Here is a 121,896-nt window from a genome sequence, read left to right as displayed (position 1 = left end):
ATGATTTAAGGTAGCCTCTACATATCGTCAGTTATGTCGGATCCGATTGAAACGAGCAGGTATCTGCTTCCGATGAAATGTTTACCTACTTGTATTGGGCCACATTTACTACAATGGAACGCCGATTTTGTCAACATTACGAGAGGTAAGTCAGAGTTGTTTCAGTTCAGTCAGTAGTGCTCAAGTCGCCGGACCTACCGCATCATTTCACAAGAGTAGTGTTGTGAATGAACGCATGAGACTATAAAGTTCATGGTGCTGTGTAAAGTGAATGATACATCGACGGGTTGCAGGTTCGGGCGATTAAAAGACGACACAAAGAAAGTTGAAATGAAATGCGAACGGTGAATTTTTATCATTATTTTTCATCAAAGTTTATTATAAAATATATCAGAACTTAATTAAGTACATATTCAACTACGTACGTGGACATCCTATCGATAACTGAGTAGCGTATAAATACTGTTTTATACAAACTAGCCACTAACATGCTCGGTAAAAATAAAAGTATTGACACGAGGATTTCGTGTCATTGTTTATGGTATTACAAAAATAAAATTCAGTCGGTACACTTGAGCCTGCTTTTATGTGCGCGACGACTCGAGAAACGTCGGTAGAAAAAAGTGAAGCAGCATGGTGATTATCGTATTTCCTACTTTGGGAATACAATGTGAAGAAACAAAACCTGTGACGGTAAGTGCACCCGTAAGAATATTAAGTTCAATAGAAAGGTATGATTATGATTGCCACGTAATATTTCCTTAGCAGATAAAGAATCCTGCAGAATGAATAGTTTAGTTTACGTGCTATGAGAATATCGTGAATACGTTAAACATTGTACTATTTACATCACAACCATGAAACACACATGTAAGAAAAATTAACGATTCAAGTATCCCCGCGACGTGGCTATCGTTAAAATTAAATTTGAAAATCGTCCACGTGTTTGAATGATAAATGCATTGTGAATATTCCGAGTCAGGTGTACCATTTCTATAATTTTAATTTAATACTAATAAATTCGAAAACTTGATAGTAATTTTGATTAACATGGCTCCAGTCTTTCAGTCTTCTAGGGAAATTTCGTTAAGTTCATATTAAAACAGTTGAGCCCGGCACGCTGAGCCGTAATTAGTATCCATCGTTCTATTAGTCACCTAATCAATCATTGTCATAACAGAATAAATAACTAAACTATCAACAGAGAAAAAAACAATATAACAGAAGGTTTTTGCGTTGCATTTAGGTACAAGATTTGTAAACGAACATTTTACGATTTTTATAACAAAATCGCACGCTTGCCATACGCTCACAGATTAAAATATTTGTACGTTGACAATAGACAGTTCGTTACTGATTGTGAGTGTTGAGGCCGTGAAATTATCTCAGCTCTCAACCGCAGCTGCATCAATAAGCAGCTCGTAGCCCACAGCTGTAGAGATATGTAACTGATGCCGCGATATTGGAAATGTAGAGATACATCATGTCACTTTCAATTCAGGAACAACAATTACCCAAAATCTTGAGCTTACGAGCACAAGGTAAAGAGAATAGGAACCAGCCTACACATTTCAAGTAATACGAAAATTAACCAAGAATTGTACGGCCTGATGACAAACATATATATATAAAGTTGTGCAAATAGCTGTCGAAGTTTGGTTACGGAATAATATCGCTATTAGACCAATTCAAACCTGAAGATCATATTTTCTATTTACCGAGAAATGTTTGGTGTAAGAGGTCACTCACACTAAGGAAGGGTGACAACCTGCAGCGATGGCTCAGGACATAAAATCACCCCGACATGTGCTAGTGGCCACTTTCACCAAATACCCCATGACAGTTTAACGACAATAAGTATTTGTCACAGTTCGAACAGTTCTTAAAGCCAGTGGAGCTTTGTTTCAGGAAATCGTGTTAAATTCTGATCAATAATCAACTTGAAGCAGGATTGATTGTGAGTGAATCTTTAGGTTCCCGCAAAATTTTGCGCGATATTTCTCAACTCGTGACTTGTCGCTTCTTTATGTAAGCCATTTTAACGACGTTAGCAGCATCAAGTATAAGTGAGTCCAATATCGCGGTTGTTAATTCATTTTTTACCGCTAATTCATCGTGATGAAACTTAGTCCATTCATCTTCCTCGGCTTGGGCCTCTCTAGCCAATAACTCGTCTACTCTATCGCGTCGTTTCCTACTCCAGCGCATAACCAGGTTCTCTCTTTGCAATTTCGTCTTGAAGCCAAATAACGTCGCAACTTCTTTGCTCACGTAGTCATTCAGACCTTCGACTGTTGTCGGAATCTTCATTGTCGGCTTTGTTTTAGCATTTGGCTTTAGCCAACTGGGTCCAGGCTTTTCACATTCAGATTGATAAACTTCCGATATAGTTTCCTTGCAGAGATCAAATAAGAATGTGTTGTATATTTTTCTGTCTCTTTTTGCCGTTTCGTTATTGTCTTTACTCAGCTCGCAGATTTCTACTGGGGGCTGAAGGCTGATTATATCGTCTCCGGACTGTTTGGCTTGATAAATTAAATGCGTTGCTCTTTCGGTGAATGAAGTTAAGTCCTCCACATTAGTTGGGACCACAGCAGGTGCTGGTGATGGCGATGTCTGCGATACGGATAATCGCCCCCCACTTGGAGGTGTGTACGGCGGAGGTGGTTTATTTGGGATTTCTCTCACGTAGTAGGACACCTCTTCAGCCTCTAGTTTCTTGATCTGTAAGAGTTTTAGTCATTATTCCAATATAAGGATGGCCTCAAATTCTTTGCTCAAGATAATAAACTGCCTTAGCTGTTACCTCTAATTCAATTTGGAGTTGTTGAATCCGGAGTAGCTTCGCCTCTAGCTCCGCGACATCCAAACCCGGTTGTTCCAGTGACACTATAATTTTTTCACAGTGCAAAATATTAGCTGGTACAAGCTGTGCATAGTTGTGTGGTTCATTCTTATCATATTATTCTTTACACAATGTCATCCATGAAATAGGACAGGTCTAGCATTACTTGTTTCAGTGCTATAGGTACACGCCTAGTATCTCAAAGTATTTAAAATTATAGTAACATGTTATAAAGTTAAAATGAACGTCGTAAGCATTCCGTAAAAATTATTACTAAATATCAATTTGTAGAGTTGAAAATTGGATATTCGTTTAGTGTTTTTGAGGGTCAATTTTTTAAACTATTATCAAAGGTGAAATCCAATCGCTAAACGAAAGTGAATATCAATTGTTCTCAAGTGACAAATGGTTTGAAACTTTTCACGGTCTTTTAATAGATACCAAGCAGTTATTATATATTGGTGGATATCGAGTGGTTTCAATAATGCGAGCATCGTCTATGATATACCATTATTCCTCCAAGTTTAACACTAAACCTCTATTGCAATTTGTTTACTCTGAGAATTTTGCAGGAATGACTAATCACTTATTAAATCGATTGATCATTGCCCATCAACCAGTGAACTATCATCACATCATCAATAGTTTGGACAGTTTCTTGTTACTTAAAAAACAATCTGTGAATATATTTTTAGGAATTCATGCTTCGAAAATTGTAATATATATATGTATGTATATATATATATATATATACATAGCTAGTGATTATTTTGTATGCACAAGGGTATCAAGATCAAGCATTCATGCAACATTTAATTGGAAAAAGGAGAGCAAATCAGTGTTTATTACATTCCTAGTTTTGTAGAAAATTACCTTCGAGGTAAAAATTGTCTTGATATTGTTATTCTGAAAATAAATAACATATGGCTGTACCACAGATGCTTCACACATTAGCCAAAAATAAATATTGCAAAAAATAGGATCTGATTTATCGATAAATATAAAATAGCGAACAGAAATAATTCCATACAATGGACTACGTCGCAGCCAGTACTTGTAGCCCAAACTAACGATCCTAATAATTATACAGAAAATTTTCCTATCAAAGTACCAGTGCTTAGTATCAAAGTGTGTATGATAATTTTTTATCGCAGGTGCGTCATATCAAAAGGGATCCCTGATTCTATGCACCACAGCAAGTAGAAAGAATGAAGAAATGAAGAGCTGCTGATTAAAAATATACCCATGATATTCGCCCCATCCGCGCAGAGTTCTAAACTACATATTCCAATTATGATTATACGAATTTTCAAATACATCTCTGTGTTTACATGAAATGTAAAAAACGTTCTTTTGACGTAGGAAAGCTTTATGGTTCACATGGCTCTGGTACCTTACTGATAGTATGCATATGCAGTGCTTCATGATTACTAATTGTTCAATAATATAAATGAATATGTAGATAGACAGGAATAAATAGCGTGTTTTCGGAAATTCGACCCTTGAATATTAATAATACACCATACAAAAACACAGTACAGTATAAGTGATATATCGTAGCGAGTGTTGATCTCATATTTGCAACATTAGATTGTATAAAAAATATTTAATACTTGTGAATATTATTGTGAGACATTTTGTATAATCCATTGAATGAAAATTACCTTTTAATTTGTCGATCATAGCTTCAATGTCTTTTTCGGATGTGGCGACGGCTGGCGTTGCATTGAATTCATTCTTCAGTTCAATGTTTTTCGTTCCGAAATTATTCTCATTTGCTAGCAAATCATCATCCAAGGCTTCGATGTCCAGTCTAGAATCGTTGGGATCTCTCGGTGAATCTATTTCGATCTCTGACACACTTCTCGGTGTTTCAACCTCCTCGCTAGATTCAGATGGCAGTTCGACTTCATACTTTTGTAAGTTATCATCAGATTTAGCCGATCCCTGTGACTCATCGGATTTTTGTGATGCACAATCCGATTTATCAGCTATATCGCTTTTGTGCAATAACTCTTTAGATTTTTCAGAATAATCAAGTTCCGGTGATGAATCTGCAGGGTTTTGAGACTTCCGACTGTTTTCCAATCCACCTTGAATTAAGTGTATGGGATCGTTAATAGCTGGAAGTTGCAGGCTGGATTCTCGTGTCTTCTCCAACTTTTCAACATTCTCTTGCAGAATTTCATCACTCTGATTTTCCAACTCTTCAAGTGTCTCAAAAGTTACTTGAGGTTCCTGTTCATGGCCGTGTTTTGATTCCAACGTGTCCGCCTTGTTTTCAACATTTCCCAAAGAATTTTTTTCAAATAATGGTATTGGACTGGTATGCTCCAGATAAGACTTTATCTCATCGTCATTATCATCATCGTTAAGTCCTGTATGCTCACTTAACTCGGTTTTAATTAAGTTTTCCTTTAATTGTTCATGAGCAGAACTATATTTTGATTGATGTGATACAATATCATATTCATCAGATTCCAATGGTATTCTGGGTTCGCCTATTAGCGAAATTTGCTCAGAAATTTCTATGCTTTTGCTAGATTTTTCAGACAGGTTATCGAACTTTTGTGATGCTGTGTCCGCGGATACATCTTGAATTTGTTGAGTAGATTCTTCCTCAGTAGAATAAACTTCAGCTTCACAACTTTTCACCTTAGTATCAGCCACAGGTGAACCAATATCTGATATTTTTGTATCAAAGATTTGCGATTCATTGTGTCCATGGGAAATTTTCAACCTTTCATTAGGGTCATAAGTATCTACTAGATTCCCTATAATCCTTGTTTCTACAACCAATTCCTTCTCGTTCTGATGCTGAATATCAGTTTCCTGCTTAAAATTATTCAATTCTGTCGACTTTTCGGTGAATTTTTTGTGGCCTACGTCGAAATTGTTTGGATTGCCATCTTCTTTATTCCTTATTTGATGCGTTTCCAACTCATCTGAGGACTTAGTAGAGTGACCCTCACTTGCAACACTGCTCAACGTCTCCGGTTTATCACTGGGGGTAGGTGAAAGTTGCATCTCAATGTCATGTGAAACATATCCAGTCTTCTGTTGGTGAGATATTTGTAATATACGGTTTGTCTTTTCAGGTATATCAATTTGCTGAGGGAAAACAGATTCGTTTAGTATTTGTACAGGCTGTTCAGAAGTCACTTTCGATTGAAGAATCAACTTTTTATTAGGAATATGTGATACAGTAATTGGTACTTCATACTCAGCATCAGATCGACGGGGTATCTGTGTCAAGGCTTGAAAATTTTTAGATAATTGTTCAGACTTCTGGAGTAGTTCACCAATTTTTTTGCCATTATTTTCAGGCGTGATTAAAAACTGTTGAGATTTTTGCGACGCTTGATTTGTTTTCTGAGTGATCTCATCTAAAATCCTCAATACATCTTCAGATTTTTGTGTCATTTGATATTTCTCTGGCAACCTACTGGACTTTTGATATAATTCCCGTTCGGATCTCTGCCGTTCAGATATATCCATAATTTCTGAAACCTCAAGGCTTTCTTCTGATATATCTTCATATTCTGGATCTTTGATCGTTTCAAACGTGGATTTCTCATCTGGATGTCCAAAACTCGTCTCTAGTAGTTCAGGAGGAGGCGTTTGAGCTGTATTTTCACTGCTCACAACTTCTATATTATCATTCAAACTATGAATGGATCGGTTTGTTTCATTGGATTTTTGAGAGGAATTTTTTTTCTCGTCACATTTATCATGCAATTTCGAAGCAGGTTCTTCAAGGCTTTCTTTTTCAATAAATTGTTTTAACACTTCAGGTTCTTCAAATGCACGCTGGTCTGAGTTCGTACGTGCCTCAACGGCATCAGTATCGTCTAATAGATTATCATATTCTAAACTTCTGATTAATGTGAGGTCTTTTTTTGCTTCAGATGCGTTTGAAATGATTTCCGCAATGGACATGATATCATTCTCCAAAGAATTCAACTCGTCCATTGCTTCCTCATTCTTATTCTCTTCAAAGGATGCATTTGTTTCCATACTTTTTGTATTGATGGTCACTCTGTCAGGAGATTTGACATGATCAGATATAATTGATTTCTCAATTTCGTTCAAGATTTCTCTACTTCTTGCTTTGAAATCAATTTCCTGCTCGGAGTACATTCGTAGTGCCGTATTTTCGGGCACTAATTTCTGCATTATTTCAGTCACTTGTGCAGTTAAGTCTTTCTCATGAAAGTCAAGGTTCTCATGCTCTTCATCTACAATATATGTGCCATTGTTATTCGTATTAAACATAGGTTCTTGGTCACTGAAATTATTTGGATGATCTAAATCAGTGATATCTGCGGAAGTTCCCTTCTCTGAGTCATTCGCAAGATCATCAACTATCTTTTCTTCTTTGTCAGACTTTAATTTGCTGTCTGACGTTTTACTAAACTGCGACATCATTTCAGAAAGAGCTTTGAGGTCATTTTCAAGTGTACTTATATCATCGTTCAAATTTTTATTGCCCAGCTCCAGAAAGCTTAGTTTGTGGGAAATTGATTCCGATTCCTGAATGGATTTCTCGATCACATCTTCATCAATGTCAGAATGTCCTTTCGTACTAGGAGCTTCATCAGGGATAATTTGTAAGGCATTCTGTTCAGAACTGAGTCTCGAAGTGACACTGATCAGACCATCGGTTAGGTTGTTAATACTAGACTCTTTGATCAGATGTATTTCCAAGGGGCTCGTATCTGATTGAACCTCGGAATCTACAATTTTAGGTGAAATTCTTCTTGATGAAATCGATTGGTGATTTTCCGGTTTGAACACGTTCTTATCTTCCCTCTGGGAAACTTCCTCAAGCACGTAATCACTGATAGTTTCACCGTCTGAAATCTCATACGGCGACAAGTTGCGCTCCGAGCTACTTCTGTGATCGCGTTTTTCCGAGTCCGATAAAATTTCCGTAGGAACGTCTTTTGAAACTGACGGCTGGATGGAAATGCTGTAGCATCTTGAATATTCAACACCAGTAACTGTTTCTGTGGGATTGGATTGTACTTCTTGATGGGAATCGGCCGTTTGAATACTGTCCGGAACTGTGTCTGGTTTTCGATTTGACGAAGCTCTGGATGCGCCTAACATGATACCCTCATTATGGATTTCTTTATGTCGTGAGAATTGTGATTCTTTGCGACTTGAATCAGATTTACACTTTGAACTGACTATGGAAATTTCATCTATTGATCTTTCTGATGACGATCTTTGATTCGATGTACGATTATTGTCTTCAATTTGCTCGGATATAGACTGATTTCCTACATCATCGGAAGTAAAGCCTGGTTCTTTTGAGGCAGTGCTTTTAATGTCTTCAAAGATTGATTGAATACTTTGGGTTGTAGTTTTTCTCTCGGAACTCATCATTTCGGATCGATCCGTGACATCACTGGGGGTTGACCTTGGTGATTTTTTGTAATTTGAAATATGTTCTGAATTTTCACTTCCGTACATGTTGTCCAAATCTTTATGCTGATTGTCTTCAGACATTAAACTTCTTATTTCAGATTCCGATCGTGACTTCAGTAAATCACTTTTTTTATATATTTCTTTGATTCGTTTGATCGGAATCTCTGGTATCTTGAAATCAGTAAGTGATTTTGATTCAATAGCAAGTTTATCCGATAAGCCATCATTCAGTACTGCGCCTCGTTTGTTCTCCAATTTCTTACGCATTTCGTGGATCGTTGTATCGTATTTCTGTCAACAAGAAATCAATGAAACGATGAATTACGTTTCATTATTTTAAAGTCCATTTGTATTTTATTGATTATGAGTAAATGTGTGTGTGTGTGTGTGTGTGTGTAAAAAATTGTAGAGTAATAAATGTTACTGTAAATTTAATGGGCATCCGAAATTGGGGCACACAATTGATTGTCAGATAGGTCTCTATCTAACAATGTACCTTGATTTGGTTGAGAAGATTCGTCTCCAATGCCTTTAGTCTCTGTTTAGCTTGCCTCTTGGCCTCTCGTTTTAATCTGGTCATTTCAGTTCGTCGCTCCGCAAGCTTCTCAGCTAACATTTCAATTCTGCTCTCCGCATCACTAGTATCTGATGATACAGTTGTATCTAACAATGAAAATTCATTTCAATTGAGTTAGTTACGAATGTAAAAAATCTTTCAAATACTTGTAGGGAATCAATAAATCTCTCGTTGTCTCGTACCGTAAATAATTATGTGAATATTTTTCAAGAACATAAATTAGGGTCTAAATTTTGTACCATGATACGATAGAGCATTAGAAGCAGCACTGACGAGTTTAAATGCTGCTTCCTCCATGCGAGCAACACGGTTTTCCTCGGCACGCAGTCGTGAGTGCCAAGCAATCCACTCCTCTACGCAACTTCTGCGTGAAGCGAGTGCCGCCTCCCTGGCACTCAATATTCTAGAAAAATAAACAAACCAATTATTTAATGTGAGGAAAAAACTATCTCATACACTTCGGACAACAATACCAGACCGTTGGAATTATAGGTGAAGGTCCTTCTATCTACTCTACTTATTCATTTTGGGGAATAAGGGATAGTTGGTCTATGTTATATGCAAAATTACCAGTTGTCAGAAATTTTCATTGTCAAAACTTCCCAATTTCTTTAAATTTTCCAAATAGAAAATTCACATATTACATAAAATTTAGCAATTCTTTGTATAAACTATGGGGCAAGAAATTATGTCCTAAGGTGAAACTCATTAATAATCCTACAATAATTTTCCAGATTCTAGGATAATCATCATAGCAAATGATAAGATACTGTGCAAATCATGATGTAAGTAAAATGTTGCACAAAGCAATCGCTGGTAATCAAGTTTTTCCCATAAATAGGTGAGCTACGATTAACTGAAATATTAGTACGACGATGTTAGTTCAAGATTGGTAATGAACTTCACATACTTCTTCTGACTCTTCCAGTTTTCCAAGTTTGTAACAACTTTGCTGGATGAATTGTCTTCATTCTTGTACTTATTTTTAATCAAAAGATAAACGCAGACAGTCCCAAGCATTCATCAATAATTTTGCCTAATTAAAATAGGTTCACATACTATGAGCAAAAATGTAGAAAATATGACACATAAACGAGAATTATCTTTGGAGATGGAAACGGTTAGAAATCAGATCTTTTAGACAGTGCAAAATTGCGAAGACTGAAGTATCTTCGGTACAACTTAGAGGCATGTAGCGGAAAATCTATTTTTAACAGTTCACGGCAAGCAAATACACATTTTCAAGTTATTATTAGACCTGTGCCTGAGTGCAATATCTAGATACTGGGTTCCTTGAATTATACACATTGTTTTCAGATTAAAATGAAATACCAACGAATTTATTACAAATACCAACTTCTATTTATGCTGCATATGAAAACAAATAAGTTTTTCACTGATATAGAAGTTCGTCAATCGTTTCTATGATTGAAGGAATCACCACAATAAAATAAAAAGCAAGTATATACGTACTGTTCGAGTTTTTTGCTGGTTCTGAAGTGATGATCTTGTGCTCTTATTACAACAGATCGGGAATAACTTTTTTCACTTTCTCCTGAACTATGATGTGAAATGGTAAGCGTGCTGACTTGAGATCTTGTAGACATATTTCCCACATTTTGGAAATTCCCATCTTGTCTTCCAGAAATATTCCGCAAATTTTCGGAATCTTTCGAAGAAACATTCTCTTTAGCCTCGTGTTCGTTTGCTATATTTTTAAGAATTTGATAATTCTTTTCTTTGACAGCTTTTGAGTGTTTAACTAATGCATGCAGGGAGCTCTGACTGTCATTAGCTTCAAGATCATCTGTCAACAAATTTTGAAAATCCTCATCTGACTGAACTTGATCTTTCTCTATTTTAGATCGTTTGCTATGGTGTTTCATAATTGCTTCTGGAATTTGTGAACTCGATTTCGAACGCAAAATATTTTCAGACAGAATGTCAGATGACGATTTGGATTTTAGACTCCTTGACCCCTTGCGTTTTGAATTTGACTTGGTTTTCGAACTGTTCTGCGATTTCTTAGAACTCTCTTTGCTAATCATTGACGTATTTTGAGTCTTCTTTAAACTCTTAGAAGTCATCTCAGAAAGATCTTCAACAATATGTAATGATTGCTTTGAACCTAATTCTTCCGCAATCTCGTCAGATTCTGTGTTCAAATTCTCCGAAACACATGGATTCTTTTGATATAACAATTCTTTGTCACGTTTCATCTTCAAGTTTTCAAAATTAATTTCAGTTGCTTGCGAAGACTTTGACTTTTTAGAAACCTCATCCACCAAAGTATCGGATTCAGATCTAACATTTTCACAAATTGATTTATCCAACTCATTCAATGTAGATTTTGGCTGGACCTCCTTCACCTTTGATTTTTCCAACCCAGTGGAAGTGTCTTGTTTATTTAATTTTTTAGAACTAATGTTAGATTCAATATCAGTTCCGTGCAATTTATGGTGTGAAATACCTAGTTTGGGCATCACTTCTTTGTATTTACATGGTTTTATCTCATACTTTAGCATTGCATCAAATTTCTGAGCTGCACTATGAATTCTTTGTTCTTTTGCAAGAAATTTTTGTGAATTTGGTGATAAGATATTACCGTCAATAAATGAAGTATCAGATGGTTCTGTCATATTTTCAGATTGATCAGGTTTCATTAATTTCGTATCCTGTCCCTGAAAAATAATATCCGAAATTAGAAAATTTTCTATACTCGCCCATGTCCGAATAATACTGCTAACGTGATGAAAACTCTCACCTCTTGGCTAGAAGTAATGTCAGATCTGGGCATCTTCCCTTCAGACTTGTGTAACTTTCCTTCAGCTGCACGAGATTTTATTTCTATATGGGAACGATCAAGTTGTGACTTATCTGAATCTACAAGTGAGCTCATGGAACTCGGACTCCTAATGTCATACCCTTTCATAGGGCCGGATAACCGGCGCGGGGATTGATTGTCCGCGCTTCTCTTTAATTTCGTTAGAATGTTTTTAGTAGACATTTGAGGATTCAACATGTTTCTTTGTTTTTGAAGCATAAGTTTACGCTCCTGACTAGCCTTTTTATGTAGTTCCTTCAACCTTGGGGATTAACGTTATTAGATAGTGGTGATAAAAAATAATACGGAAAATTTTATTCTACTCTGCTTACCTGTTCATTTCGTCTTTCTCTTGTTGTAATTTCAAAAGCAAGGCTCTTTGCTTTTTCTTTACTGAACTGATGCGACTATCTTGACCCATATCTCGTAAGGCACGTTTTTGTTCTTCTAATTTAACCAGCTTCTTTGTGCGATCATTCAAAGTCTTTTCCCGAGACTTAAAAAGCATTTCAATTTCATCATATCTTTGTTTTTCGTCTTTAATCAATTGAGCCAACTGGAATAGATTGCATTTCATAATATTAATCATCTGTGTAGAAGAGAATTTCCCTGCTATGAGTGAAAGAAATCAGTTTTAAAGTAATACATTCTGAAAGGATTACAATGTAACTCTGGGTCATTCATACTTTAGCGCCCAAAGGGAACACATAAGTAAAACTGAAAACACTTAATTATACGTAAAGCTCGTGCAAGCAGATCTTTCTAGCGCAAGGATTACGTAGCAAGCAAATCGCTGGCTATGCGTAGTCTCAGATAGAGCATGTAGTTTTCAGGTAAAATAAGATATGGTTACCCACACTCAAAGATTCCCTGCGAGCAATAAGGAGTGCATGACCCTGCAAGTTCAGGCTGTGCGCATTATTGTGTAGAAGCTATATCTAACTCGGTGATCGAAAAACATTTTTCAGTTTCCTGTGCAAAAAATAGCAGATGTACCTCTGAATCAAGATATTTGTTAAAAGAACAAGTAACATCTCTTGTTGAAATACTAATTTCAGTCCCAGTTTCAGTCTTGATTGAAGATGTTGTTTCGTGTAAACTGATTTCTGACATCGTGTGCATTCTGCTAGGCAACGAAACGTTTTCGATCTGGTCAAAATCTTCAAATTGATTGAGCGATTCGAACGAAAGCTGAGGAACTTCTTCTATATCTGATGTCCCTCTTTCATATGTTATACCAGGAATTTGTCTGCCTGGAGAAGTCTGCAGATAAAAAATTGTTTGCATAAAAAAATTAAGTACAACTTATCATACAATCACACTGTCCTCAGAAATTACACATACATGTCTACGCCTAACTCTGTGTGTGTCTGTTTGCGTTGCAATATCATTCGCAGTCTGAGTTTGAACCTCCGTCACTCTGACAGAGGTACGATCATTCCTTTTCGAGAAATTATCAGAGTCTGCCAGTGTATCCTGGGAGTGTTTAACACGTCCAAGCGTTTTGACGGATTTGGTATTTGGATTTTCATTGCTCGTATTTATCACTTCAACATTGGCATCCTTTGTTTCATTGATGTGGTGTGGCGGAAGATCAGCTATTTAAAAAAGACAAAAAATTTGTTTGCATTATACATTATAGGTGATGTCGAGTGTTTGCACATTAATACGAATGCTCGTGTACTCACTTTTGTCAATTGTTTCCTGATCAGCTTTGCTCTGGTTCCCCTGATGTCTTTCTGTATCGATGGTATCTCTGCCCGCCTGCAAAAGCATCAAATTCTTTCGTCTCATTTCGTTTTCTTTTTGCTTTTCAACATTCATCACCTGCCATAGAGATTCGTTGAATGAATCTAGCAGGCGTAATTCAGCTTGAAATTGCATGTGCAACGCTGTTGGGTGTAACTGGAAATTTACACAGACAATAAATATGCACAAAATTGAATATTTTGAGACCTGTACTGACTGTTGTACGGTTGATATTGGAAAATATTTAAGTGATTCAAGTTTTGTGTATTCTTACCAGTTGAATACCGTTGTCTTCCGGTTGAACGTTATTAGCTGGTTTGTGTTTCGGACTGCACAGATCAGTTTCACTATCTGACTTGTGTAACAAATTTTTCCTTCGTTTCGACCGAAGTAGTAAATTAATATCCGGTGTTACTAGGTCACAGAATTCGTTTTGCTCTCCGTAACTTTCATCCCTGAATGAAATTCTTGTTGGATCTAAAATGATTCCTGCGAATGATTTGGATTGCGGATTTATGTATTCGGGGTTTGACTTGCTTTGGGATGAAGTGGCACTACTGTCAATTTGATTTATCGGATTCTCAGCTAATTTCGAATCCATATTTAAGCTTTGGCTCGAAAAGTTTTCGGTGCTGCTTGCATTTCCCGAATTTTCATGACGCTTTTCCATTTGAGTTGACATTTGACAACTTCGATCTGATTGCTCTGCTTCACGAGATGTTTCACTGCTCTTTGCTTGTTGCAACGATGTTTCATTTCTCATTACATCATCAGTCTTACTAGTCAAATCTTTTCTATATTGTTTATCTGTCTCTTTGGAGCCAGAAATTGAACCACAAGCAGATTTAATCTCTTCTGAAACATCCAAGATATTTATATCTTCCAATTCCATTTCGGTGGTAGATGGTTTCGGTTTCTCATAAGAATGCCTAATTTGTGACTTGGGGTAGTTTTCGAATTGTTTTAGTTGGCCTTGAGAGGGCGATTTTGTAGTATGCTTTTGCTGTTTACAATTTGGCAATTCTGAATTTTTGTACCTAGGATCATTCAAGTTTTCAGTAGGTTTTCCTTTAAAACTGTCCCTAAGCGTGATTCTATCGTGTATTTTCATATTATTTTCTGAACTCGAATCGTTTTCAGAAATTTTACATTTCGTTTCTAACGATCGTTCTCGACCTGACTTCAAGGCCTGCATGCTAACAGATCTGTGTTTTTTATCATCACTTTTTTTTACTGTAGAAGTTACAAAATTCCTACTTTTAGGCTTTTTTAAAGCAAAGTCACTCTCTCTTGGTACGCTGCTCAAAAAGTTTTCTGGCTTGAGCATCTCCAATATCGAATCAGCTTCTTCCTCCGCATCTTTCCTGGAAACATGCTTTGACAATTTGGACCTTCTAGGTGTCTCTTTGAGGGCGTCGTCTTTCCTCACAAGCCCTAAATCATCTTTTTTTATTCTTTTTGACCTATTCTCTTTTTCCCTTGAGCTATCTCTAATGTGTTCTTTTTTCTTACTCGAACTAGAACTGATAGACAAATCCGGGATTTTTAGTGGCTCTATATTCTCAGAGTTTTTAATCTGGGACCCCTCGAGTACACTAAAGTCTAGCTTTCGATGAACCTTCTCGGCACTTTTCGGTGATTTGTTACAAACCGGGGAAACTTTCTCATCCAGCCCATGAATATCAAATTTCTTATTACCGAAGCCCCCTGCTGTTTGGAACGAATAATCCAAAGTCTTTGGGGAGATTTTCAGATCAGGAACCTTCAGCGGCTTTATAAAATCCATTTTTTGCACAGCTTGATTGATACTGCGTTTGAAATCAGTGTTCGTGTTATTAGCATCTCTTCCAGTTTGAGACTTGTCAAGATTCTCAGGTTCGTAAGCTCGTTTGCATGCCTCGGCATGCATGTTAAGTGCAAGCTTTCGCTTAACTGCTGTTATGAAGGTGAAGGGATAAGGTTGTACTGGATGATAGGTGAGAAGGGTTTCCAACCCCTTGATATCAGATTTTGTCTGCAGATTGGAAAATTCTTCTGCTTCGCTTTGATTTACTTTTGATTTGCCTTGCCGCAACTGTTCATTGATTTTGAAGCTTTGCAGAGCCTGCGATGCCTGCAACGTTAATAAAGGGATACGGTTAGACTGTTTCTATTTTTTTTTTGAGCGGCATACTCAATTGAATTGTTCTTTCGAGTTTCGTAGATACAAGTATCAAATTAATGAGGCTTATTGATCAATAAAATACTACGATGAGATGAAAATATATCTTACAGCTGCTGTAGACTCGGCACGTCTGACGATAACATCAGGATCGGTAAAAAATACATATTTCTTTTTCGTATCTGTCTCTTCTTTGTTAACGTTGCTCTTCATATTCTCATTGCTCGGTTAAATAACTAGCATATTGAAATATATATATTTCATCAAACAAAGATACTCCTGAAACAACGAGACAATAAAACAAATTTTCTTACATAAAGGCAGGGTGAATAATAATTTTACGCAAAAACTGTCCAATACGTTTTTCTACGCTACGTGCCGACGTAATTTAGGCACAATTGTTATGCACTACAAAATCGGACTACCGACGAGATGGAAAATCAATTATTTGTTATGCTTGCACAATAGTGTCAATTTTCGATGAAACAAACAACACATTTGAGAAACTTGTAAGAATTGTAAAATTCTCTCGGAACTGACGCGATTGATTTGGTTAGCTTAGGCTAGAATTCCATCACTGCGAATAATTAGAATAACAGGTACGTTATTTTTCAAATCAAACGTCCGAAACGGGTATTGTACATACGTACGTATAGAAAAAGAATACGTTGTAAGATTCATAACCTAGAGGGCGACGTTGAATTGAAGAAAATCTTAATACGCACCTTTTCACCTTATATAAAATATACATACGTCTCAACTATGTTGCACGACAAACTTATTTACACGTTGTAAATTTTTGCTGATTAATTATACCAGACGTCAAGTCTATGTTAAAGAATTACAGGTGGAAATGTAGGTAAATTTCACGATTCATTAGAGTCTACGTTTGCTTTTATCGTCATTCTAGAGATGGCACAACTGCATGAAACCGTCAACCGCCGTGCGCAGAACCCGCAGAACGCAAGCCATTACGATGACAGCGATCACGTGGTACATTTCAAACACGTATGCCTGCGTTCTTCGAACGTGCTTCGAACGCCGCGCGCCGGTGTTTAACCGTTACGCCGCGCCGCTGACACTTGACGCCGATATCTGTCCGCGGAAACGGGATCGATAAATTAACCGATCTATGTCTCATATCATTGGCTACTCCGATTTGCAAGAGAAAGAAAATAAAAATGTACCGGAATCAATCCATCCGATTCTGACAGGAGACGTAAGTTGAATTTAGGGATTCGATCGATTCGAAGTACAATTTAAAAATCGAGAATTTAGTTTTCTAAAAGAATGAAATACAGCAAGCCGAAGAACAGCATAACAACATAATACGCGATCCGAATGAATTAGTATTGTTGCGAGATATTGCCGAATGCGAAATGAACAATTATACTTTTTTTCCTACCATATATTGTGGCGACTTCGTTAATATTGTTCTGCAAGAATATCTCATTACTCTAGTCACCCTGTAACAGTTCTTCTATGGTTACTTTCGCGGTACCGTTTTTTGCCCGATCACCTTGTATCATATTAATGATTTATTATAACGTATATTCGACACAACATGCATGTACAGGATTATATGTACATAAAATTTATTTGACGCGTTGAATATTAGTGTAAAAACTGCGCTCCCGCATTCCACGTGTACAAGTATCCGGAACGAAAATGAAAACAATATCAAAACAAAAGTTTCAGCTATAAAAAACATAGAATGGAAGATGTTTCCATCGCTGAGCGGAGCTTATGAATAATTGCAGCGAGGAATTGAATTTACTACTCAGTTTTACGCAACGGTCAAATTTATAATTCTGTAGCACAGATACACATGCATATTATACGGGTCAATACCCACACGAACGAATGGTCGTTCAAGACTATCTGATTTAATATTCCGCAGGCAGTTTACGTTGTTCACCAGTCGACTTAAGCCTCGTTTCACACCTCAGCTCTGATATGAGTTATGCGTATGCATGCCTAGAACTTTGGGCAGCCACACACGTATTGCGCAAGCTGCAGAAAGGTGAGTGAAAAAGAGTCCAGCTAGCCCCAACGACTGTCGTCCAGGGTACCGATGTGTCAATAATGTATGCAACCCAGGTAGCAGGCCTGGCAAAGATGCCGACTATCAAATGTCGGCAAAATGCTGACTACTGGCCTGAGACTTGGCTAATGACGGCCAACAAGCCTAAGCCTGAAGGTGGTTTGAGCATATATACGTTTCATTCGGACAGGTATACGTGGTGTAAGGTCCAGAAATGTCCTCGCGGAAACGTCAAAATCGAGACCGAGTTGGAGCAGGAATGAATATCGTATATTGGATCAACAAAATCTTGTAGTTATTAAAATTTCAAGGCTTCATTATAGGCCATTTTTGAGTTAACAAATCGATTTATAGCCAACTTTTGTACTGGTATATAACTGCTTTCATTCACAATCCGGAGGACATTCGTGAACTTGTGACTGGCTTGTAGCCAACTCTCGGCATATTTTTCATTCGTTTCAAATTTAGTGATTATTATATCTTGTCAGTCATAGTCAAACATGATCATTGATATTGTGTGCTATCCGTGGACGGTACGAACCGGCAGCTGGTACCTGCAATTTACCAACATGTCATCAACGTTGGCTGTTCTTACAATACAGACGCACTCTGTACGTAGTACAGGACGTCAGAGAGATCCGCACTCGCGGTGCGTGGTCAAGAACCGTTGAAATTGACACAATTTCAATGACTCCTCCTGCATACCGGGCTCGATATATACCGGGTGACGATGAAAATATTCAGGCTAATAAAAGCTATCTTGTAATTGGAAATACAGGCATGTGTAGTTTCACTTGCGATATTGGATGCGTATATAAGGCATGTCATTTTTCGTTATGCACAGAGAAAATCTAACACCCACGGCATCATAAATTGTCCGCAGACTAGGTGGCGTACCTACATATAGGTATATCGTTCTCTGTAGGCGAGGAGAATTATATTTTCTTACGATGAAATATTATATTGAAACGTTCTTCGCGCACTGCACCTGATCATCCTTATAACTACGGTTCTCCATGCTACATATGCAATTACGGCTCTCCACCCACCCGTAACTTGTGGTGCATGACCGTTCGCATTAAGTTAGGAAAAATACCACATTCTAGTTCACATTATGTACTTACTATATCACTGAAAGCCTTCGAGTTTCCACGGGCGTGGTATTCAATATGTTGGGTAGGTCTACACAATGAACAACAGTGTATATCCTGCAGGGTGATTCTTGTACCCCGAAAAAGACCCTGTTAAGATCGTGTAGTACTCTTACCTTTACCGACCGAGCAAACTCACCTTTCTTGTGAAGGAACGCGCGGCCGTGCCCCCAGCTGATTGTGAGAACATTCTTTTATTTACGAAATTATAGTAATTCCTAATTCCCGTCTATAAGCCACCTCAATATTGCACGAAATCAATATCACGGGGGCTCATTTTACTCCTTATTCTTTCCGCCATTGCGCAAAGTATCTCAGCTGTGCACTTTTTGGCCCCTGAAATGCGGCGAATGTGAGAATAGTATGCGTGTCAAAAAGTTACTCATCTTTTTTGACCATTTTCAGGATTTGAGTAACTTTCCAGAATTCTGCAACAAAAGAGCGATGAACCGTCGAAATCCGTTTGGTTATTTAATATAGGCAAAAAAAGAGTGCGTTTGCTCGGTCGGTAAAGGTAAGAGTAATACATGACCTTAAGCCTGCGACTTGCCAGGGGTTGCAACTAATCTGCTTTTGGTTTGAAAATATGAGTAGACTACTGAACAGTTTTTTGGGTAAATATTTTGTTCCTAGAATATTACAAATATTAAGCATTATACATGGTTAATTATTATAACTTCCTTTCGCACACAGATGTGTAATCAGCGCAAGTATATCTACACTAGCCAAGGTGTAAATCGAGTGTAACTTCAAGGCGAACATTCTCCCGCAATAACCGACTGAGATTCGACCTTACTCCAATATCGAATTGTAGTTCTGCAAATCGCCCCTGTGCAGAGTGGAGACTGCGGCTGCACTTACTGCTAAAACTGTATACTTACGTATACGCCGTGACATGGTCATTACAACTGACGGGTGTCTTATACATTTCATAAATTCTTACCTACTTCCAAAGACATAGAATGTACAACCTGCAGGAAGTATTATTTGTTGCATATTTTATTATAGAAGCGTATCTAATAAAAAAATTGTAGCAAGGCCTGCGCAGCATATATACCTGTAGGTTATATATACTGCATATAGGCGAAGTCACGACGTCTCGACTGAAGGGATAATTGCAAAAAAGAAAGATTCTAAATTCCAGTGCATTCGTTACGCATCGTTGGTTTATCGCGTGATCACTTGTGAATATTTACTCTGAATAACACCCGAGTTTATCTTTCGTCCTCGAGATATTGCAGATGAAATATGACGTCGCGTCGACGCGTTGCGATAGCTGCAGATGTTGATCGGACATTCGGCTGCAGAAATTTCCTGTTTAAGGGGTGTTAGCGGTGCTGACTCACTAATTAAAAGTGAACCGTTAAATTCTAATGACCCGAGACTCTCGCTACTTATCTGCTCCATGATTTACTTAGATTTAACACCGTTTTCGTATTAAAGTATCCTAGTGTGGACGCGTTAATCTCCTCATTATTGCTACAGTCAAGTAGTCTTTTAAATTCATAACTTAACTTGTAGTTTATACGGTATAAAATGTAACGGCATCCATGCTAATTACCCGGAAAGCCGTTCCGGGGAAAATACACACCTAGACTGATTAATACGTGTGCTACGGCATTAACTAAGTGCATATGAAATCTTCTCAAGTTTTCGATAACCAAGAATTATATTTTCTTATAGATAAAAAAAAAAAACAATTTGCAGGTTCTTCCACATATATACGCTTCTAGATTTCGAGTATTCGAGTATGCGCCAAAATCCTAGGAAGTTTAGTAGTCCTTTGCTCATTCTTCTGCCATACAATCAGAAAAGCAACCCTGACCAGCGTGCACAGATTTTCGTAATTTTTAACGAAATATTGAACTTGGTAATTTTATATTAAACTTTCACTTGTTTTTGCTTAGGGCAGGATCGTGATAATATGTTCCCAGATCCAGCCCTGAGCAAAAGCTGGTGAAAGTCTACTCTAATTTTACCAAGATCAATATATTGATCGGCATTATGCAAAATTTATATACGAACTTATCGTAAGTCAGGATTTTCTTGTGTGTCAATTAAAATTTATTTGTTGTAACAAAGTCTTCGTTGCACATTTCGAGACCCGGTAACTTGCTTAAGTCCGAGTCAATTATACAACAGTGCAAACGTATGCAGCATTACCGTGTAACAATTTGTGCTGACATTGAAACCGTCGCACAATTATGAAGTATTTTAAAAAGTGATAATGTATTTGTAGAAATAAAAGTTGTGTAGATTATATTAACATAGTTAACATGGCCTTGAAACTTCAGTTTTACCTTAAGAGCGTATAACAATTCCATGACAGCGATCAGTTATTATCAGGAATCAGATCAAACGACCAAGAAGAATTACTGTAAATGTATAAAATATTTTACACGTGTAGATTACGAGTTAGCGTTGCAAAAAAAATTATTTTTCTTCGTACTCGTGTCACATTTCAATTCTATGCAGATCAAAAACAAATTATAACGTTTGTTAGAAATAGTGATTCAAGTTAGATACAAATTTGAGATACATGCATTTTTGTTCAAGAAGGGTTTTTTTCCAAAAATTTGTTGGAAGCCAAGGTCGATGGGAAAAAGGGTTGAACGTAGTAACGTGCCTTTAGCAAAAAAACGATGGTGCAACAACTCGTTTATGAGGTACAAAAATTTTCTCTTTGTTTCAAATTACCATACCGACACCGAATATTCATTTTTTTGTCCAACATCTGCATCGTTGTGAGCCTCGGTGATTACCAACGTGAAACAAATAGAAGAAGTGTGACGACGAGAGCCAGCCAAATTGAAAATTGAGTTTCAATATTAGTAGTGTAAAGGAAAAATAAAAAACAACATTCATCGAGCATAAGCTAGGTACGAGGGTAATAATACTTACTCTGGTTAAGATTGGTTTCTTGCCCTTGATATTTGCGGTGTCTTAATAAGATTTATGTCAACGACCCTAGGAGTAAGATTAGTTTTTTGAAATTAACTCCAGTTATTTATTTCATCAACATTTTCATGTATGACTCAAAAAAGCATTATTTAAATGAAAAACTAAATTTTCTTATTTAAATATCTGAAGTTTCTTTCGTTGTCCTGATTTGTTCCGTGAATCTTGAAGTTTGAGAACAAAGAATTTACGAATAAAATAATGATCATATTGGAACCCCCTCCCCCCCCCCCCCCTTTTACAATACTACAATAACATAAAAACTAGAGCAAATCTGATATAATCATGAGTTTATTCGTAAATTCCACGTTCGCAAACACCAAAATTCACGGAAAAAAAAGAAATTCTTTATTCTACCTGTATTATCCGAGGGATATACTCTGTGAAATATACTACCGGCGACCGGCGACCTTCCTGTCTCGTGTCTCACGTCTGGGGCGGCCAGACAATGAATAACCTATACCCCGCGCCCACCGATGAACAGATATCAAGGAGACACGAGGAGTGAAGCCGTGGCACACGGGTCGATTGCCTTGCACTTCGTTTAACCTTTACTCGTGTAATATACGTACAGCACCTGCTGCATGTTGTACATCGTTATCGTGCATGTTACAGAGTGGGTGTCATTGTGTAGAAGACGCGTGCAGCGGGGCGGTGAACTCGACCGCGAAACAACTTTATAGGTGTGCTCCTAGGACTTCCCCTAGATTATGAAATATCGGAAGGATTCGGATTCACAGTCAATATGTCTGGTACTTGGTTGTTTTCGTCCGTACGTTACGCGTAGGAGGACGTTCCGTGAAAAAATTTCAACTCTTATCAAGAGTTGCGCGAAAAGTATAGAGATGGTTATCCAGATTGGAAATTCAATGATTTTTCGTGTACCAATTGAGGGACAGAATGAATTGTTCTTGGATGGACGGGGCTTGAGTTCCGAATTTTAGAAGTTCAGAAAGAGCCGGGTTCCAAAGTATTCGGTGGCGAAACTTGGAGTAAAGAAATCAAATTTTTACGAAAGAAGAAAGTTTCGAATTGTCGCAAAGCCAACGGCTCAATGTTCCGAAAATTCAAGTTACGATAGGCAGAAGTTCCGGTATGTAAAGTTCCGACGGAGCAAAATTTCGAAAATGAATGTATCCTCGCCGAAAAATGAGAAAAATCGTAAATCAAAATGACCAGGATTTCGAACGTAAAAATATAAAAAATCCAAGACAAAGAAAGATTAAAGTGGTGAAATTTGACCCGGCCGGAAGTTCAAAGAACTGAAAATCTTCAATCATTTGGAATTTCGATGCTCAGATTTCTTGATTTTATACTCGGGCTTTCGGAACTTTGACTTGTATAAGTTACGCCCTTTCGGCATTTTGTCTTTTTGCCTTTTACCGTACATTTCGCCTGGGTCCGCGATTCGGCAATTCGTTGTTAAGCAGATTTCTGATGCATTGTGGACCACGCCAGAGACAAACCTCGCGACCGTCCGCAACGCAGCCGGAAATACCGTTTCACAATGTGCAAGGTACTCGCATTTCAAGAGTGAAACTTTTGATCAAAGAAACACGCGTCGCTCTGAGCATTTTATGGGCCAAACGACGGTTATTATACATCACGACGTTCGCAGTAATCGACGATAGGTGTATTTCGACACTCGACCCTCTGGGCTAGAAGAATCACGAGGCACGCTGCGTTCGCGGTAACAACAGCTTAATTAATATTCGACGCTGGAAAATTTCTCGCCTCAAAGTTTCGGGTCCACTTCGCGATCGATCAGGCCCACCTGCACCTTCGAGGTGCGGAATAGTCTCCGATTGTGAAACTGCAGCCTCTCCATGCAGCGGAACTAGCCTTCTATTCGAGCTGTAAGTACGCCGAGTGGAACGCGAGCTCCGGGTGTAAGTCGCTAAGCCGCTGATAGTCCGATAAGAAGCATGATTGCGAGCTCCGCGCGATGTTTCTATAAGACAATGGGAATGTGCGGAGCGTTATGGTGTTTCACTTCGGCCCGAGCCGACGACCACTTGCGGCCTTCGATGATTCTAGGACAATCTTAGTGCCAGCCTTTCTATCTCCAGGTATAGACCATTTTTCCTTCGACTGAATATCGTGCTCCAGCCAGCCTTGCAGCTTGTGGATATTATCCAGCAGCAGGTAGCCCAGATATCCTGCGGCCGCAAAACTGGATGATTTCAATCCCTCGACTCGATGATCGAAGCTCGCTTACTCGGTTGGAGTTCCTGTCGCGACACGCGACGAACACACTCGAGTAAATTGTCGGAAAAAACGCTCAACTCAAATCTCAGGACGTATCGGATGACGTGTGGTCCCCAAAATATTGAATTCTGCTTTGAAAAAAATCCACCACTAATAATCAATAATATCGCGATTATCCTTGACTTAAATTTTCTAGTGGCATTTATACAATCGCGCGTGTCTGTATCACAGGTATGATTCGTATGTGTCTCGCGTCAAAATAGGATCGGCCTGTAACAACGTGTACCGGTAACTTAATCGATTCCGTAGCCTTGTGCAGAATTCAACATTTGATATGGTATGGTTTCGACTCCCAATGAATTATTATATCTTGCCTCTCACGTAGACGGAGACTTGCCTGCAGTCATCTCTTTTGGCAATAAATGAGTCTCATTGAGTACAAGCTAACTCGAAAAATAATTGCACTTCGTTTAAAAATTACATTTACATTTTCTCTCGAGCTACCCTATACTTGAACATTTACTTCCTCATCTGTACATCATTTGTAGAAAAATGTCACAGGTACCACGATAAGCGAACGAGTCGAATTCAGGTAACACTTGTGACGACTTGTAAAAATTTTCACCATTCAGCCAACGTCGGGATGAAATTCCTACTTTTCTTATACCTGGTGGTCCCACGAGTCGTCAATCAGCGTTTCCGTGAAAATTCACCTAATTTTAAGTACGGATGGTAATCAAGTTTTGTGTATACATGCATATGTATAGATGTATACACATACATGTAAAGCCTTCGTTCCGTTTTGTTCTGGTGACTTCTCTTTGCCCGTTCGGTTTTCAATGTATATCATCGATCCATAGCACGGACTACCATGCATGTGGCATGCCCCACCATGCCGGTAAGGATCTTATGTGAAAGTAAGTCTGCCGGTTGACTGAGAGCGCGTGCCCTGGCCCGGGGACGACTGGGTATAGGACACCGAGTCCGCGGTAGACAGACGAAGGTAGGGACAGACACTTTGCCAGCTGCCGCGTCTACGGACGGACCGGACCCACTGAGACAGAGACTGTCGCTTGACACGAGGAGCCAAGTCGAGATCGTAAAATTGAACAATAATACTTCTATTGTCTCTTACCGCAAGAGTTTGTGAACAAAAAACAAAAAACAAAACAAAAAAACAAATCAATCATCGAAAAATAATATAACAGAAGCAGAAACTAAATATTGCCATACACCCAGTTATTGTATTGTTGTTAATTTCTTTTTTTTTTCTGTACTTTTTGTTCGTCGAAAAGTTTTATTTGGCAAATTGTTATATATGTGGTAAATATTTGGTATAATATTAATATTCGTTTTTCTGAATCGGAAACTGTGAGACGTTTGTTATATCTACTGTACTGTTTCTTTGGATTTTGACAAACAATCCCGTATTGTTGCAAGCATCGAATATAACTTCATCGTGTTGTCCAGTTTGTTTGTACTTACATGACGGACCGAGTAGGGGCTGTAAGATGAGAGAACGCATTGCTGGAAAAAAAAAGTTTTCATTTACTCCCGTCTCGGTATATTCAAGCGTACGCGTAGATTCATTCTCGAACACATTTCGTTCAGTCACGACACAGCCGTGAGGGGTTCCTGATCGTTTAATACACGATTTTTCGCCTTTCTCGCCGTTTGAAAACTCGGCAAGACACCTAGATTTTACGATAACAGTTTCTTGTAGTTTTTGTATCACCGTCGAATTTGCAACAGCGTTTTTAATCACATTGAATATTTGAAAATCGAAATCTACGGAAAAGTATTCGAATCGGTAGTGAAAATTGGTTAATTGTCACTCATAATAATTAAATGATTGGAAAGATTAACCGAACGTCTCACAATTTTCGAAAATTTCTGTGGAACTCGGTTATCATGTTGTTGAAAGACGAAATTTGGTACATAACGAACGGTCGTGAAAATATATCGTCATTCAAATAGGTTCACTTTCTTTCTGTTATTGATAATTGTTGCATTTACATATCGATTGCAGAGAAAATTAAGTACTAAACTAAATCAACGTTTGTTTCTTTCTTTTTTCTTGGTGCAGAATAGTCTGGCCTGGACGAAAAGAGACGAGGGATACTCGGATTTACTATCGGGACATAAATTTTTATAAACTCGGTGTCTAATCATGCATTTTTCAAAAAGAGACATTTTGACCGCGGATATGGTGCTGGTTGTACAATTCCACTGAAATCATTGAACTGCTACGTGCGAAAGTGAATTGATACCTAACCGAAAGGACGATAAGCAGCTACGGGTCTGAGTCGATAATCTTAATTCACCCAGCGACTTGTTCGCTTTTATCTTTGACTCGGATCACATCCGCGTAACGCAAACCCAGTGCCAGTGATAATTACATAGAATAAACAGAACGCCGTGGAACCAAAGGAACTAATCACCCTTGTAAATCCGACATTTTGCGCCTTGTGACCTTAAAAAGTTTTTACGGTTTTAACACATTGACAATAAAACGGCGATGAAAAATGAATGAATAAACTAATAAGCAAAAGGGTGAATAAGTAAATAAACAAATGGACAAAGGAAGAAAGTAACAGGTTGAGTCAAAAATTGATAAGGGAAAATAAACTCGGTGAATCGTATTAAAGTGAAAATTTAATCGAGAAAGTGGTATAATAAAAGAATTGAACAAAATAAGTCATAGTTATAGTGCATAAAATACTGTGACTAAATCGGAACGGTTTTTAGAGGAAAATCCGCGATCCGAACGGCAGTGACCATGATAAAATTTGTGCTAGCGGCGTATCTTTTAGGCTTCGTGCTCGCCGGAAGTCCAAGACTTCCGAGGACCTCGGCGGACCAGCGCAGCATCAGAAACGCAAACAGCATTAGCAGCGCAACGAGCAACAGCATCAACGGAAGTCTTCTTCCTGCTCCTTCGCGAGGCGCTCATCGGAACAGGTGAGTTAATTGTTTGTCATATTCCATTGCCGAACACACGTATGGAATAAGACCTAGAAGTTATGACCTAAGGTAAGTGTATCATTAATTGACACGTTTAGACCCAATTATTGACCCTTTGATTTTCGAAAAATTGTAACTTTTGACGGCCAAATTTTGAATTTCTCGATGACTAAAACCAATCGCTAGAGGGTTAGACACTAGAAATTAATTTTTTGGTAATCTTAGAACCAAGGATCAAACAGATACAATAAAAAAAAAATTTCAGGAATTGGGCCAGGTCAATAACTGGTACGCTTACCTTAATCATTATCGAATTTTTTGACGAGGATTTGGTTTCTTCTCGAGTAACCTCGAGTAGCTCAGAGCTCGAGTACAAATTAAGCCATTTGGGAACTTTCGCTACAACATGCATTACGTGTGCGCGTTTATTGAAGGATATTATCTACTCGAATTTAGTGATTTTTCTGTGACGTTCGAATCAGAAATTCACAATTTAACGTTCGAACTTTCGTTACGTTTCTTAGGAATTAAAAATACCGCCGCTCTCCGGTTCGGTGTAAAAGTATATAAATGTTATTAACAGGTGCGCGTGCGATTTTGAGTTCAAGCTACGTCGTTACATCATGAAATTTAGTTAACGCGCTTACTTCGATACACGTAACTGTAATATTTAAGTCAATGCGCTCAGGTCAGACAATTTGTGGCAGATCTTAAATGCCAAGTGCTTCGACAATAAATCTGAAAACTGGACAGGTGATCGAGTCCTTACGACCTAACCCACCGTTCGGATAAATAAAATTGTATAAATATCTGAGAGTTGGTTATCTTGAGATTTTATTTATATTTTTTACTCATGAAACTAGGAGTAAAAGTTGGTAAACTTGTAATATCGCATCATTGCACAGTCCGGAATCACAAGCAAAAAAACGTTTAACGCCAAGTCTTTACACGAATATATATTACCGCGATGCGATAGAAAGTGAAATTGCTACGGGTGAAAAATTTCACAGTTCAACGCAGCAGCTGGCAGGACGATGTTAATAATTAATTGATCATACTAAACTCCGGCTGTGATTCAACACAATGGCTGAACCTTATGTTTAATAGAGAATTTGGTTACCAGTCTATATTTTCATCGATCCCGAATTTAGGTGTAAAAAAAAACCAAAAAAAAAAAAAACGAAACTAAAGTCATGGAAAGCTAGAACGCTGTAACAGTATTCTTAGATTGTTTCGGAACTGCGACTTCTCATCTACCTCCAATTTGTCAAGTACATAATATACGAAGGTCTAGAAGCCACTGTTTATAATCATCGTGAATTTATTAGCGCGCAAGATAAGAGATCGCGATTTTATAATAAACCGACATTGATGTATCTCCGAATTTTTTTTCATTTAATGTTGTTTCACACTCCTTGCCATTCATTAGTCCCATACGTGTGCGAGTCCTGATATTTATACTCGATCAGCCTTGAATCCACCTTACACCAACATTGTATGTACATACCTACGCATATACGTTGAGTCATGGGGGTCATGCACGGGTTCCTAATATGAATGGTAGTTCGGTACAGCAGCATAGAAATTACAAAAGCACGCTCTATTCTGTGCTTCGTTTTTTCTCAATTCCCACCTACTTGCCGATTACCACTCAACCGGTGTACAATGATCTGTCACCACGACGTTGCCTGTGAAACCAGATGTTGCTGTATCCGCACCTACACAGGAACGGCCGGCATCAGTGTGCCTTTCGAACAATTTACAACTCGAGATGGACACACGGTGATCTGTTCTTAGACGCTTGTACCTTGTTGCTCGACGCTTGTATACCGAATGTCAGATTCAAATTGCAACCATCAAGGAAGAAGGATTGTCGATATTATCTATCTAGGTTGAGGCTCGAGGCTGAACCTCTGATTGCACAGGCTCTACGACTCGTTCAGATTGAATGTTATTGATTCGGGTAACTGGTTCTGTTTTTAAAACTGTCACGCTTTTTTCGCTGCGGTATTACAGTGATGTACTCATTCTGTGGTTGAGAAAAAGAAAAAAAAAAAAAAGAAATAACAGTTTGTCACGAATCTTTCGAATCTGCGAATGCAATTTGACACTACATCTGCGTATCACTCTTCGATCTTCGTTATGAAAGAGTATCGTTCAACTAATTGTGATTATTGAAACAAATTCACAACACACTGCGTCGATCATTGGGGGGTTCTGTAATCACATTGATTTACCATTTAAATGAAACGAAAATTTTATACCTCGATGAAATATACCCAGGCAAAGTATCACGGCATCTAAACTCTCATCAAAGACCCATTCAGCATAATTGAGTCATAAACTCTCGCTCTTGATTCGCGGTTCAATGGGGGACACTAAATGGACAATAGTTGAACCAATGTGTTTCTACGGATTCCGAAACTCACAAAAAAACGGCGACAGAAAAGATTTCGCAACAAATTTAGCATACGAGAACGATTGTGTTTTTTTGTCTAGCTGTTGGACTTAATTATCGTGCGGTCAGGTCATGAGGTCAGTTAATATTCGTAATTCCTAGCCGTTTTTGAAGGGAGGACGATCACTGATTCGCACTCTCTGATCTCGAGAGCATATCCCGCAGTGTGTAGGCGCGTCAATTCTTTCCTTCCTGCCTTCCTTCCTTCCTTCTTTTCCTGGGCACTTTCGAATGACGTTGCTGTTGACATTTGTTGTGCTTACACACACCGTGTACCAACTTTTTCTACTTCGAATCGAATCGATGATGCGGCGACGATGCGATAAGGAAAAACGACGCAACCTGGCAGGTGTTAACCTTGGGGAAGACCGCGAGGCGAGATAGCGGGAAGGATGGAAGGCATACATGTACATATATTGCGCGGTAAGCTAGCCATTCGTGAACAGGATTCACTCTTACAACTCTTACGACTTGTGCTGTTGGGTATGCGGTATACCTACACCTACTCCAGGCGTAACGGTACTTTGAGTATATGCACATGCAGCCCCTTCCACATGTCTTGCCTTGCCTAACTATACACGAACTCTTCATCATCCTAATCATTCACCTCAGTCGCCAGGTTTTAGCTTTTTGCAATTTTCTTTGGTGTACCGGGGAGACGATTTTTGTCGGCCCGGGTGTTCCGCGTCGCTTGGTCAACGAGCCGTGCGTTGAATGATAATTTTAATGCCAAACTCGCGGTTTTCCATAAGAAACCATGCAGATGTCCGCTTCTTTGCTCAATAGATTGTTCGAACAGATCACTCGCCACGTTTTTGGTAGTGGAATTTTATTTTACAGGTAGATGCAATTGAACTTGATGATTCGGTTTGTCGGCGAGATAATCTGTCCGTTGCGGTATTAGCGTCCAAGCACCGTTTATCAGCATGAATTATCGAAGTAGAAAGTGCCTGTGCACAGAGCCTTTCGAGAGAATGAGATTTCGCGTCCGCGGTTCCGTTGCGCGTTGCTGCCTACATTTTATAGGTCTTCGATGTTTTTGGATCTTTACCGGGATCGTACTGTTGTCAGATCTTTTCGTACGTAACAGAGGCCAAGGCTTTATCCGATGAGAAGGAACGGAGGCGGCTTACTTATCGCCGCAAATGCTGGAGTGGGTTTGAGGTTGAATCTTTTGGAAACGATTCACAAAACTTTGGACTCTCGACTACGCAACTTTCCTTTATTAAGAATCATGGTGAAATCAACTGGATGCAATTATAAAATAGACAAATTAATGTCACAACCTAGGCATGAACCATCGAAAAATCTTCATTTTTAATGTGCCAATATAAATAAGTAGCGCAGCATAGCACTTTCAGTACTAATGCATGTACATTACAGCCGTGAGTGTTGTTCTTGTTTTTTTTTTTTTACAACAAAATATGGCGAGTGAACTAAACTTCCCATTAAGGCATCAACCGGCTACCTCAGGTGTCGATAAATCACGCATGATTACCCATAAAGCGAAGGCACTTGAAAAGATACCCAACGAAGATCGCGAACGCTCTCATATCCATTCGTATGATTCGAAAGATCGTTTTTATCCGTTTATCAAATACTCTCGCATAGGTGGCGAACAATTTTATCCTATTGTCGACTATCTCGTACGTTTCATCTCCCGCTGGTTGTATACGTCCTTCGCAATGTTCCGTAGATACATCATCGGGTACCGACGTCTGTTCTCGAGAATGTATAATCTCGAATGATTATTCAACAACGTGCGACAAACCTATGAAGAGGCACTCTCGACAACAAGGTCAATGACATGGGAACATTGATAATAAGCGAAATATTTCCCATTCCCACACTTTACACACAATTGTAAGTCTCCGGACAGTTTTAATTGTTATGACTTGATGAATCCGTGATCATAATTGAAGTAGATATACTGTAATATCTGAGAATCAGGACGTCGAGATAATGAAAGCGTCTTAAACAGGTGCGCCCTGTGTATTTATGCGCAACGAACAATGCCTTATGGCTTACTCGACGTTCAAATGTACAGGAACTTGTAATAACATCGTAATTTTCGGATAAAATCTCTCGATACCCGATAGCTACCTTATCGTCATGGAAGAAATTTTGATTAAAACTCTGCAGCAATAACCCAACATGTCTTGCGGAGTTCTTAGAAGCTTCAAGAGTCCAGGGTGAATATTACAACGGTGCTAGACCACAATTGAAATAAACTTAGACCGCAATACGGCCCATGATTGCGAGGTTTCTCAGAGCGAATTAGCGATGCTGTTTGGTACCGCGTAAAGAAATATCACCTCCGCACTCGTCATGGAAAGATGGATAAGATAATTAGTTTAGGTAGCATTCTTAGTCGTGCTGTATGTATAGCTGCTACCGGAATTAACCTAGTTTCTAACTAATATTTTCTAATTTTTTAACCCTGAGTCATCATTAATCAACAATAATCAAGGATAATTGAGCTGGGACGAGGAACATTTATTCCAAACTCGACCGGAACAAGTTTTTTTTATAAACAATTTCGAAAATCCATATCATGTAACCTTGCATTTGCTAGCAGTGAAAAGATTTCAGATAAACTGGAGATGAAGCTCTATAAATTATTCCTACCAATTACTCTTCTTCCGTTTTTTTGCATTCTTTGCTCGACTATCGGTCAGCGATCGTTAGCAATAAATACTTACTTTTTTGCCAATGAAGCACCGTAAGAATTTCGGGAAAAGTCATGCAGAATGCCAAACTGAGCCCACTTTCATGGAACATAATTTTTACCCCCATCTTACCGATCTATTAAAATCATTCAGCTTGATACATCTGCAGTTAAAAAATCTTCACACACCCAGTGTTTTTATGGAAAAACCACATTAAAAACAGTGTGTGTCTGTAAAAATTTTCAGCAAATCTACGGCTAGCTTCAGCTTCATCCGTAGCTAGGTAAGATGCTGGACTGGATCAATGGTACCTATAGTCACAATCGAAAATCTCCGTAGACCGATCGACACCTGTTCTTAGAGGCGTGCGTCGCCCACGCGCCGGGTCCGTTTCGTGTTTCTCTTGCCACGTCGGTTGTGTACGTAGCAGTGTGTATGTGTGTGCGTGTGTTGCGTGTGGTTAGTAACTGAAATGGCACCAGGAAACTCTCCCATTTCCGTCCCCATTAACGCGCCTTTTCATCGCGGCTACTTCATGGAGTCCTTTCGTTATGGTAATCGCATACGTTTGTTTGACTGGGAAATTGGAAATGGCAAGAGATCAGAGACAATGCTATATAGCTCCGAATCCCACGCAGAGATGAGAGAGACTCGAAAATGATTAGGATCTATGGTGATGTTTTGTAATTTAGTTAGTAACATCGGATCATCTTTGCCGCAGATTTGTGTTCTTCATTTCGTATAATTACTAGTTTGACCTTTGACGGTTATGATCAGTTGGCATTCATGGTGCCGAGATTGAATATCATCGATTAAAAGATGTAAGCCATTACACGTAAGCGAGGATAAGGAATTGAGCCGTGGGTAAAAAATCGCATGCTAATGATCGATCAGTTCTCGAAACTACGTCGTTCAATCGGAAGCGAATCTTGGTTATGGCGGTATAAATAATTTTATTACACCGCTATGCTGGATGGTAAATAATGGGATCGTTATGTGGCTGATTGAGTTTGGAGATTCAATTATACTAGAGCTAATTGCGTGCGGACTAATCAACAATGGCAAGAAGAATTCGTGCGATATATTCACATGTTTTATGCGTAAAGATCATAGTCAGCGATCGAACGATCGAGCGATTCTAGAAATACAGCAAATTTTTATTCGTGTAGGTTACAGAATCACACGATTCCTGCCCAAACCTGAAATATATCAGTAAATTGTTACATGGCTAATCGACTTAATGTTAATTGCTACTAATAAAATCAACATAAAGCTGACATTGACGTTTTATTTCTTCTGATTCGTTTACTGACGAGATCATTGCGAGGATAGATGGAATTATACTTTTATTATCTATGTGGGATTCTTAACTTTGACTGTGAGGCTAATTGGTGCTGATAAAAATAGAATAAATAATACTGTCGACAAGAAAATATGCTTGTAGGGCAGGGCGAAGCCCGTATTATACGAGTATCAATGTATAGATGAATTCTAATTTGATTAGTGAAAGGTGTTAAGTCTGGGCAAAGCCACCGACAAAGTATCGGAACGAGATGAGAGAATTGGCATTGACTGCCACGGTAATCGTGATAACATTAAATTTTAGTAGGAATAAAACGCATTTGTACAACGTAGACTTTGCGATGAGTTTTCGAAATTTACAATCAATGGTCGCTCTTCAGCCAAATAATAAGACTCGAGGATAATATTGAACTTGGTCACTTTTACGGCCGTGCCTTTTTTCTGCTACGCAATACTACTTCGTCTTTTGGTTAGTCAAATACTCACAAATGGTCACCCTGACAATGACAATGACAATGGATGGATTTCTCTACCCGATGGTCCCGCGGCTTGCGCTCAAACGGGTTTTAATTGATCGAGGGACGAATCTTCATCATTCGATTATATGTCCGTCATGATGGACACCGCAGCCATGCTGATAAAATTTCTTAAAAAATATCTTGCGTCAAATGACCGCTTCGCGAACGAGGATTAACCCCTTTCACTCGGACACCGCTAGTTCAACACGTGGAAACGATTGCGCATCCACTTGGGCGAGTCTTTATTAATCGGCTGCCGTATCGCAACGAGAGCAGCACTTTTTTCGCAATAAGAAAAGGACGGCAAAGGATGACATTCACGAGGCGACGACGCCTCGCCGATCGAGTCTTGGTGGCGGTATGAGAAGTTGTAAAAGCGGTTCTTACGCAATTATCTCTGAACCTGTCCTCTTCACCGTGCTTCCTACGTGTCATGCCCTGGCATACGTACGCCTTGTGTTTGCTTTTCAACGCTCAAATCCCCCTCGGACCAATCGCTCTTTCACTCTTTCACTATCGCTTCATATACGCTTTTGAAGTATTCGAGCCGCCTCCCGCTCGCAGTCGCGTAAAGAAAATTCATTTTTACGAACCACCGTTCTCTGTTACTATAGGTATACTATATGTATATGCTCGCGAAGCCTCAAGCGGCCAAGTACAAGCGATATTTAAGCCGGTGCTAACTTTCGAGATATACGTCTCTCAGCCTCCACGTATGCGGCTATAGACGTCGTTTGGAAATAGAGAAATCGGAAGGCAGCGAATCAGTCCTTTCGGAGCTGCAGGCTTGGGTCAGTACTAAACTTTATCAAATGATCAAGGTCTCGTTCTCACGATCAGCCAAGTTTACTAGTGAGCCGTCGAATGATTTTGAACCCGTTTCACCCATTGTTGTATTATTGTTGAATCTAATAACTAACGATTGGAATGGCGAAATTTTATGGTGCCAAAGTGACGTGCTTGGGTAACTTATATCGCACCGTTTACGAAATCGGAAACGAAGTTTTGTCGAACGGTGTTGACGTATTATGCTTTTAAGAAGGCTAGCGCATTTACTGGACTTTTAAAGATACAAACAGCTGATCAATCAGCCATTGCCGTCACATCACGGCGAATAGCTTTTAGGAATCCAGTTCAATCGGTGTCTGCGGATATAGATATATTTTAACTCGTTTCAACTATTGCGAAATATCAGTGTGTAAGTTTCAAAGACTGACCACTCACCCGCTCAGGCCATAATGCACGTTGATTCATACTTCGACTAGTTTCATCCCATAACTGTCGCCGCTATCCGTTCGGTACAAAATGTCAGAGTTCTCACGGTTTCGGATTATTTGACATTCTTTTTACGGTCGTTTTGCTTTAGGACTTAGTCGATTGCATCTTCAACTAGATATTGGATCTTCCACGGTCCCTAATTGTCCGGTAAGGATAGGTACTTCGTCAGCCGGGTGAATATTCGAAATTCTTCAAGTAGAAGAAAATTCATAAATCGTAGCAATTAATAACTTGAGTATATTTGCATAGGATTTTTTCTTTGCACAGAATCATCCGATAGCATTGAGCATTTTTTGACAAATCAATCATACCGTTATCACGTGTAAAACCTGAGCAGTGGTTGACCTGATAATGCTTTACTATACGAAACGTGGTTTCATAATTTATACCGAGTGCAAGTCTTGACTTTCGCTGTATCACAATGCAAAATACCGAGATAACTTTTGTTATATTAGAACTATGCCATCGAAAAATTCGTCACAATTTACACCTGATTCTGAATTAAGATATTTTTCTATCGCCCAGACACGTTACGTGTTGTTCAGCCAAAGATGTGTCCGATCATCCAAATGAATTCATAATCGTTATGCAACAGTTATCGCACTTTATTATTAACTTATTACAACATTTAGCGAGAATTATGCTAAGTTAGGAATCTTTGAGGCAGTCAGCATACCTGCCTTGATATAAGTAGCTGTGTTGCTATCTATACGTGGAGCTGTTCGAACACTGCCATACTGTATATTTATAAACGTCGGCTATTCACAGACTTTACAACGCGTACACTTTCTCGTCGCGGGCTGATATATGGAATTGAGCCGCCGATTTGTAGTTATTCCATCATAATGATGTAATTCTAACTCCGATATTGAGGTATTCCTCGGCAGAAGTTTTTTTACCTTACATTATGCCGCACTCTTCATAAAAGTACACAAGTTATCCACCTTGTCTCACCCGATTAAGAACCATGTAACGTTGAGTATTTTCACTGATCCCATAATAGACGGGATAAAATTGTTAAATCTTCCAGCCTTTATTTACAGTAAAATACATTCATGTTTTTATTGCGGTAGTGAATACAGCAAGCAAAAGAGCCAGACTTAATAAGGAAATAAATAGCCATTAAATAAATGCTCATAACGTTTATGATCGGGAATTAATTGATAAAAGAATATTACTTCGTACCATGCATGCAGGAACACAGATTTTTCGTACTTACATATTTTAATCCGAGTTAATTACTTCAGCAACGACTTCCAGACATTCGGTACACTTCACTTCTATTCATCGACGCAGTTCTTTATCGTCTTTTAGTATCATACGTCCGTATCGTGATTAAAAGACAAAAAGAAAAAAAAAGTTATGGTGCTTCTACGGTGAATTACAGATTGCGAACACGAACGGAATTTCTCAAACGCATTCGACGTTTTTTGCCAGAAGAAATATGTCGTTATCGCCAGCTTACCCAGCTGGAATTGGTCAACCTGTTTTAAGGTCGCAGCGTTACCTCTCATACGTACTTTGTAGGTGCCATGTTTTTCTGCATCGATTTAAGCAACAAATTCAGAATACCGTTGCCTCGAGACTCTTGTCCACTTCACATTGGTTATTATTTATTTATTTTTTTTCTTCCTCTTTCAATATCTTTTTGTCTCCTTTGCACGATGCATGAAATTAGGTCTGCTCTTGATGTAACCGGAAAGTTGTCAGTTTATCGTGCTTGCATAATTCTACATATTTCAGATAATGATAGTTATGCCTGGCAATTCTGGCTAATTAGATCGCTATAACGATGACTTGACAGAGCGCAGAGAAGGAAAAGAAAAGTAAACGAAATTGTAACATAAGCACAATTGTACCGCAACGCACCTTTCGCTCGAGGAAGCTTGAATGGATGACCCTCAGGCGTCGGGTTGCATAATAATATTAATAATCGTATTTAGACCTACCTATACCTACATACATACAATGCATGCATTCGGTTGTGGATGTGATGGATTACGGTAGTAAAACTGTTTTTCAAGTCCACGGTAGACGAAAACGCGAAAGAATGGCCCGTGATAATCGACGTCTTAAATGTAATTGTCGATTCGGGTCCAATTTACCCGGCATTAGGGTGTATTGTGTGTTGTATCGGGATGTGGGCCGCATGACGTAACCACGCGAGGTGAATGCTCGAATTTCGCAAGTCGGTGCAAATTTAATCCCTCCATCGTAGGCCGTCTTCACGAGCTAGTAAGCTTCCGTCCTCCGAGTCTTCGCAATGCTGCAGGATCGCGCCAATTTTCCAGTCTCCCGATGAATGGATCATTCGATGAATATGATCGATCATCATCCGCGTGTTGTGTGTGTAAAAAACGTCGCTGTTTTGCTCGGGTACAAACGGAGCCTGCTCAAATGTCGATAGTGAAAGCTGAGGGTATAACGTATACGGACGATACGCGGTAATGCACTATACACGGTGGGACGGTTCGGTAGCGATTAGGTGCTGAGGTGTGTGTGTATGCATGAATTTTTTAGTAAATATTTCAATGTCAACGTTTTTTTTCAAATCTCGGAAGGTAGCTCGAATAATTCATGTTGTATCAATACACGCCTCGCATTATATCAAGTGTTGATAATTGAAATGGGTTGACAAAACACAGCAATGTCAATATGTCTTTTTCTCGTAATTAGGGCAAGTTTTTCAACGTGTTATTGATATTTTATACTAGTAACGAGGGAAGTTGTTTTGATTGAATTTTATAAAAGCGTTGATTTTGACACAGAACATATCAGAGGCAAAACGTTTGCGCTAATTATTCCTAACAAGTTACGCGAGTGAGATCTACCTAAAGCCGAAACGTTTATTGAGCTAAAAACTCGGGAATAAAATTCCTTACGCATTCCACGAAAATAATCAAATTATTCGGAGTACGGGCAGCGTGGTGTTTTAATTAGTTTTTAGATTTTAGGGGTTGTGGTCGTAGAGGTGGTGTCCGGTGCTTTTACAATATCGACACGACGATGAAAATTCGCATTTTGTTTATTATGAACTTGTCCAATAGTGGAATACGCGTGATATTTAATTCTCGCTTTTGTCGGTGCAAGTTTTCGCGCCATGCAATTGGACAATTTCGTCGACGCAGATCGAGCTCCAATTATTTCACTCAATCATCGTCCCACATCGTGTACATCGTGTACCTGACGATCTGTGCGGGGTTCGAGGGTGAAAACGCCTCACGTTATCTCCGCACACATCTGCAGTCTGCCTACCAACTCTCGATTCGACACATTGTTGCCTTGTACTTTTTCGTCCATCCACTCCGATGTACATATACGGTCTGCCTGTACATAAAACTCGGCGTTTGTTCGAAGACCGTTTCATTAAAGTAGCAGCTTGTAAAATTGTGCCTCGCGGAGCTGGTGAAACCAGCTCGAACCACACACGCTATAGGTACATACATACATGCGTCAATTTGGGACCGGCGATAAAATTCAGGGCGTTATGCTCGGATGTGAAAAAATTCAAGTTTCACATGAGGAGATTATCGTCATAACTTGCAGGTACATACCTGCAACTGCAACTCCAGTTGTATTACAAGGAAAAGTCGTCTTGTCTTGCGATTTGGAATTGAGTAATGATATAACTCGAAAGAGGGACAGACCACTTAAACCCTTCTGTGTGGTGGCCATCTTCGTTTATAAATTATAAATACCGATATTCAAACCACCGTGCTTGATGCCATGCTTGATTTCCGTTATGCAATGGGAAGAAGACTGTGGTCACGGTATCTAGCTTCGGGTATAAACGACGAGCAGGACGGAAATGAATTTTGTAATAAGCTCGGTTTCCGATAACAAGCACGCGTGAACGGATCTTCTTTCCTCTCGCTCCTTTCCTTATTTTGTTCTTGTTTTTAATTTTCACTTCTTTTTCTTCGACACGTCTACAGTTACCTTGTAACACTTGTAATATTACCGTTGGAATTGGCGTGAAGTGACTGTTCGTCATATCAGTCACGTCACTGGTGTGTAGCGGCGGCGATGGAAAGTATTTTCTAATAATTTCACTTCGCAATGGTTTTCTTCTTCCTTTCTTTCGTCGAGTAGGTATACCAGCTGGCCATGCACCATACACCATCATTGCAATCGTCCTGCTGAACATGTACGCAGGTAACAACGAGGTCTGCCCATGGGTCGTGGACGCGTGAGCCTTCCGATAACTTTTGAGATTGTTTCACTACCAGCAGTTCCTTTCCTAATTAGAAGCTGAAATCGTAATTAATAGTACTTGACTCACACACATGTACCGTGTGGAAGATTTCGCTTTGGACTTCTTTAGACCATGTGGTGTCGACTTGACACCATCCGATGATACATTTCCTAACTAACGAACAATTGAAAAAACAAATTTTTCACAGTCTACTAAACTGAATGCAACTGCCAATGCTCATACTCAGGGATCTCGATGCGGGCCGGTTATTTACTATCAGTACTCAAAACATGTGCATTAATTATCGAATTGGAATGAGGGGTAAATATTGATCCAGCTTTGCGTTATACGAGTGACGTATCCACCCTTGCGGTGCATACGTGTACCCACGTAGATGTAAGATATGGGTGGGGATGCGTAGAGTATACCGTATGGATCTGCATTCAGAAATGGACTCGTGCTCCACTTTGACTGTGTTTTAAGAATGAAGTCTGCACGTGTAGGTATATCCTTGTCCTCTTTCGCCTACGCTGGTGTAGGCATTCGTGCCTCGGATCAGCGCCGCGGCTTGTTTGTCCATCGAAGATGCAGCGTTCGGACGGTTGAAGCATCATTTGGAAAAATGACTTTCCTTCGGGCGGTTGACGCTTGTTTTGTTAGCTAGATCGGTATTACATGTCTGATTCTATTTGCAATAGAATAACAATGTCACCAGAAAATTATTCACTTTGATATTTTATCGACGTAAGATGGACAAAATTTTTAACATTATAGCTGTCGTTAAAATTTTAGCCGAAGGAAGAGTCGTTGGAAGAAAATGTTTCTCCGTTGCTTCGAAAATCGAAAGTATCTTCCATCTCTGGTTCTTCACATAATATAGTATAATTCAAGCGGTAATATGAGTTGTTCGGTAAAATGCGAGTAAACGTCGAATTTACGGATAACAATGTACTTTCGCCTATTCGCACTATCGCCGGAAGATCGTAGGTATATATATAATCGTAGCCATTGAACTGTAGTTAATCGCGCTTCGCTTTCATGTTAATTCACCGTGTCTGGATCTTGGCTATGGTAAGAAAATCGAAGCCTGGAACACGGCGAGCGAGAGCGTGGCCGTATTTCTGGGTTTCATTCACGTGTACTTGCAAGCTTCACTTTCCACCTGTTGTCTACCGGAACTCTGACAAACGGTTTACTCGGCAGTTCTACCTACTCACCGGAAGTACCGATTTGCGCTTTTACTGCCGTCATGCTGTTATTATAATCACACCTTTCGAGCACGCGGCGCATGGATTGCTTATTGCTAAATAAATACTAAGTTTACGATCATCGTTTCAAATTTCTCGTGACCACTGGGAGCAGAACTTCTGCCCAATCCTATGCATAAATATGAATATTTCATCCCAGTGAAATTACCCGTGATGTACATATAGTGCAGTAGGTACATACGTGGGTCGGACTTTCCACAAATATTATCGACTCGCATTTGGATCCTGAATAATAAGATCGTTTCATAGATCCTCAATTCGTACTATCTTATGCCGTGTGTTTTTTGCCATTGTTAATTTAAGCTTTTCAATTTCCAGTCAATAGCCTGACAACGGTTTATTGAAATTTATTCAGCTACGAGATCGCCGAGGTGTTGTTCAAGTTTCTATGGTTCGCTATGATTAGACTAACGTGTACGGCATATAATACTTACCTGTATATCTCTACTCATATCGCAGGATCATACACAGGCACGTATATAAACCTGCGACATTGCCTGCGGAGGCTCTCGGTGATTAAAAAGTGAGAGCCGTTGAAAAATATCGGGTAACGTTCCCTGGTTTCAGTGCAGACAGGCATGGCAGGGGCCAATTTGAAATTCAGCTCACGCTCGCGTGGTTCCTACGCTATATATATCATACCACCGGTATAAGGTATAAGTGACTGCGGGACCCAGGACAGATTTTTTTGAGGAGGGGGTGCGAAAATGAGACTACCAAATAAATTTTATAAATATGAAAAAAAATACTGTAAATCGTGACTGTATTTCAAAATTTCATATCTTCCATTTAGCAAAATATGAAGTATTTGTGACAATCACATTCGCAAAATATTCGCACGAATTTTACGAATATCATCTTTCATCGGGAGACCCGAAACTAATCAATTTTTCCCGACTCGACTCGACCTGAAGAATTCTGGTACCCGCACAGCTTTAATTTCAATAGTACACATATGGAAATTAATTCTGCGTCAGGGAATTTTTGTCCCTAGCCAGTTACATTGGGAATGAATTGCAATCGGAGAATTTCAGCCCGTAGAGCGCGAGCCCGGAAAGTATTGAGAAAAATTAGCTGTCGCAGCGTCAATTTTCGTATGTGTGTTTACCTATTCATAAAACATCATTCAGACATTCGGAAAATATATTTCACCTGGCTTATCCCCCTACGGCCGTTATTTTATTGGCGTGCAACGTTTTTAGGTAAATTTAGATTAGTATAAAAGATAAAACAAGTATTGCAATATTGGTTCATCAAAACGAGCTTTAACATTTCAAGACCTGCTTCGTCTCAAAGCCGAAGAAAAATAATAATTTCAAATACGGGGGTGATCGCACCCTTCGCCGCCTCCCTGAATCCGCGCCATCCGTGCCTGGACAGAGAAAATCAAACCACCGGAGGTGCTCGACGAGTTTTTCGTCAGTCACAAGTAGACGCCGACGTCGGAGTCGCCGGCGCCGTCGTCAAGGAACGACTCGTCGCCGATGGACCACCGAAATCGACGGTCTCGTTGTCAGGTGAATTTATGAGCCATCTCGAACGTCAGGTAACGATCGATCATGCATTATTCATTATACCTATAGACACAGGATGTATTATAGTTCCAGTCGCTGGTTCACTACGTTTGATTCGTTTTTCGCGTCCATCTACACACAATTCGAGACTGCCGAGAAACGCCGCCGTTTCGCCGCGACGCTGCGTGCTCGTCAAAACCCTTTTGATAGAAATATTTCTTCGTCGTATAAATGTGATCGTTATAATGTCTACAATCGCGGCTCTCTCGCTCGAGTACACGTCTCGTTTGAGGCCAGGGTGTTCGTTCTACCGTGAAATAACGCCCATAAATCTGCTAATACATGACGTCCAGTTCACCTCTGTCCTCTATGTACAAGCTGTAATACGTGCCGGGGACTTTCCGTTTGGTAGACGAGAAAAATGAAAATTTCCAACAGCATGAAGAATTTTGCACTGTATTTACAACTGAGATCTCGAAATTTAGTAGAACTGAATTCGAAATTATTAGCTTGAAGATATTGCGTTATTCGTGCAAGAAATCTACAGCCTGGTACGAAACTTTCAAATCAACATTCTGTCCGTTTTAGGTTATTTCGATATTTACTGTATACACTTTCACCTATAATTCGTACCGTTTTGAATCTTGAAATGCAAAAAAATATACCAATTTGTCGATGCTGATGCGTGTGTCAGGTTCGTATGTCATATCCAGGCATTCGCAATTCGAACATTCGATTACTTAAGAATTAATTGTATTAGATTCAAAATAAACTGCGTAAATGTAGTCAGGATGTTAGATAATTTCATGAATATTTAATTTCCATCAAAGGTCACACGGTTTATGAAGCAGTAATCTCACCATAGATCGGATCAATTGATTTTTTTCAAATTTTTTAATCTTATTTTTTTTATCTTTCTTCGAAGATGATCTTTGGTCTCGCTAATGTAATGACAAGAATCTATGACTCTGTGAATATAGGTAGGTTGAATATTAATCAAATAATTTCAAGTAATAATATTTTAAAATATCTGTTTCTTTTGGATTTGTTGGAAACATCCCATCCCATCGATTAGTCGAAACGTATCGTAACAACTATGTTACAAATAAAATATGGATACGGAGCTTAGTTAAGCGAGCAATTAAAGAGCACGAAATAAAGGTTTGGGAAAAATGTGTTTAATCACAAAGAACGTGTTTACAGATCAAAGTCTGAAACAGGTCTGTTTTTACAATAATAGTGGTTGATATAGCAACCCTGTTCATTTTATGACATAAGAACGCTCAGTTTTCTTGCGTCACATGCTGACTACTAGACCATTAGAAATAGGGGTAAAACAGGTGATTTCACCCTTTGTAACAGTATGTTCCAACAGTCGTGGGTTGAAACGGGAAATGAAGGGGCGTGGGTACCGTGCAGGTCACTGGCAAGCCAGCCCATCCCGAATGTTCGTGAGCTGCAGATACGTACGTGTCACATTGATTATGCATGCACATTTCTATTAGAGAAATTAATACGCGTAGGAACTGTGTAGAGCGGAGTGATTACAGATCCGTTCGTGCAGCCTCCTACCGGTCGTCGCGTTGTATTGTCTATTATTATAGTGAAACGTATAATAATAAAGGTGTGGTGACCTTCGAAAGTAATTTATCAGCCACAAGAGTGTGAGATGAAATTTGTCTACGAATCATAGATTGATTCTGCGGCAAATTATCACGAGTGAAACGACTCATTCGGATAAAATTTACAATATTATCCAGCAAGCAATTCTGCAGTACACTCAACTGATTCGAGATCTTGCGAAAGCTCAGTTAAATAGATGCGTCCTTCGTTTGTGAAGTCGCCGATCCCATACCGTATCAAATGAAGAGTAGTAATACACGGCCTGTTTTGCATACAGATTCGTACTACCGTCACTTACCGACATTTTACCCAGATTCAAACCCTTTTCCGCGATGACGTCACCGCGATCAAGCCCCTGCTGTACCGACCCGAAGGTCACAGTCGTGGAGAAGGGTTTGAGTCTGAGTAATATATCGGTAAGTGTCGGTAATAGGAATCTGCAACCAAAATTGGCCTTGTACTACTACTACTGAGAGTCCGGTGTGTAATCGTTGTTACTCTTATGAAAATCACAGCCGTTTGGATACTGAGATGACAATCCCGCACGTACACGGTACCTCGTGTTATTTCGGGCCAAGAACAAGCCATTTCTCGTTTGCAAATATTGCGTATTAACATATTTACACGCCATTGCCTTAAATTCAACGACTTCTCAGCTTACACCCTTTTGTAAATGTAAACGACGGCAATCAGTGTTCCGAAATTGTCCAGATTCACACAACTTCTGCTAATGGACCACGTGTCAATGCTCGGAATATAATATGAATATAGGCGATCGAGATCGGCTGCAGGTACGCCCCGAGTGTATGGTAATGGATTGCATCGTTAATGAGAACGCGGTACATTCAGCTCGAGCATTATCTATGCAGGAAACAGACGTCGAGCAGACAATGTCCTCCTCTGGGCTGGATAAAGTCATCAAGATTATATGCGTTCGGCGAGTATCGGGTGTCCCATCTCCAGCGATTGATCAGCACGTATGTATACATGTTGTTACAAAGGGTGAAATCACCCGCTCTATCCTTTTTCTAAAAGATCTATCAGTCGGCATCTAGGAGTATAGATAAAAGAAGATGAGGAATTCTTTTGTCACGAAATGAATAAGTTTACAGCGTCAACCAGCATTATTACAAAAACAGTCTTGTTTCGGACGTTAAACGGAAAACACTTACTTGCATTAAAAAGCTTTTATCTCCAGGCATTAGGTTTATTGTTATTAATTAAGCTCACGAACCCGCGTTTTATTCTAAACGCGATCCCGATTCAATATAAATGCCGCGGGTTGAACAATACAGTTAAGGGTTCGTTATTACCCAAACTGAGAAACATTTCATCTAATTTTCGCTGTCTCTCGTTGTGTGCAAGCGATTTCTTTTATTTTAGATTTATTCAACCCCATGTAAAAACTTGCAAAACGTTACAGTAACGCCACAGCGATGACCTTCGAGGTATCCAGTTTCGAAACATTAGTCAAGTATTAAACTAAGCTTAGATTCCTATGTTAACTGCCTTTGCACATGCCATTCGTTGTATCGAACCGAAAATCTGCGAATCCAGCAGCGACCAATCGTCGCCTGTTATTCAAATTAGCTATTCCTGATCTGCTGTACCATAAAAAATATCATTCCATTATTTTCTTTTATTCTGAACGCGAAGCGCTGCTGGTTGTCTCGAGTTGCATATTTCTCCGTATGACTAATCGTTGTTTTTAGATAAAAATTTAGTTTTCGTCGCTTCGAGTTCCGGGTTCTTGAATATTTTCCGTATTCTTTTAATTGTTACTTACAAATCGACCCGGAACAATGAGCCCAGGTTCGTGATTCAGGATCATCAGTTAGAGAATAAAATATTTCAAGAATTAGTACAAACGATTACGAATTAATTAGAGACGCTTCTAATTGATACGCAATTTTAATGGTACACATCGTTATTAAATTTGTTATTAGCTGGATTTATTAATTTATTATTGAATGTCCTACTGTCGGCTCATTAACTTTTTAATCTTCTTTATTTTTTTCCGACAGTGTTATTAGTGGAAAACGTTTTTTGCTGCAGAGGTAACTGCAGAAAAAATCACAATTAATTTATAATAATCCTTGCAATGGCTACGCAGGCTCGAGAGAATTTAATAACAAGATTTTTAAATTATCAACATCATGCGCATTATCTAATTTATCCCCACAAATGTGTTTTCAACTTTTGGCATTCAAATACTGGATCTCAGATATATGAACGTATTGGTTTCTGTACAATTTGCGAGTGAGAAAACATCAAACACGTGTTGCTGGTCAAAGGTTATAAAACTTCTAATTTTTGACAGACTGAAAATTGATTGCTTCTCCGCAACGAGAGAAGGTGGTATCTTGCATTTTATTGTATCGTTACATAATTGATCTTCTGTTGATAGACAGCAGTGAATGCACGTGTCCGAACTTTCTTCCAATCCATCATTACAATGGTTTTCTGCATCACAGAAAACTAATTCCGTTAGAAATATTCAGAGAAAAATGACTGCCGTTGAAGCATTGATTATGGCTACTCGTAAGGTATTATATGTATCAGGACAGCAATGCCCTCGAAGGATCATGGTCACTAAAAATGTCGATCCCGGCTGCCCACGTGGATCGTCTGAAGTTACTTGCAGCAGCTGAGATGGGGTTGAAGTTCCGAATTTGAAAAGTTCCGAAAGCGCCTGATTCCGAATTATTTGCTGGCAAAACTTGAAGTAAAGAAATCAAACTTTAACGAAACAAGAAAGTTTCGAGTGATCGGAAAGCCGACGACTCAATGTTCCAAAATGCAGGGTTCCGGAAACCAAAAATCTGAATGACCAGGAATTCCGCGCATAAAAACATCGAAAATCTGAATCAAAGAAAGATCGAAGCGGTAAAATTTCATCCAGTCGGAAATTCACAAAACTGAAAATCTTCGGTCATTCAGACCTGCACTGGCTCTCGTACTGCCAGTGGTCATACCGATCCGTTGGGTCGAGAGTCAACGTGAGGTTTCTCAAGCTTTATTCTTTTGCGCCGTTTTTATCCGCTAAAGAATGCCGTCGCTGTGGCACAAATCCTGAAACGTGAGCGTTGCCACGGTATCATAAATAGAGGCACGAGTGCCAACCGTCGCGGTGATCGTTACACCCGTGTGTCGGACGCACAGGATTAATGTCCTAGCTATACAGGTTTGGCAGGTGCGGGAGCATCATTCTCACTCGTTGGAAAAAGTACGCGTATCCTAATTTGCACTTTTGCAAAAAGTATGAGTATGAAAAACGATCTATCCGTGACTTTGATCGATCAGAATACCGTGTCAATGATGTTTCACTATATCAATACCAACGCGCACTGCTAATGTAGCTCGGTGGTCCGTCTACGACCTAAAACTCACCTCTTATTTCTATCTGTCGAATATTCTGCGATTGATATTACTTATCTTCGAGCTTCGCAAGTAGATTATTATTATTATTATTATTATTATTATTATTATTATTATTATTATTCTTTTTTGTAACCAAAATATTCTCTTTACCTTTTGTTAACGATTAGAGTATAAAAATATCGAATAGATTAATTGCAGGGACATTATAAGCTGATCAGGTATTTTTAAAAGCGTCGGAAAATGTTTTATCCGTAATAATAACATCTACTTGCATCTTCTTACGATTAGTTGAATGATTGGAAGGATTAATTTTTCCCTCGGGGATCACAGCTGTGAATTTAATTAAGGAATCAACTGACGGTACAAGACTTCGTTAAAAAAACTGAACCTGTATTTTGGGATCCGATCCTGAACTCGATTTAACACGCACGGTATACAACAGAAAATCCGAAGCACCGTCGGAACGTTATAAAATATCGAACTTGTACACCCATACCCATACACCTCGGCAATGCCTCGGTGTGATCTGGGTCTTCCTTGACCCAGAAGTCCAAAGTGAGTCTGCCGCCAGAAGAACAGGTGTAGATCGCGAACAATGGACAATGGCAGTAGGTCGTGTAGCCACATATCTATATAATATTACGGGAGTCGTCCGCGCGTTATTAACACTACAATGTATTGTAGGTGCCTGCGTTGATTCTATTCGAGGAGCCCCTCGTAGACGATGATATTACTCAACCTGCCTGTACAATATAACCCATACTTTGGCGAAACATCATGCAGGTACCTAATTGTCGCCTACGATTGGCTACGGGTTTCAAGGTCGTCGCTGTTCGCGGTCCATTCTTGTGCAGTGACAACCAGATTTTGATCTACGGTGACGGAAAGAATGGGACTAAAACGTATTACAAGATCACATCTCGTACTCTTTGAGCAGCCGTTTTATCTCACGCCAAACGTGATTTCTACGCGTTGACATCCGCAGGCTGCAGCAGTGACCTAGAAAATCTGGCAACAACAGAGAATTTCATGGCAGTGTCAGTTCGAAGATTTTAAAGATTCGCATCAGCCTCACGATGTCTGGTGTCGTTTTTATGATACATACCTGCGTGCCAGTGACATTCGAATTTATGACAAGTGGTTATTATTAGTGCGTATATACATATGTATATTATGGGTGCAATACAGGAGGAAAGTGGGATGCTTTTCTTCTACGTGTATGCACATGTGACGGTTGAAGAGCAGGAGCAGTTTTCTACTTTGCGAAACGGGGCAATTTGTTCCAGTGAACCTTGATCAGTAAATGCCAAGTTACCCAGCCGCTGGACATCCCAGCTTGTATAATATTGATGAGAAATTAATGTGGCAGGAGCTGTCGAGTCTTCGCGGTGGTCACTCGCAGGCAGGAATCCATTGCCGAAGATGAAATAAACGGAACTATACGTCGGGAAAATGTGAGCGAAAAACAAAAACAATAAATAAATAAAGAACGATGCCAAGAAACAATAAATAACATGATAATAAAACAGCCGTCCGTTGCGATAGTAATCGCGAGCAGCGATTACGCAAGCCACGGTTGGGAGGTCGGTGTATGTGTACCCCTACCGCAATGGCCACGTTATATTGCACAAGAAGGTCCACGCCCAGGGCAGTGGCAAGATATCATTAATATCAAATTGATCAGAATTATAATTTGTGTGCCCGGTCGGTGTGGGGGAATATGTGTATCGCGTAAGTGGATCTGGGTTTTGAGCTCCTCGGATGTGTATGGTTGGTGAAAAAGCGACCCGCCGCCCTGTAATTAAAACAACGTTGCAGTCAAATGCGTATTTTTTATCGAGAGCTAATGACCCCGTAACAGCGCAGAGTTGTCTGGCCGATAATTGCGATAACCTTATTCGGCGGGATTTCAGTGGGATATGGATATCGAAGAGGTGTCATGTCGTGGGTGTTGGAAAGCCTGGATGTCCGGAAGCTTCGCGGTGCAGTTCGATGCTAGAAGTTCGTCATTCGATTTCAATAGAAGATTCGAGGTGATAAAATGGGCCGGAAACGTGTAGGACCCACTCATAGATTTCAAACAACTGATCATGTCTCACTCTCGCTCTGTTCGACTTCGATATTGGCAAGTGTATATTATGGATTATGTATGTCGATGAACGCAGGCTGGACACTGATCGCTGGTGAAGCTGCCCGCCCACTTGAGAATGTAATACGTTTTTATGTAACTGGGTGTAATTTCCGTTTAAAAAGTTATGGGGCTGTTGCATAATACGCTGGAAACATCATCGACGATACGATATTATAATACGTTGGTACCTCCATGTTATACCTCTTACCTGCAGCATTGGAATCGGCACGAGGCCCGGAGCAGCTCAAATAAACTTGCGAATCTTATTCTGATCTTTCAAGAGGATCGTATGTAGGTGTATGATGAGACAGGTTTATTTCATAGATTATAAAATAGTAAACAGGTTTACCTATCTTGGTTTAACGAAAAGAAGACACTGAAATTTATCGGACATCAGGCTTCTTATAATATAAAGAAACGAACGTACGGAGCAATATTTTTAATGATCACATCTCGGAACTTTACGCGGAACGAATCGTTCAACTGTAAAATTGGCATTCCTTCGGTTTTTCATGACGGTTATCAAGTGCTGATAGGGAGTATTGAATGAATTTCAGAAATCTTCAACTTCCACTTTCTATCGGGGAAGCGGAATAAAGATTTCGGTTTTTAATGGAATCTGACCGAGATAAACCGATTTTTAACCATACATGTAGTGTATACTGTGTATATATGAATAGAATCTGACTATCACGATCGGTGGCTCAACTGGCGATCAATTATTAACGGGAACGAATTTCGCGAGGTGCTGCCGCCTGCGATTGGTCCGTTTTATTATTCGGCCTGATACAGCGAGATTAATGTAATGGACCGGTTTCAGGCTGTGAGTAGCTCTATTAGCTGGTAATAATTGCGCTCCTAATGTCTTCAGGGACGCAACTTATCGCTAGAATATTAACTTCGCCACCTAATTCAGCCTCTTTCGTCATTATACTGTTTAATGGTATAATATATCAGGTCATGGACCATAAGTTGTTCTGACAAATTACAGACCAAATTCTGAAATTTGTAGTAGTAGTCACTCGAGTACAAATTATTTTGAACAATATATTACAGCTAAGGTTTGTTTACAATGAAAAAGTTTCACACGGATCACGAATCTATCGATAGAAATTTTTTTCGGTTACTTTGATGATGATCATAGACCGATAAAATGTATGAGAAACCAAAGAGTTCAACATTTTTTTAATACATGTTGACTATTGATGCAATAACCTGCATAGCAAAACTAGAACAGTGGAAGCCGGCCGAAATTAAAAAAGTATTTCAGCACAGTGGAACAGATTATGACGAGCATGGGTTATTCTGAAATACAAGTGTGTGTAAAATTTTCCAAGTATATAAATATCAAAGAGAGCTTTTTATCTCCTATTCTTGTAAATCTTACACGCTGTACGGACACCCGATTGGTTTGATTTGGAGTAAACTCATGGGGTTCACTTAGCAACTCGGTGTTCAGAATGACTAACAACTATCAGTCTACAAAATGTCGTTCAAGGTTGTCTGGCAAATAGCGCACTGCTTCAGTGACAAAGTTTCGACCTTGATGTTACTTGTTCGATTTTTGCGAAGAATATTTAACGAAAGCATAATGTAAATCGAACATTAATTACCTTCATAATACAAAATACTGGCCTACTTTGACAATTGGTGGAAGCGTAATTTTCGGCCACATCGGATACATGTAACGCATACGTGGCATCATTGCCTAGCAGCCACCGAGTGGGTGAAACGTTCTGATGTGCGTTCATTTTCGCTTTTGATTAAGTCGTCGTAGGCACTTGACAAATTTACGAGCAGCACACTCCCGGGCTTGATATTATGGCCCTCGGCACGATTTGCACGTAGTTGCCTGCACCCTGCGAGTGCCATGCCTGCAGCATGTATAATACCTATATATTATGATGTATGTCTTCCGAGACACTTATACATATGGTTGAACATTAGTCTGTAAGCAATGGTCTAGAAGTTATGCAATTCCATCGAGTAGGGGTATGAAGTGGGTATGGGCCCACCTAAGTGCACATTCGGACCTATCGAGCGTTACGACGTGTATTGTAGACTCACGGATGGAGCTATAAGGCTGGTTTTGAAAGAGAATGTCAAAGGAAGCAGAAATATTTGCCGCGTTGCAGCCGCACACAGCCTGCGTGTCCGGTCACTTGTCAATTTTTATACAATTTATTCCCTATGCTTGATATGGGGGCAGAACTTCGCGCATACCTGCTTCCCTGCCCTGCTACGAGTCCTGGTCTCAGGACATTGAAAGCGCTGCAACACCACGAACAACGCTGCTCTATTTGTTCGATAATGAGGAATGAGAGCGAGAATGCTGTCTCGAGGCGAGTTCTCGATCTTTCGAATTCGGAGATTGTTGTTAACGCCTTGTTCTCCTTCGTCGTGTAATAACTGACAACTACAACCGGCACAAGTACCTGCAATAAAACGCGGACATGTGCCTAGCACTATCAACGACGGTCAGTCGTGATGGTATCGAAGAAAAAAGTACTACAAGAATATAGGACGTATTCTGCAATGGCGCTTTTGCGTTACGGGGCAGCTGATTTTGGCTGAAAAATTTCATCGGCACCTCGCCGCGACAGGCCCAAGTACGATATGTCAATGGGGGGCAAAATAATATGCTAAAAATGATTAAGTGAGCACCGCGGCACGTGTAGCCAAGCTGTCTGCGATGGACGATAAACTGCTAGTTTTATTCGTACTGTGTGCCTCCGGCTATAAGTACCGTCTAGTTGCGTGTAACTCCGCGATTGAATTGCAGAACGGAGAGATCAGAGTTACGAACCGTTCACCTTCTTCGTCGAGGTATCAACGAACTGGTGAAGATTCTTCGGATATTGGGCCTCATTTACTTTTGTCGAGTCTTCGGTTAACACACTTTTCACGGGAAACTTAAATTTAATTGGAGCCCAGAGTCTTCACTTTATTCATGGTGGTGGTGGTGGTGGTGGTGGTGGTGGTGGGGGTGGTGGTAGCGTTGCTGCTGCTGCTGCTGGCTGCACCGCCTCGAGACCTATGATTATTTTTACACGTTACTCAACGAGCTGGACTCGGATTTTAATGATACCAGCTCATGTAGCATATATCGGGTACCACTGGTTTGACATTTTATTCGGGGACAACTAGGTTACGCTTGCGAAATTTTTTCAGGTACGATGCAACGTTATAACGAGTAATAATGGAATAAAAATCGATACAAATTTCTGCATGTCCCTCATCTATCACTGGATCGAAGAAATTTTTTTTTGTTCTGGGTTTCTTTAAATCAGTTGATAATTTTTCTAATCAGTTTTGCTTTATCGTATCAACAAAATTTGAATGCCAGTTTAGTATTAAACAATTGTAAGTAACCATCCACATTGTTCGGCAACGGAGAGATGTGAGTATTCGACATTTATCTAGAAGGAACATACGAAGTCCGTATTTTCGCCGAACAACCTGCCGCAGACGAGTTGTCGGCGTGTTTGACTCATTTGCGTAATCCGAATCCGTGATGCTTTTGGAAACTTATCGTTAGCTCCGTACCGCAGCAGCGGAGGCCAACAAACCAAAACTAAAAGCATTCACTCGGGTCCCGCTCATCCTCACCAAACAAGGTTGCTGTCCATCAGACTCAGAGTCACTTTATCCTACCAACTTAAGCTTATCTGCATCATTTGATTTCACCGATCGGACGCAGTAGCCACATCAACTCAACTCGCTTACCGTCAACCCATCAGTCCTTCTGCATGTTCGATTGTCCACGAATACCTGACGCAGAATATAGTGCGTACTTGATGCAACAACTGCCGGAAGGTGCAAAAATTTAACGCGGGGTCATTTTAAAATTGAACAAAATTAAACAAGATACGTGAATTACTTGAAATAATAATTATGCGAGCACAATGAGAGGCCGATGAGGAAGTGAACGCGTTTTGGTAGAACTTAATGTTGGAATGGATGACGTGTAACTGCGGAAGCCGTACTGGTGAAAAATGTGGCATGACTTCTGCCCTGGAACTAGTAGTTTTAATTTTTCAAGGGTGTTCGGAGTCGAGGCTGCTCTCGCCTGAACTCCAGCCAGGCCTGCTTGGGACAATGAGAGAAAGTGCATAGGGAATTCGCATTAGAGGGACGTGCCCAGGTAGGTAGGTATATGTTGTATCTTCACACCGCATCTCGTCCGCGAACGATCCCTAATGCGATAGATTTTCTCTGTATCGTGTCATATCGTATAGGTGCCTTATACCTATATATGCCGCGATTGTCTTTAGTGAAAAATGTTTCATTGCAAACGGTTACTGAACTTTCTAGAGCCGTTGTAAATGGAAAACGGGATCGGCCTAACCTACTGGGTGTCTCTTGAGACACCCGGCATGTGGGATTCGAGATGCAGCGGAGAGAGATGCGGAATGAAGCTAATTGAAATTCGTACAAGAAGTGTGTGAGAAATAAAAATACACGCGGAAAACATGAACTGGTTACGTAGAGTTTGTTGGTTCGCCTAATTCGTGCGCCGCGGGATGCCATGCATATATGCATAGTGCGACAAGTTCGGACAAAAAGGTTCTGCAACCTGTTTCAAACCAGCCGGCATGGCAGTCTTTAGACGCACCGCAAGTTTTGGAGCGGCGCCTGATATCCTTGAAGACCGAGCAACACGACAGGAGTTCCTGTCGGACCATAATTTTAGATACATGAATTACATCTCTGATCGATGCATTCGATTTGACGGGTACGATGAAAAAATCGTCAAATGTCAAGAAACAGGGCGAGGTCGACCGGAGTCGATCGTGTAAAAATTATTTAAATTATCCTGAAACTCTCCCATCGCTGTCCTTCGATTTAATTGTAAGATAATAACTACATAATGTCGCAAAAAATTACTGACCATACACCTGTCGTGCTCCTCCGTCTTGCCGTATCCTTGTCTAACGCGGTGCATAAATTATTCTATCCGTTATCATCTCGTGACGAAGCTCTTTTTTCGCATATTCCACGTGCGTTGTTTCGGTACCCAATAACAGCACCGCGATTGCATAACGTCTCACCGCACGCCGAGGTGCCTTTCTAGACGTAAGTCACGAACATTCTCCAGGTTGGTACTGTCGTCCTTAGATGGATATTTGTGAAAAAGGTAACTTCCTCGTGCCGGCGAAAGTCTCGGGGCAAAATGTCGTCTTACTGTAACTTTGCCCGCATTTGGCCTAAAAAAGACACGATAAATTCGGTAGATCTTGATCGAGTGATGCGTATACTCGAGTTCTCACTTTGGACAATTCGCTAGAATGAATGATAAATCATACGAAATTACACATGAAATCGCGGAGATGCGGTAACTTGTTCCTTGGATAGTCTGCGAAAATATTCACCGTGCATTTCAGAAGAGAAATAGAATTGTTCCGGGTCAAAGGAATTGACGATGGGTATGTTGCTTCGAACGCGTGTACCTGATACCTAGAGTTTACCTTGCCGGATAGACCACATAGTCCGCTAAAGTGTTGGCGGTTACCACTTATCGTTAGCGACTTGAATACAATTCTGCAGACATTCACTTCTTCGCGGTTGTCGGCGATGCCGGTACAAAGTGACCAGCCTAGCCTCTTAACACGAGCAATACCTTATTTTGCGATTACGTAACTGCGAACCTAGCGCTGCAAGCCTCCGGTGGTTCTTGGCTTGACAGATAGGTAAGCGTGCATGTTGGCACAGCCTTATAAGCACCGACACTTTTCGTTACTGCGAGATTTGTTTTTATAAGTGTACAGTCAGAGTGACCAAAGACTTTTTCACGCCTCTGCGAATCATGATAGCTGCGGTAATTTCGTCGTGTGAGAGTCATTTTTCCACGCGAGTCTGGCCCAGTTCCAACTGCAGGCTTGACCCTTGACGGGAATTTCTGCATTACCGTATCGCATGTGGGCGATATTATTCATCTGTAAAACAAGCAAATAATTCATAACGTGCAGAGTGTTAAGTGGATATTTGTTTGACCGCAAAAACCGCAAAAAACACAAGGATCCTTGGTCAAGTTTTCGGATACCTGATAGTCATAACCCCGTATGATGGTGTTCGCGAGATGTGTACATTAGTAGATACATTCTGCAGCGTATCTACACGGTCGCCAACATGTGTATGCTGCTAGATACTGATCTTTCATCCGGTATTTATGGTAGACACCTCGAAGTCTCGACAACGTGTCCTATATATATGACTCGGAGGTAACCTGGTCCTGTTCGTTCGTTCGTTCACCTCGTACATCGAATACCACATAGTGCGGATTGTACTGACATAGGCTTTATGAGTACAAGAAGATAGGATCACCACTTTCTTTCGAGATCGTACAGACCGACTAACGACTAACGACTGGCGTACAGCCTCTGTCGCCAGAAATTCTCCGTGGGGAGTTAAAAAAAAGAGAAACTTTAAGAAATAGCTTAGCACCTCGAGCTGTGACACGGCTGTTGTATAGTAATCTTTACTTATGGATGACTTCTAGTCACTTGTCAAAACAATCAGCTGGACTCAGGATGGGTGATGACTAATGTCGAAACTATAAGTAATAACTGATTCGGTCCCCCTTGTGTCCACTTAATTATATGAGTACACAATTAATATGATCTTTGAAAATCGTCATGTACAAAAAAAATTCTGTTCTGAAAAAATCAGGTCACACTTTGGGTACCTATAATAATAACTATGAATTCTATAAAGTAGAAGCGATAAAATACGGTAGATTTTTAACTATAATACAGTTTGAATTAGTTCTCTCGTGCTCGAACAGCTGAAACTTAAATCGGAGAGCGTTAATTATTAGATCAGGTAAAGATTGACTGACAATATAGGACGAGAAGGTCACGTAAAATTTTCCAAACTATTGAGACTGTGTTCAAATTTTGCTATAAAAAATTCATGGGATTCACACGGAGGTCACGGATGAAAGATGTACAGTTTTTCCATTAGATCAACGCATGTCGCGTGACTTGAAATAATCGAAGGCCGCAATCTCAATGAGGCCGCATTTTTTTCCCATTCAATTCTGGGATATCAGAGGTCAAGGATGAAATCGTAAAAAGGATTGATGTGACTCTCATATGCAGTTACGTCAATTATCGCTAATCTACTCTGAACACGGAATAGTACTCAAGCTGATAAATATAACAAACCGCCACGACTATTGTCCAAAATTTAAACCCATACTCGTTAAATATCTGCATGAATTGATTAGTCGAGATTTTTCAAGGGTTATCTCGATATTTTAGCTTATATCTTGACGTGGTAAAAATTGCTAACAGACAAACCTTGACAATGAGCTAAAGGCAGTAAGTAAATCGCGTCCGGGAATTGCAAAACATGGAGAACCGTTAAGCGGCTTGACCGTGACTCTCGCAGACGTGAGTTGATTCGGAATTTGAACTTGCGATTCGATTAAGGCCTGCAACGAATACGACGCACTCTTGCATTCGTTAACAGACTGCCCGTGATCGCACTCAAGGTGTAATAAAGACACAACTGCCAGCGGAGCTGTGAGGGAATAGTAAAGAGGTAAACACGTCAACGAGGTTGTCAACCGTTGGTGAACATTTTATTGTGATTCAAGGCCCTGAAAACAATGAGAGGTAAATAACACTGATATTGGCTTACAATCGTGGAGAAGGAAACCCTATACCTGTGGCCCAGATTGGTCCGGGCAACTTTTCCCTTGGAAATTATACCAGCGGTCGCATAGTTTTCGCCTACATTCGGTGTTCCACATATCGAGCTATCGCGTGTTGGCACGTGATTTTGGCAAATACGTTATACGTTGGGTATCGAGCAATTGAGATGCATGGGGAGAAGCCGCACCAAAATAAGATGTACGAAACCTTTCTGAACGTCGACGAATCGTGAAATCAGGACGAAGTTAGCGATGACTATTCGGTCTTACAAACGCCTTTCCACAAACTCGGGGCGACGGTGTAGGAACCCATATTGTAGAAAAGCAAATTTGTAGAAAGTCAGACAATTGTTGAGTAGTTTTAAAATAGTAGAGGGCAAGCTCACTCAGTGCTCACAAAACTATGGCCGATAAAACAGAGAAAGCGGTTCTCGTCGGTTGAGAGCTTGAAATAGAAGGCGTGGATAAGCTTCCTCGAATGCACTCAGGCACGTGGCAAATTAAACGCACTGAGTTCAGAGGGTCAACCTTTTTGAAAACACTCGACCCGGAAGCAGGGGATTTTGAAAAGAATGGTCGTGCCTTCAGCAACCGTTTCAACTTTCTTCGCCATCTATTACATCGTAATTCCATTAAATTCTGTCATTGTTCAAGTGTTGGTTTTGAAATTATATTCTATTTATCAGCCCGATAGTTAGCTATTCTGCATAATTATTGTACCTGATCAAATGTCCAATCTACCGGGTGTAAATACGTCATCCCGGGGTTCTGCAGCTTCTATCCGATGATAGCAATGGCGGCTGGTGAGCCGAGGGCTTTGGCTATGGCGCTACGCTTTCTCAGTGTCAAGGCTGACGCTAACGAATTCATTACCTTAGCTTGCGGCTGTCACAACGTTAACAGTTGACGCTGCCTGACCCATAGCACCGGGTCCACGACTCAACCAAATAGAAATCATCACTACATCCTTCCTCGTAAACGATTCTCCATCACTCTTTCACCGGATGGGGAACCGACTTCTGCACACCGAACGACAACTTTCATCGATCAATGCTCCACAAAAACACACCGCATTATACCTAAGTTGTACGTGTGTGACGCAATTCTCAGGCATTTACGTGTAACAGTGAACGGTGCTACATTTTGCAAATACGATTAGTTTAGATCACCTGCAATTTACAGAGGCATCGTGTACACGCTCGTTTAGAGAGTGTTCAACAATCTCGTTGAAACGTTACTTTTTAATCAGGCAAACTATGTCTCGCCAATTCATTCATGCTTGTTGTACATTACGGGTACAATAGTCTTGTACACGTCATGCCGAAGGAAATCAAAGCAGCTACGACTCAATGATTTTGTTTACAAAATCATCACCATTATTTTTTACCCTCTGAATAGACAGGAGTCATCCCTGATAGTCATGTACAGCTCTCTTGATTAGGAAACTCGATAAGGCAATCGTCGGTTTAAGGGAAAATTATTATAACATTGAATGACAAGTCGAAATATCTTTAACGCCATTGAGATAAATCTGGAATTGAGAGAACTGTTTAAAAATGGAATTAGATGATAAAAGGTTGAATTGCTCAGTCCGCGCGTTATCTCCGCGGCGGGTACCAAATCCATACCTTAGGCGGCAGCTGTCGCTTCTCGGCAATAAACCAATTCGCACCTTTCTATGTTGGACCCGTGGGGCTCGTTTAATAGAGGTATTGATTCCGTAGTTAGCGTCAATAAAGTAATTATACCGTTAAGCGTCAACGCTCGGGGCAAGTCTCAAGAACCTGCAGCCGTTTTCCTTCAGACTTTCAGTATGTCGTACCTACTCTTGTGCGCAGAACGCAGAACAGTGCCGTGCCAGGCAGATATATTTCTCGCGTCGGTTTAATATCTATACATGGGGAAAAACGGGGATTGGGGAATCGATAGGAGCGATCGTGGATTATTAGTTGCAAGGCGTCGCGTCGATGGTAGCCTCCTCACGTGTATCAGTGTTACTAACCCGGTCACGAGGCAAATTATTGAGGAATGAAATCTCGACGTCTTCTTGCTCAGCTGTTTGCCCCGGAGGTCGTCGTGGCCAAGCCACGAGGCCAGGGTGAAATCTCTTGTGGCCAATCCGGGCAACCTAATAACCTTAATTGTCTTACGATTGCAGCTGTACGATATACCGATAATCATACGAGTCGGGTAAACGTCATGCACTAGCTTACCAGTGCTTGTCCAATTCCTTCCTCCCGTCACGTTACTCTCTGTAACCTTAATGAGATAATCGGTCATTGAGAATGGGATCAATTCGCCATTTCACAGATTTTTATTGATTAGGAGTAATCAGTTTGTTCACGATCTGGGCTCGTATATCCTGGGACATTTTTAAGACCTTATTAATAGGGCTCAAATGATCATATTGCGTGACAATTTAACTCTCTTACTGAACTATATGCTTACCTCAATACAAACAACCTAAGATGAAGACATATCGTTTGCATTATCAATACACGTCGTCATTAGTATGATTATTTTGTACCATTCAGCCGATTTATCTTTCGGTGAGACATTGAAATAACGGAAGATACCTCGGCGATAGGAGAATCACCGCAAGCAACTCAGCTCTTGGCACAGGAATATTTAAAACGTACAATACACGTAGAATAATTGATACAGCGTTAGTGTATTTTATACGAATGTGTACGCGTGGGGCCAGCCATTCGTTGACAGACCAAGCGCAAGGCTTGGGGGACCTCCTGCTGGTACGACGTCAGTTGGGGCCTCACACGCGCACATTATCCTTACTGTCATAGTCCCCCTGTCGTAAACTGATATTAATTACGATTCGAAAAGTGAACGTTTGCAGAGAGAGATTGATACACGACTCCTAATAAAATTCGGAAAGTTGAACAGTTATAGCGAAATTCGGATATGACTTCTTCCTGATAACATCACACGGATCTCATCGAGCGGCTGTTTGGTTAATTCATAAATTTCCACTGTGTACGGTTACTTTTTTACTTCCTTTTGGTCAACCGATATTCCAACTTAACATGACAGTGAGTATCGTTAATCGTTAATTTATTCGAGTTTTTGCTACTTGGTTGGATAAAATTGGGAGGGAGGGATCGTCGCTACTTTAATAATGCAGAGTAAAAATCGTTGCATCGGAGTCGGTAGAACATCTGCGTATGTATAGACTATAGAGTAGATGCTGCTGCTTACTTCAGCTTACCTACGCTTACGTCTGACATCTCGAATCGGTTACGTATCGGAACTCAGCGGCCACACAATTAGCGTATCAACAGGTGTACCTCACGTCAGATAAATTGTGCATTACGAAATACAAATTCGATGAATTTTAAACGATACCCAATGAACAGAGGCTAAATGTCAGATCCCGAGGGTAAGTTCAATGTAAAATTATTACCGCTCAGTAAATCGTCGATCATCACTTTCTTTCCTCTTCAAATTGGATTATATCGAGCCACGTACTTTTGACCAATATAATAAAATACATCGGCTGCTGTTTCTGTATTCATTTGCTGAAACATTGCGAAAAAAAAATGTTTAAGAAAGACTGTTCAACCTTATTCGGACCTCGAAGTTTTGACGCAGTGTTCGCTATCGTAAAAATAGTCTAGTGGCGTTGCGTCACCCTGTACAATCGCGAAAATTCTGAGGGTTGAATGATCGGTGTAGTCAATCAGCACGTGGTAGCCACGCGGAAGTTTAGAAAGCGATGTGTACCCAACAGTGCCGACTCTGTGGGGGGTACCCGACTCATCATGGCTCATAATCGTTTAACAATTACTATGCAGGAACAGTAGTATTCTTTAAACAAGAATAGTTTCAGGTGCGTGTCAATTGATGGTGTGAAAATTGAGTAGCCCAGGCAATCCGGCCGATTGCACAATCGTCTGTTTTATAGGTATGCCGAGAAACGGTTGGGGCATTGGTAGGAACATTTATTGCCCACTAATTACATGCTTTCTTTGCGACAGTCGTAAGCTTTTCATGCGTCACGAACGCAGCGGGAGCGATTGCCAAACAAGGGGGTATCTTTTCTAACGTTGCTTCGAAAGCTAAACAATTCGTACGCGATGCAGAGTAATGTTTATCGTCTATATAGCTATACTTGGATTGGGAGACGGGAAAGTTTAATTGTCCTCCGGGAACAAGAAACGCGTGACGTGTATATAAATATATACCATGAGTGCAACTTTGAATTATCCAAGTTACGCAACGTTTTTGCTTATACCAGAAGCTGCGGAATGCCTAGCAGGGTTTACTATATTCACGGCTGTAATCGTTTGGAAATCCATCCGTAAGTAGCTATAGGATCCAGCTGTGAAAGAAATAACCTCGCAGGGGTACTTAATTATTTGACCAATGGCTTTTTAACTCGGTTGTGTATAACTATACACCATTCTCCGTTACGTTTCGCGCTCGCGGCGCTAAAACGACTCACTAATCGATACAACGTCTGACGTATTTCCTTTTTTCACCTTATTATACAAACGATCAGATTGATCCAGCTGCGCACGCTGATACACTCTACTTGTGCTTATGGTTTAAGTTTTTCTTCTCAATGTTTCTTAACGACTTTTCCACAAATTATTAGAAGTGCGCGGCAGTTCGAAGTCGACTCTATCTTCGTATTAACGTTGTTCGCGGATTCTGCACACCACGTTGGTTGCAATTGTGCGCCGATTCGGGTCTGATCTCGTAAGATAAAAGTGAAAGTTTTAGGCGATGGCGCCGGATCTCTCTCTCTCTCTCTCTCTCTCTCTCTCTTTCTCCCTCAACCTCTCGTGCTCTTTTGCTTTCCGTCTTTCATTTTCTTTCATTGTCGCTCTAACTCTCTCTCTCTCTCTCTCTCTCCCTCTCTCCCCTCACTAGTGAGTAGCACTATAGTCAAGTTTTCGATACTCGAATTTTCTGAGCACACTCTAGCCTGATCGGTCCTGCGGGACGGGTTTTGCTTTCAGGGATAGCAGCCCTTGCTTACTCTCACTTTGTCTACCCATTAAGCTGTAAACTGAGTAGCTACAAATGATGAATAGGGGATGGAACGGGTTCAATGCAACACTTCGCCCAACCTCGCTTCTCTCATGTTCGACATCATCGGCCTCCCCTCCCAAATCTTACCTAGGATGTCAAGCCGCGTATTGACCTAACATTTGTCGTTTATCATGATCAACTAGAAGCATTCGGAATCAACGATGCTCAGCTCAAGGTGAACTGAGCATCTCAAAACATTAAGTTTGTCCATTTACACAGTATTATTCTGATCACTTCATTTCTGACTCTAGATGTGCTCGGTCAGTATCTAATGTACGAAAAAAAACACAGGTAATCCGTTGCCCTGCGGTAGATATCACCAAAGCATAAATGAATAATTAATCAACCAATCAACCTCTCTTCTGTCTCTCGTTTGCCTTTTCTCTTTATCTATTTTGTCTTATTATGCGATTGTAAGAAAATTTTTGTAATGTCTGTCGTGATTAGAATTCAGAATCAGTTCCGCAGCTGCAAATTCAAGAACGTGTTCCTATCAGCCGTACCTTGCAACAACTGCAACGATTCGGTTCACGCGCCTGACATCGCAGGAATATCGATAGAGTGAAAAGAAAAGGCAAAAAATTACACGAATCTGAAATGCATCAGGGTAAGAAATTATTATGAACATTACAAGCACTTGTGGAATGTTCATTTTTCCTAATCGCGCTTCAACACCATTTGACCACAGTTCAACAGCCGGGTAGGTAACAAACTTTCACGAATGAAGACATTAACTGGTAAATAGTGCAGCTATTGATTCGTTTCGGCATGAAATGTTCGTCTTTCGATCAACAGACAAGCGGGCCTGCCTCTCTTAAAAAGTCGAATTCTATCAAGTTCCTCGAACAGGCCGTGGGAAGAGTTAGCTGGTTGGCGATCAAAGAATATTAATTGTCATCGTCAACCATTAATACGAGCAGGCGCAAGCGTCTCGCCATCTTGATCAAATATCTTTTCGCTATTCTTCCTGCTCAGTCCAGCTGGCTGGTCTACATCTTTTACGTCATTCACTTGAAAAGGTTTTTTTCATCGCTAAGAGCGAGTTCCTGTCTGAGATCGGTGACACTTGAAGTGTCATTCTTCACCGTGCCAAGAAGTTGGTCTCGAATGTCTCGATAATTATGTTGAAACCATAGCGGCTTTAGAACGACTCTGTTTACCCCGTAAGGCAAGCTGCTGCGATCCAGCATTCACATGCGTATACCGGAAATAAACGTGACAGCAGGTGCCGCCGGAGAACTGACTTTATTTCTTCCGACGATTTCTAACGATTCATACTATACACTGACACGATGGATCACTGCACCCGATACCTTATACACCAGGCACGAAGGCAAGAAACGATCACATAACGTACTTTACTGTAACTCTGACATTTTCACAATTAGATTAAAAAAAAAAAAGACGAAGTGCAAGAAGCCCTTGACGGTACTGGTGCACGCTGATTGGTTAGTCAACGCACGGTCAATGGTCATGCGCGATAGATCGGTATACCGAAAGATACCTGTACACCTACTACATCGATGTTCCCACAGAGTCATTCATACAAAATATCTTGCCGCTACAAGCTCACGTGGCGGCTGGGTGCGTCTTTTTCTTCTTTCACTTGCGTCGCCGCGGTAATACTCCAGTTTAAAACGGGACTGGCCAACCTACCGGCCAGGGTGTTAGGTAATAAAAAAATTTCTCTTTCAATCAGTTAAATGCAGGCCTGCCCGTATGGAAACTCTTCTTAGCCTCGCTATATCGATCTATTTCCTTCGGCACTGACGTGCGAGTCCTCGAAAGATCGAGGTTTTGCTCGATAGGTAGGTACTTACGCATAGTTCAGACAAGAGTCTATTCAAAATCGGGCCATCTTGATGCAGGTCAATAAGTTAGTGTTCCATTAGTCGTCACTACGGTTTGGATATTTCTATGTCTCATTTACGTTTGTTTGATGATTTTTTTTTTTATTTTTTCTTACGGCGTATCGCAAAAGTGAAATTATCTCTGCACGCAACGATCAGCCTTGAGAACATATTTTGAAACGCAACCGATGATTGAAACCGACGATGTCGAATTGTTGACCAGTTTTCCCCAACTTAATTACTTCGGAAACTAGATTCGCAACGGCGTTGAACCAGTTGCTAAATAGTTGCATCCTGCTCCCAGGAATCGGTCTGCACGATGCCCGCAGCATCTGTAACTAGAAATGTCTCTCGTAAACGGTCTGAAAGTGAAACTAACGCGGTAGTCACTGCAGTAATACCTTAGAATAATGCTTGTGTAGGTACCAATGATAAAATGTCCCCCGTTAAGCGAACCGCGCCCGTCTTTCTATTCCCTTTGCTGCATTTCATCGTTGGCATTTGAATTGCTTCCTGAAAAGTAAAGAATTTCTCGCACTAGTTATAGTTTCCCGACATACCGGACGACCCTTATTACGAAGTATTATAATAATTTCTTTCTTCTTAATTTTCCCTCCACCTCGTCAGGGAACAGTACCTCTTCAATGTCTTCGAAGTGATTGTCTCGACCCTCGAATCAAAGCTGCAAAGGATAGAAAACCTCGACAAGGCAGTCGAACACCTCATGAGGAGGGTCGAAGCCCTCGACTCTCGGGTGAACGACAACATTGATAAGACGGACGCGGTTATCTCGAAACTGGGGACCTTAGATCTGAAGCTATTCCACGCTCAGACCGCTGGTTTTCCGCAGGAAGTAGTCGTCGAATCTCGAACAGCGGAGAGCAGAAGCAATGCCGACCACGGCGGTAAGTCGAGTAGAGTTTGGCAGGCCTTTATGGTTCCGATCGCTGGTCATCTAACGTAAAGTAAAAATTTTCAGCTCCGACGATCCGCGTCATTCATCACGATGACCCGTCGCCGGAATCCCTTGGGGAGAAGCTTTTGTCGCTTGATCAAAAGGTTTCGGATATCGACGAGAAACTTGTCATACTCAAGAACCAGCTGGACAACAATTTCGTCCCAGCGGACGACATAAACGCCGAAGCCAGCGAGAAGAAGCCGATCAGCATGAACGTTATCGAGATAACCAAGGCTCTGAACAACGAAGTGATAAACCACGTCTCTGTCGAGATCGAGAATCTGCGGCAGGCGACCGGCAGCATGGACCGGAAGCTTCAATTCCACATGAACGTTGTCTCGGACAATCTCGGAGCTGTTTACACGATGATGCGTGACGTCCACGAGGCGATCGTCGACAAAGACACGCCCGTCAACGTCACCACGACGCAGCCTCCCCCGAAGCAGAGCAAGATCGACAGGATCGTCGAACAAATGCACCCGATGCTCACGGTCTCTGAAAAGATGGACGAAGTTTGGGACGTTGTGGTGAGCAAAGAAAAAGTGACGTTAACAATTTAATTTCTAACTTTCCATTATTCTGAAACACGCGTCCACTTACTCAAGCTCGTGATTTTTCTGTCAGGTTGGCACCAAGAGTTCCGTGGACGACCTCGTTCCCAAGTCGGACGAACTCTTGACGCAGACTCAGCGCCAGGAGAGAGCCATAAGCGAAATTCACGCGGACCTCAGGTCGAAGACTAACAAGATAATCGAGAACCTGGAAGGCGTCGAGAGCAGGCTCAAGAAGCAGGAGGACGACGTCGCGACTTTAGCCCAGAGACCGGTGCCGGCTGAACTTCTCCTTGACCCAACCATCGACAGGCTTGTCGAGTACGACCCGAGCAGGTTGGTAAAATAGTTGGAACGCAGTGCTTAGCTGATGTATTGTAGGTAAATCTTCGTCAAGCTCCTCGCATTCTATTCACAGGTACGTCGGAATCCCCGAAGAGCTTCCAACCGAAACGCCGATAAACGCTTTCGTCACGACGACGGTGCCACCCGCGACGACGACGACACCTTCCTCCGTCGCACCCCCGTCCAGCAGCCAAACCATCGTCGTAACGACCCCGACGACACCCTCCTCGAGCCAGAGACCAGCCACTCGTAACAGAGGAGTCATTTTTCCGAGCGTCAAGAACAAGCCAAGCCCTGCCAACTCAACGTTCACATCCGACATCCTCGCCAACTTCAAAGACATCAAGGTAAAATCGTCAGCGTCATCTCATCGATGATTCGGTTGATTTGGAGTTTTTTTTTTTTTTTCTTTGCGGCTGTTACGTTTGAGGTCAGGGCGGAAATTTCACCGATCGTAACGTCCGCGGATGATTGCATCTTCGCAATTAGAAAATTTATTTATATTCACAGTTTTTTACTCGATAAAAACTCTGAAGTTAGTGTCAATTTAGAGACCCGTTCAATTATTCCGCTAATGAATTTCTTACGCGACGATGATGCAGATCCATTTATGGCAGGTTCCTGAAACTCAAAGAGCGAATAAAAAATTCCACTCTGGCAGTAATTGCGTGAAATTAATCAATCGCTTGGGGGAATTGGCCGGAATACTAGCAAGTCACAACGTAGCCACCCCTGATTCTGAAACTAACAATCTATAGATCGGTTGAAGTAAGATCAATTGGAATAGAAGGGAAAACGTATTACATAAGAAAGCCTCGGTTATGCGAGTTATTGCGCGATATCGTATGTAAAAGGGGATCGGCGTGTATGTATGAGGACGAGTTTGTAAACGATCGTTTGGAACACATCCACTTTCCACAGGAAAAGATCAGGCATCGTAATGTAGCACGTATTAATTTGCTCGCTGATCCACTGACGTGTATGCGCCGTAACTCATGTTCCTCACCATCTCTGTGTCATTAACTCCCTTCCACGTCGCTCGACTTGTCTTTACGAATGCCGATCTGTTGCCGAAAATACCACCGTGTGACACGCATCACGGGAAGTAGAGACTAAACGTGATCTGCGATAATAACACCCGCCTATGGGTGGTCCAGCCAACAACGGAGCAAACGCATCTCAATCCATTCTTGTATCGAGGTCATAATTGCGAATAGTCTTCGCGTCAGCCATTTCTCGTTGAATCCTACAAATGAGATCATAACGAGTTTATAATATCGTAAATGTGCTCAATTATCAATCGACTCGAGGAATCATCTGGCATCTGGAATCGATGACTTGGTTACGAGCAATAACCGTTGGGCCGCGCCGAGTTCCATTCTTGAAATCTATATCCGTCCGCGTAAGGTGAAAGCGACAAGGAGTGTCGACAATCCGTATCCCTAAAGCCGTTTGCCGTGACCAGGTGATTACTATTTCAATTATTTCTAGATTTTTGCCAATCGTTGTTCAGTTTTTACCCAGAGCCAAAGGCCACCCTGAGGCACATTGTTGTCCCCGCAGGCTTTGCGCGAGGAGAAAAACTTGCACTGCCACCGTCGTCTATGCCGTTGCGGTGCAAACTCGTCGCTTTAACGAGCTGCCGTATTTTCGCCACAAGTATCCCGAGCTGCGGGTATTACACCGTAAACTCAGATATTTTTATCGATCAGATAATACTTACCGTAGCCGGTGCGTGTTTGTAGGTACCTGTAACTCGAACGGCCATTTATATATCGGCTGCCAATTTAGGATTTCCCAATCACGGGGATACGCTGTATAACGATATTTCAAGAGCTCGGCTTGACGGTTCACGATTTCTTACCTCAAACAGTGTCACAAAGGCACAACTGAGGACCGCTACTAATTGGTGAATGTTGTTTTTTCCTTTTTTTTTTGCTGTACATTATGCAGGCAGCGGGAGCATCGCTCGGCCAGTCACGTCGAGTGTTGTACGAGACTAAATTAAATTAAGGAGCAAGTGAATTTTAACGAAAGTGTCTCAGTATGTTGACTTATAAATACGTAACTACGGCTCATCTTCTGGCTCCTCTGACCTTGAGCCGGGATAGAAGTAGGAGAGCGTCACTTCCAGTAGCACGTTGCAAATTTTAGTTGCGCATATTAGGTGCATTATTGCTCTCGACTGTATTTCGCAATGTTTCACTCATGTTTACGGATCTGTACCTAGATCGAGAAACCTGGAGGAACGAGCCTATCATTCCCGCGCACGCACCTTACACACGTACAATATAATTTCGAGCCTCGGATACTTTCAACACTGGCATGATGATCGTTCTGCACCACGTTGCAATTCATGTAATACTGATAGACAGCTGTCGAATTTTCGTGATCCATGAGTGCTCGGCTTCGTTCAACAGAAAACTATTATGCATACGTGTACACGAGAATTAGACTCGAGATGATCGAAGCAGCGCGTGGCACGTTTAAGCTGCAGCATCAATCATGATTTAGCATTTTATTATATGCCTACCTAGTATTGAGCCGCGAGATTTGGATGCGCCTGTGAGTCCTCCGATCCATTGGATTGAATAAAGCTCAATCCCTGATTCCATTATTTGTACGACCTCTAAAGGATCACTTGATTTCACCGTCCTGTCAATTTTTTGCTCCAGTCGACGCGGGGGAACGAGACGAGAGTGAAAATACGTCTCTCGCTCAAGGTGCAAGCGGTATTCTATATTTCATCTGACATATAATTTTCGTTTTTCGTCGGATACCAAATTCTAAGAGAAGTTTATACCTCGGGCTTTGCAACAAATGATATAACTATAGCATGGAAAAGCAATTAAAACAGTTCCACTCTGCGGTGAATTGGCTGGTCAAACAAGAAATAGAAAGTTTTTGTTTTCTTTCTTCCTACTCCCCACCGTTTTCCGGTGAGCGATAATATACTATAGGATTTCTACAACTTATATATCGTCGTTTCGACAGAAATGACGGACCGTGTAAATACGAAGCCATAGATATATAAAAAAGCAGTACGGATTTATGCTTGCAATATTTGAAAAAACTGAACTCTTCTTGTCATTCAAGTTTATCCACATTTTTTCATTGCTATTTACAATGAAATATAATTTTTAACCGTACACGGCGGTGAAGCTCATGATTGAGGAGAATAATTGCGAAATAATTTACTGTAGGTACCCACATATTGCATTGCATTATATGCGGCACGTACGTCCCTGATCTAAATCGTATCAGCTCCTCTCGATTATCGCACGCAAAGCAAACAATTTCCAGAGAACAATGACGACCGGTTTTACTTGTACAATTGGATGCTACGGACGACATAGAATTAGAAGCTGATCTATCAATTGAGTTTTATGCACGAAACGTATCCGTTTGTCGTAGAATCTCGCATCGAAACGCGTACCCAGACGATTGAACATGGGTCGCTCCATCATTCGACCGTCATTGTCCGACGGACGATGAGGAAGTTGGTTCCGCATTCTTTCGTCACTGAAGACATAGAAGGAAATGCCTTCTCCGTGGCGAGAAAATTCAACAATACTGTAGTAGAAACTTGTTGTTTATGTCCATTATCGGCGTGTAACTCTATATACCTCCGAAGTGAGGTATGAAATTGACGGTAATGATTCGGAGGATTGTTCACCCGGCGTGAACGCCGATCAAGCTCACCGCGTGTTTAATGTGATAAGCACGATTCGCTGGCGTATAACTCGCGGTAAATAACGGATGGCAATGAAACGTCTGTGGCTAATCCACATTGTACGGGCACCGATGCATTGCCCACATTTTAACCTAAAAAATACTCCTTTGCGCTCTAACGACGACGCGTGAACGTGAAATAGAAATAGAAATTTTGCCCGAGGTGAGGCATAAATAGAATTTCTTCTTTTCGTCGTTTTGACCACTTCCCACACACGCATCTGTCATAATAGCAGTCGCATACGTCTCGAGGCACATTAATAATTAATTATCAATCATTAATAAGAGACGAGTCGGGAAAGGCGGATCTCAACGCCGTTACCGCCGCCTCTCTCCATTGTAACAGCCTCGGATCCGGTGGCTGCAGGATTCGAATAGCACAATATGACCGCGAGATTTGAGTAGGTAATCTACCTACCTAATCAATGTAAATAGGTAGGAAATCAGCTCGGGAGCACCGCCCTCAAGCCGGGCACGCGTATTTCGTCAATACTCACCTACCGACAGACGTAACTACCAAAATTGCAGATCAGCTTAACCGCTACCCTATAATTTAATCCCGCTTCGCTATCGGTAATTTATACTCATTTCTCATTGGTTCCAATTAAGTGCAAACCCAGATGGCCCGTCGATCTACAAAACTCGAGTGTACTTTATCCGTCCTTGAATTTTTTTCGACACCTTCCGAACAGGGCGTGACGATGATAATCATTGATATGATGCTGAATATTCAATCTTGCGATAAGTTATGGGTTTCCTGTCTCCGTCGATGACCGTTTCGAATACGTGAGATGTATGCGGTATAAGATACAATGTCCAGTCTCTATATAGAAACATAAAGGATTCTACGGTACAAGTCCTACGAAATATTTTTTCATCAATTTTTTCTATTCCTCCCAGGCAGATAGTTGAGCATTTCTCCTGTCACCTGTCACTCGTATTGAATGTCATTGCGGTGGAGCCGAGTAACGGAGGTCCGTTTACGCGTCGGTGAACCAACCGCCTGGAGTCCGCGTCAGCAGACTCCGACAACTTTGCTTCTACGCCGTATTGAGTTTTTTGTTTTCCCATAGGTAGAATTTATTTTCATGGAAAATTTTGCGGCACGTTGAGATCTCTCGATCCTTCGATCCTTCGATCCTTCGATCGAAAACGACGGTATAAGTAAAGATTCCGATTAGCTCTATTCCATACTGATTCGGTCACGATCGATAAACGGCATGCAGCTAAATTACTGTGGGACCTGATGCAGCCTAGATTCGATGCCGCGTAGTGTCGCAATTATGAATATAGATGAACCGGGTTCAGGCGATCTTTCCACAATTTCATTTTTCATTACGCCGTCGTGATCGGCGCCAATTCTCATCGCTCACTTTCTACTCGCAATACCTTATTACAGGATTAAGTTTACGTTGCGTGCATCGCAACGCGAATTTAAACTGTTCTGTAAACGTTTTCTGCATATAATGAACTTCATCTGATTCCGCAGGGCTATTCTTGCGTGGATCTCCTCAATGCTGGAATGAGGGACAGCGGCGTTTACTACCTTCAAATCCGAGGTACAACCTACTGGTTCCTCAAAGTCTACTGTGAACAGGAACTCGCCGATGGAGGCTGGACGGTAAGTGCCCTACAAAATTTCCCATTCAGAGATCCTATTCAATCGTGATTTCGCATTGTTGTTTTCCTCTTTCATACATACGCGTGTATTTTATCACCATAACTGCAGTCGAGTTATAGTGTGAGGAAATTTAGCAAGACGTTGCACGTGGGTTCGACACGACGATTCGTTAATGTCGGGAAATTATAACGTAGGTATCGCCTCCAATTACCTCACTCCAAGTGCGGGTTTAAATTGATTGTGGAAATTTCACCACGCCGCATGATCGACGTGCGGTTTTAAATTTTCACTCGTTTATGTACGCACGGATTGACAAAGTCTCGGTAAAACCTGTGACTACGAAAATACTTTGCGGTTGTTGGTATAAAATTTTTCCTTGCCTATATATCCTATTACTTACAGGTACTATTCCATTTTATTAACAATTCCATCAACATTTTTTGTACCCGCAGAGCAATTTGACCTAAGAATTAACAGCTAAGGTTAAACTGTAATTCGTGTAATACACCGTTTTCTACTTCTCACACCGATAACGGTGCTGTTTTCTGATTCAAGTTTTTACGGACAACTTTTTATATACTCTTCCTCTTATTTTCTCTTGCGTGAAATGCAAGAGCCATTTTTATCGATATCATCCTGCACGCTATGTAACGTTATAGTCGTCCAGGCATATCTATAATAAGTACCTAAATACTAATGAAAAATGATCACCGTATCATTTGCTCGAGCGAAATCGTGAATTTCATTGCTTGGTTATATAAATACATCGATCTATCTTAGTCGAACTCACAATTAGAACCAGCAACATTTTTTTGCTTCTCGCCTTTCGCCTTACTTATTTTCGACCAGTATACATACATACATATACATACATATATCACTATATGTATGTATATGTATATAGTATATACACAATCACTCGGTAACATTGTACACATTTCTTTACGATTATTCAATTCAAGCCAGTTATTTTCACCGGCACGTTACTGCTTATACCCTAAATTCACGAATAAGCTGACAGCTGTGTTGTAAAATTTTTCCGCCAGTAAAATCTCCCGCAATATTTATTTTCTGTCGATTTCACGTACAGTTGGAACACGAAGAGTAGAAGCTCCGAAATTTACATCGCACTTGTACTAGAACTAGAATCGTGTAGCTAATCATTTTGATGCATGCACATTTTCTGAATAAGGCAAAAGCCCGCGTACATATTTCCTTGCGGTCGACCTCATTATGACAGAGTTCATAATCAAACGCGAACTTTTCTCCTGCAATATGCTCTAGTCCCTGGAGTGGTTGCATATGCACTTAGGTATTCCGTAACATACGTAACAGGTTCATACGTTTCAACGTCCCGATACAATTTTATTACGTACATGAATGGAAGAACCATGCAATTCCGGACTTTTTATATTTCATTGTTCTCTCCCCCTGGCCCCTCACTCTCTTTCTCTCTTTCTCGCTCTCTCTCCGAGAACTTTCCTCCGAGTTATTTCATTCTTTATTTTTCTCACTTTTTTGTTTGTTCTTTCTTTCATTACACTTGCTTGCGCAACTACCGCTTTACTGACGTACACACCTATGTAATGTAATCACACGTGTGCCGTGCCGTGTCCGCGAATGCTTATCCGGCGTGTGAATTCTATCAGTGCAAGGACACAGCAGCTGGCTCCTATGTATTATAAGCTAAGTCATGCATGTGTACGTGTGGCCTTACATAATGGGACCGATTATTTCAAATGGATCGGAAATTATCATTCATCAACTGCTGCAACAATTAGGTTGTGTCCGAAAGTGAGACCTTGGCCTCAGGCAGCAAGAATAAAAACAGAAAACTAAAAAGAATACGAAGTGAAGTGTAAAAAAACGATGAATTACAAAACGAATGAAACGCGATGTATGTTATAGATTAATAGATCACACTGGTAAAGTTTTGCGGTTATATACCGCAATAAGTCTAAATCCATAGTACCTACCATATACCTATATACATATATATATATCGTATATCCGACATCTACCATGCACGAAATCAACTAAGCTGCAGCATAATTAATTACTAGAGGTAGTCGTGATTGACACTTCGGAACATGGTAAAAAGGTATACATGGGTATAAGGTGTGATAGACCAGTATCACATGTGTAATAGAATTATATCAATACTAGATTGAAAACGGTTAAAAAATGGATGGATTTATTTATGACCATTGTGCTTAGTTTCAATTCTCTCACAACATTATGAATCGAAACCTTTCATGTGGCTGCCAATCGTGGGCGTATAATTCATAATTAAATTAACTCCTTACGTACAAGTTTCCTAAAGAAAATATTCCATCGAAGTCATAATATCTGTAGATGATAAAAAATGAAAGTATATCGTCTTATTTTATTCCTGCTCAAACGAAGCATGTAATTAAATTTTGGTTTTTGTTTCAATAACCGCACCGTGCCCTGTAATTCGGTATCCTCTTTTTCGATCACCGCATATTGCGATATGTAATGCAGGGTGAAGAAAAACGAAGTAGAAGAAAAAAACAAACAAAAAAAAAACACCCACAATATAGCAAGCGAAAGTAATATGATTTCAAACGATTATCGGTTCGTTGGTGGTGACAGGTGAAACATGAAGTTGTAAAAAGTTTTTGTAGCTGACGGAGTTAGTATCGAAGCTCAGCTGACACTCAAGTTACAACCTCTGGGTCATCCTCTTGCCTTACGGGTGATATTCCGACGTTTTTTTCTTGTTCCTCTTTTTCCTCCCCATCGACAAGTTGATCTGCGATTCACGAACCTGTAGCTTCGTATTTCAGTCGTAGATGGATGGGGTCCGTAGCAGTTATTCACGGTGGCTGAACGAATCGTTCTTTTTGTCGGAGACGAACGAATCGGACTGAGATGAAAGAAATTCAAAATTTTCGACACAGTCATTCAACGATACACGTATATTATACATATATGTACGTTAATGTACGAATGTGCATGGTTTTTCCTTAATTGTAACACGTTACGTCTGTACTACATGGCCGCACGTTTGTACACATAACACATATGATATGCCCACGTATACTGACAATTAATGAAAATTATCATGTCGTAACAATTATTATCTCGTTCGCTTTCTCCGGCGCGCGTCTGCGATTGCGGTAGGAATTTTTAAATAGGTGTAATGCATCAGACACACAACGCTCAGTGCAGGATGACAATTTGCTGCAACTCTCACATTCATTCAAGTCTCGGGGGATACATAGCCGAAGGTTTTGTCTCTGCAGCGCGTTCGTATATAAGTAATAAGTTTGTTTGCTCTAACAAGGTGTAACGACCGGGGGTAAAAAATTGGTGAGCTTTCCTTCCTGCTCGGCATAGAAATTGAGTTATGGTTTAATCGAGCTGAATCGCTAAGCGTAGAAAACGAACCACTGGGTGGTACCTGCCATCATGCAAAACACGTGATAAATAGGAATCGATTGAGGTGGATGTTTCTTGTGCACGTATTTACTGAAAATACACTGATTTCACTCGTTTAATTTCTCTCCGCGTTGGTGTTGGAAGAAAAGCCGAACTCCGCGACGACACCGCGTCGCGGTCCTTATTGGCTTGTAAATCGTCGGACCGTTGTCACTTGCCAATTTCAATCGCATAACCGCTGCTTAGCAATATCAAGTAGGTATACAAGGATATTATTTTCGAGTAATTAAATACTTCACACACGTAATCTGCGCTCCATTGCAGCTGACTTTCCCTGCAATTTGCAATATACCCTCAAGGAACGTGCAAAAGAAATCAAGTTGCGGCGCGGTGGGGCGTTAGGAAACGCGGTTTCGTGTGCGGTGCATGAAATGTGAATGCATTCTCTCCGAAAAACGACAAATTCATAAACAATCTTAAAGTACGTCTGATTCGATCCATTTCGTTGAATCTGAACGACGCTTTGGTTCACTGAATTTATACTGCAACGTTGCGTCATTTGCAAACCATGCGGTAAAAGTCAAAGATCAGCTTCTGTAGTCTGTTACAGCTGCATGTTACGTGCACCTTACACACTTCGCGAAATCAGAGAAATTGCACCTTGCCACGAAGCTTGGCATTTCGTTTCAACGAGATGCAATTATATCCCCGTTATACTCTAATTGGACGAACGCACACCGATTTTCTCGTACCTAACATGTCATTGCATTATTCGTGAATCAATTGAATTTGAGATATTTAATTTGAAATTTTTTTTTATCAACTCTTACGTGCAGCTGAATTACGTTTTTGAGAAACAATTCGGAAGTATATATTATATACCTGCTTCTTAAATTGTACAGGTCCTGCACTTAAACAATTTTCTTTTCCTCTGCTCACAATTTTCTGTCTTGCAGGTACGTTTTGTGTTTTGTATAAAGTATCGAATCACAACGCGTTGAGATCTATATAATAATAACGAGCAAATACATGCCGCAGATTAGTGGCTATAGATTGCGATCATCGCCTTGTACACGGTGTGGTTACGATGGATGAAATTGTTCTCCTCAAGACCCCCCAAAGTACGTATTATCGCCTTGAAGTAAAATTTGACATTCGAATCTAGATCGGCATCTATAAACGTGGCAGTTCTATAGACATTGGCACCGCAATGACAGGTGCAAATTTGTACGGTGAATTATTATGCGTCTCTTTTTGCCCGTGAGCGCGAACCTGAGGCTGTTGATATTAACGTCGTATAGGCACCAATTGCCCTACCTAGGGTGATTCTGGCTTCGTACCACTTTGGTAATTAGCTCCGATCTGGTGGCGGAAAGGGGCCGATTGAATCGATTAGCGACCAGTAAATAACTTCGGCTTCTGACGCAATGCCAATTACAACTCTATCTTGGGCCAATTGTAAGAGCCCCACTAAATCTCGCTCTGTCCCGACTTTATAAGTTTCGTGACAGAACTTTTTCTCTGCGTTCAATTACGTTATTTCATCCACCGCTGCTCAATGTTTATTCTCACAATTAATCAATTTTCGATTTCCAAGGCTCAGCGATAACGGTATATATACCTAATCAATTTGTACGCGTCATGTAACATCGAAGTATTTAAGAGGATTTTAATGGAGCATAAATGCACGATGAAGGCTACGAAGATTGATAATTAACTGTAAATATAAACCCATAACCGGGTGTAGGACTATAAAACTATGCATTTAATTTAGGTGTCGGTTATGAATTTTGATCAGTTTCGTGCCAGATTTGAAGCCGTCGTCGATGGCATCATTTGCTTAACGTACGAGATGTATGGTTTACGATTCGTCCTACTATTAACCAATTATAAGCCATTTTGTAAGAATTACAAGAACTGGACTGGGGTTCATGGTCATAAACAGATAGTGAAAGGTTCTACATTTTATTTTATACAACGTAATGGATACCTATCATATCCGTGATCCGTGATACAGTTTGTGGTTGTACAGTGTACACCGGCCGTACGTAACATTCGATTTACATCTGATCGGGCGGAGATAATAAATGCACGGAACCTGTGATGAATGTCCCCGAAATCAGCACCGATACCATGCTCTGCAAGCATACTATTTTCTCGTTTACTCATCTCGTATCAATCGAAAAAAACAATCATCATATGCCCCTCGTCTCGTTTTAGGTGATCCAAAGACGAGATGACTTCGGTGATTCCAGGGAAAACTTCAACCGAGACTGGGCCGATTATAAAAACGGCTTCGGTGATCCCGCAAGGGAATTTTGGCTCGGTAACGAGAACATTTACATGTTGACGAACAACGAGGACTACATGCTGCGGGTAGAGCTTGAGGATTTCGAAGGAAACAAGAGGTGAGTTATTCGACTTTTACCACGTACTCATAATTTACATCAGTAATTATAATTACTCTGCATCCAGGGCTTTTCAAAGGCAAAGAGATATCTGTCGCAACCGACAAACTCCAATCTCCATTACCATTTATAGGTGTCGTTGTGACTCGTAGTTGTTGCTCCGCACACTAGCGTACCCTAATAAATTACCCAGTGATCGACGCACGCGTAACCCTGGTATTCATTTCGATCGGGTGGAATACGACTCTGTGGGAATAGAGAGTAAGTCGGGATTCGTATTCGCAGTAAAAGAGGGTGTCTCTCGAAAATGAGAGGGTATTAGAAATCGGAAGCTCATGCCCTAGTCCTCGATTTGAGACCTTTTGCACAAAGATACGTTGCGATTGGAAAAAATCCTTGACTGAAAATATCCTTAATACGATTCAAGCTGTTTGAAACATGCCTTCCTCTCGAGGTGTGAAAATCTCCTTAAGATGCTGCGATAGATTGTAGGTGAAACTACAAAGGCCTTGCGTCACTTTATCTAGGTGACGTCTATGTCGCTTACGTTTCACACTCCCACGTAAACTCCGGTCTTAGCTTATATTCCGAATCGTTTTTGAATCACCCCGTGTAGATGCAATGTGTCGATCTCAAGAGGAGCATCTTCCTTTCTATAAAACACCTTGCGAAACGACTGCGATTCACAGACGCATTCACCGGCTAGACGTCAGACGAACGAGTGGGTTAATGGTAACAGAATGATCCGAGATGCTCATTATGAAACGATATTTGCCAACGCTAGAAGATACAGACATTCATCATCTGCGTGTACGTGCGTAAAAGTGTATCGTAGGTGAGCTTCGCCGGTGGCAAAAAGGTCGCTGAAATTAACGGCAATTGAATCGTTGAACAAGTTGTAAATCTTATACGTGCCGTTACATTATGACCAACGATGTGTACACACATCGTCATTGCTCGCTTTTTGATAGGTAGCATGTTTTTTAATGTACATGTCGCAAAGTAGAGCCGACGAATTTACGCCTGCTCTTACTTTTCTCTAGTACAGACTATGAGTACGTGTGTGTTGTAGGTATATACCATATACGATTAACATGCGACCTACTGCCAGCTGCCGGTCGGCAACCGTACGAGTATTGCTGCCGATCAAGCGATTGGTAATTATTTGGTTTTGGACCAGAAACCTTTAGCCTTTCTGCGAGTTTACTTTCATATTATGTAAACCGTGTTTCCGCAAGTAAGTCGTCGCTGTCGCGATTGCCCGAAGCAGACGTGCAGAAATCTCTACAGCGTTGCGCGTATCTGCTGGACTCCGGTTGAGGATTACAAAAAATAATCGACTTTCGATTAAATTGATTATTTTTTCCAGAGTAACCGAGTACTATAGATTATTTTTCGAATCCAATTAATCGACCGACTCAATCGGTTATTGTTTTTTACTCCCAAGAACGATGCAATGCAGTACTAATTTCGATATCAGATACTGTATTAGAATGTTCGAAGACAATTGGTCGGAAAATGTGAATCAAGTTAATGACTTTCGCCGTGAAAAAGGAGAAGATGAAGAAGTTGAAGGGTATTTAGAATCGACTAGTCTCTAAGAACTCTCTGCATAGATTGTATGTTCGACAGTGCAGTGTATGGCTCCTAAAATATCATCACCCGCCTGTCAGACTAACGAGCAAAAGTTATTCGGAAAGCAGGTGCATAATATTATAAGACATAAGCGCAAAAAGAAAATAATAATTCAACTGTCATATATACGGAAGAAATTAAAAGGTCGAGATCTTTGACCTATAAGCGTTACATACGCGATCTTTCCTCAATATTTATCACTCGACCACGTTCACTACTCGAAATCTCTTATATAATACATGTTTTACTCTAGAACGTCAACGTATGTCGCATGTTCCGTTATATACGTGTAATTATGTCGATGTATCAGGTACGCCCAGTACTCTCACTTCAAAATATACTCCGAGGGTGAATACTACAAGCTAGAAATCGACGGGTACGAAGGAAACGCGGGAGACTCTCTGAACGATCCTTGGTACGGGTCGAACAACAGCCCCTTTTCAACCTATAACAGGTGGGTCCTGATCATCTGACGATTGGTGTAAGACGTCGAGCGTGAATTAAACCAGCCATACACCCTATAATTAGTACATACACGGCACGCCTGTCAATTTCATTTACAGAGACAACGACAGATCGTCGCTGAACTGCGCCTCGATGCTGAAGGGTGGATGGTGGTGGAAGTCCTGCGGTCGCGGGTTGAACGGATTGTACCTGAATGATCCGCAGGACCTTACAGCTCGACAAGGTGCGTTCCACACCTGTGTTATCGTTCACTGCCTTTACGGCTGGCGTATAATGTGTTGTTTATTTGTACCTTTTCAATTTTCTTGCAGGAATTGTTTGGTTCCGTTGGAGAGGCTGGGACTACACCCTGAAGAAGGCGTTGATGATGATCAAGCCGAAGGGGCCGATGCCCGTAGTTTAGACGGTGATTTGAATCTATATAGCAACGCCCTTGATAAGATAATTTTTGGTAAATTAATGTTTAGATGATATTATAAGTGGCGGTCGCCGACGTCATGCTTATTATTGGAGAAAGTGTAAGTCATGAATCAGTATAACTTGTGGATATTATTTTCTGCTAATATCTTTTACGGAAAACCATTTTATGAAACTTGGGGAAATCTATCTCAAATGTGCTCAACTAACTTGAAAAGTCTCGATTTTCGAACTCTGTCGATGGATTCACAAAGGTACCCGGTACGATATATTATTTGAGGAAAGTTTGAGTAGGAAATTGAATTCAAGGATTTTCGAAAATTATTGAATCTCTGAGACGTTATCACCCATTATTTCGTAATTTCAACAACAAAATATGTTGACAGTGTATGAGAATTTTTCCTTTTTGTGAAAATTTTCATTCAGCACTTACTGAGAATCTCTGATATTGGCTGCGTTAATAATATGAAAATAATATTTCAAAATTTCAAGAAAAAAAAAAAACAGACTCACTTTTAGACAAGAATTTTCACAAAGGATTCGCGGAATTAAATTTCGCCGAATAAAAGAGTCGGTTACGTTGTGGCACGGGTATAGGTTATTTGTATAATAGGCGGACACGGCAAACGAGATCGTGATTGATTTTCTATTTGGTTTCGCCGCACATCGCTACTTTCCAAGCTGAGGTAATTAATCACTGGCGTCCAAAAAATTGACCATTACTCTCGGCTCGGCGCAGTTGGGAAAAATTAACCAATAGTTGACTAGACAATGGCCTCAAGATCCGATAAATTCTCAATCATTGCTTTTACAGGTTCCGGTGTAAACCAGTGTAAAGTAAGTATGTATACATATTTATTTGTATGTTTGTACACTATACTGTATAAAAAACAAATCCATTATTTTTTTTTCCAAAATTCGAGTCGAGAGTATTGTTCGAAATGACGACAAAAACATGCTGTCCAAATTTCAGCTCTCAATATTAATATTTAGAGGTGCTTCATCGCGATTTTTTATTACCCATTTAAATAACATGTGAAAAATTTGGTTTTAAACTTTGCAATTTTATAACGCGACAACGCATTAGTGGACTGATAAAACTAACGGTCCTTAAATACCTTTTGACCTTAAATAACTTTTGAAAGAATAGATTTATCATAAAATGATAACGGACCTTTTTTGTATAATTTTGTAGTTAAATTGGAAATAGAAAATCGACATGAGGCACCTCTAAATATTAATATTAAGAACTGAAACTTGGACAGCGTCTCTTTTTCGTTATTTCGAACAATATTTTCAACTTGAATTTTGAGAAAAAAAAATTATTGGATTTTTTTTATGTATAGTCTAATGTACACAAATATACATGTGTGTGTACGTGCGGACCAGAAACGGCAACTGATCACTGCAAACATTCCATGCATTCTCCGATTCTCTACCCTGCATATTTATTATCGTCTCATACCACCGTAAAATTATAGATTTTAAGTTTCACACACCTGCGTGTGCTTGTATTACAGTTTAAAGTAAATTATTGTCTAAGATTAAACAACGAAAATTTCTCTAATCAGAAACCGCGCGTCTGTGATTACTGATCAGCATTTCGCCAACTTACGTTTTCGGTTCTCGTAACGGATCGTATTCAACACTGAAAGCAGATGTTGTTAATTCACGTTATCATTACTCGATAATTGAGTGACGAGAAGGAAAATACTCCTCAACTTAACTCAACTGAATCAACACGTAAACGTGATGATGACCGCGTTAATTGATTGAAAATTATGTTAATGTTTTACTTTGGCGTTTTGTAGCCCCCTCCGAAGATTTTTCACACGCATTTCAATCGCAACCTGCAAATTAATCTCGTTGATGATATTATAAAAGGCTTCTGTCAATATAACATTAAATTATGTAAACAATATATACTCGTCGTCTTACGGAATTATATATATTGAGGGGGCAGTCTGGTCTAGTCGGTTTTTTTTTAGTGCATTTCTTTGAAAAATGAAATGTATTTTCATTCACAAAACTTTTGTACATGTAAAGGTACATTTTAACAAGTAAAAAAAGTATTGAAAAGTTGACCCGACCAAATCGGCAGAAATCCTGGAGTCCTTGGAAATTATCTGAAACATGGAATTCAAAAAAAATTGTTATAATATGAATATCAAACCCGCCTGAGCCACAGTTGGCAAAATAAAGTTGTTGATCGCAGAAATGTTGGACATGAAATAAAAATTGACGAAACAATCGGCCCTAATTTCGCAATAACTTTTTCCTCTAATGATAATTTTGCAAAGATTTTCATATAACGACAGCACATGTTTCTGTACATCAGCATGAAGAGGGTGTAGATTTTTATATTCAGTCCCGCCAGCAACGGCCACTTGATATTGCACCAGTTCTCAGCCCCTTCCAGGCAGTCCTTTCACTCAAACCTTTCTCAATATCCATTAAATTGTAAAATAAATGTATCCCTTCTCGAATAATTTCTAGGTGTCTCATAAAAAACACTGAATTAATAATTTTTTTCCGCATTTTCACTGAACTACGACTTTGAAGGCGAATCCATGATCTTCTGTTTCTGCAAATGACATGTTTGCCTTGCAGGTTCGGTAAATAAGAATAATTCATCTCTACCTGCATGGCGCGCACTCCTCCTAACTATATTTCAAGGTCGTATTTGATGCCATCACTTTGGTAATGCATTCTCCACATGTGAAAGAAGATTTTTAGGTAAAAAAGTCGATTTTTTTTGGATCGGCTGGACCAGACTTCCTCCTTCATGCGTATCTTTGTGAACTTTGTGCCCTTCAGCCTTTTGAATTATTGATGCGTGTGAATTATAGCGAATGGTAAATAATTGTGCAGTTAACGATTTGCGGATATTGTGTTAAGCTGTATGTTGAATTTACTAAGAACAAGTGTTAAAGTGCAGGTCGTAAATTAATTGAATTGAAATAATTTCGAAAAACAATCCCGAGAAGACTTCAAAAATATTGTGTATCTGCGAGAAAGCAAAACTATCAGAACATTCCTCTGTGACACTTGTACGTAAGGTGTCACATAGTTGATTTATTTCACCTCAAAAAGGAGTTATTACTTCAATATTTAAACCCTATTTATCCAGGATTTGTGTAATACGTTTGAATTTTAAAAAATATCACATTTTTTCTATTATCCACACACATGACGACGATCTGCCCGTTCTGACAAGGCCAAAATGAGATTGGTTGACGATATGAAATGAGTTGACAAATATACAACTCTAATACTAATTGAATAAAAATATAATATACCTATTAATAATTAAGTAACTATATACTGTAAATAAAGTGACACACCCAATATTATTAATATTACTCTGTATAATGTATAAAATATCGATAATAATATATATTTGTGATAAGTTGTAAAAAGACCTCGAATAAATATATGTTTTGTAAAATAGTAAATATGTTCCAGGTTTTACAAGAAGAAAAAAAAAATTGTCGGGTAAAATTAATTGGCTTCCAACAAATGACCGGAGTTAGCATAATAAGTCAGATGGCGCTAAAAGTTGAATAATTGTAAATTGTTTCAAATAAATTATGTTATGTACAGTGTAAAAATGTCTTGCAAGCCGTTAAATTGTCGATTCGGTCTGTTGAATTAACAAATAGAAAAGATGACGTGAAGAAAATTAAATTTTATTCAAAAAAATAGTACTTTGATACAACATTGCCATCGATCAAATGGTGCAGTCGTACCATACGATAACTCCAGCCTCAGAGATGATCGAGTGTAATACGTGTACCTATTGTTTTACAATTACATTGCAATCAATAAAAAAAATTACAATAGATGTGTGCAAGGAAAAATACCTATGTCCCGCTATCTGAACCTTCAATAAACATTGCTGCACACAACTTACGAATGAGATTAATAAAACACATGGGGTGTCCTGAAATTACGAATATGCGGTTGGAGAATTATTACTTTAAATCTTAGTCGTACTTTTCTGTGAGGGCTAAGTTTATTATTATCCATTCTTGGAAGTTGGGACTGCAGTGCATGCATTTACGTGAGATACCCGGCATCGAGCTCGCAGGTAGTATTCGTCCTCTGGTGCACGACAGGAATGGAGGGGGGGGGGGGGGGGAGAGGATCGGATGATGGGGACGCCTTACTATTCGAGTTTTACAATTTTTAAATGCAAATTGCAAGGTTCTCATCCTTCGAACGGGAAATCTTTTTACCAAGATATTTTTCACTTATTCGCATATCGCACCAAAGGTTTTTATGTAACAAATCCAGGTCACGGCATTTGAAAAGGTCTTATGTTTCCGGGACAAGTGCTAGTGGTCAACTGCATTTCCTGGACTACATGCGTCCGTATAAATTCATTCCTGAATCTTGAACAACATGCCGTGCTCATTGCGAGCGTGAAGAGGCTGACGTTGAGCGGCGGCGATCCCTTCCCTTTTAAACGACGAGAGGTTCTCAACTCAGCTCTGCCGATACGGTAGAGTTGAGCAACAGGTGCCGGAGGGATATTCGCAGCCTACTCATTTCTGTTCACAGCGTTCGTCACCCGAACTCTGGCATTAAAAATATCCGTTCGATCAATGATAGATGCTGCATGGCATATAGAAGCATCGGAAAATTGTTTATTAAATTTTACTCGAGTCTAATTATCCGCAGGACAGCCGGAAACGTGCGCAAGGTGGCTGCAGCTTTCGTTTCGTCTAGCAAGATACAATAAAATAAATACTCATCCTAGAATACCTGTAAAAATAATAGAAAATCAAAAAATTTGCGATCGTGTTTAACAAACACGCGGATGAGAAGCTTTTATTCCACTATTTTAATTATCGGGATTCCGGTAGGTGTAAATTGTTCAGTATTTAAACTATCGAAACGCCATCTGTGCAGCACGCCGTTGAACTACGATACTACGTGTCGGGGGCCGGGGAAACGAGTTTCGTTGCATAGGACGCAACGCCAGGAGCAAATGGTGGTACGTTCGGTTATTGAGGAGTGTTTCGGCTGTGTTTCAAGAGACGATTTATAAGTGGTAAGAGCGGTATTATCGCCGATTCGTGCTGTCGGAGTATCGCGGCGTTTCGAGGTGTCGCCGAGTTTGCAATGCGGCTACATCATGTGAGTACACGCGATACGTATTATAATTATCTGTTGCACGTAGGCATACGTCTGACTTCTATGCAACCCGCGCGGTGCTTTCTAACACCATGAAATACAACCTCGTCTTTCTTCCTCTCCCAAATAACTACAGCCGCCTGTTGCGTCGCGCTCTACCAACCTCGTTGGGCTGGTCGATGAATTGGTTTACTTATTTCAATGGTGATTTTCTATCTGGGATCTTACAATTTTCATGTACCGTCCATTCCTAACCACATTTTCTAGCTAAATTGCTTACTCTACCTTCGATATTTATTCAAGAAACCAATTGTAATCCCCGTTTAATACAAAAGTCCACGAAGTCACGCTCGTGTCTACTAACAATCGGTTTTACCCTACTGTAGAGATGCTCCACCCACTTTGTTCTCTATGCGTTGCCTTAGTTGCTGCTGCTTTTTCGAATAAACTATTTTAGTTCGTTTGCTGGAATATTACGGTGAAATAGACGTATTTTCGAATTTATGGTACAGGATGAAGTGTATTCCTGACTCGATACAATAATTATATATATTGGTACTGTGATTTATCGCGGGGTAGCTGCATGGTAGCAACGACCTACGGGTCATTGGCTGGCTCATATTTCTCTTACGAGTATTTTCTTATCGGATAGGATGCTGATAACAAACCCTGAATCATATATTGACAGTTAATATGATCCTTGCAACTTTTGCTTGTATGACCTGTTTTTTTTTTTTGTTTTAGAGATGACTACCACGTCGTGAAATAAATTCTGTTTGTCACTATGAAGAGACAAACAGTTTAAACAAAACGTTCATAAACTTATTATAATTTATAATGTAATTTAAACGACAATTTCACTGTCAAAAGAAATTGAATAAGCTAAATTACCATTTCAACGATCAAAACAAAGAACAAAACTCACTCTCGGTCAAAGTATTGTATTCACGATGTATAAAGATAGAAACTTGATGAAATCCTTCGAGGTGGATGGCAATTCCGAAGATGATTTCGATTTTTGTAGTACTGAAACTGGTCAAAAATTTACTATAAAATGGAGTCCGACTGAAGACATTAAGCAAATATCTAAGCATAGATTTAGCAGCACGAGAATGCTTAGCAGATCAGTCCCACGAAGAAAGCGAAGTTTATTTCAGTACAGAATAAATAGGTCGTTGAATTTTGAAATTGGTGCGCCTAGGCGTGACACGGTATTTAAATCACCCAACTTTGATTCGGATGAAAGCCCGATTTGTAATGAGAAATACTTGACTAGATCGGCCAAAATATTACGATCATTAAATATAAATTTCAGTCCTTCAAATAAAAGGACAAAGAAAATAAATAAGGCATTAAATTTTGACTTAAGTCCAAGTCCGAAAAAAAATTTCAATTCAGCTGAGAATCTTTGCAAAAAAGAATCGCCAAACTTTGATTCTAACGTAAACCAAATTTCAAAGATCAATAAAACATTGAACTTTAGCTCCAGTTCGAACAGTTCTAATTTGAGTAGCTATTTAGGTACACCGATTGATTCAATTGATGAAAATCAAAATCAAACTCCGTCTCATCGAAACAGAAAAGTAAAAAAGTCACTGAACTATCTCACACCGAGTCCAAAACCTAATGCAAGCTTGCCCAGGTCTGTAAACAAAACTCCAATGTCTCGTGAAGAGTTTATAAACAATCTCAAACATAATGCTGAAACTCCCGAATTCCGCGTTGCGAAACAGAGTGTGAAGAAATCAAATCACTACGACAGAATGAGCGTCAGCACTCCAAGGAACTTGTTTCAAGATTTTGAAGACGACGATAAAGAAATGAGGCCGACTACACCGGAAAATATTGTACAGTTTGTGCCAGAGAGTATGAGCGCTATCAAAAAGAGCCACAAAAAGGTATCCCAGAAATGACTGTTTTTTAATTATATCTTTATTCTTCTGAAAATTTAACTAATCCCGAAAATGATAATTGTTGACATTAATATTTTCATTAACTTTATCTGATCTATAAATTACTTATGTTGCAGGAACGGCAGAGTAATCGTTCGGAAAAGTTGTATGCGCGCCAATTAATAGAGCATTGTATAAAGACAGAAGATACATCAGAAAATACATCAGAAAAATCTATTATATTGTCACACTCGGACGAGAGACCTGCCACTCCAATTACAAATGATTCTTATCCAAGTCCGAATTATAGTGTTAGTTCTATTAAACAATCTCACAAGAAAGATAAGAGCAAAAAAAGAACCATGACTAACCACTCAGAAGATGAAATATCTGACTCGGGATCGATATTTGATTACACAGAACTGCAGGAAAACAAACCAATCGTTGAGAGTGAACTTTTGGATAGCTCCGAGAATAATTTGAGCCCTATCAGCAATACCAGCTCAGGTTTCGGAGTAATCCCATTTAAGCAGGAGGTCGAACAGAGATCAATGTGCCTGGATAATTCTATAGAAGACTTTTCTGATCACGGTTCACTTTTTGATTATTCAGCAACACCCGAAACCACAGGTGATACAAAACTGGGTAATTTACCATACAAAACTGATGTACAGGATCAATCGAGTCACAGTTCCCAAATTGCAGACAGAGAGCCCCTCAAGTTATCGTTTGACAAGTTGGAGTTAATTTCACCTGTGAAAGATGAGCAAGAGGCGATACAGTCCTGCAGCAAAGCAGACAACGAGAATTCTAAGCGACCAGTGACACCTGAGAATGTGATTAATGTCTTGGACCAAATAATGACAGATTCGATAAAGAAATCGCATAAGAAAATAAAAGATAAGAAAAAAAAGATCTTATTTAAGCCTCATGCGTCTGTACAAAACTTTCCAGTAGAATCACCGTCGCCTGATAAAAGTCAAAAACATGAAGTGTCAACTGCTACAAGCAATCTTAATAATTCTGAAAGCGTTGTCAGAGCTGGTACACCAGAAAACGTGAATTCGAGTAGATTGTTAATGGGACAATATAGCTCTGTGAAAAAGTCGCACAAAAAGAATAAACACAAAAAAATTGTTACTGAATTTGCTAAACGACAGAAATATTTTAATAGTGACACCCAGCAAAAAACTTCCAATGACCCATGCCTCATTAGCGGTATTGAAACCTTACCCGCATCTTGTGATAGTTTTGAATCCAGTGCATCGAAGAGACACAAGTCAATGTCTGAAAAATCTGTGATGATTTCTGCAGCTGTGACTGTAACTGAACCACGCTCTGCTACACCTGAGAAGTTATTAGCTATTGATCGTTCCATTGAATTATCTACAGCTGATAGATCACCGTTGGAAAGGTCAACTCCGAATAAAAGAAAAAAATCTTTTCTTCTCAACGAGACTGGAATAAGCAACTCATCAGGTGATTCGTGCCATATTGAATCTTCTTCCATGGAATATGAGAGTGCTGAAGAAGAATTTAAAATTTTCACACCAATAAAAAAACGGAGATCTTTGCTAAACCCGACCGATTCTGAAAGTATTCCCAAGACAAGCGCCGAATTAAACAAATCAAATTCTTTGGAATATTCAGGGGACAAAAACTTGTCAACAGAAGATGGAAGCTTTAAATCTGTGGAAAATAGTTACGATACTCCGAATCACAGGAGAGACTTTGTGGTTATTACACAGAGTAATTCTGAGCCTCAAATTAGTGGTGAAGGTTGCGATGGTGAAAATTCAAACGGTCGATCTACCCCAAAGAATCGTTCCACCTCAGAATTAATTTTTGATATTAATTCGATTAAAAAATCCCACAAAAAAGACAAGAAAAATAGTAGATTGAGAAGAAGCTTGAATGTTGAAGAGGAAAAAAATGATTTTCATCTCATAGAAACTGAAGAATCAGTTGAAGATGAAAAACCATTCGTTAACTTCCAAACTATAAAACAGAATGAATTGATCTTGGAGAATGAGTTTGAGAATCCCAAGCCATCGACCAGCCTTGGCTGTACTTTGACTACAACCCCTCCAAATTCTTCAAAAATAATAAGCTTTTTAAAGCTACGTCAAGCAGACTCTATTAAACGATCTCATAAGAAAATTCGCGAACAAAAAAGACTATGTATAGTTAATAAAGATCCGGACTTGTCAGATGATGGATCGTTATTCGACAGTAGCGACAGAATTGACATAAACGGTGCTAACGACTCGATTGATATTCTGGATGGTGAAAATGAAACAAGCTTGAGAACTAAAACTTCACCTGCTAATTCAAGCAATGAGGGTGCTCCTGAAGTTCTGGTTCATACTCCGCCTAATAAATCGAAACTGTTGATACAAATTGAATCGATAAAGAAGTCGCACAAGAAGGTAATCATATATTACAGTGTTATTACTTTCTCGATAGTTTTATTAGAATTAGTTGCACATTGCTTTTCACTTCAATACATTGAAAGTCGTTTGCAATTTCAACTTAGTGTTTTAAACTCATAACTGTTTAAGTCATTGTTTTTTTGTTGGTTTTTTTTTTAGGATCGTGGATTTAAACGCTCAGCCCCGAGTGCAGTAAATGCAGAACTCTCCGATGACGGATCAATCTTTGATCCTAACGAAAAACTTGATGAATCGGTCAGTGACATAAATGAAATGCAAACCAGCAGAGAATCTTCGCCATCAAATTGAATTTACAACAGAAGAAATATCCCAATCAAGATCAGTGCCTTATCTACGAATAAATTTGACAGAAAATTATTGTTCTCTTACATACTTATACCGTAATGAAAAAAAGTTTATATTAGGAAATATCGCAGTTTTCCCCGTTTGTACACTTGTTGTAATCAGGGTACCGAGTTTCTCCTAAATTTCAGTTTCGTTATGGAAATTTATGCAATCGCAAAAATATTTGGATAGTGTGATTATTAATTTTTGTCTTTATTAATTATAATTATGTTTATGTTTATTCTTATTTGTTAACATCATTGATGAAAGTATTCTTGATACAGCACTTTTGCTCTGTTAGCTCACAATTAGTTACTTTTTTTTGTCTAAACTTGTCTTGCAAGGTATTGATTGACATTAGAACTTAGCCAATCACTACCACGCAACAAACCGTAATGAGATGATTGAATATTTCCATCAGTAGTCGCAGGTATGGTTAGCATATTGGAAAACAGTTTGGTGAGTTTGGTGGGAATTGACAAATAATTTATTATTGGGCCTGTTCCTGTATGCCAAACTGCATCAATGTGTTATAAAAGATATATTGTATTACCATCAATGGTTAGGTGCTGGTAGATTTCACTGAAATAATAACTCAATGGTTCAATGAAATCTATAATGTTTTTCGATTCTGCGATAGGAAATTAAACTACTATTTAATTGTTTAATGAATTTTTTGAACCTTTACGAACATAAAGGACCAGATGGAATTCTTACAAAAGCGAGAGCGCATTTATGAAAAATACTTTCTGACCAATGTCAGATTTATAATTTAAACTATATCTTACTCTGTGGCGTCTATTGAAAGTTACAGTGTATACATACATATGGATATATATTGAATAACTTCCTTGAATCTTATAGTATATTGAACGTACGTTAATGTATACACGCGCAGATGTATAAGTATGTGTATGAAGCTCGTTACGTACACACATTTTTTCTGGTGCCGCATAGTAAATTTAAGTTCTCAATAGCGTTATAATGGTTATCGCTCCATTTATTAAAATATATTTCAATGTTACTAATATTCATATATACAATTTTTAGTTAATTAAATAGTGTTTATTTTTCGGAAGAAGTTGCGTTAAAACGTTAAACGTTTCGTTATTTAAGTTTAACATTCATGATTGTATTGCATTATTTAAACTACGGTTGCTTTTATGTATTACGTAATTCGTCGCATCGAATTCTGCAAAGTCCTAGTATAATTGTGATATGTAAATAGGTATTATATAATATGAAACAATCCATATATTTTTATTGTAAGAAATCGCACTCCGGGGCGACCAGCCGTTGAGTAATCCCGCAGATTTTATTATTATTCAATCAACCGGAAAATTATTCTCGTTTTCTTTGTTACCTCGAGAATGATTTTTCAGGACATCAATATCAATGATTGTGTTAAAATAATTATATTCTTGCGTCGTTTAACAACGTCTAGTTGCCCGGGTTACCACGGTGGAAAGAAGACAACGTATATTGTCTTTTGTGAATAGCGATTTTCAAATTATTGTTATACAAATGGGTCGAGGTAAATTACTCTATAGCTAACTGTTGTTATCAATTTAAATATGATATACCGCATAATTGAATTTAACACTCTATAGAATCCTAACATGCGATAACAATGTATATGTTAAAATTAATTAGGAATCTACGTTTAGGGCGCATAAACGGCTGATGACATTACCTCTATGTGTATCTTATTCTAAATTTGAAAATTTGTCGGTTTAATTTTTAAAGTTTTTAACCTTGTAACGCGTTAGCGATGTTCAACTATTGAAATAGAAATTTTTCACTTTCAGCTTTTGCACGTTTGCTACCCACTAATGTCATCAGCGCGTTGAAAGATGTGTAACATAAAATTCAATAAATCTCAATCGACGGCCGCTCTCTTTCCTTGCCGATATCCTAACAATATGACAACATGTAAACGGTGGAGAGTCTATCAAGGCATTGCCAGGCGTTGGTTTTTTTTGTTCATTTTTTTCTTTCTGTATAATCAGCGGCACGTTTATACAATTCATGATCAAGATCGAACAAACCGTCCAATTAACTGACTCAAACTCACTTATATCTTATTGTTAGACAAGAGGGCTGAAAGCCCTTACTTACATAGCTTGCCCTATTATCATCCAAAATTGGACAATATATTTTTCTGGTCAAGCAATGACCATGAGCATGGTCATGAAAAAAAAAAACGTGGCGCCTGTAGTTATCTCAGCGTCAGAATTATACGTTTTCGACAAAATTGAAGAACATATTTTTATTGATAAAGGTAGACTTCTGATAAATATTGATCGTTTGAGTGAAATTTATTTGTAAAAATTAGCTGGTATGTTGTAATTGGAAGAAAAAAAATTATGTGTTATACTTCTTTAACGTTTGTCGTTCGTATAACAGTTAATCGAATTTCAGTCAACTAAATGTATACGATTATATGATTGTTAATTAATTCAGTCGAAATTCTTGCCAGATCCGTAATTGCTTGAACATAGTAAGGTACCTTGATCCTACTTTTTATTTAGAAATTGGATTATCGTTTTATGAAATTCAGCGCTACCAAATTTGTTTGAGGTAATGGTTTTTTCGCTTTCAATGCTCAGTATGTTTCCAAATTTACCTTCACTGTGAAAACAATAACTCTGTTTCCTTCACTCAACACGTGACTATTAGTAAGCTTAAAAACTGGACAAGCACACTGTACAGTCGCGCCCGCTTTACCATATCGAATTTTCCTTCTACAGATTGCATTAGAACTAGCCAGTGAGTGTAACCATACCCATTGTGCCTGCGTATAAAGTTGCCCGGCTTTGATCTGTGAGGGCAGTTGTTGAAAACCAGCCATAAGCTGCAGCGTTACCTATACAATTATCTCAAAACTATTGTTGACGAAGATATGATATTCCTATAGTGCTCAGAAGGAGTGTATAATTAAATAAAATTGTTATGCAAATAATAATGATTAAAATGTATGTTACGAGCATACAGAGAATATTAGATCTTATATTTATTATGACGGTTTAGATAATCATCTTGCGTATTGAGGGTTTTTCACCATGCGATCGTCTTCGAGTAAAATTATAATACGGAACAAAATTCCTCGCAGCAGTGTGAGAGTACTGTTATTTTGTCAAAAAGACTGACTACGCAAGTACACGGATTGTATTTATTACTGAAAAAATAATTAGAATATTGTGTGAAAAACTTAGTGCTGATTTCGAAGTTTGTGAATTCTTGTTGTGACGACTGTATCGACTATTTTAATAAACATTGTATGTTGTGAACTAATCTAGGATATATACTAGTTCCGTTATTTCTATTTTAAAATTGAATTATCTTCGATTTCCCCCCTATCGATGAGCTCAGACTTGGACGAAATACCTGCATTTCCAAAAGTTACAGGCACTAACCATGAACGTATTCCATCGTTTTCCAACAATTGCTTACAAGTTCAATTGGAAATCGCCCACTTTTCGTGCTAGTAACACAATGCACTATTCAAAAAAAAAAAAATTGTGCCATTGTAATGAAAGCAATTGAATGCGATTACCCGGCAACCTAATACATGTTTTCTCCGAATACTTTTCACGTGTCCGTACTTGAAACAAGATCCCGCGTCAGTTGCTTGTATCTAACAATTTTTCAATGGCTCTTACAGTCATGCTGCAGCCTTCCAACTTAATTTTGTATGTGCCATATTGCCCATACATAAATGCTCATCGTCAGTTAGTGTAATATGTACCCCATTTTCTCATTCAGATTTTCCACTAGCTAGACAATGTCTCCAGGAAACGCAGGCAACTTTTCTTGACTCGTAGAACATGGTGATTCGACGCATAAGCGTAGACTGCATCTATTTTATGACGAAATGCCAGCAGTTTGTGAAGAGACACGTCCAACAGGGGCACATTTGATTAGTCGTCTTACATTGTGATATTGAAAGATTATCATTCGTCTGCTCTGGCGTCTGACCTCAGTAAGCTTTGAATAATTATCAATAATTGACATTTAGGAAGATTCGTCAAAGTCACTATTACGCTATATATATCTAAAATGTTGATGCTCAATGATTATATGTTGGTCTCAATTTAAACATTAACACGCATAATATTATTTGTATTGTAATATTTCCGTAATGTATATTTAACATTGATCGCTTTCAGTAAAGCCCTATGAAGAATTTGTGAAGATGGAGAACGACGAACGCATTACCGGTGTTGGCTGGACACGGCATATTCACGTGTGATTAGTAGAGATATTGTGTCTAGAATGTGGTATGAGACCAGCAGGGTCTTTACCCTCGGCGTGACATATTATTATAGTCCAGAGTGTAGGATTTAAAAATTTGAGTTAGATGGATGATTTATTTTCGAGTACCATTATCATGCAGAAGTAGGCATGGAAATAAAACAAAAATTTTCGATTCCTTTTCTTCCTGCTCCTTCAGATTTACAAATATACAAATTGTTGACGTTACACAACAGTTGATACCCAATACTGAAGACTATGACGTTCGTTCGAAAAATATAAATTTCGATATATCTGTTTTCACCGGTTATTGGCTGGAGAAATTAAAAAATGGCCATTGGTAAGCAGTTGTGGCGAGAAGAGACGCAGAATTGCCGCGTTATTTTGATTGCATGGTTGCAGCTGTGATCGTAGGGGTTTTTGATCGCAAACTTGCTTCAACATAGCCTCAATTTAAATTGGCTCTTAACGCATTACAGATTGGATGGAAATCAATCAGGTTAGCCTTCATTACTACAATTTCTAGAACTGACAAACATTTTGTCTCAAGAACAACTTATAGGAGCTCCTTCATGATGATTGACCCAAAGGAACTTGTAAGATATGTAAATTATCGTGGGAATAACAGCTAAGAAAATAAAGTGAATATTAAGGACACACAAGGAAACTTTTAGCTCCAACACAGGGTTGTCTGGTCTCAGTGCAGTTAGACTATGGAGAATTGTTTTCTCTATCAAAATGACCTCCAGATGTGGTCGAAATGAACGATTTGCGGCATTTTTCAGAATCAGTCAAAGTTTAGGCAAGAAAAATTCGAAGTATTCCTTTTGATGCGATTTTGGGTCCAAGACTTTTCCTGTCAGAGTTGATTTAAAAGTGCTCTTTTTGCGTGATTGGACCCCCAGTAACGCAGAAAAGACATGAGAAAGAGCTTAGGACCTACAGCAGGGAAAACAAAAGGATAATGTTCCGTTTATCGATTGGAACTTCTTATGCGTTGCTCGCAGCGTATTCAAACCTTGCTCAATCGATTTCTCTGGCGAAATAACGTCGATATAGGGCCTTGAAGGATTAATTGCAGCACTTTCCGAAACCGTCGAAATTTTCGCGAAAAATCCAAAGGGTTTGGCCTAAGTTTTATCGGGATTTTCAGGGGCGAAAATTTTTCGTTTCGGAATCGATCAGTATGACCCTTTGAAGAGCAATTGGACCTCCGGGAATTCGGGAAACACATAAAAAAGAGCGTAGGACCAACAGCAGAAAAATGACAACGAAAATTTCCAGTTTTTCGGCTGTAACTTTCCAGGCGTTGCTCGCAGCCTATTGGGACTGCGACCAATCGATTTCTCTCGAAAAATTACGTCGGAATAGTGCCTCAAAGAATTAATTTCAACACTTTTCAAAGACGTCGAAATTTTCGTCAAAAATCCAGAGGGGTTAGCCTTAGTTTTTTCTCCATTTTCGGAGCCGAGAATTTTTCGTTTCGGAATCGATTGGTATGACCCTCTTTAGAGTAATTCGACCCCATGGAACTTAGAAATCACATGAAAAAGAGCGTAGGATCAACAGCAGAGAAATGACGATGAAAATAAGCAGTTTTTTGGCTGTAACTTTTCAGGCGTTGCTCGCAGCCTATTGGGACTGCGACCAATCGATTTCTCTCGCGAAATTACGTCGGAATAGTGCCTCAACGATTTAATTCCAACACTTTTCAAAGACGTCAAAATTTTCGTCAAAAATTCAAAGGGGTTAGCCTTGGTTTTTTCTCCATTTTCGGAGCCAAGAATTTTTCGTTTCGGAATCGATTGGTATGACCCTCTTTAGAGTAATTCGACCCCAAGGAACTCAGAAATCACATGAAAAAGAGCGTAGGATCAACAGCAGAGAAATGACGATGAAAATGAGCAGTTTTTTGGCTGTAACTTTTCAGGCGTTGCTCGCAGCCTATTGAGACCGCGACCAATCGATTTCTCTCGCAAAATCACGTCGGAATAGTGCCTCAACGAATTAATTTTCACACTTTTCAAAGACGTCGAAATTTCCGACAAAAATCCGAAGGGGTTAGCCTTAGTTTTTTCTCCATTTTCGGAGCCGAGAATTTTACGTCTCGGAATCGATTGGTATGACCCTATCTAGAGTAATTTGATCCCAAGGAACTCAGAAATCACATGAAAAAAAGCGTAGGATCAACAGCAGAGAAATGACGATGAAAATAAGCAGTTTTTTGGCTGTAACTTTTCAGGCGTTGCTCGCAGCCTATTGGGACTGCGACCAATCGATTTCTCTCGCAAAATTACGTAGGAATAGTGCCTTAACGATTTATTTTCAACACTTTTCAAAGACGTCGAAATTTTCGTCAAAAATCCAAAGGGGTTAGCCTTAGTTTTTTCTCCATTTTCGGAGCCGAGAATTTTTCGTTTCGGAATCGATTGGTATGACCCTCTCCAGAGTAATTCGACCCCAAGGAACTTAGAAATCACATGAAAAAGAGCGTAGGATCAACAGCAGAGAAATGACGATGAAAATAAGCAGTTTTTTGGCTGTAACTTTTCAGGCGTTGCTCGCAGCCTATTGGGACTGCGACCAATCGATTTCTCTCGCAAAATTACGTAGGAATAGTGCCTTAACGATTTATTTTCAACACTTTTCAAAGACGTCGAAATTTTCGTCAAAAATCCAAAGGGGTTAGCCTTAGTTTTTTCTCCATTTTCAGAGCCGAGAATTTTTCGTTTCGGAATCGATTGGTATGACCCTCTCCAGAGTAATTCGACCCCAAGGAACTCAGAAATCACATGAAAAAGAGCGTAGGATCAACAGCAGAGAAATGACGATGAAAATAAGCAGTTTTTTGGCTGTAACTTTTCAGGCGTTGCTCGCAGCCTATTTGGACTGCGACTAATCGATTTCTCTCGCAAAATTACGTCGGAATAGTGCCTTAACGATTTAACTCCAACACTTTTCAAAGACGTCGAAATTTTCGTCAAAAATCCGAAGGGGTTAGCCTTAGTTTTTTCTCCATTTTCGGAGCCGAGAATATTTCGTTTCGGAATCGATTGGTATGACCCTCTTTAGAGTAATTCGACCCCAAGGAACTCAGAAATCACATGAAAAAGAGCGTAGGATCAACAGCAGAGAAATGACGATGAAAATAAGCGGTTTTTTGGCTGTAACTTTCCAGGCGTTGCTCGCAGCCTATTGGGACTGCGACCAATCGATTTCTCTCGCAAAATTACGTCGGAATAGTGCCTTAACGATTTACTTCCTACACTTTTCAGAGACGTCGAAATTTTCTTCAAAAATCCAAAGGGGTTAGCCTTAGTTCTTTCTCCATTTTCGGAGCCGAGAATTTTTTGTTTCGGAATCGATTGGTATGACCCTCTTTAGAGTAATTCGACCCTAAGGAACTCAGAAATCACACGAAAAAGAGCGTAGGATCAACAGCAGAGAAATGACGATGAAAATAAGCAGTTTTTTGGCTGTAACTTTTCAGGCGTTGCTCGCAGCCTATTGGGACCGCGACCAATCGATTTCTTTCGCAAAATTACGTCGGAATAGTGCCTCAACGATTTAATTTCAACACTTTTCAAAGACGTCGAAATTTTCGTCAAAAATCCAAAGGGGTTAGCCTTAGTTTTTTCTCCATTTTCGGAGCCGAGAATTTTTCGTTTCGGAATCGATTGGTATGACCCTCTTCAGAGTAATTCGACCCCAAGGAACTTAGAAATCACATGAAAAAGAGCGTAGGATCAACAGCAGAGAAATGACGATGAAAATAAGCAGTTTTTTGGCTGTAACTTTTCAGGCGTTGCTCGCAGCCTATTGGGACTGCGACCAATCGATTTCTCTCGCAAAATTACGTAGGAATAGTGCCTTAACGATTTATTTTCAACACTTTTCAAAGACGTCGAAATTTTCGTCAAAAATCCAAAGGGGTTAGCCTTAGTTTTTTCTCCATTTTCGGAGCCGAGAATTTTTCGTTTCGGAATCGATTGGTATGACCCTCTTTAGAGTAATTCGACCCCAAGGAACTCAGAAATCACATGAAAAAGAGCGTAGGATCAACAGCAGAGAAATGACGATGAAAATAAGCAGTTTTTTGGCTGTAACTTTTCAGGCGTTGCTCGCAGCCTATTTGGACTGCGACTAATCGATTTCTCTCGCAAAATTACCTCGGAATAGTGCCTTAACGATTTAATTCCAAAACTTTTCGAAGACGTCGAAATTTTCGTCAAAAATCCAAAGGGGTTAGCCTTAGTTCTTTCTCCATTTTCGGAGCCGAGAATTTTTTGTTTCGGAATCGATTGGTATGACCCTCCTCAGAGTAATTCGACCCTAAGGAACTCAGAAATCACACGAAAAAGAGCGTAGGATCAACAGCAGAGAAATGACGATGAAAATAAGCAGTTTTTTGGCTGTAACTTTTCAGGCGTTGCTCGCAGCCTATTTGGACTGCGACTAATCGATTTCTCTCGCAAAATTACGTCGCAATAGTGCCTTAACGATTTAATTCCAACACTTTTCAAAGACGTCGAAATTTTCGTCAGAAATCCAAAGGGGTTAGCCTTAGTTTTTTCTCCATTTTCGGAGCCGAGAATTTTTCGTTTCGGAATCGATTGGTATGACCCTCTTCAGAGTAATTCGACCCCAAGGAACTTAGAAATCACATGAAAAAGAGCGTAGGATCAACAGCAGAGAAATGACGATGAAAATAAGCAGTTTTTTGGCTGTAACTTTTCAGGCGTTGCTCGCAGCCTATTGGGACTGCGACCAATCGATTTCTCTCGCAAAATTACGTAGGAATAGTGCCTTAACGATTTATTTTCAACACTTTTCAAAGACGTCGAAATTTTCGTCAAAAATCCAAACGGGTTAGCCTTAGTTTTTCTTCCATTTTCGGAGCCGAGAATTTTTCGTTTCGGAATCGATTGGTATGACCCTCTTCAGAGTAATTCGACCCCAAGGAACTTAGAAATCACATGAAAAAGAGCGTAGGATCAACAGCAGAGAAATGACGATGAAAATAAGCAGTTTTTTGGCTGTAACTTTTCAGGCGTTGCTCGCAGCCTATTTGGACTGCGACTAATCGATTTCTCTCGCAAAATTACGTCGGAATAGTGCCTTAACGATTTAATTCCAACACTTTTCGAAGACGTCGAAATTTTCGTCAAAAATCCAAAGGGGTTAGCCTTAGTTCTTTCTCCATTTTCGGAGCCGAGAATTTTTTGTTTCGGAATCGATTGGTATGACCCTCCTCAGAGTAATTCGACCCTAAGGAACTCAGAAATCACACGAAAAAGAGCGTAGGATCAACAGCAGAGAAATGACGATGAAAATAAGCAGTTTTTTGGCTGTAACTTTTCAGGCGTTGCTCGCAGCCTATTGGGACTGCGACCGATCGATTTCTCTCGCAAAATTACGTGGGAATAGTGCCTTAACGATTTATTTTCAACACTTTGCAAAGACGTCGAAATTTTCGTCAAAAATCCAAAGGGGTTAGCCTTAGTTTTTTCTCCATTTTCGGAGCCGAGAATTTTTCGTTTCGGAATCGATTGGTATGACCCTCTTCAGAGTAATTCGACCCCAAGGAACTTAGAAATCACATGAAAAAGAGCGTAGGATCAACAGCAGAGAAATGACGATGAAAATAAGCAGTTTTTTGGCTGTAACTTTTCAGGCGTTGCTCGCAGCCTATTGGGACTGCGACCAATCGATTTCTCTCGCAAAATTACGTAGGAATAGTGCCTTAACGATTTATTTTCAACACTTTTCAAAGACGTCGAAATTTTCGTCAAAAATCCAAAGGGGTTAGCCTTAGTTTTTTCTCCATTTTCGGAGCCGAGAATTTTTCGTTTCGGAATCGATTGGTATGACCCTCTTTAGAGTAATTCGACCCCAAGGAACTCAGAAATCACATGAAAAAGAGCGTAGGATCAACAGCAGAGAAATGACGATGAAAATAAGCAGTTTTTTGGCTGTAACTTTCCAGGCGTTGCTCGCAGCCTATTTGGACTGCGACTAATCGATTTCTCTCGCAAAATTACGTCGGAATAGTGCCTTAACGATTTAATTCCAACACTTTTCAAAGACGTCGAAATTTTCGTCAAAAATCCAAAGGGGTTAGCCTTAGTTTTTTCTCCATTTTCGGAGCCGAGAATTTTTCGTTTCGGAATCGATTGGTATGACCCTCTTTAGAGTAATTCGACCCCAAGGAACTTAGAAATCACATGAAAAAGAGCGTAGGATCAACAGCAGAGAAATGACGATGAAAATAAGCAGTTTTTTGGCTGTAACTTTTCAGGCGTTGCTCGCAGCCTATTCTGACTGCGACTAATCGATTTCTCTCGCAAAATTACGTCGGAATAGTGCCTTAACGATTTAATTCCAACACTTTTCAAAGACGTCGAAATTTTCGTCAAAAATCCAAAGGGGTTAGCCTTAGTTTTTTCTCCATTTTCGGAGCCGAGAATTTTTCGTTTCGGAATCGATTGGTATGACCCTCTTCAGAGTAATTCGACCCCAAGGAACTTAGTAATCACATGAAAAAGAGCGTAGGATCAACAGCAGAGAAATGACGATGAAAATAAGCAGTTTTTTGGCTGTAACTTTTCAGGCGTTGCTCGCAGCCTATTTGGACTGCGACTAATCGATTTCTCTCGCAAAATTACGTCGGAATAGTGCCTTAACGATTTAATTCCAACACTTTTCAAAGACGTCGAAATTTTCGTCAAAAATCCAAAGGGGTTAGCCTTAGTTTTTTCTCCATTTTCGGAGCCGAGAATTTTTCGTTTCGGAATCGATTGGTATGACCCTCTTCAGAGTAATTCGACCCCAAGGAACTTAGAAATCACATGAAAAAGAGCGTAGGATCAACAGCAGAGTAATGACGATGAAAATAAGCAGTTTTTTGGCTGTAACTTTCCAGGCGTTGCTCGCAGCCTATTGGGACTGCGACCAATCGATTTCTCTCGCAAAATTACGTCGGAATAGTGCCTTAACGATTTACTTCCAACACTTTTCAGAGACGTCGAAATTTTCGTCAAAAATCCAAAGGGGTTAGCCTTAGTTCTTTCTCCATTTTCGGAGCCGAGAATTTTTTGTTTCGGAATCGATTGGTATGACCCTCTTTAGAGTAATTCGACCCTAAGGAACTCAGAAATCACACGAAAAAGAGCGTAGGATCAACAGCAGAGAAATGACGATGAAAATAAGCAGTTTTTTGGCTGTAACTTTTCAGGCGTTGCTCGCAGCCTATTGGGACCGCGACCAATCGATTTCTCTCGCAAAATTACGTCGGAATAGTGCCTCAACGATTTAATTTCAACACTTTCCAAAGACGTCGAAATTTTTGTCAAAAATCCAAAGAGGTTAGCCTTAGTTTTTTCTCCATTTCCGGAGCCGAGAATTTTTCGTTTCGGAATCGATTGGTATGACCCTCTTTAGAGTAATTCGACCCCAAGGAACTCAGAAATCACATGAAAAAGAGCGTAGGATCAACAGCAGAGAAATGACGATGAAAATAAGCAGTTTTTTGGCTGTAACTTTTCAGGCGGTTCTCGCAGCCTATTGAGACTGCGACCAATCGATTTCTCTCGCAAAATTACGTCGGAATAGTGCCTTAACGATTTAATTCCAACACTTTTCAAAGACGTCGAAATTTTCGTCAAAAATCCAAAGGGGTTAGCCTTAGTTTTTTCTCCATTTTCGGAGCCGAGAATTTTTCGTTTCGGAATCGATTGGTATGACCCTCCTTAGAGTAATTCGACCCCAAGAAACTCAGAAATCACATGAAAAAGAGCGTAGGATCAACAGCAGAGAAATCACGATGAAAATAAGCAGTTTTTTGGCTGTAACTTTTCAGGCGTTGCTCGCAGCCTATTGGGACTGCGACCAATCGATTTCTCTCGCAAAATTACGTCGGAATAGTGCCTCAACGATTTAATTTCAACACTTTTCAAAGACGTCGAAATTTTCGTCAAAAATCCAAAGGGGTTAGCCTTAGTTTTTTCTCCATTTTCGGAGCCGAGAATTTTTCGTTTCGGAATCGATTGGTATGACCCTCTTCAGAGTAATTCGACCCCAAGGAACTTAGAAATCACATGAAAAATAGCGTAGGATCAACAGCAGAGAAATGACGATGAAAATAAGCAGTTTTTTGGCTGTAACTTTTCAGGCGTTGCTCGCAGCCTATTGGGACTGCGACCAATCGATTTCTCTCGCAAAATTACGTAGGAATAGTGCCTTAACGATTTATTTTCAACACTTTTCAAAGACGTCGAAATTTTCGTCAAAAATCCAAAGGGGTTAGCCTTAGTTTTTTCTCCATTTTCAGAGCCGAGAATTTTTCGTTTCGGAATCGATTGGTATGACCCTCTTTAGAGTAATTCGACCCCAAGGAACTCAGAAATCACATGAAAAAGAGCGTAGGATCAACAGCAGAGAAATGACGATGAAAATAAGCAGTTTTTTGGCTGTAACTTTTCAGGCGTTGCTCGCAGCCTATTTGGACTGCGACTAATCGATTTCTCTCGCAAAATTACGTCGGAATAGTGCCTTAACGATTTAATTCCAACACTTTTCGAAGACGTCGAAATTTTCGTCAAAAATCCAAAGGGGTTAGCCTTAGTTCTTTCTCCATTTTCGGAGCCGAGAATTTTTTGTTTCGGAATCGATTGGTATGACCCTCCTCAGAGTAATTCGACCCTAAGGAACTCAGAAATCACACGAAAAAGAGCGTAGGATCAACAGCAGAGAAATGACGATGAAAATAAGCAGTTTTTTGGCTGTAACTTTTCAGGCGTTGCTCGCAGCCTATTGGGACTGCGACCGATCGATTTCTCTCGCAAAATTACGTGGGAATAGTGCCTTAACGATTTATTTTCAACACTTTTCAAAGACGTCGAAATTTTCGTCAAAAATCCAAAGGGGTTAGCCTTAGTTTTTTCTCCATTTTCGGAGCCGAGAATTTTTCGTTTCGGAATCGATTGGTATGACCCTCTTTAGAGTAATTCGACCCCAAGGAACTCAGAAATCACATGAAAAAGAGCGTAGGATCAACAGCAGAGAAATGACGATGAAAATAAGCAGTTTTTTGGCTGTAACTTTTCAGGCGTTGCTCGCAGCCTATTTGGACTGCGACTAATCGATTTCTCTCGCAAAATTACGTCGGAATAGTGCCTTAACGATTTAATTCCAACACTTTTCAAAGACGTCGAAATTTTCGTCAAAAATCCAAAGGGGTTAGCCTTAGTTTTTTCTCCATTTTCGGAGCCGAGAATTTTTCGTTTCGGAATCGATTGGTATGACCCTCTTTAGAGTAATTTGACCCCAAGGAACTCAGAAATCACACGAAAAAGAGCGTAGGATCAACAGCAGAGAAATGACGATGAAAATAAGCAGTTTTTTGGCTGTAACTTTTCAGGCGTTGCTCGCAGCCTATTTGGACTGCGACTAATCGATTTCTCTCGCAAAATTACGTCGGAATAGTGCCTTAACGATTTAATTCCAACACTTTTCAAAGACGTCGAAATTTTCGTCAAAAATCCAAAGGGGTTAGCCTTAGTTTTTTCTCCATTTTCGGAGCCGAGAATTTTTCGTTTCGGAATCGATTGGTATGACCCTCTTTAGAGTAATTTGACCCCAAGGAACTCAGAAATCACACGAAAAAGAGCGTAGGATCAACAGCAGAGAAATGACGATGAAAATAAGCAGTTTTTTGGCTGTAACTTTTCAGGCGTTGCTCGCAGCCTATTGGGACCGCGACCAATCGATTTCTCTCGCAAAATTACGTCGGAATAGTGCCTCAACGATTTAATTTCAACACTTTCCAAAGACGTCGAAATTTTTGTCAAAAATCCAAAGAGGTGAGCCTTAGTTTTTTCTCCATTTCCGGAGCCGAGAATTTTTCGTTTCGGAATCGATTGGTATGACCCTCTTTAGAGTAATTCGACCCCAAGGAACTCAGAAATCACATGAAAAAGAGCGTAGGATCAACAGCAGAGAAATGACGATGAAAATAAGCAGTTTTTTGGCTGTAACTTTTCAGTCGTTGCTCGCAGCCTATTTGGACTGCGACCAATCGATTTCTCTCGCAAAATTACGTCGGAATAGTGCCTCAACGATTTAATTTCAACACTTTTCAAAGACGTCGAAATTTTCGTCAAAAATCCAAAGGGGTTAGCCTTAGTTTTTTCTCCATTTTCGGAGCCGAGAATTTTTCGTTTCGGAATCGATTGGTATGACCCTCTTCAGAGTAATTCGACCCCAAGGAACTTAGAAATCACATGAAAAATAGCGTAGGATCAACAGCAGAGAAATGACGATGAAAATAAGCAGTTTTTTGGCTGTAACTTTTCAGGCGTTGCTCGCAGCCTATTGGGACTGCGACCAATCGATTTCTCTCGCAAAATTACGTAGGAATAGTGCCTTAACGATTTATTTTCAACACTTTTCAAAGACGTCGAAATTTTCGTCAAAAATCCAAAGGGGTTAGCCTTAGTTTTTTCTCCATTTTCGGAGCCGAGAATTTTTCGTTTCGGAATCGATTGGTATGACCCTCTTTAGAGTAATTCGACCCCAAGGAACTCAGAAATCACATGAAAAAGAGCGTAGGATCAACAGCAGAGAAATGACGATGAAAATAAGCAGTTTTTTGGCTGTAACTTTTCAGGCGTTGCTCGCAGCCTATTTGGACTGCGACTAATCGATTTCTCTCGCAAAATTACGTCGGAATAGTGCCTTAACGATTTAATTCCAACACTTTTCGAAGACGTCGAAATTTTCGTCAAAAATCCAAAGGGGTTAGCCTTAGTTCTTTCTCCATTTTCGGAGCCGAGAATTTTTTGTTTCGGAATCGATTGGTATGACCCTCCTCAGAGTAATTCGACCCTAAGGAACTCAGAAATCACACGAAAAAGAGCGTAGGATCAACAGCAGAGAAATGACGATGAAAATAAGCAGTTTTTTGGCTGTAACTTTTCAGGCGTTGCTCGCAGCCTATTGGGACTGCGACCAATCGATTTCTCTCGCAAAATTACGTAGGAATAGTGCCTTAACGATTTATTTTCAACACTTTTCAAAGACGTCGAAATTTTCGTCAAAAATCCAAAGGGGTTAGCCTTAGTTTTTTCTCCATTTTCGGAGCCGAGAATTTTTCGTTTCGGAATCGATTGGTATGACCCTCTCCAGAGTAATTCGACCCCAAGGAACTTAGAAATCACATGAAAAAGAGCGTAGGATCAACAGCAGAGAAATGACGATGAAAATAAGCAGTTTTTTGGCTGTAACTTTTCAGGCGTTGCTCGCAGCCTATTGGGACTGCGACCAATCGATTTCTCTCGCAAAATTACGTAGGAATAGTGCCTTAACGATTTATTTTCAACACTTTTCAAAGACGTCGAAATTTTCGTCAAAAATCCAAAGGGGTTAGCCTTAGTTTTTTCTCCATTTTCAGAGCCGAGAATTTTTCGTTTCGGAATCGATTGGTATGACCCTCTCCAGAGTAATTCGACCCCAAGGAACTCAGAAATCACATGAAAAAGAGCGTAGGATCAACAGCAGAGAAATGACGATGAAAATAAGCAGTTTTTTGGCTGTAACTTTTCAGGCGTTGCTCGCAGCCTATTTGGACTGCGACTAATCGATTTCTCTCGCAAAATTACGTCGGAATAGTGCCTTAACGATTTAACTCCAACACTTTTCAAAGACGTCGAAATTTTCGTCAAAAATCCGAAGGGGTTAGCCTTAGTTTTTTCTCCATTTTCGGAGCCGAGAATATTTCGTTTCGGAATCGATTGGTATGACCCTCTTTAGAGTAATTCGACCCCAAGGAACTCAGAAATCACATGAAAAAGAGCGTAGGATCAACAGCAGAGAAATGACGATGAAAATAAGCGGTTTTTTGGCTGTAACTTTCCAGGCGTTGCTCGCAGCCTATTGGGACTGCGACCAATCGATTTCTCTCGCAAAATTACGTCGGAATAGTGCCTTAACGATTTACTTCCTACACTTTTCAGAGACGTCGAAATTTTCTTCAAAAATCCAAAGGGGTTAGCCTTAGTTCTTTCTCCATTTTCGGAGCCGAGAATTTTTTGTTTCGGAATCGATTGGTATGACCCTCTTTAGAGTAATTCGACCCTAAGGAACTCAGAAATCACACGAAAAAGAGCGTAGGATCAACAGCAGAGAAATGACGATGAAAATAAGCAGTTTTTTGGCTGTAACTTTTCAGGCGTTGCTCGCAGCCTATTGGGACCGCGACCAATCGATTTCTTTCGCAAAATTACGTCGGAATAGTGCCTCAACGATTTAATTTCAACACTTTTCAAAGACGTCGAAATTTTCGTCAAAAATCCAAAGGGGTTAGCCTTAGTTTTTTCTCCATTTTCGGAGCCGAGAATTTTTCGTTTCGGAATCGATTGGTATGACCCTCTTCAGAGTAATTCGACCCCAAGGAACTTAGAAATCACATGAAAAAGAGCGTAGGATCAACAGCAGAGAAATGACGATGAAAATAAGCAGTTTTTTGGCTGTAACTTTTCAGGCGTTGCTCGCAGCCTATTGGGACTGCGACCAATCGATTTCTCTCGCAAAATTACGTAGGAATAGTGCCTTAACGATTTATTTTCAACACTTTTCAAAGACGTCGAAATTTTCGTCAAAAATCCAAAGGGGTTAGCCTTAGTTTTTTCTCCATTTTCGGAGCCGAGAATTTTTCGTTTCGGAATCGATTGGTATGACCCTCTTTAGAGTAATTCGACCCCAAGGAACTCAGAAATCACATGAAAAAGAGCGTAGGATCAACAGCAGAGAAATGACGATGAAAATAAGCAGTTTTTTGGCTGTAACTTTTCAGGCGTTGCTCGCAGCCTATTTGGACTGCGACTAATCGATTTCTCTCGCAAAATTACCTCGGAATAGTGCCTTAACGATTTAATTCCAAAACTTTTCGAAGACGTCGAAATTTTCGTCAAAAATCCAAAGGGGTTAGCCTTAGTTCTTTCTCCATTTTCGGAGCCGAGAATTTTTTGTTTCGGAATCGATTGGTATGACCCTCCTCAGAGTAATTCGACCCTAAGGAACTCAGAAATCACACGAAAAAGAGCGTAGGATCAACAGCAGAGAAATGACGATGAAAATAAGCAGTTTTTTGGCTGTAACTTTTCAGGCGTTGCTCGCAGCCTATTTGGACTGCGACTAATCGATTTCTCTCGCAAAATTACGTCGCAATAGTGCCTTAACGATTTAATTCCAACACTTTTCAAAGACGTCGAAATTTTCGTCAGAAATCCAAAGGGGTTAGCCTTAGTTTTTTCTCCATTTTCGGAGCCGAGAATTTTTCGTTTCGGAATCGATTGGTATGACCCTCTTCAGAGTAATTCGACCCCAAGGAACTTAGAAATCACATGAAAAAGAGCGTAGGATCAACAGCAGAGAAATGACGATGAAAATAAGCAGTTTTTTGGCTGTAACTTTTCAGGCGTTGCTCGCAGCCTATTGGGACTGCGACCAATCGATTTCTCTCGCAAAATTACGTAGGAATAGTGCCTTAACGATTTATTTTCAACACTTTTCAAAGACGTCGAAATTTTCGTCAAAAATCCAAACGGGTTAGCCTTAGTTTTTCTTCCATTTTCGGAGCCGAGAATTTTTCGTTTCGGAATCGATTGGTATGACCCTCTTCAGAGTAATTCGACCCCAAGGAACTTAGAAATCACATGAAAAAGAGCGTAGGATCAACAGCAGAGAAATGACGATGAAAATAAGCAGTTTTTTGGCTGTAACTTTTCAGGCGTTGCTCGCAGCCTATTTGGACTGCGACTAATCGATTTCTCTCGCAAAATTACGTCGGAATAGTGCCTTAACGATTTAATTCCAACACTTTTCGAAGACGTCGAAATTTTCGTCAAAAATCCAAAGGGGTTAGCCTTAGTTCTTTCTCCATTTTCGGAGCCGAGAATTTTTTGTTTCGGAATCGATTGGTATGACCCTCCTCAGAGTAATTCGACCCTAAGGAACTCAGAAATCACACGAAAAAGAGCGTAGGATCAACAGCAGAGAAATGACGATGAAAATAAGCAGTTTTTTGGCTGTAACTTTTCAGGCGTTGCTCGCAGCCTATTGGGACTGCGACCGATCGATTTCTCTCGCAAAATTACGTGGGAATAGTGCCTTAACGATTTATTTTCAACACTTTGCAAAGACGTCGAAATTTTCGTCAAAAATCCAAAGGGGTTAGCCTTAGTTTTTTCTCCATTTTCGGAGCCGAGAATTTTTCGTTTCGGAATCGATTGGTATGACCCTCTTCAGAGTAATTCGACCCCAAGGAACTTAGAAATCACATGAAAAAGAGCGTAGGATCAACAGCAGAGAAATGACGATGAAAATAAGCAGTTTTTTGGCTGTAACTTTTCAGGCGTTGCTCGCAGCCTATTGGGACTGCGACCAATCGATTTCTCTCGCAAAATTACGTAGGAATAGTGCCTTAACGATTTATTTTCAACACTTTTCAAAGACGTCGAAATTTTCGTCAAAAATCCAAAGGGGTTAGCCTTAGTTTTTTCTCCATTTTCGGAGCCGAGAATTTTTCGTTTCGGAATCGATTGGTATGACCCTCTTTAGAGTAATTCGACCCCAAGGAACTCAGAAATCACATGAAAAAGAGCGTAGGATCAACAGCAGAGAAATGACGATGAAAATAAGCAGTTTTTTGGCTGTAACTTTCCAGGCGTTGCTCGCAGCCTATTTGGACTGCGACTAATCGATTTCTCTCGCAAAATTACGTCGGAATAGTGCCTTAACGATTTAATTCCAACACTTTTCAAAGACGTCGAAATTTTCGTCAAAAATCCAAAGGGGTTAGCCTTAGTTTTTTCTCCATTTTCGGAGCCGAGAATTTTTCGTTTCGGAATCGATTGGTATGACCCTCTTTAGAGTAATTCGACCCCAAGGAACTTAGAAATCACATGAAAAAGAGCGTAGGATCAACAGCAGAGAAATGACGATGAAAATAAGCAGTTTTTTGGCTGTAACTTTTCAGGCGTTGCTCGCAGCCTATTCTGACTGCGACTAATCGATTTCTCTCGCAAAATTACGTCGGAATAGTGCCTTAACGATTTAATTCCAACACTTTTCAAAGACGTCGAAATTTTCGTCAAAAATCCAAAGGGGTTAGCCTTAGTTTTTTCTCCATTTTCGGAGCCGAGAATTTTTCGTTTCGGAATCGATTGGTATGACCCTCTTCAGAGTAATTCGACCCCAAGGAACTTAGTAATCACATGAAAAAGAGCGTAGGATCAACAGCAGAGAAATGACGATGAAAATAAGCAGTTTTTTGGCTGTAACTTTTCAGGCGTTGCTCGCAGCCTATTTGGACTGCGACTAATCGATTTCTCTCGCAAAATTACGTCGGAATAGTGCCTTAACGATTTAATTCCAACACTTTTCAAAGACGTCGAAATTTTCGTCAAAAATCCAAAGGGGTTAGCCTTAGTTTTTTCTCCATTTTCGGAGCCGAGAATTTTTCGTTTCGGAATCGATTGGTATGACCCTCTTCAGAGTAATTCGACCCCAAGGAACTTAGAAATCACATGAAAAAGAGCGTAGGATCAACAGCAGAGTAATGACGATGAAAATAAGCAGTTTTTTGGCTGTAACTTTCCAGGCGTTGCTCGCAGCCTATTGGGACTGCGACCAATCGATTTCTCTCGCAAAATTACGTCGGAATAGTGCCTTAACGATTTACTTCCAACACTTTTCAGAGACGTCGAAATTTTCGTCAAAAATCCAAAGGGGTTAGCCTTAGTTCTTTCTCCATTTTCGGAGCCGAGAATTTTTTGTTTCGGAATCGATTGGTATGACCCTCTTTAGAGTAATTCGACCCTAAGGAACTCAGAAATCACACGAAAAAGAGCGTAGGATCAACAGCAGAGAAATGACGATGAAAATAAGCAGTTTTTTGGCTGTAACTTTTCAGGCGTTGCTCGCAGCCTATTGGGACCGCGACCAATCGATTTCTCTCGCAAAATTACGTCGGAATAGTGCCTCAACGATTTAATTTCAACACTTTCCAAAGACGTCGAAATTTTTGTCAAAAATCCAAAGAGGTTAGCCTTAGTTTTTTCTCCATTTCCGGAGCCGAGAATTTTTCGTTTCGGAATCGATTGGTATGACCCTCTTTAGAGTAATTCGACCCCAAGGAACTCAGAAATCACATGAAAAAGAGCGTAGGATCAACAGCAGAGAAATGACGATGAAAATAAGCAGTTTTTTGGCTGTAACTTTTCAGGCGGTTCTCGCAGCCTATTGAGACTGCGACCAATCGATTTCTCTCGCAAAATTACGTCGGAATAGTGCCTTAACGATTTAATTCCAACACTTTTCAAAGACGTCGAAATTTTCGTCAAAAATCCAAAGGGGTTAGCCTTAGTTTTTTCTCCATTTTCGGAGCCGAGAATTTTTCGTTTCGGAATCGATTGGTATGACCCTCCTTAGAGTAATTCGACCCCAAGAAACTCAGAAATCACATGAAAAAGAGCGTAGGATCAACAGCAGAGAAATCACGATGAAAATAAGCAGTTTTTTGGCTGTAACTTTTCAGGCGTTGCTCGCAGCCTATTGGGACTGCGACCAATCGATTTCTCTCGCAAAATTACGTCGGAATAGTGCCTCAACGATTTAATTTCAACACTTTTCAAAGACGTCGAAATTTTCGTCAAAAATCCAAAGGGGTTAGCCTTAGTTTTTTCTCCATTTTCGGAGCCGAGAATTTTTCGTTTCGGAATCGATTGGTATGACCCTCTTCAGAGTAATTCGACCCCAAGGAACTTAGAAATCACATGAAAAATAGCGTAGGATCAACAGCAGAGAAATGACGATGAAAATAAGCAGTTTTTTGGCTGTAACTTTTCAGGCGTTGCTCGCAGCCTATTGGGACTGCGACCAATCGATTTCTCTCGCAAAATTACGTAGGAATAGTGCCTTAACGATTTATTTTCAACACTTTTCAAAGACGTCGAAATTTTCGTCAAAAATCCAAAGGGGTTAGCCTTAGTTTTTTCTCCATTTTCAGAGCCGAGAATTTTTCGTTTCGGAATCGATTGGTATGACCCTCTTTAGAGTAATTCGACCCCAAGGAACTCAGAAATCACATGAAAAAGAGCGTAGGATCAACAGCAGAGAAATGACGATGAAAATAAGCAGTTTTTTGGCTGTAACTTTTCAGGCGTTGCTCGCAGCCTATTTGGACTGCGACTAATCGATTTCTCTCGCAAAATTACGTCGGAATAGTGCCTTAACGATTTAATTCCAACACTTTTCGAAGACGTCGAAATTTTCGTCAAAAATCCAAAGGGGTTAGCCTTAGTTCTTTCTCCATTTTCGGAGCCGAGAATTTTTTGTTTCGGAATCGATTGGTATGACCCTCCTCAGAGTAATTCGACCCTAAGGAACTCAGAAATCACACGAAAAAGAGCGTAGGATCAACAGCAGAGAAATGACGATGAAAATAAGCAGTTTTTTGGCTGTAACTTTTCAGGCGTTGCTCGCAGCCTATTGGGACTGCGACCGATCGATTTCTCTCGCAAAATTACGTGGGAATAGTGCCTTAACGATTTATTTTCAACACTTTTCAAAGACGTCGAAATTTTCGTCAAAAATCCAAAGGGGTTAGCCTTAGTTTTTTCTCCATTTTCGGAGCCGAGAATTTTTCGTTTCGGAATCGATTGGTATGACCCTCTTTAGAGTAATTCGACCCCAAGGAACTCAGAAATCACATGAAAAAGAGCGTAGGATCAACAGCAGAGAAATGACGATGAAAATAAGCAGTTTTTTGGCTGTAACTTTTCAGGCGTTGCTCGCAGCCTATTTGGACTGCGACTAATCGATTTCTCTCGCAAAATTACGTCGGAATAGTGCCTTAACGATTTAATTCCAACACTTTTCAAAGACGTCGAAATTTTCGTCAAAAATCCAAAGGGGTTAGCCTTAGTTTTTTCTCCATTTTCGGAGCCGAGAATTTTTCGTTTCGGAATCGATTGGTATGACCCTCTTCAGAGTAATTCGACCCCAAGGAACTTAGAAATCACATGAAAAAGAGCGTAGGATCAACAGCAGAGAAATGACGATGAAAATAAGCAGTTTTTTGGCTGTAACTTTTCAGGCGTTGCTCGCAGCCTATTTGGACTGCGACTAATCGATTTCTCTCGCAAAATTACGTCGGAATAGTGCCTTAACGATTTAATTCCAACACTTTTCAAAGACGTCGAAATTTTCGTCAAAAATCCAAAGGGGTTAGCCTTAGTTTTTTCTCCATTTTCGGAGCCGAGAATTTTTCGTTTCGGAATCGATTGGTATGACCCTCTTTAGAGTAATTTGACCCCAAGGAACTCAGAAATCACACGAAAAAGAGCGTAGGATCAACAGCAGAGAAATGACGATGAAAATAAGCAGTTTTTTGGCTGTAACTTTTCAGGCGTTGCTCGCAGCCTATTGGGACCGCGACCAATCGATTTCTCTCGCAAAATTACGTCGGAATAGTGCCTCAACGATTTAATTTCAACACTTTCCAAAGACGTCGAAATTTTTGTCAAAAATCCAAAGAGGTGAGCCTTAGTTTTTTCTCCATTTCCGGAGCCGAGAATTTTTCGTTTCGGAATCGATTGGTATGACCCTCTTTAGAGTAATTCGACCCCAAGGAACTCAGAAATCACATGAAAAAGAGCGTAGGATCAACAGCAGAGAAATGACGATGAAAATAAGCAGTTTTTTGGCTGTAACTTTTCAGTCGTTGCTCGCAGCCTATTTGGACTGCGACCAATCGATTTCTCTCGCAAAATTACGTCGGAATAGTGCCTCAACGATTTAATTTCAACACTTTTCAAAGACGTCGAAATTTTCGTCAAAAATCCAAAGGGGTTAGCCTTAGTTTTTTCTCCATTTTCGGAGCCGAGAATTTTTCGTTTCGGAATCGATTGGTATGACCCTCTTCAGAGTAATTCGACCCCAAGGAACTTAGAAATCACATGAAAAATAGCGTAGGATCAACAGCAGAGAAATGACGATGAAAATAAGCAGTTTTTTGGCTGTAACTTTTCAGGCGTTGCTCGCAGCCTATTGGGACTGCGACCAATCGATTTCTCTCGCAAAATTACGTAGGAATAGTGCCTTAACGATTTATTTTCAACACTTTTCAAAGACGTCGAAATTTTCGTCAAAAATCCAAAGGGGTTAGCCTTAGTTTTTTCTCCATTTTCGGAGCCGAGAATTTTTCGTTTCGGAATCGATTGGTATGACCCTCTTTAGAGTAATTCGACCCCAAGGAACTCAGAAATCACATGAAAAAGAGCGTAGGATCAACAGCAGAGAAATGACGATGAAAATAAGCAGTTTTTTGGCTGTAACTTTTCAGGCGTTGCTCGCAGCCTATTTGGACTGCGACTAATCGATTTCTCTCGCAAAATTACGTCGGAATAGTGCCTTAACGATTTAATTCCAACACTTTTCGAAGACGTCGAAATTTTCGTCAAAAATCCAAAGGGGTTAGCCTTAGTTCTTTCTCCATTTTCGGAGCCGAGAATTTTTTGTTTCGGAATCGATTGGTATGACCCTCCTCAGAGTAATTCGACCCTAAGGAACTCAGAAATCACACGAAAAAGAGCGTAGGATCAACAGCAGAGAAATGACGATGAAAATAAGCAGTTTTTTGGCTGTAACTTTTCAGGCGTTGCTCGCAGCCTATTGGGACTGCGACCGATCGATTTCTCTCGCAAAATTACGTGGGAATAGTGCCTTAACGATTTATTTTCAACACTTTTCAAAGACGTCGAAATTTTCGTCAAAAATCCAAAGGGGTTAGCCTTAGTTTTTTCTCCATTTTCGGAGCCGAGAATTTTTCGTTTCGGAATCGATTGGTATGACCCTCTTCAGAGTAATTCGACCCCAAGGAACTTAGAAATCACATGAAAAAGAGCGTAGGATCAACAGCAGAGAAATGACGATGAAAATAAGCAGTTTTTTGGCTGTAACTTTTCAGGCGTTGCTCGCAGCCTATTGGGACTGCGACCAATCGATTTCTCTCGCAAAATTACGTAGGAATAGTGCCTTAACGATTTATTTTCAACATTTTTCAAAGACGTCGAAATTTTCGTCAAAAATCCAAAGGGGTTAGCCTTAGTTTTTTCTCCATTTTCGGAGCCGAGAATTTTTCGTTTCGGAATCGATTGGTATGACCCTCTTTAGAGTAATTCGACCCCAAGGAACTCAGAAATCACATGAAAAAGAGCGTAGGATCAACAGCAGAGAAATGACGATGAAAATAAGCAGTTTTTTGGCTGTAACTTTCCAGGCGTTGCTCGCAGCCTATTTGGACTGCGACTAATCGATTTCTCTCGCAAAATTACGTCGGAATAGTGCCTTAACGATTTAATTCCAACACTTTTCAAAGACGTCGAAATTTTCGTCAAAAATCCAAAGGGGTTAGCCTTAGTTTTTTCTCCATTTTCGGAGCCGAGAATTTTTCGTTTCGGAATCGATTGGTATGACCCTCTTTAGAGTAATTCGACCCCAAGGAACTCAGAAATCACATGAAAAAGAGCGTAGGATCAACAGCAGAGAAATGACGATGAAAATAAGCAGTTTTTTGGCTGTAACTTTTCAGGCGTTGCTCGCAGCCTATTTGGACTGCGACTAATCGATTTCTCTCGCAAAATTACGTCGGAATAGTGCCTTAACGATTTAATTCCAACACTTTTCAAAGACGTCGAAATTTTCGTCAAAAATCCAAAGGGGTTAGCCTTAGTTTTTTCTCCATTTTCGGAGCCGAGAATTTTTCGTTTCGGAATCGATTGGTATGACCCTCTTCAGAGTAATTCGACCCCAAGGAACTTAGAAATCACATGAAAAAGAGCGTAGGATCAACAGCAGAGAAATGACGATGAAAATAAGCAGTTTTTTGGCTGTAACTTTTCAGGCGTTGCTCGCAGCCTATTTGGACTGCGACTAATCGATTTCTCTCGCAAAATTACGTCGGAATAGTGCCTTAACGATTTAATTCCAACACTTTTCAAAGACGTCGAAATTTTCGTCAAAAATCCAAAGGGGTTAGCCTTAGTTTTTTCTCCATTTTCGGAGCCGAGAATTTTTCGTTTCGGAATCGATTGGTATGACCCTCTTTAGAGTAATTTGACCCCAAGGAACTCAGAAATCACATGAAAAAGAGCGTAGGATCAACAGCAGAGAAATGACGATGAAAATAAGCAGTTTTTTGGCTGTAACTTTTCAGGCGTTGCTCGCAGCCTATTGGGACTGCGACCAATCGATTTCTCTCGCAAAATTACGTCGGAATAGTGCCTTAACGATTCAATTTTAACACTTATCAAAGACGTCGAAATTTTCGTCAAAAATCCAAAGGGGTTAGCCTTAGTTTTTTCTCCATTTTCGGAGCCGAGAATTTTTCGTTTCGGAATCGATTGGTATGACCCTCTTTAGAGTAATTCGACCCCAAGGAACTCAGAAATCACATGAAAAAGAGCGTAGGATCAACAGCAGAGAAATGACGATGAAAATAAGCAGTTTTTTGGCTGTAACTTTTCAGGCGTTGCTCGCAGCCTATTGGGACTGCGACCAATCGATTTCCCTCGCAAAATTACGTCGGAATAGTGCCTTAACGATTCAATTCCAACACTTTTCAAAGACGTCGAAATTTTCGTCAAAAATCCAAAGGGGTTAGCCTTAGTTCTTTCTCCATTTTCGGAGCCGAGAATTTTTTGTTTCGGAATCGATTGGTATGACCCTCCTTAGAGTAATTCGACCCTAAGGAACTCAGAAATCACACGAAAAAGAGCGTAGGATCAACAGCAGAGAAATGACGATGAAAATAAGCAGTTTTTTGGCTGTAACTTTTCAGGCGTTGCTCGCAGCCTATTGGGACCGCGACCAATCGATTTCTCTCGCAAAATTACGTCGGAATAGTGCCTCAACGATTTAATTTCAACACTTTTCAAAGACGTCGAAATTTTCGTCAAAAATCCAAAGGGGTTAGCCTTAGTTTTTTCTCCATTTTCGGAGCCGAGAATTTTTCGTTTCGGAATCGATTGGTATGACCCTCTTCAGAGTAATTCGACCCCAAGGAACTTAGAAATCACATGAAAAAGAGCGTAGGATCAACAGCAGAGAAATGACGATGAAAATAAGCAGTTTTTTGGCTGTAACTTTTCAGGCGTTGCTCGCAGCCTATTGGGACTGCGACCAATCGATTTCTCTCGCAAAATTACGTAGGAATAGTGCCTTAACGATTTATTTTCAACACTTTTCAAAGACGTCGAAATTTTCGTCAAAAATCCAAAGGGGTTAGCCTTAGTTTTTTCTCCATTTTCAGAGCCGAGAATTTTTCGTTTCGGAATCGATTGGTATGACCCTCTTTAGAGTAATTCGACCCCAAGGAACTCAGAAATCACATGAAAAAGAGCGTAGGATCAACAGCAGAGAAATGACGATGAAAATAAGCAGTTTTTTGGCTGTAACTTTTCAGGCGTTGCTCGCAGCCTATTTGGACTGCGACTAATCGATTTCTCTCGCAAAATTACGTCGGAATAGTGCCTTAACGATTTAATTCCAACACTTTTCGAAGACGTCGAAATTTTCGTCAAAAATCCAAAGGGGTTAGCCTTAGTTCTTTCTCCATTTTCGGAGCCGAGAATTTTTTGTTTCGGAATCGATTGGTATGACCCTCCTCAGAGTAATTCGACCCTAAGGAACTCAGAAATCACACGAAAAAGAGCGTAGGATCAACAGCAGAGAAATGACGATGAAAATAAGCAGTTTTTTGGCTGTAACTTTTCAGGCGTTGCTCGCAGCCTATTGGGACTGCGACCGATCGATTTCTCTCGCAAAATTACGTGGGAATAGTGCCTTAACGATTTATTTTCAACACTTTTCAAAGACGTCGAAATTTTCGTCAAAAATCCAAAGGGGTTAGCCTTAGTTTTTTCTCCATTTTCGGAGCCGAGAATTTTTCGTTTCGGAATCGATTGGTATGACCCTCTTCAGAGTAATTCGACCCCAAGGAACTTAGAAATCACATGAAAAAGAGCGTAGGATCAACAGCAGAGAAATGACGATGAAAATAAGCAGTTTTTTGGCTGTAACTTTTCAGGCGTTGCTCGCAGCCTATTGGGACTGCGACCAATCGATTTCTCTCGCAAAATTACGTAGGAATAGTGCCTTAACGATTTATTTTCAACACTTTTCAAAGACGTCGAAATTTTCGTCAAAAATCCAAAGGGGTTAGCCTTAGTTTTTTCTCCATTTTCGGAGCCGAGAATTTTTCGTTTCGGAATCGATTGGTATGACCCTCTTTAGAGTAATTCGACCCCAAGGAACTCAGAAATCACATGAAAAAGAGCGTAGGATCAACAGCAGAGAAATGACGATGAAAATAAGCAGTTTTTTGGCTGTAACTTTCCAGGCGTTGCTCGCAGCCTATTTGGACTGCGACTAATCGATTTCTCTCGCAAAATTACGTCGGAATAGTGCCTTCACGATTTAATTCCAACACTTTCCAAAGACGTCGAAATTTTCGTCAAAAATCCAAAGGGGTTAGCCTTAGTTTTTTCTCCATTTTCGGAGCCGAGAATTTTTCGTTTCGGAATCGATTGGTATGACCCTCTTCAGAGTAATTCGACCCCAAGGAACTTAGAAATCACATGAAAAAGAGCGTAGGATCAACAGCAGAGAAATGACGATGAAAATAAGCAGTTTTTTGGCTGTAACTTTTCAGGCGTTGCTCGCAGCCTATTTGGACTGCGACTAATCGATTTCTCTCGCAAAATTACGTCGGAATAGTGCCTTAACGATTTAATTCCAACACTTTTCAAAGACGTCGAAATTTTCGTCAAAAATCCAAAGGGGTTAGCCTTAGTTTTTTCTCCATTTTCGGAGCCGAGAATTTTTCGTTTCGGAATCGATTGGTATGACCCTCTTCAGAGTAATTCGACCCCAAGGAACTTAGAAATCACATGAAAAAGAGCGTAGGATCAACAGCAGAGTAATGACGATGAAAATAAGCAGTTTTTTGGCTGTAACTTTCCAGGCGTTGCTCGCAGCCTATTGGGACTGCGACCAATCGATTTCTCTCGCAAAATTACGTCGGAATAGTGCCTTAACGATTTACTTCCAACACTTTTCAGAGACGTCGAAATTTTCGTCAAAAATCCAAAGGGGTTAGCCTTAGTTCTTTCTCCATTTTCGGAGCCGAGAATTTTTTGTTTCGGAATCGATTGGTATGACCCTCTTTAGAGTAATTTGACCCTAAGGAACTCAGAAATCACACGAAAAAGAGCGTAGGATCAACAGCAGAGAAATGACGATGAAAATAAGCAGTTTTTTGGCTGTAACTTTTCAGGCGTTGCTCGCAGCCTATTGGGACTGCGACCAATCGATTTCTCTCGCAAAATTACGTCGGAATAGTGCCTCAACGATTTAATTTCAACACTTTTCAAAGACGTCGAAATTTTCGTCAAAAATCCAAAGGGGTTAGCCTTAGTTTTTTCTCCATTTTCGGAGCCGAGAATTTTTCGTTTCGGAATCGATTGGTATGACCCTCTTCAGAGTAATTCGACCCCAAGGAACTTAGAAATCACATGAAAAAGAGCGTAGGATCAACAGCAGAGAAATGACGATGAAAATAAGCAGTTTTTTGGCTGTAACTTTTCAGGCGTTGCTCGCAGCCTATTGGGACTGCGACCAATCGATTTCCCTCGCAAAATTACGTAGGAATAGTGCCTTAACGATTTATTTTCAACACTTTTCAAAGACGTCGAAATTTTCGTCAAAAATCCAAAGGGGTTAGCCTTAGTTTTTTCTCCATTTTCAGAGCCGAGAATTTTTCGTTTCGGAATCGATTGGTATGACCCTCTTTAGAGTAATTCGACCCCAAGGAACTCAGAAATCACATGAAAAAGAGCGTAGGATCAACAGCAGAGAAATGACGATGAAAATAAGCAGTTTTTTGGCTGTAACTTTTCAGGCGTTGCTCGCAGCCTATTTGGACTGCGACTAATCGATTTCTCTCGCAAAATTACGTCGGAATAGTGCCTTAACGATTTAATTCCAACACTTTTCGAAGACGTCGAAATTTTCGTCAAAAATCCAAAGGGGTTAGCCTTAGTTCTTTCTCCATTTTCGGAGCCGAGAATTTTTTGTTTCGGAATCGATTGGTATGACCCTCCTCAGAGTAATTCGACCCTAAGGAACTCAGAAATCACACGAAAAAGAGCGTAGGATCAACAGCAGAGAAATGACGATGAAAATAAGCAGTTTTTTGGCTGTAACTTTTCAGGCGTTGCTCGCAGCCTATTGGGACTGCGACCGATCGATTTCTCTCGCAAAATTACGTGGGAATAGTGCCTTAACGATTTATTTTCAACACTTTTCAAAGACGTCGAAATTTTCGTCAAAAATCCAAAGGGGTTAGCCTTAGTTTTTTCTCCATTTTCGGAGCCGAGAATTTTTCGTTTCGGAATCGATTAGTATGACCCTCTTCAGAGTAATTCGACCCCAAGGAACTTAGAAATCACATGAAAAAGAGCGTAGGATCAACAGCAGAGAAATGACGATGAAAAGAAGCAGTTTTTTGGCTGTAACTTTTCAGGCGTTGCTCGCAGCCTATTGGGACTGCGACCAATCGATTTCTCTCGCAAAATTACGTAGGAATAGTGCCTTAACGATTTATTTTCAACATTTTTCAAAGACGTCGAAATTTTCGTCAAAAATCCAAAGGGGTTAGCCTTAGTTTTTTCTCCATTTTCGGAGCCGAGAATTTTTCGTTTCGGAATCGATTGGTATGACCCTCTTTAGAGTAATTCGACCCCAAGGAACTCAGAAATCACATGAAAAAGAGCGTAGGATCAACAGCAGAGAAATGACGATGAAAATAAGCAGTTTTTTGGCTGTAACTTTCCAGGCGTTGCTCGCAGCCTATTTGGACTGCGACTAATCGATTTCTCTCGCAAAATTACGTCGGAATAGTGCCTTAACGATTTAATTCCAACACTTTTCAAAGACGTCGAAATTTTCGTCAAAAATCCAAAGGGGTTAGCCTTAGTTTTTTCTCCATTTCCGGAGCCGAGAATTTTTCGTTTCGGAATCGATTGGTATGACCCTCTTTAGAGTAATTCGACCCCAAGGAACTCAGAAATCACATGAAAAAGAGCGTAGGATCAACAGCAGAGAAATGACGATGAAAATAAGCAGTTTTTTGGCTGTAACTTTTCAGGCGTTGCTCGCAGCCTATTTGGACTGCGACTAATCGATTTCTCTCGCAAAATTACGTCGGAATAGTGCCTTAACGATTTAATTCCAACACTTTTCAAAGACGTCGAAATTTTCGTCAAAAATCCAAAGGGGTTAGCCTTAGTTTTTTCTCCATTTTCGGAGCCGAGAATTTTTCGTTTCGGAATCGATTGGTATGACCCTCTTCAGAGTAATTCGACCCCAAGGAACTTAGAAATCACATGAAAAAGAGCGTAGGATCAACAGCAGAGAAATGACGATGAAAATAAGCAGTTTTTTGGCTGTAACTTTTCAGGCGTTGCTCGCAGCCTATTTGGACTGCGACTAATCGATTTCTCTCGCAAAATTACGTCGGAATAGTGCCTTAACGATTTAATTCCAACACTTTTCAAAGACGTCGAAATTTTCGTCAAAAATCCAAAGGGGTTAGCCTTAGTTTTTTCTCCATTTTCGGAGCCGAGAATTTTTCGTTTCGGAATCGATTGGTATGACCCTCTTTAGAGTAATTTGACCCCAAGGAACTCAGAAATCACATGAAAAAGAGCGTAGGATCAACAGCAGAGAAATGACGATGAAAATAAGCAGTTTTTTGGCTGTAACTTTTCAGGCGTTGCTCGCAGCCTATTGGGACTGCGACCAATCGATTTCTCTCGCAAAATTACGTCGGAATAGTGCCTTAACGATTCAATTTTAACACTTTTCAAAGACGTCGAAATTTTCGTCAAAAATCCAAAGGGGTTAGCCTTAGTTTTTTCTCCATTTTCGGAGCCGAGAATTTTTCGTTTCGGAATCGATTGGTATGACCCTCTTTAGAGTAATTCGACCCCAAGGAACTCAGAAATCACATGAAAAAGAGCGTAGGATCAACAGCAGAGAAATGACGATGAAAATAAGCAGTTTTTTGGCTGTAACTTTTCAGGCGTTGCTCGCAGCCTATTGGGACTGCGACCAATCGATTTCCCTCGCAAAATTACGTCGGAATAGTGCCTTAACGATTTAATTCCAACACTTTTCAAAGACGTCGAAATTTTCGTCAAAAATCCAAAGGGGTTAGCCTTAGTTCTTTCTCCATTTTCGGAGCCGAGAATTTTTTGTTTCGGAATCGATTGGTATGACCCTCCTTAGAGTAATTCGACCCTAAGGAACTCAGAAATCACACGAAAAAGAGCGTAGGATCAACAGCAGAGAAATGACGATGAAAATAAGCAGTTTTTTGGCTGTAACTTTTCAGGCGTTGCTCGCAGCCTATTGGGACTGCGACCAATCGATTTCTCTCGCAAAATTACGTGGGAATAGTGCCTCAACGATTTAATTCCAACACTTTTCAAAGACGTCGAAATTTTCGTCAAAAATCCAAAGGGGTTAGCCTTAGTTTTTTCTCCATTTTCGGAGCCGAGAATTTTTCGTTTCGGAATCGATTGGTATGACCCTCTTCAGAGTAATTCGACCCCAAGGAACTTAGAAATCACATGAAAAAGAGCGTAGGATCAACAGCAGAGAAATGACGATGAAAATAAGCAGTTTTTTGGCTGTAACTTTTCAGGCGTTGCTCGCAGCCTATTGGGACTGCGACCAATCGATTTCTCTCGCAAAATTACGTAGGAATAGTGCCTTAACGATTTATTTTCAACACTTTTCAAAGACGTCGAAATTTTCGTCAAAAATCCAAAGGGGTTAGCCTTAGTTTTTTCTCCATTTTCGGAGCCGAGAATTTTTCGTTTCGGAATCGATTGGTATGACCCTCTTCAGAGTAATTCGACCCCAAGGAACTTAGAAATCACATGAAAAAGAGCGTAGGATCAACAGCAGAGAAATGACGATGAAAATAAGCAGTTTTTTGGCTGTAACTTTTCAGGCGTTGCTCGCAGCCTATTGGGACTGCGACCAATCGATTTCTCTCGCACAATTACGTAGGAATAGTGCCTTAACGATTTATTTTCAACACTTTTCAAAGACATCGAAATTTTCGTCAAAAATCCAAAGGGGTTAGCCTTAGTTTTTTCTCCATTTTCGGAGCCGAGAATTTTTCGTTTCGGAATCGATTGGTATGACCCTCTTCAGAGTAATCCGACCCCAAGGAACTTAGAAATCACATGAAAAAGAGCGTAGGATCAACAGCAGAGAAATGACGATGAAAATAAGCAGTTTTTTGGCTGTAACTTTTCAGGCGTTGCTCGCAGCCTATTGGGACTGCGACCAATCGA

At 40.0% G+C, this 121,896-nt stretch overlaps 3 protein-coding genes across 7 annotated transcripts; 2 read left to right on the top strand and 1 right to left on the bottom strand.

Annotated features, from left to right (window-relative positions):
• Positions 1-362: 362 nt before the first annotated feature.
• Positions 363-15,856, bottom strand: LOC124405142 (centrosome-associated protein 350-like). Of its 2 annotated transcripts, none has more exons than XM_046879800.1 (13): positions 15,701-15,856; positions 13,703-15,541; positions 13,368-13,584; positions 13,024-13,277; positions 12,676-12,942; positions 12,012-12,235; positions 11,620-11,941; positions 10,329-11,536; positions 9,095-9,258; positions 8,775-8,941; positions 4,510-8,569; positions 2,807-2,889; positions 363-2,724 (listed from the first exon to the last, which is right to left on the bottom strand). In XM_046879800.1, the coding sequence occupies exons 1-13, from the start codon at positions 15,800-15,802 to the stop codon at positions 2,002-2,004; spliced, it is 9,630 nt and encodes a 3,209-aa protein (XP_046735756.1). In that variant the 5' UTR covers positions 15,803-15,856; the 3' UTR covers positions 363-2,001. The 2 variants fall into 2 exon arrangements, with proteins under 2 accessions (XP_046735756.1, XP_046735757.1); XM_046879801.1 differs by having other exon boundaries at positions 13,368-13,443.
• A 10,621-nt stretch (positions 15,857-26,477) lies between these two features.
• Positions 26,478-79,475, top strand: LOC124405626 (angiopoietin-2-like). Of its 4 annotated transcripts, none has more exons than XM_046880668.1 (10): positions 26,478-26,911; positions 64,438-64,715; positions 64,790-65,310; positions 65,393-65,655; positions 65,717-66,011; positions 70,886-71,017; positions 76,643-76,830; positions 78,776-78,919; positions 79,029-79,153; positions 79,242-79,475. In XM_046880668.1, exons 1-10 carry the CDS (start codon positions 26,730-26,732, stop codon positions 79,331-79,333), a joined length of 2,220 nt encoding a protein of 739 aa, XP_046736624.1. In that variant the 5' UTR covers positions 26,478-26,729; the 3' UTR covers positions 79,334-79,475. The 4 variants fall into 4 exon arrangements, with proteins under 4 accessions (XP_046736624.1, XP_046736626.1, XP_046736625.1 ...); XM_046880670.1 differs by having other exon boundaries at positions 26,479-26,911; positions 65,738-66,011; XM_046880669.1 differs by having other exon boundaries at positions 26,480-26,911; positions 64,790-65,295.
• A 4,997-nt stretch (positions 79,476-84,472) lies between these two features.
• Positions 84,473-92,335, top strand: LOC124405294. Its single transcript, XM_046880090.1, has 4 exons — positions 84,473-84,489; positions 85,233-86,384; positions 86,516-88,807; positions 88,970-92,335. The coding sequence occupies exons 2-4, from the start codon at positions 85,437-85,439 to the stop codon at positions 89,117-89,119; spliced, it is 3,390 nt and encodes a 1,129-aa protein (XP_046736046.1). The 5' UTR covers positions 84,473-84,489; positions 85,233-85,436; the 3' UTR covers positions 89,120-92,335.
• The last annotated feature ends 29,561 nt before the right edge of the window (positions 92,336-121,896 follow it).

Source organism: Diprion similis, chromosome 4 (assembly GCF_021155765.1).
Source record: "Diprion similis isolate iyDipSimi1 chromosome 4, iyDipSimi1.1, whole genome shotgun sequence".
Taxonomy (NCBI): Eukaryota; Metazoa; Arthropoda; class Insecta; order Hymenoptera; family Diprionidae; genus Diprion; species Diprion similis.
The sequence above is the reverse complement of the archived record's forward strand: the minus strand, read 5'-3'. Positions and strand labels throughout refer to the sequence as shown.

Coding starts and splice junctions, on each gene's coding strand:
- LOC124405142 (XM_046879800.1), bottom strand. CDS start 15,802: ATGAAGAGCAACGTTAACAAAGAAGAGACAGATACGAAAAAGAAATAT. Junction 11,537..11,619: donor ACATTACTTCTAGCCAAGAG/GTGAGAGTTTTC, acceptor ATTATTTTTCAG/GGACAGGATACGAAATTAAT. Junction 2,725..2,806: donor AACTCCAAATTGAATTAGAG/GTAACAGCTAAG, acceptor AAACTCTTACAG/ATCAAGAAACTAGAGGCTGA.
- LOC124405626 (XM_046880668.1), top strand. CDS start 26,730: ATGATAAAATTTGTGCTAGCGGCGTATCTTTTAGGCTTCGTGCTCGCC. Junction 64,716..64,789: donor AAGCAATGCCGACCACGGCG/GTAAGTCGAGTA, acceptor AAAAATTTTCAG/CTCCGACGATCCGCGTCATT. Junction 66,012..70,885: donor CCAACTTCAAAGACATCAAG/GTAAAATCGTCA, acceptor CTGATTCCGCAG/GGCTATTCTTGCGTGGATCT.
- LOC124405294 (XM_046880090.1), top strand. CDS start 85,437: ATGTATAAAGATAGAAACTTGATGAAATCCTTCGAGGTGGATGGCAAT. Junction 86,385..86,515: donor TCAAAAAGAGCCACAAAAAG/GTATCCCAGAAA, acceptor CTTATGTTGCAG/GAACGGCAGAGTAATCGTTC. Junction 88,808..88,969: donor TAAAGAAGTCGCACAAGAAG/GTAATCATATAT, acceptor TTTTTTTTTTAG/GATCGTGGATTTAAACGCTC.